Source organism: Pelobates fuscus, chromosome 3 (genome assembly GCF_036172605.1).
Source record: "Pelobates fuscus isolate aPelFus1 chromosome 3, aPelFus1.pri, whole genome shotgun sequence".
Lineage (NCBI taxonomy): Eukaryota > Metazoa > Chordata > Amphibia > Anura > Pelobatidae > Pelobates > Pelobates fuscus.
In genome coordinates this window covers 379,948,562-380,092,740 of record NC_086319.1, presented here as the reverse complement: position 1 = coordinate 380,092,740, position 144,179 = coordinate 379,948,562, and the positions used below count along the sequence as shown (strand labels likewise).

Sequence of the window (144,179 nt, the reverse complement as noted above, 5' to 3'; positions counted from 1 at the left end):
ATTCATCTGTTTACAAAAGTAGATTTAAAGACAGGAATTCATCTTCCTCTCTTATTCTCTCTCCCTCCCTCTCTCCGGCTCCCCGCCAGAATCCCTCACTCCAGCTCCTGCTCTCTGCAATGCTACCAGATTTATTTAAGTGTAAAAACCCAGAGATTCCCGGAGACGGACTTATAAGGAGTGCAGTGAAGGGATGAGACAAGAGAGAGCCAGGGAAGAAATACTACACACAGCCAAACTGCTACTGACTTATTCCATCACACTTACACCATCTCAGTAATATAAGGGTAATAAGGCGCTCAGGAGCCGGGTTACTGTAATAAGATGTTACAGGGGTAATAAGGCACTCAGGGGCCGGGTTACTGTAATAAGATGTTACAGGGTAATAAGGCACTCAGGAGCCAGGTTACTGTAATAAGATGTTACATGGCAACAAGGCACTCAGGAGCCGGGTTACTGTAATAAGATGTTACAGGGTAATAAGGCACTCAGGAGCCGGGTTACTGTAATAAGGTGTTACGGGGGTAATAAGGTACTCAGGAGCCGGGTTACTGTAATAAGATGTTACAGGGTAATAGGGCACTCAGGAGCCGGGTTACTGTAATAAGATGTTACAGGGTAATAAGGCACTCAGGAGCCGGGTTACTGTAATAAGATGTTACAGGGTAATAAGGCACTCAGGAGCCGGGTTACTGTAATAAGATGTTACAGGGTAATAAGGCGCTCAGGGGCCGGGTTACTGTAATAAGATGTTACAGGGTAATAAGGCACTCAGGAGCCAGGTTACTGTAATAAGATGTTACGGGGTAATAAGGAGCTCAGGAGCCGGGTTACTGTAATAAGATGTTACAGGGTAATAAGGCACTCAGGAGCCGGGTTACTGTAATAAGATGTTACAGGGTAATAAGGCGCTCAGGAGCCGGGTTACTGTAATAAGATGTTACGGGGTAATAAGGCACTCAGGAACTGGGTTACTGTAATAAGATGTTACAGGGTAATAAGGCACTCAGGAGCCGGGTTACTGTAATAAGATGTTACAGGGTAATAAGGCACTCAGGAGCCGGGTTACTGTAATAAGATGTTACAGGGTAATAAGGCACTCAGGAGCCGGGTTACCGTAATAAGATGTTACAGGGTAATAAGGCACTCAGGAACTGGGTTACTGTAATAAGATGTTACAGGGTAATAAGGCACTCAGGAGCCGGGTTACCGTAATAAGATGTTACGGGGTAATAAGGCACTCAGGAACTGGGTTACTGTAATAAGATGTTACAGGGTAATAAGGCACTCAGGAGCCGGGTTACTGTAATAAGATGTTACAGGGTAATAAGGCACTCAGGAGCCGGGTTACTGTAATAAGATGTTACAGGGTAATAAGGCGCTCAGGAGGTGGGTTACTGTAATAGGATGTTACAGGGTAATAAGGCACTCAGGAACTGGATTACTGTAATAAGATGTTAAAGGGTAATAAGGCACTCAGGAACTGGGTTACTGTAATAAGATGTTACAGGGTAATAAGGCACTCAGGAGCCGGGTTACTGTAATAAGATGTTACTGGGTAATAAGGCGCTCAGGGGCCGGGTTACTGTAATAAAATGTTACAGGGGCAATAAGGCACTCAGGAGCCGGGTTACTGTAATAAGATGTTACAGGGTAATAAGGCACTCGGGAGTCGGGTTACTGTAATAAGATGTTACAGGGTAATAAGGCGCTCAGGAGCCGGGTTACGGTAATAAGGCACTCAGGAGCTGGGTTACTGTAATAAGACGTTACAGGGTAATAAGGCATTCAGGAGCAGGGTTACTGTAATAAGATGTTACAGGGTAATAAAGGTAATAAGGCACTCAGGAACCGGGTTACTGTAATAAGATGTTGCGGGGTAATAAGGCACTCAGGAGCCGGGTTACTGTAATAAGGCACTCAGGAGCCGGGTTACTGTAATAAGATGTTACAGGGTAATAAGGCACTCAGGAACTGGGTTACTGTAATAAGATGTTACAGGGTAATAAGGCACTCAGGAGCCGGGTTACTGTAATAAGATGTTACAGGGTAATAAGGCACTCAGGAGCCGGGTTACTGTAATAAGATGTTACAGGGTAATAAGGCACTCAGGAGCCGGGTTACCGTAATAAGATGTTACAGGGTAATAAGGCACTCAGGAACTGGGTTACTGTAATAAGATGTTACAGGGTAATAAGGCACTCAGGAGCCGGGTTACCGTAATAAGATGTTACGGGGTAATAAGGCACTCAGGAACTGGGTTACTGTAATAAGATGTTACAGGGTAATAAGGCACTCAGGAGCCGGGTTACTGTAATAAGATGTTACAGGGTAATAAGGCACTCAGGAGTCGGGTTACTGTAATAAGATGTTACAGGGTAATAAGGCGCTCAGGAGGTGGGTTACTGTAATAGGATGTTACAGGGTAATAAGGCACTCAGGAACTGGATTACTGTAATAAGATGTTAAAGGGTAATAAGGCACTCAGGAACTGGGTTACTGTAATAAGATGTTACAGGGTAATAAGGCACTCAGGAGCCGGGTTACTGTAATAAGATGTTACTGGGTAATAAGGCGCTCAGGGGCCGGGTTACTGTAATAAGATGTTACAGGGGCAATAAGGCACTCGGGAGTCGGGTTACTGTAATAAGATGTTACAGGGTAATAAGGCGCTCAGGAGCCGGGTTACGGTAATAAGGCACTCAGGAGCTGGGTTACTGTAATAAGACGTTACAGGGTAATAAGGCATTCAGGAGCAGGGTTACTGTAATAAGATGTTACAGGGTAATAAAGGTAATAAGGCACTCAGGAACCGGGTTACTGTAATAAGATGTTGCGGGGTAATAAGGCACTCAGGAGCCGGGTTACTGTAATAAGGCACTCAGGAGCCGGGTTACTGTAATAAGATGTTACAGGGTAATAAGGCACTCAGGAACTGGGTTACTGTAATAAGATGTTACAGCGTAATAAGGCACTCAGGGCCCGGGTTACTGTAATAAGACGTTACCGGGTAATAAGGCACTCAGGAGCCAGGTTACTGTAATAAGACGTTACAGGGTATTAAGCCACTCAGGAGCCGGGTTACTGTAATAAGATGTTACAGGGTAATAAGGCACTCAGGAGCCAGGTTACTGTAATAAGATGTTACAGTGTAATAAGGCGCTCAGGGGCCGGGTTACTGTAATAAGATGTTACAGGGGTAATAAGGCACTCAGGAGCCGGGTTACTGTAATAAGATGTTATAGGGTAATAAGGCACTCGGGAGTCGGGTTACTGTAATAAGATGTTACAGGGCAATAAGGTGCTCAGGAGCCGGGTTACTGTAATAAGGCACTCAGGAGCCGGGTTACTGTAATACGATGTTGCGGGGTAATAAGGCACTCAGGAGCCGGGTTACCGTAATAAGGCACTCAGGAGCCGGGTTACTGTAATAAGATGTTGCGGGGTAATAAGGCACTCAGGAGCCGGGTTACTGTAATAAGATGTTACAGGGTAACAAGGTGCACAGGAACTGGGTTACTGTAATAAGACGTTTCAGGGTAATAAGGCACTCAGGAGCCGGGTTACTGTAATAAGATGTTACAGGGTAATAAGGCACTCGGGAGTCGGGTTACTGTAATAAGATGTTACGGGGTAATAAGGCACTCAGGAGCCGGGTTACTGTAATAAGATGTTACAGGGTAATAAGGCACTCAGGAGCCGGGTTACTGTAATAAGATGTTACAGTGTAATAAGGCGCTCAGGAGTCGGGTTACTGTAATAAGATGTTACGGGGTAATAAGGCACTCAGGAGCCGGGTTACTGTAATAAGATGTTACAGGGTAATAAGGCACTCAGGAGCCAGGTTACTGTAATAACATGTTACAGGGTAATAAGGCACTCAGGAGCCAGGTTACTGTAATAAGATGTTATAGTGTAATAAGGCACTCAGGAGCCGGGTTACTGTAATAAGATGTTACGGGTTAATAAGGCATTCAGGGGCCGGGTTACTGTAATAAGATGTTACGGGTTAATAAGGCATTCAGGAGCCGGGTTACTGTAATAAGATGTTACAGGGTAATAAGGCACTCAGGTGCCAGGTTACTGTAATACGATGTTACAGGGTAATAAGGCACTCAGGAGCCGGGTTACTGTAATAAGGCACTCATGGGCCGGGTTACTGTAATAAGATGTTACAGGGTAATAAGACACTCAGGAGCCGGGTTACTGTAATAAGATGTTAAAGGGTAATAAGGCACTCAGGAGCCGGGTTACTGTAATAAGATGTTACAGGGTAATAAGGCACTCAGGAGCCGGGTTACTGTAATAAGATATTACGGGGTAATAAGGCATTCAGGAGCCGGGTTACTGTAATAAGATGTTACAGGGTAATAAGGCACTCAGGAGCCGGGTTACTGTAATAAGATGTTACTGGGTAATAAGGCGCTCAGGGGCCGGGTTACTGTAATAAGATGTTACAGGGGCAATAAGGCACTCGGGAGTCGGGTTACTGTAATAAGATGTTACAGGGTAATAAGGCGCTCAGGAGCCGGGTTACGGTAATAAGGCACTCAGGAGCTGGGTTACTGTAATAAGACGTTACAGGGTAATAAGGCATTCAGGAGCAGGGTTACTGTAATAAGATGTTACAGGGTAATAAAGGTAATAAGGCACTCAGGAACCGGGTTACTGTAATAAGATGTTGCGGGGTAATAAGGCACTCAGGAGCCGGGTTACTGTAATAAGGCACTCAGGAGCCGGGTTACTGTAATAAGATGTTACAGGGTAATAAGGCACTCAGGAACTGGGTTACTGTAATAAGATGTTACAGGGTAATAAGGCACTCAGGGCCCGGGTTACTGTAATAAGACGTTACCGGGTAATAAGGCACTCAGGAGCCAGGTTACTGTAATAAGACGTTACAGGGTATTAAGCCACTCAGGAGCCGGGTTACTGTAATAAGATGTTACAGGGTAATAAGGCACTCAGGAGCCAGGTTACTGTAATAAGATGTTACAGTGTAATAAGGCGCTCAGGGGCCGGGTTACTGTAATAAGATGTTACAGGGGTAATAAGGCACTCAGGAGCCGGGTTACTGTAATAAGATGTTATAGGGTAATAAGGCACTCGGGAGTCGGGTTACTGTAATAAGATGTTACAGGGCAATAAGGTGCTCAGGAGCCGGGTTACTGTAATAAGGCACTCAGGAGCCGGGTTACTGTAATACGATGTTGCGGGGTAATAAGGCACTCAGGAGCCGGGTTACCGTAATAAGGCACTCAGGAGCCGGGTTACTGTAATAAGATGTTGCGGGGTAATAAGGCACTCAGGAGCCGGGTTACTGTAATAAGATGTTACAGGGTAACAAGGTGCACAGGAACTGGGTTACTGTAATAAGACGTTTCAGGGTAATAAGGCACTCAGGAGCCGGGTTACTGTAATAAGATGTTACAGGGTAATAAGGCACTCGGGAGTCGGGTTACTGTAATAAGATGTTACGGGGTAATAAGGCACTCAGGAGCCGGGTTACTGTAATAAGATGTTACAGGGTAATAAGGCACTCAGGAGCCGGGTTACTGTAATAAGATGTTACAGTGTAATAAGGCGCTCAGGAGTCGGGTTACTGTAATAAGATGTTACGGGGTAATAAGGCACTCAGGAGCCGGGTTACTGTAATAAGATGTTACAGGGTAATAAGGCACTCAGGAGCCAGGTTACTGTAATAACATGTTACAGGGTAATAAGGCACTCAGGAGCCAGGTTACTGTAATAAGATGTTATAGTGTAATAAGGCACTCAGGAGCCGGGTTACTGTAATAAGATGTTACGGGTTAATAAGGCATTCAGGGGCCGGGTTACTGTAATAAGATGTTACGGGTTAATAAGGCATTCAGGAGCCGGGTTACTGTAATAAGATGTTACAGGGTAATAAGGCACTCAGGTGCCAGGTTACTGTAATACGATGTTACAGGGTAATAAGGCACTCAGGAGCCGGGTTACTGTAATAAGATGTTACAGGGTAATAAGGCACTCATGGGCCGGGTTACTGTAATAAGATGTTACAGGGTAATAAGACACTCAGGAGCCGGGTTACTGTAATAAGATGTTAAAGGGTAATAAGGCACTCAGGAGCCGGGTTACTGTAATAAGATGTTACAGGGTAATAAGGCACTCAGGAGCCGGGTTACTGTAATAAGATATTACGGGGTAATAAGGCATTCAGGAGCCGGGTTACTGTAATAAGATGTTACAGGGTAATAAGGCACGCAGGAGCCGGGTTACTGTAATAAGATGTTATTATTAGTGTACTATAAAAAAGCCCACCTGGCCCAGAACTCAAAAGGTGGCAATGGGGGGCGTGGTTTAGGTGCCGACCAAGATGGACGCGTGAGAGAAGAGCTCCGCTCCACCATCCCTCGTAACAGCTCTTAACAGCGTTTGCCAAAGCTCAATGGGTCGCACAAAGCGACCAGATCAGCCCCAGACTCCGAGGAATCAGCATCAAAGACCCCTGGACGGTTATCTGCAACCGCATCCTACCACGAGCGGGGAACCGGGCAGCCCCAAGATGGCGCCGCCGTCCTCTACGGATTCCGGCAATGCTCCCTTCGAGAGGATAGAGGAGAAACTGCAGAACCTAACGGCTGCAATGGTCACCAAGGCCAACCTGCAGACCCTCACCACGTCCATTCAAGAGGCGGTAAGGACGGAACTGGCGGGGCTCCGCGCAGAAGTAGCCGCACACTCAGGCCGCATTACCGCCATGGAGGAGTCAGCCGCGGCCTTCACAGCGCGCCTCCAATCCGCAGACACAGCTGTGGCACGCCAGGGTGGGATACTCCTGTCCATGAGGAGACACCTTGAGGATGTCGATAACAGGGGCAGGAGGTGTAATATCCGGGTCCGTGGCGTGCCGGAATCGGAGGGCACAGAGAACGTGGAGGGGGTGCTGACGGAGTTATTCCACTCTATACTCCAGACACCCACCCCACGCTTGACTGAGTTCGAGAGGGCCCATAGAACACTGCGACCACGAACTGTGGAGGATGGTCCGAGGGATATCCTCTGTTGCCTACATTCCTTCCCAACGAAAGATGCCATCATGCAAAAGGCTCGGGTCCGACCGGCATGGCCCTACAGAGGAGCTCAGGTGTCATTATTCAATGACTTATCCCCGTTAACTCTGGAAGCACGCCGCGCACTCCGCCCGGTCACTAATGCCCTCAGGGACCGCCACATCACGTATAAATGGGGGTTCCCATTTGCCCTCATGGCACGACAAGGTAACCACTGGGTATCTCTCAGGGGGCCAGAAGACGTACCGGGTTTCCTGGAAGAACTCGGCCTTCCCCCACTGCCAGTACCAAATTGGATATTATGCCCTCCAAGCCTGCCTCCAAGACCGCAAAGAGGGAGCAGACGCAGGGAAGCAAGATCCCCACCGCCTCAGCTCGCCAGGCGGCGCGGAAACCCAACTTCTCCTGAAGAATAAACATGCAACCCGATGACGGCTACCAAGGATCATCCTGAGAGTCCTCACTTGTCCCGGTCTGCTCTTCGCTCAGTGTCACCTCAACGCCACTACTGTTCCGGCTTACCCTGAAGGAACCTCACCGTCCTGCTATGAGAAGGTTGTTTCTTGGGCTCCCTACGACTGAAGATGAGGACGGAAAGCTCATGACTGTCACCCCCAGGTACACTGGTTTTTGAGTGGGGATCCCCCCGGGACTGTGGACTCGTGGCACTATGTCTGGTGCGGTGCCCGCTCCCCCTGCATTGCCCCCCCCGCCCACCTGACTCCGCTGCTACCGGGGCCCTGGGGATACATGTTGGGTGGGGGGTGCCGGGTTGGGGAATATGGGTTTTGGGGTCAGTCTCCAAGTTGCCAACTTATACAAGTCTTCAGGAACCGGACCAGACTGCAGCACAGCGGAACACGTGAATATGCAATCTAAACGTTAATTATTTGACCTCTATATTAACTGATTCATGTTTGATCACTGTTTCCCAAGCGTATGGTAACTGACTCTAACCACGTTACATTGCCGTTGGGCCCGGACACGGGGTGTTCAGAACTTCACCCATGTCACCCATGCCACATGTTGCAACTAACTGTAGATAATTTATATGTGGGCTTTGATGGTACACGGCAAGACATATGCCCCCCCCAGACCTCTCTAGGCCCCCCCTGAGTTGGATGTCTCACCCTAACTACTGGAAGTTCCACACACACACTGCCCACTTCACGACCCTAATGTGTATGACAACTCATAGGCACACTTAACACTGGGTGGGTAGGGGAGACACTGATCCTGACCTCGAGGTTCACACGAACCCACACACATGTGGGGGGGGGGGGCAGGTCTCGCACCTAGGGAGCGATGACCGACTACACGCCACGAAGGTGACAGGGCTCGGAGGGGGGATGGGACATGGGGAGAAGTGACACAGGAGCTCATTGGATGACGCATAGCCTGAAGGGAATTGAACCTGGACACAGGGGTAGTCTTTAATCTTTAATATTTAATGATTAATACTTAGTATTTCATGTTTCATATTCTGTATTTCATATTTCATGTAAAGTATTGCTATGTCTGGTTAAGAAACGAAACTGTCATGTTGAAAGTTAATACAATCTTGCATTAATGTCTGTACACATTTGACACGTGTGACCATTTGCATATGACGCATTTGCAAGCCTAACACTCAAAACAGATAGGAGGGAGGGGACGGGTGACCTCAAATCCTCTACATTTGTTTACACCTTTCTTTATCTCCTCTACCGCTACATCTGGTGCGGACCCTGCATCACGTTACCCACATTTTTACTAGTGCTCAGGTTTTACAGCCAGGCTGTAGGCTCTCCCGACCTCAGGGCAGGACCCAGGTCTGGTGCTTATTGGCGCTGGTTTCAGCACTTGTACCTCCCCCCCCCCACCATCCCCCTCTCCCCCCTGTAGGAAGGGACTTAGCTTCAGCTAATTTAACCTAGACTCGGGACGCACCCGAACACTAAGGACGACCACTGCCAGTAGTTGAGACCCTCCCAACCCCACTCATCACACACACTGATCGACTCTCTTCCCAGTCGCCTCGAGCTCCTGAGGAACCCCCTCCTAGTACCTCACAGGCCACCCTCTCCCTTTCCTACCTTCCTCCCCTTCTCCCATCTCTCCTGGCACGGATCTGTATCGTGGGGCCTGGACCTGACTGACGCTTGAACCGCATAGACCGCGATTCCGCAATGGCATACCGCAGCGCACCCCTGAGGGTCCTCACACAAAACTGCAGAGGCTTACATGCCCCGGAACGCAGGTCGCATTTACTTAGAGTACTGAAGAAACAACAGATCTCGATAGCCATGCTCCAGGAAACCCACTTCAGGGAAGGTTCGGCACCCAGATTGCACAATAGGCACTATCCTGACGCCTATTTCTGCAACCACCCATCGGCCCACAGGGCAGGAGTAGCTATTGTCGTGGCAGCCGAGTTGTCGTTTCGGGAACTAGATCGAGAAACTGACCCACAAGGGCGGTACCTCTTCTTAAAGGGCATTTTAGCCGACAAAGTCTACACTTTGGCGACGATATACGTCCCCAATAAGAAACAGGCCCCCTTTTTACGTAACGTTCTACACAAACTGGAAGACTTCACGGACGGGATTCTTTTGGTAGGAGGCGATTTTAACGCTCCATTGGACCCGACGTTAGACTCCTCGTCAGGGCACAGCTGCCTGTCACAACGCAACATTAAAAGCATTCGAGAGTCACTGGATTCTATGAGGTTGGTCGACTGCTGGAGAATCCTAAATCCCTCGACTAAGGACTATACGTATTATTCGGCCTTACACGACCGATATTCCTGCATCGATTACCTTTTTATTACACAGGAAGGCTTGTCTAGGCTACATAAAGCAGATATCGAGCCGGCTGCATGGTCCGATCATGGCTCGGTGACGATGGAACTAGAGTCCCCTCTATTCCGGCCATCCAGGTGGACATGGCGACTTAATGAAACTCTCCTGTCGGACCCGGGAACCAGGACACAAATCATTCAAGAGCTGGAACAATTTTTCAGGGAAAATGAGACGCCCGGGATATCCCCAATCACCATATGGGAAGCCCATAAGAGTGTCATCCGAGGAGTACTCATACGCACTGCCACGATCAAGAAACGAGAAGCGATGCAGGAAATGGCCGACCTCTACCAATCCGTAGCGCAACTAGAACGCCAGCACAAAAGAACCCATCTTAACGCAGTATATGGTGAATTGATGGAAAAGAGAAGGAACCTTAGAGAGCTCATCCTGAAACGGCACCTCAGGACGTTACGACGCTCCAAAGGCTTCTACTACGCTCACGCGAATAAAGGGGGCAAATATCTGGCAAGAATTCTCAAGGGCCCTTCACCTCACAGACAGATACATAAGATACGGCTCGCGATGGGAGAATACTACCAAAACCTGTACAACCTGCATCCACCGGCGGACAGTGAATCTCCGGCACGACAGTCCACGCGAATCCAAGAATACCTACACGACACCATCACGAACACAATTACTCGAGACGCGGCCTCGATACTGGACTCCCCAGTTAGCACTGAAGAACTTGCGACTGCTTTCAAATCATCCAAAATCGGCAAGGCCCCAGGGCCGGATGGCTTTTCGGTCGGTATTATAAAAAGTTATCCGGTACCTTGCTTCCATGGCTGACCAAGGCAATAAATGATGTGGGGGAAGGGGGAATCAGTAGCAGCCACCATCACGGTCCTATTAAAACCAGGGAAAGACCCTCTGACCTGCGCTAGTTACCGCCCGATCTCGCTGCTCAATGTGGACACTAAACTATTTACCAAGGTACTGGCAACTAGACTGAAACAACTCCTTCCGGATTTGATACACGTGGACCAAACAGGTTTCATCCCGAGCAGGGAAGCCAGAGATAGCACTCTCCGACTCTTCTCCATCCAGCATCACGTAAGGCGAACAAAAACACCCCTAATGCTGCTGTCGACGGACGCTGAAAAAGCGTTCGATCGCGTTAATTGGACCTATATGATAACAACTCTTCGACAGATGGGTTGCGGACAAAGGCTACTCACCTGGATATCGGCATTGTATAGCAGACCCCGGGCTACGATCAGAGTCAACGGAGCCACGACAACCGATTTCGCAATCAATAACGGCACCCATCAGGGTTGCCCGTTATCGCCCCTGCTGTTCGCAATATCGCTAGAACCACTACTACAATCGATCCGCTTAAACCCAGATATCCAAGGATACGACTGGAAGGAGAAGTGTCATAAGGTAGCTGCGTACGCGGATGATCTGCTTTTCTTTATATGCAACCCCAGAACCACCCTCCCTTGCCTCCTCTCCGAAATCGAAAAATACGGGAAACTGTCTGGGTTTAAGCTTAATCTTAAAATGCGAAATGCGAAGCCCTGAATCTCACATTATCTACTTCGGAATATGACTCGCTGAAACCACACTTCACGTTCCGATGGTGTCAAGACAAAATGAAGTACCTCGGCATCTGGATACCCACTGACCCGACGGACGTATACAGGTTCAACTTTCAACCCATGTCACAGAAGATAATTGCTGACCTGACCAAATGGTCATACCCGCACATCTCATGGCATGGTCGAACAGCAGTTCTGAAAATGAACATACTCCCAAGACTTCTCTACCTAATGCAGACCGTTCCCATCGCTCTACAGACAACCTTCTTTTCTCCCCTGAAATCGGCGGTTATCCGATACGTGTGGCGAGGCGAAAGATCCAGGCTGCGGTATGACATACTTACCCGACCCAGACAGCAAGGAGGCCTAGCACTACCGGATTTCAGGAAGTACTACCAAGCCACAGTACTACAACGTATCCTGGACTGGCACACGAAAACAACATGGAAACAATGGGTAGAGTTGGACAGAGGCCTTATAGGCCCTACGATCGAGGCTAAGATCTGGGGAGGCGACGGGCATAATGTCTCACAACACCGAGAGGAAGGGACAGTCCTGCAAACGATCCAGGGATGGAGGACCATGAGAGACCAAACTCACATCTCTCCCACTCCTAGTCCAATGACCCCTTTAACACATAACAAATCGGTGGGAGGAGGGCTCCCACCCGGCGCATGGCCTATCGCTACCACTGGGACATACATACCGATCTACAGAGCACTAGGGGCTGGGAAACTGCGCACGCTAGACTCGCTGCTGGAAGGTGAACCTAGGACCCCCCTCGCCGTCATGAGATACATACAACTGGCACACTACTACAACACGATGCCCCACAAGGATCGCCTACACAGGAATCTATCCTGGTTTGAAAACCTCTGCTACGGGGGTGACCCCCTGAACCATGCAATCTCGGTGCTTTACCAGAACCTTATAACAGCCGACATACCTACCGCCAGTACATTCCAACGACAATGGGAAGAACAACTGGGAACGACCTTCACAGCCCCTCAATGGGATAAGGCACTCATCTGGCAACAGAAGAGCTCCATGAGCTCACATTATCAAGAGGTAAATTATAAGTTGATCTCATGTTGGTACAGAACACCGACGAGATTGCACCAGATCTTCCCATCCATCTCCCCTACCTGTTGGCGATGCCACACGGATAGGGGCACCATGGCCCACATTTGGTGGTCGTGCAGGGACATAACAGCATACTGGATAATGATCAGAGATGAGGTAGCATCCATCCTGGGGGAAATACCGGACTGGAATGCAGGACTAGCGTTACTTCATATCTCGACGCAACCAATCCCGGTATATAAGAAGTCGATACTCCGCCACCTCCTGAACGCAGCTAAAGCATCCATACCGGTACACTGTAAAACAACTAGGATACCCACTAAGGAGGAATGGATACAACGAGTCGAGGATATACAAGTGTCACGTTTAACATTTGTTATGAAGGAACACAACTGCAGATTTCTTAGAGCTTGAATATTTATTAGAACAATTAGAAGATATTGTGACTTTAAGTCCAGAATTACAGGCACTGTAGCTTTAAATAATAAACGGTTGCTTAAGTCCAGAATTACAGGCACTGTAGCTTTAAATAATAAACGGTTGCTTAAGTCCAGAATTACAGGCAATGTAGCTTTAAATAATAAACGGTTGCTTAAGTCCAGAATTACAGGCACTGTAGCTTTAAATAATAAACGGTTGCTTAAAGGACCACTCTAGGCACCCAGACCACTTCAGCTTAATTAAGTGGTATGGGTGCCAGGTCCAGCTAGGGTTAACTAATTTTTTTTATAAACATAGCAGTTTCAGAGAAACTGCTATGTTTATCAATTAGTTAAGCCTTCCCCTTTTTCCTCTAGTGGCTGTCTCACTGACAGCCGCTAGAGGCGCTTGCGTGATTCTCACTGTGAAAATCACAGTGAGAGCACGCAAGCGTCCATAGGAAAGCATTATGAATGCTTTCCTATGCGACCGGCTGAATGCGCGCGCAGCTCTTGCCGCGCGTGCGCATTCAGCCGACGGGGAGGAACGGAGGCGGAGAGGAGGAGGAGAGCTCCCCGCCCAGCGCTGGAAAAAGGTAAGTTTTAACCCTTTTCCCCTTTCCAGAGCCGGGCGGGAGGGGGTCCCTGAGGGTGGGGGCACCCTCAGGGCACTCTAGTGCCAGGAAAACGAGTATGCTTTCCTGGCACTAGAGTGGTCCTTTAAGTCCAGAATTACAGGCAATGTAGCTTTAAATAATAAACGGTTGCTGAAGTCCAAAATTACAGGCACTGTAGCTTTAAATAATAAACGGTTGCAATTAGCAGGTTCTGAATCATTTAGAGTCTGTTAGTTGAGTTAACAAGTTAGGTGATAAGCAATTACAATAGTTTGTTCCCTTAGCAATTATCTGAAGCAAGACAGGTGCAGCTAAACTCGAATAGTGGATAGGTTGAAGATAGCTGTAGTTGGGTTGTTTGATAATAAGACTTTGGTAACAGGCAATAAAGGCTTTAGATATGTAACTCTTATCACAGAGGTTTAATGTTACTTAGCTTCCGGTAAATAGAAAACAGGTTCCCAAGTTCTCCTCAGAGGCGGTTATATCCAATGATATGTGTGTAGAGAGTTCAGGCTTTAGTCGAGGATGAGGAGAGGTGAAGGGGACGTGAGTAGTCTTCCAGTCCGGTCTGGTAACAGATGGCTTTCACAGAGAAGTTTGTAGCCGGTTCGTGAGTGCGGTACGTAGTTCAATAATCCAGCGTCTATCAGCTGGTGCGGTCGCATTAAGTAAGGAGACCGTGTCATAAGGGGGTGTGGCTAAGCTCCGTGGAACCCGGAAGTAAGAGGATACCAGAATTAAGGCATGACAACAAGCAGCCGAGGTGGCTGATGGACCGTGGAACTAAACACGCAGAGATGTGGTTCCCATGGTTCCAATACATATCGCGATACCGGCAAGACAGTGGCGATGCCGGGGCAGCGGAGGGAACGTCTGCGGGGACGGGTCCCACGTAGCAGATCGTGACCAATCCATCCCCCCCCCTACCCTGCCTTCTTGCCTTGCCCCATCTTCTTCCCGTTACTTTGTATGACATGCCGCTGAGGTGCTAGTCTGGGGGAGAGCGGGAGCGGGGACGACGGTGGTAGAACACTAGCACAGCACCACACACTACCCATTTCTTACACATAGCACACGAGGCATAGTGCCACTACTACCTACCTCCGACGTTTAACCCCTAAGTCTCAAGATAAAAATTTAATGCTACACTACATACAGACACCTACAGAACTACCATGACCGATTACGGTCCCTACGCCCCCCCCCCGCCACCACCACCCCCCCCTCTCCCTATTACCCCAGGCACATGCAATACAGCTTATAACCTCGTACTACCTGCACCATAGCAAAAACGACAAAGCCTTCCACACCATGTCCTTAATATTACTCATAACGCAACCAAGCAGAAGTTGGGAAGGAGATGATCACCTACTTAACACGCAATGTTTCCCCATTAGTACGCACATGACCTTTGACTAGGGGGACTATGATACAGTGGGAACGATACATCAACGAGCCTCTACTACATAATGGGACTGATCACTTCCACAACCCACGGATCACTACACCCGAGCACTGCCAGCCCCATGACTGAAACACACCCAAAGCAGACACAACCATGAGGACCGATTTTGGTTACTGACTTTAGACAGAAGGGATATCCCTGCTTCCTACCGTCAGGCGAGGGGTAATGGTAACCACTGCTCCCCCGTAGGGTGACTTTACTGAGATCTGCGAGTCCGCAGACACAGCCAACCTCAGAACTCAAATGTTATGGCTCAGCACTAGTGGGTAATAGCTGGATAAATGTCATGGATACCTGATATACCCTGCTTATTTACTATGGGACACCAATTGGATCATCTTGCGCTATGTCCTACACTTGAATAATGGAATTATACTTAATTGCTCTAGCAGGTATAGTTAAATTATAATGTATTACTGACCATGTGCCACACCCATATTCCTAAAACTTCTGACTATGCAATTCATTGTGAATATAACTGCCCACAAACTCTTATTACACGTATAGGAAAAACAGAGAGAGAAAACAAAAAACACAAAAAACAAAAACAAAAGGAAAGTAAAGATGTAGCAGTTATTGTTCGCTAACCCAATGTTCCGATACACTGTTGATTTGTTCATGTAAAATCTAAGCCTATTACTGCTGTTGTAGCAGCATAGGTGATGTTATACTTACTTCTTTACTTCAATAAAGATTTACAAAAAAAAAAAGGTGGCAATGGGTAGCTATGGAAGATGATAACAGCCACTTACCTCCCATGGCTCACTAATCCACCAAGTACGTACCTAGCTGTACAACATACATACTCTTTATGGCTTCAGAAACGCTATTGACACTATCTTCACTACGATCTCCTTCACTTTTTCCAAATTGTCTTCAGTTTGCAGTTAGATTGTCCTGGAACAATGCTCACTTTCCATGATGAATACATCAAAGACCAGCCATGATGATCCAAAAACAAACATAGCACTTTCACCAAGTGATATAACAAGTGAACTTAATATACTTATATACCACAAAAAATCACTACAAAATAAACACACATGTGTTGCCCTCAGTGTTTGCATAAACAAGGTTATCAAATTACACAAGGTATTTGTAACGGATCACCTGGCACCCCGACTGGGTACCTCCGTTGATGGATGCTCCTAGCACTTCTTGAGGATTCCAAGCACTCTAGCCGACAACACAACCACCACAGGACGAACCTCTCTTCCTTCCAGAGCGAAGCAGGAACGAGCTCTTAAAAGAGCTTAGGAGTGATTATAGCAAGGGAATATGCAGAGCATAGCAATCCCTTGTAGCAGATTCCCCCAATAAGAGACAGGACTCCAAATTGAGGGTGAAGTAGAACTGACAAAATCTTTATTTTACTTGGGACTAGCCCATTTGGTCATTACATTAACATTGCTGTGAAAACTCAATAAAATTACAAACAGTCAAATCATAGCAGGCAACATTCAGTGACTTATTATAACATAATTACATATTTATAAATAGGTGGGGAAGACCATAATTAACACAAATGTCTCTCCTGCATGCAGAATTAGCGATATGCAAATCTACCCGAATATGCAAATTACCAGTCTTGCTATTCAGGTAGTGCATATTACTGTTGCTACCAACAGAGGGCACTACACAAGCTCCATAGCCAAATCCACCTAAGGGGTAGCAATCCTCAGCAGTACAGGAGAGCAGGCAATACATCTCAGGGGCCATAGTCACATGGCAGGAGGCTGGCAATCAGTCTTCTCCAATGCCCAGTGGCAAGGCTGGTACCGCCACATTTCTCCCCTTTTCCAAACAGACTAACAGGGTATCTGACCTCCTGCCGGTCAGTGCCCTGGTTAGTCCAGCAACCCACCCACGAAGCACAAACAGTAATACAGCCTACCCACAATGCATGGTTACTACACCTGGGTAAAAGATTAGCTCGTCCATGTCCAGGTGCCTCAACAAGGCTGTGTGGGGTACTGATAGGCTGCCTTGGTGGGTTGCTGAGTGCCAGCGCTACCACGGGAGTAGCCTGGTTGGAGCCATGCTGAAAAGAAGAGTTGATAGGCTCCTCTCTCGGGATCTGGGGCTGCTGCTGGAGGGGGAGACCGACTGTCTCCCCTTTGGTTACATAGTCCTGTTGCTGGAGGGGGAGACCGACTGTCTCCCCTTTGGCTAAACAGCCCTGCTGCTGGTGGACAGGACCGACTGTCCCTACCCCTAGTGGTGCATGTGCAGAGACCACGGTCCCATCTGCACTGTTGTGGAGCTTACTGTCTCCCCTTGGTGGGTTAAGCTGCTGCTGGGGAGAGGGGGTAACAAGCTCCTCTCCCATACATACTTTCAGCCGCTGGGGAGAGAGACTAACTGTCTCCTCTCCTAATGACACACACTGCTGCTGGGGAGGAAGGACGACACCTTCAGCTCCCTGTAACACACACTGCCGCTGGGGAGGAAGGACTGCACCTTCGGCTCCCTGAGACTCACTGGACTGCTGGGGAGAGGGACCAACTGTCTCCTCTCCTAAGGACACACACTGCCGCTTGGGAGGAAGGACTGCACCTTCGGCTCCCTGAGACTCACTGGACTGCTGGGAAGAGGGACCAACTGTCTCCTCTCCTAAGGACACACACTGCCGCTGGGGAGGAAGGACGGCACCTTCAGCTCCCTGGGATACATACTGCCGCTGGGGATCTGGGCCGACTGCCCAGCATCCCTGTAGGGCCGGTAGAGAGACTTCGGTCCCATCTCCACCTGCCAGCTGGGTGTCTTCCCAGGACAAGTCAATAAGATCTTCCATCTCTGGTGCTGGTTGGGACATATGTGGTACAGTACCAAGGTCCCCTGATAACAGGCTTGGTTGCTGGGGAGGAAGAACTAAACTCAATGCTTCCGGTGGCATACAGTCAATAAGCCCCATCATGTCAGAGACAGGCGGCATTATACATTGGAATAGGCAAACATAATCCTGTTCTAGTTCCCACTCCCGGTTGGCAAGAAAAGATAGATCTGGCTGAATGGCATCGATCTCCGTAAGGTCCCAGTTGTCTGCCCGCTCAGCTCGGATGGACCAGAAGCGAGCAATGTCGGTGTCTCCGAACCAGAGACTAGTTTCAATAGTATCCCACAACAAACCAGGGCCATCGTAGTCTTCCCCCTCAATACACTTGTACTCGATCAGCCATGGGTAGAGGTGGTAAGCATGCCACCGCAGGGCCCGATAGGAATCATCCAGCCACACCTCAGTCTCAACTAGCGTCTCCAGTTCGCTTACCCATTCCTCTGAGGGCTGGTTTCCCAATAATGGCATCCGCAGCTCTAGTTGTTCTGCTTGGCGCTGGTTAGTGGTCAGGATTTCCTCGAACCGGAAGGGTCGAATTTCGTCGATGTCCTCCTTCCAGAGATCGGTACGAAGCGCCACCCTCCACTCTGTCTCTTTTTCCTCTGGGATAGGATACTCCATACTGCGCATCACATCCTGTAGTCGCTGCTGGAGCCTGGCATCAAAGGGAGATACTGCACAGCCTTCCATCTCTGAAGTAGTGCTGGTTTTCCCAAGGCTAGGAAGCCATCCCACCGCTGCCACCAATGTAACGGATCACCTGGCACCCCGACTGGGTACCTCCGTTGATGGATGCTCCTAGCACTTCTTGAGGATTCCAAGCACTCTAGCCGACAACACAACCACCACAGGACGAACCTCTCTTCCTTCCAGAGCGAAGCAGGAACGAGCTCTTAAAAGAGCTTAGGAGTGATTATAGCAAGGGAATATGCAGAGCATAGCAATCCCTTGTAGCAGAGTCCCCCAATAAGAGACAGGACTCCAAATTGAGGGTGAAGTAGAACTGACAAAATCTTTATTTTACTTGGGACTAGCCCATTTGGTCATTACATTAACATTGCTGTGAAAACTCAATAAAATTACAAACAGTCAAATCATAGCAGGCAACATTCAGTGACTTATTATAACATAATTACATATTTATAAATAGGTGGGGAAGACCATAATTAACACAAATGTCTCTCCTGCATGCAGAATTAGCGATATGCAAATCTACCCGAATATGCAAATTACCAGTCTTGCTATTCAGGTAGTGCATATTACTGTTGCTACCAACAGAGGGCACTACACAAGCTCCATAGCCAAATCCACCTAAGGGGTAGCAATCCTCAGCAGTACAGGAGAGCAGGCAATACATCTCAGGGGCCATAGTCACATGGCAGGAGGCTGGCAATCAGTCTTCTCCAATGCCCAGTGGCAAGGCTGGTACCGCCACAGTATTTTTTGAAGAAATATTAATATATATATATATATACCAGTAAGAGCAAGTCGGTTGTGGTGTGCCGAAACCAACAAATGGGTAGGCCTGAAAAAGAGGACAAGAAATATTAATACCACCTAATCTCAACACAGAAATAATTAACAAAGCCCCACCCAGGGCCATAATTAGAAATTTTAGGGCCCTAGCACAGCTCAAGGTCAGGCCCTAAAGGGGCCCGCCTCCAAGCCCACCCCAGGACCCACCTAAAAAATTTTGCCCACAGGAATACACACACAGACACAAACACATGCACTGAACACATACAAAAAGGACATAGATACACACACACACTAACAGACACACATACATACTAACAGACACACATACTGAAACAGACATACACACATACTGAAACAGACACACAGACATACATAGTGAAACACATACTAACATACATACAGACACACACGTGCGCATGAGGACATACATACATACTGACACAGACACATGGATACATACACATACATACAGACACATTCATACATACATACATACACAAAAATACTGACAGACAAAGGCGGAGATGTGAGGCGCTAACTATGATTAGAGCTGAGCGCGGAATACCTCCGTAGTTGAGAATTGGAGTTGGCCTCGCAACGCAGCATCTAATGGCACAAGAACCTGAAATACTGCCTAGGGCCAACTAAGGTACTCTAACAGCCAGATCAAGCTAAACATAACATTCTGTAGAGCCAGTGGTTGTCGTAAGAAGGTAAATTCGGAAAAGGGAGTTGTGACGGTTGTCACCATCACTGGGAGCAGAAGGACACTTTACAATGGTTCCTAAGTTGCTCCTATGTCTAAGTCACCCTGTGCCCGTATAATGTGTCTGTATACTGTATTGTTAATTGTTTTGTGCGCTCTCCTGTCCTGCTGATGCTTGTTACGAACTAAGGGGATTTGGCTATAACCCTGTATATTCAATTCGCCTTTTCAAACCCTTCTCTGCTAACATTGCTGTTATTTACCGTCCCCCTGGTTCCCCTCTTCTCTTCCTTGACCACTTTGCTGCCTGGCTACCCTTTTTCCTCTCTTCTAACATTCCATCCCTAATTCTCGGGGACTTCAATATTCCTATAAACCCACCTTTGACCTCTGCAGCCACTAAACTACTTTCAATGACTTCCTCCCTCGGGCTATCGCAGTGGGCAAATTCTCCCACCCATGTAGCTGGCAATACCCTTGACCTAATCTTCACTTATGCATGTACAGTAACTAATATCTGCAACACTCCATATCCACTCTCTGATCACCACCTCTTATCATTTGCTCTTGCGTACCCCCTCACCCAACAACCTCAGCCTAACCCCCCTCAACTCAGGAGGGACCTTAATTCTCTTGATCTCCAACAGTTGTCAGCTGACATTGATTCACAACTGCTGTCCATCCCTTCCCTCTCCTGTCCTTCACTGGCCATCTCCATATATAACTCTACTCTTACATCTGCCTTGAACACTGCAGCGCCACTACAAACAAGCACCTCGATGAGGACCCGCCCCCAACCATGGCATACTAAATTAACGCGCTACCTGCAAAGATGCTCCCGTTGTGCTGAACGCTCCTGGAGGAAGTCTCGTACCCAATCAGACTTTCTCCATTATAGATTCATATTGTGTTCATACAGTGCAGCCCTTGCCCTTGCCAAACAGTCCTATTTTTCCTCTCTCATTAGTTCATGTTCCCGCAACCCCAGGCGTCTCTTTGACACCTTTAATTCTCTTCTTCGCCCTGCTGTGGCCACCCCCAAAACTAACCTTACTTCTGATAACTTTGCATGTTACTTCACTGACAAGATTGAACAGCTAAGGAAAGAATTCTCCCCTCCTTGCCTTTCTGTTTCTCAATCACACATAGATCATGCCTTTCCTACCCTTCAGACATTCTCCCCAGCTACTGACCAAGAGGTGGCTGCTCTTCTTTGCTCCTCTCGCCCCACCACTTGCCCACTCGATCCTGTCCCATCTCACCTTATCAGATCTCTCTCCACTTGTCTCGTGCCTTCTCTAACACACATCTTCAACTGCTCGCTCTCTTCTGGCATCGTCCCTGCTGACCTTAAACATGCCACTGTAGTGCCTATACTAAAAAAAACCATCCCTCGACCCATCCACCCTCTCTAACTACCGTCCCATATCCCTGCTCCCTTTTTCCTCAAAGCTTCTGGAAAGACTTGTCTTTACCCGTGTGTCTCATTTCCTCAATTCCAACTCTCTCCTTGACCCCCTTCAATCTGGCTTCCGCCCTCTCCACTCTACAGAGACTGCCCTTATCAAAGTCACTAACGACCTAATCACAGCTAAATCCAAAGGCCACTACTCCATACTAATTCTTCTTGACCTCTCAGCGGCCTTTGACACCGTTGATCATGCTCTCCTTCTTCAAACTCTTCAATCGCTTGGTCTCTGTGACTCTGTCCTCTCGTGGTTTTCCTCTTATCTCTCCCAACGCTCATTCAGTGTCTCCTTCTCTAATGATACCTCCTCCCCTCGCCCTGTCTCGGTTGGTGTCCCCCAAGGCTCCGTCCTTGGTCCCCTTCTATTTTCTCTTTATACTGCCTCTCTTGGCAAACTTATTACCTCTTTTGGATTCCACTACCACCTGTACGCTGATGACACCCAGCTATATCTCTCCTCCCCGGACCTCTCCCCTGCCGTCCTGCAACGTGTCACTGCTTGCCTTTCTTCCATCTCTGACTGGATGTCCTCCCGCTTTCTGAAACTCAATCTCTCAAAAACTGAGCTCCTTGTCTTTCCTCCTCCTAATATTGATCCTCCTCTTTCGCTCTCCCTTCAAGTTTGTGGTACCAACATCAGTCCATCCTTGCAAGCGCGCTGTCTTGGCGTCATACTTGACTCTGGTCTCACCTTTGAGCCTCACATCCAGCATGTTGCCAAATCCTGTAGATTTCATCTTAAAAACATAGCCCGCATCCGCCCCTTTCTTGCACCAGATACTACCAAGGAGCTTGTCCATGCTCTAGTAATTTCCCGCATGGATTACTGTAACCCTCTCCTGATTGGTCTTCCCAAAAGCCGTACTGCACCCCTACAGTCCGTAATGAACGCTGCTGCTAGACTGATTTTCCTCTCTAGTCGTTTCTCTCACACCTCACCCCTCTGCCAGTCCTTACATTGACTTCCTGTATGCTATAGGAGTCAATTCAAGGTACTTACTCACACCTATAAAGCACTGAACAACTCTAGCCCCTCTTATATCTCCTCACAGATCCATAGGTATGTCCCTTCTCGGTCTCTCCGCTCTGCCCGTGACCACCTCCTGTCCGTTGTCCGCACTCGTACGGCCAACTCGCGCTTGCAGGACTTCTCACGGGCGGCTCCCTTCCTATGGAATAGCCTGCCTACCGCCATCAGACTCTCCCCTAGTCTTGCATCTTTTAAGAAGTGCCTTAAAACCCATCTCTTTAGAAAAGCTTATGGCCTCCAAGACTAACCAATACCTCACATACCTGTCTCTTGCCCTCTCCTAAAGGGCAGTCCACCTTATTTGATTGCAAATTCCTGTCCTAATGTGTTTTACACCCCACCTCCTATAGAATTTAAGCTCGATCGAGCAGGGTCCTCTTCAACCTATTGTTCCTGTAAGTTTATTTGTAATTGTCCTATTTATAGTTAAATCCCCTTCTTAATATTGTAAAGCGCTACGGAATCTGTTGGCGCTATATAAATTGCAATAATAATAATAATAATAGCTCTCTCTGTTGGTAGCAACAGCTATATGCACTACTTTTGAATAGAAAAGCTTGTTAATTTGCATATTTAGGTAGATTTGCATATTGATAATTCTGCAGCCATCAGAGATATTTTGTGTTACCGGTAATTATTTTCTTCCCTGCCTCTTTATAAATATGTCATTGTGTTATAATAAGTTACTTTATGTTGTCGCATATGATTTAGTTATTTGGATTTTATTGAAGTTGTCACAGCAATCTTAGTGTAATGAGCATATGTGCTAGTCTCGAGTAAAATTAAATCTATGTATGTTAGTTCCTTTTGAAACTGTATGTTCTGAATATTTAGGGATCTCAGTAAAAAAATCTTTGGACCTGTTGATTGGCAGCACGATTCCTCTAGCCCAGAGACAATAGGAGAGCTAGGTCTGAGAGCCGCAAGGGTCTTTCTAAAAACAGGAGCTATCACATTGCAGGCCGAGGTGCATGTCTGCCTGGAAGGAAAACTACAGAGGAATAGGGAGAAGGGGCGATACCTGCCTGTAAGAAGGGTGACTGAGGTTGAAGAGCTCCAGAGTCCCGGCAAGCAACTAGGAAGTGAACTGGGTGGAGGTAGTCGTTCGGAGTACAAGACCTCAGTCACAGGAGTCACTTTCGTGGTCACGTAAAAAACATGAATGCAAAGACAATAAAACCTAATTATTATTTTTTTTTAAGTTTTTAATTCTTTATTTTTGTGTGGAAAATAATACAAACAGGCTTGCAAAGCAACAACAGCAATGGCAAGCATTTGGCAATACACACGGTAAATACATTGTTGTGGCAATGAATGCCCTGGCACAATTATATGAAAGAAAGAAGAAACAGTTATATGTCAAGCTGGTTCATCATGTCTAACTATGCAGTATATAAGGGCAATCAAGGACTGCTTGTGTACAATGAGCAGTGTTGCTGTCAGATAATACGTGCTAGACATGGTGGGTACTGGTGAGACATACACATGACATGTTAAAGATGAGACCAAGTAGCTTTGATGTCACTGGGGCTTATTGGCACGCTGCAGCACTCAAGAGGGTAAAGGAAAAGCAAATAATAAGCACAAGAAATGAAAACACAAAAACAAGGAGTAATCAAAGACTGTCCAACATAGGATGCTATGAGAATGCGTCCGCCGTGGTCGGGACAGAGTGGAGCTCTGTCGTCAGCTGATTCCGAAGAGAGGTAATACAGGAGCATATCTTAGGGAGTCCTTATGTGTGACTGCAAAGCAATATCGGAAAAGGTCAGTCCCCCAGGGCAATATGTGGTCCCGGAGTACTGTGCCGCCAACTTGTTTGCTTCTGAAAGGCCAGGACTCTCCCCCAGGGGGTACCTGAAGTAACATGCTGGTAATCACCGATTCATGCAGGAGATCTTCCATCCACGTGGACGATGCACCGAGGCTTTGCTACGAGTGGCCGTCAACTCAGATAAGCCTTTAGTAGGGTAAAGTGCCGCCCAAGAGGTTTTGGCACCCTGAGTTGGCCTCCCCATCTTACCACTTTCTCTTCTCCCTCCTGTAGCTCAGGCTGGGTGGTCTGGGCACGGTCACTCAACTTTGCCCAGAAGCTTCTGAAACACTCATCGAGCCATTGTAGGAAGCGTTCAAATGAGCTGCAGGAGGCTCTCTGGGCTGGATCTAGGCCATGTGAATCAGAGAGGGAGGCATCCGCCATCTTGGAAAGTCGGGGCTCAACCATATAGTGACTCATAAGGCTTGGTAGGTGCCGCTGAGATGGCGTGAGGGAGTCCAGTGGGGACCAGGATATCCCCCACCGATCCAGAGGTGGGTTAGGAGTGTAGCTGGTCTATTCTACGAACCGGAGAGCGGGGAGAGGCCGCCTCTCTCCCTCCCTGTCCCTAGTAGGCCGCTATGGAGTTATCAGGGTTCCCACCGCTGTAAAGTGTCGGGTGAGGTATCAGTAAGCTCGCCTTGGAACCCCTGACTTAGGCAGTGCACTTATTAAGGCTTTGTGGCTTGGTTGCCGGGGTTAGAAGCCCAAAAACATCTAGACAGCTCGGTTAGGCACTGCCCCCCAATTAAACCTAATTTGAATATATATTTTAATATATATTTAAATATATATACACCTAGAAGTCAGGTTTCTGTAATAAGGTGTTACGGGGTAATAAGGCACTCAGGAGCCGGGTTACTGTACTGAGATGTTACAGGGTAATAAGGCGCTCAGGAGCTGGGTTACTGTAATAAGATGTTACGGGTTAATAAGGCACTCAGGAGCCGGGTTACTGTAATAAGACGTTACGGGTTAATAAGGCACTCAGGAGCCGGGTTACTGTAATAAGACGTTACAGGGTAATAAGGCACTCAGGAGCCGGGTTACTGTAATAAGATGTTACAGAGGTAATAAGGCGCTCAGGAGCCGGGTTACTGTAATAAGATGTTACAGGGTAATAAGGCATTCAGGAGCCGGGTTACTGTAATAAGATGTTACAGAGGTAATAAGGCGCTCAGGAGCCGGGTTACTGTAATAAGATGTTACAGGCTAATAAGGCATTCAGGAGCTAGGTTACTGTAATAAGATGTTACAGGGTAATAAGGCGCTCAATAAGGCACTCAGGAGCCGGGTTACCGTAATAAATGTTACAGGCTAATAAGGCATTCAGGAGCCAGGTTACTGTAATAAAAAAAAAAAGATGTTACAGGGTAATAAGGCGCTTAATAAGGCACTCAGGAGCCGGGTTACTGTAATAAGACGTTACAGCGTAATAAGGCACTCAGGAGCCGGGTTACTGTAATAAGACGTTACGGGGCAATAAGGCAATCAGGAGCCGGGTTACTATAATAAGATGTTACAGTGTAATAAGGCACTCAGGAGCCGGGTTACTGTAATAAGATGTTACAGGGTAATAAGGCACTCAGGAGCCGGGTTACTGTAATAAGATGTTACAGGGTAATAAGGCACTCAGGAGCCGGGTTACTGTAATAAGATGTTACAGGGTAATAAGGCACTCAGGAGCCGGGTTACTGTAATAAGATGTTACAGGGTAATAAGGCACTCAGGAGCCGGGTTACTGTAATAAGATGTTACAGGGTTATAAGGCACTCAGGAGCCGGGTTACTGTAATAAAATGTTACAGGGTAATAAGGCGCTCAGGAGCCGGGTTACTGTAATAAGATGTTACAGGGTAATAAGGCACTCAGGAGCCGGGTTACTGTAATAAGATGTTACAGGGTAATAAGGCACTCAGGGGCCAGGTTACTGTAATAAAATCTTACAATGTAGATTAGAGCTAACATCCCAAGCACTCATTTAAGTAAAATAAATACTGATGTATACATGAAAGGCGTGGAGGGAATTCCAGACATAAGCTGTCCTTATAAGTACCGGTAGATATATACAGTAACTGTGCAATGAGCTGAGGTTTTGGAGATGCTGCCAGGGCTCAGTATGAGAGATTATAGACAGTTCTCTCATGTGATTCCCTCGGTGGGCATGTATCGATACATAAATTTTCATTCTCTCCATTTTTTTGCTGCCACCTCCTGTCCCCATGATGTCCATCCGTTGCCCTGTCTCGCAGTCAGATCCCTGTTCCTCGTACTCCCTCCCTCTATTAGAATGTGTGGACCCACCTCCCCCTCCATCTCTGCAGCTCCAGCATTCTCTGTCTCGTCTCCTCTCACTCCTCATTCATGTTTCCTTGTCTCATTATTTGTAGTAATCTCTCTCCTATAACCACCACCCATTAATTTTTCATTAATTCACATTTTTTCCTGTTTGTTGTAGTTTCTCATTTTACATTCCATCCTTCTTTTTTTTCTCTCTCTTACTTTTAAAACTCAGTTTTTTTTTTTTTATTCTATCGCATGCTCTGCACCCCATGCCGTTTACATCTTCACTCCTGCTCTCTCCATGCACTATGTCTCTTCTGTAAATCCTCCTCAGTCTGATACTTCTCTCACATCGGAGGGCTAATTCCTGGGGAAGTTTGTAATGAGCTCTGTCTCTCATGCGCTGTCTCGCTCATTCCCTCTCATGCGCTGTCTCGCTTACTTTCTGTCTCATACGCTGTCTCGCTTACTTTCTGTCTCATGCACATGACTTCGCTATCTCTTTCTACTGCGTTTTGACTTCCTCACTTCCTCTTTCACGCACACAGATTTCTTCACTTTTTTTCATGCACACCAACATGCACAATATTATGAACACAGACTCCCACATTTCCTCTCCAATACTTCCTCTCCTATGCACACCGACTCTCACTTCCTCTCTCCTGCAGACTCTCAAATTTCCTCCCCTATACTGCCTCTATCACACATTCTGACTCCCTCTTTAATGCTCACTGACTTCCAAACTTCTTGTCATAGACACTGACTTCCTAGCTTCCTCTGTCATAGACACTGACTTCCTAGCTTCCTCTGTCATAGACACTGACTTCCTAACGTCCTCTGTCATAGACACTGACTTCCTAACGTCCTCTGTCATAGACACTGACTTCCTAGCTTTCTCTGTTATAGACAGTGACTTCCTAACGTCCTCTGTCATAGACACTGACTTCCTAACGTCCTCTGTCATAGACACTGACTTCCTAGCTTCCTCTGTTATAGACACTGACTTCCTAGCTTTCTCTGTTATAGACAGTGACTTCCTAACGTCCTCTGTCATAGACACTGACTTCCTAGCTTCCTCTGTCATAGACATTGACTTCTTTACTTCCTCCCTCATGAACACAGTGACTCCCTTACTTCCTATCTAACACTCTCTGACTAACTTTATTTCCCTCATCTCTTCTGTACTATACTAATTTCCACTTTCTATGTTCTGAACTATAACAATCCAACTTCCTATCTTCTGCTTTTACCGGTCCCACGTCCTTTATTCTGAACTATACCAATCCCACTTTCTATATTCTGTACTATACCAATCCCACTTTCTATATTCTGAACTATACCAATCCCACTTTCTATATTCTGAACTATACCAATCCCACTTTCTATATTCTGTACTATACCAATCCCACTTTATATATTCTGAACTATACCAATCCCACTTTCTATATTCTGTACTATACCAATCCCACTTTATATATTCTGTACTATACCAATCCCACTTTCTATATTCTGTACTATACTAATCCCACTTTCTATATTCTGTACTATACCAATCCCACTTTCTATATTCTGAACTATACCAATCCCACTTTCTATATTCTGTACTATACCAATCCCACTTTCTATATTCTGTACTATACCAATCCCACTTTCTATATTCTGTACTATACCAATCCCACTTTATATATTCTGCACTATACCAATCCCACTTTCTATTTTCTGTACTATACCAATCCCACTTTCTATCTTCTTCATTATAACTACCCCACTTCCTATCTTCTGCACCATCACTTCCTATATCTTGCATTCTGGCTCCCTCATATCCTGCATTTTGATTCTCTCACTGCCTATATTCTTCACTCTTTTATTCCAAACGCCTTGCCGTCTCCCTTCCTCTCTCCTGTAATCTCATTTCCTATTTTCTAATTCCAGTACTGAATATTCCTCAGTATTTCCTGCACTCTGTTTTCCTGTTTCCCTTCTGGTCTCTTTTCTTTGATCCTTATTCTGCACTATTTCTCCCTATTTCATATTTCCTGCAGAGTGCCCTCTTATCTTCCTTCTGATCTCCTTCATTGACTCTTACATTTCCTATTTCCTGCACTCCTTCACTTCATTTCTTTCGCAGTAAACCTAAACCAGTAACATTTATTTCCTATATTCCCCCCTCTTTGGCACTAGCTCTCTTTCTAATTTCCTACGTTCTGAGCTCTCTCATCTTATTTCCTGCAATCTCACTTCCAATTTTTCCCTCATTTGATAGCTCTCTCACTCATTTACTCCTTACTACCACTTCTGTTACCCAGTTTCCAGGCTCTGCCTTTTCCTTTCTCTCTCCTCCTCCCTCAGTTCCCCTCTCCCCCTGTATCTTTCCGGTTGTCATTCACCCTGTGCCTCTCCTCTCTCCCTACCTGTCCGTTCACTTGCTCTGCATCCTTATCCTTTTTTATTTCCACATTTTTAACCATGCTACTCCCCTCCCTACAAACGTTCTTTCTCCTCCCCACAGCATCACTCCCAAAAATTCCAAAGTTGGAAAATCTGACACAATCCCGATATCTCTCACTATATAAATATATATATAGATATATTTCACTTTTTTTTTTTTTAATACCAACACGTTGACATCACAGATAATTCTGCCTCCTGATTGGACAACCACCATCCAATCACTGGATCCATTTTTGGACACACATCTCCCAAAGGATGAGACATTTAAAAAGTTGAAGTAAAGGTTTTAGCAGTATCTTCTAACGGAGCAAGGGAAGGAGACAGAGGAACGACAGAACTTTATCACCATGACAACTCACTTTATCAGGGGCCCGGCTTATGGACTCAGCGCCGAGGTCAAGAACAAGGTGAGGGATTTGACCAAAGAGCTTACACTCTAAGTTTGGCATGTAACAGTGCCCGTTTGGATTAACGAACACATATTTTGCTATATATAATATTGTATATCGTAGCTGACACTACACGTGTTTATTGCTAAAATGACACTTTATAATGCTTATATAGCCTGCTTTTTTTTTTTTAAAATTCTTTATTTTGTTCGTGCAGAGAGAAAAACATGCAAGTTGCACTGCCACAACAGCTGGTGCAGATCTATTGGCATTTACATATGTTACATGGCATTAGAGACATTGCACTTTTTTTTTTTTAAAGTGAAAAAAAAACAATCAGGTTAGCATCATATACTTCCTAACCACCTAGAATGAACAGTCGCTTTGTCTACCGCTTGATAGCGTGGTTTAGGACAAAATAAAGGTGAGGGTCATGCTAAAAACATCGTTTTATAGGCTTAAGTCGGGGATGAACGGCTACGTGCCCGGTCTACTCATGTTAGCGCCTAGTGCGTTGAAACAGGAAGGATATAACCCAACAAGTTTAAGAGGTAACTAGGAGTCGGAGCTCAGGTAATACGATGCCATTGCTCACTGTGCCCCAACAATAATTGTCAGTGTTCTGAGTGACATGTTAAAACAGTGTTAAGGCATGTATCATGCTTGAGATATAACATGGGTAAGACTGTCGTGGAGTAAATATGAGTGGACTGCTTGGGCATTGCTCAATTGCTTGATTACCTGCTAAAGAAGGATACATTCTAAATAAGGTACCATCCTAAATAAGGCACGATTGCGTTTGCTTGTGTAATTACTGCGCTACTGCCCGTTTGGTATGTCGCATCTTACAGTTAAGTTACTAGTTTTATAGTTGCTTGCTGAATAGTTCAGTCACAGTGAAGCTCCCTAGTGGCTCAGCTCAGTATATAGCCTGCTTTTTAATAGCAAAAGCTGACATTTCAGTTTATATATGTCTATTGCTTTGGGACCGTGGGAGTTTACACTCTAGGTATCTAAAGTTGCAGGTCTCCTTGAGCGTCAAAACATTTAGGTCTCTGCTTCTTTTTTTCCAGAAGTCATTAATAAATCCAGTGTAATCCCAAGAGCTTACAGTCTGTATCGTGAGATCTTGGGTTTACACTGCTTATGACTACAAGGGCATAAATTCTATCCAGACAGTTTCTGTTCACACCGCCTCTGGAAATAAATTTTTGGTATATGCTTTTGGTTGTGTGAACTTTATAAGGTACGAGAGTTTCGCGGCAGCCACCTCTGATATGATGCTAGCTTGTTTTTGTCTGATATTCTGTATCAGTGGTTGCTATTATTGGCAAACTAGATGTCTGCATACTGAAATCTTGCAGAGAATCAAGATAAAAGTAGTTTACAAACATTGTGAATACCAAGATTAGCCAGCATTGCTCTGTATCGTTTTCCGCTCCTGAAAAATAAAAGTAAATGCCGGTCAAAGGAACTAACAATCTATTTAGGTTATCCATCATTATTATGTTCCAGCACGGCAGTTGATGCACATTTAATTAATTGATCTCTATGCAAAGCTCTGGCCTGTTCCCTTCCCTAATTACGATTTTCCCACACTACGTTTATTACAAACTGGACACAAGAACTGGCACTCTAATCAAGCACAGCTGTGTTTCATTCTTTCTGCAGTTTAGCCAATGTAACCGGTGCAGCATTAAAACATAAAGGTTTTATAAAGCAGGAAACAATGATGTCATATTTGAATTCACTTTCTGTGAAATAATAAGAAGATTAGAGAATACACGTGGATAAAAGAAATAACTATTTTCCTATGTGTTTGTGTAACAGATGTTGTATGTATTAAAAGATTCCCAGTGTATAAACGGTCTTTCTATTTGGCAACACGGATCAAACAAACCGGAGAGCTCAGAGCTTCTACTCAATGGAGATGATTCTCATTGCTAAGTACATATTAGATTCTTAATAGAGTGACACTAAACTGTTTATTTAATATACATTGAAAGTCCTTTAAAGTCATGCATGGTCCCCAATATACATCAACATGCATTAGCACAGTTTGTCCAGTGTGTTCTTTTATTGAATATTATATAGTCTATCTGCACAACCCCTGGACTTACTCTTTATAACATCCCAATAGACTTTCAATAACACACCTGTCCCACTATACTAGATTTACCTTCCATATTAATAATTTAGAGTTCACTCTACTGAGCCTCTGATTCCAGTTGAGTTCCGAGAAATCTCCCTCTATTAAGTTCTACTCCTGTAAAAAAATATATTGATGGCCTATTTATTTAATGTGTCACGATAGGTGTGTCAGCCAAGTTTCCCCAAGTTCAATGTAGAGGCCATTGTGATCCATAAAACAAAGTGGAACGTGGAATCATCGTGCAGGAAATTTATTAGTTATCAGTCTTAGCAACCCTGGGGTTTTGGTACCTATTTAGCTTATTGATCTCAAAAGTTTGTGCATTTGTGCATAGATTGGTGGGGGTGTGGTGTATAAGTGAAATGCGTGAGCTTCAGGTGTATAGTAATGAGAGGAAACAAGGACCGGTCTAGAAAGAACTTGCATTCTAGATCGTGATTTCTATACAAAACTGGTCTTCAAGTACGTCTTTCAACATCAACGTGGGTCTCCTCCTTTAATGATTCACCACTGCTCATAAAAGGAGAAAGCGTTATCTACTGTCATCATAGGAGCAATGGTCAGAAAAAATATGGCATCGGTCAATGTTGTCCAATGGCTTAAAAGAGCACTTTAACAACCAGAACCACAACAGCTTATTATGGTGGTTATGACGCAAAGAGTCCTTGGGTGATGTCTCCCCAGATTGTGTCAGTTTTCTAACAGTTTGAAGAAAAAATAGACTCTTCCAACAACTACCTTGGCTAGTGCACAAATTAAGGACTCCATTAGCCATCCAACTTTAGATGGGAATTAGAGGCTGAGAGTACTAGGTGAAGTCAAGCTCAGCTATCCTAGACTATAACTGTTATCCAAAAATGGATAGGTAATGCCCAAGTTCATTAGTCAAGTGGCAGGAGACGGGCCCGGACTTCTGATGCTAAGAGACACAGCAAAGCACACACAGATTCGTATTAATATTTTGGACAACGATGTGCTGACCAAACAGCTGGCAGAGGTTTCAACGCTTCATGTTTACCTTCAGTATGTGGCCCACATTGACCTAGAGGGCTATGTGACATGGAAAATTGCAACGAGCGCTAGGAGGAGATAGTTTAATTACTAAGCAGACATTTATAGACGTATGTGGTGGGATGCGTAAATGGAGTGGAAGCTACCTCAGTCTTGAAGCAGGTTATGCATAAAGACCCATTATTTTGAAAATAATATTAATAGTAAATAAAACAGAGTGAAGATTAGAATTAATAAAGTCTACAAAAAGGTGATAGCTGTCACCTCCATATGAAAATCTTCTCTCAAAAAGTCTATCTTTCCATTGTCATAATGGATGTATGGATAGATATCACTACAGAGTGGCACAAACAGTGGGAGCTATCAGGATTTGTGAATTGGTCCCCTATCCACAAGGGGCATATACTATTACTATTGTGTTTTTGTTCAATTTTATATACATTTTTACGTATATTTCTTATTTTGCCATGTGGTATGCATATTTTTGTGGAGGGGGTGAGAAACGTACACCCTGATTATTTTATGCATCCTCGTAATCACTGACCAATCAAGAGAGAACTTAGGTTTATGGGGGAAATAGGCCCCTATGAATCCCTGGCACTGCAGCATTATATAGACAGGAGGGAACTATGGGACATGGAGTCTGTCCCTCCCAGCACAGGAGGGAGCTATGGGACATGGAGTCTGTCCCTCCCAGCACACGGTGACACAGACAGGAGGGAGCTATGGTACATGGAGTCTGTCCCTCCCAGCACAGGGTGACACAGACAGGAGGAGGCTATGGGACATGGAGCCTGTCCCTTCCAGCACAGGGTGACACAGACAGGAGGGAGCAATGGGACATGGAGTCTGTCCCTCCCAGCACAGGGTGACACAGACAGAAGGAAGCTATGGGACATGGAGTCTGTCCCTCCCAGCACAGGGTGACACAGACAGGAGGGAGCAATGGGACATGGAGTCTGTCCCTCCCAGCACAGGGTGACACAGACAGGAGGAAGCTATGGGACATGGAGTCTGTCCCTCCCAGCACAGGGTGACACAGACAGGAGTGAGCTATGGGACATGGAGTCTGTCCATCCCAGCACAGGGTGACACAGACAGGAGGGAGCTATGGGACATGGAGTCTGTCCCTCCCAGCACAGGATGACACAGACAGGAGAGAGCTATGGGACATGGAGTCTGTCCTTCCCAGCACAGGGTGACACAGACAGGAGGGAGCTATGGGACATGGAGTGTGTCCCTCCCAGCACAGGGTGACACAGACAGGAGGGAGCTATGGGACATGGAGTCTGTCCCTCCCAGCACAGGGTGACAGACAGGAGGGAACTATAGGACCACCCCACACACACACATGGTCACAAAAGAGGAAGCTATGGGACAAGGAGACTGTCCCTCCTATTGCAGAGCAGTGAGTGACAAGTTCCATTAAGTCAGTAAAGGTGCAGTTCAGATAATGGCAGCCAACGCACCATGAAATGTAGATTACCCAGCACAGGTATACTGATGGTTCCTTGCACTAGATTTTGGAATGAAATCTTGGAGCCCTTATGAAGATTGCTTAGCTCATTTAACCCTGCTCCTGCCAGCGCGTCCTGCGGAGCTGTGAGAGTGCATATTCTGTTCTAGCAGAAAGCACACACCATATAAGGTTGGCTGTGCTCGTCCCTGAAATGCCTCTACTATATAAGGCTATTGGTGAACTCCGGTCTATACAGGGGGACAGAGCCAGGTGTGAATAGATTCTCCGCGTCTACTTTCACAATCAGAACCCCTACACCCCCCAGCCCTTCTCTCAATCTTCCATTCATATTTGTGCCCAAGTTTTTAATTAGCAGCTGGCAATTAATACAAATAGTTTTGCAGAACATTCCTGCGTGAGAAACTCTCGGGAGTCTTCCCACTTATTGTGCATCCAAGTTATTCTTAGGACTGTGAATCACTGCTGGCAGACTCACCACGTTTAGGGATATTAAAAAGTGTTTCTGGGTACAGGAGTCAGAGTAAGGGGGCCGAGACTGACATGTACCATAAACAAAAGGATTAACTGTGAAAAGGCAGCTGGGATTATAAACGCACTGCTCTTTTTACATCTCTTTCCTGGGAGGATATAACAAAAGCTTTTACATAATGTCTAGATACTCGGTATCATTATACAGTGCACCATGTTCATTATCAGTGTATAGATACTCAGTATCATTATACAGCGCAGTGTGTTCATTATCAGTGTATAGATACTCAGTATCATTATACAGCGCAGCGTGTTCATTATCAGTGTATAGATACTCAGTATCATTATACAGCGCAGTGTGTTCATTATCAGTGTATAGATACTCAGTATTATTATACAGTGCAGTGTGTTCATTATCAGTGTATAGATACTCAGTATTATTATACAGCGCAGTGTGTTCATTATCAGTGTATAGATACTCAGTATTATTATACAGGGCAGCGTGTTCATTATCAGTGTATAGATACTCAGTATTATTATACAGCGCAGTGTGTTCATTATCAGTGTATAGATACTCAGTATTACTATACAGAGCAGTGTGTTCATTATCAGTGTATAGATACTCAGTATTACTATACAGCGCAGTGTGTTCATTATCAGTGTATAGATACTCAGTATTATTATACAGTGCAGTGTGTTCATTATCAGTGTATAGATACTCAGTATTATTATACAGCGCAGTGTGTTCATTATCAGTGTATAGATACTCAGTATTACTATACAGCGCAGTGTGTTCATTATCAGTGTATAGATACTCAGTATTATTATACAGTGCAGTGTGTTCATTATCAGTGTATAGATACTCAGTATTATTATACAGCGCAGTGTGTTCATTATCAGTGTATAGATACTCAGTATTATTATACAGTGTGTTCATTATCAGTGTATAGATACTCAGTATTATTATACAGTGAAGTGTGTTCATTATCAGTGTATAGATACTCAGTATCATTATACAGTGCAGCGTGTTCATTATCAGTGTATAGATACTCAGTATTATTATACAGCGCAGCGTGTTCATTATCAGTGTATAGATACTCAGTATTATTATACAGTGTGTTCATTATCAGTGTATAGATACTCAGTATTATTATACAGTGCAGTGTGTTCATTATCAGTGTATAGATACTCAGTATCATTATACAGTGCAGCGTGTTCATTATCAGTGTATAGATACTCAGTATTATTATACAGCGCAGCGTGTTCATTATCAGTGTATAGATACTCAGTATCATTATACAGCGCAGTGTATTCATTATCAGCGTATAGATACTCAGTATTATTATACCGCGCAGTGTGTTCATTATCAGTGGATAGATACTCAGTATTATTATACAGCGCAGTGTGTTCATTATCAGTGTATAGATACTCAGTATTATTATACAGCGCAGTGTGTTCATTATCAGTGGATAGATACTCAGTATTATTATACAGCGCAGTGTGTTCATTATCAGTGTATAGATACTCAGTATCATTATACAGCGCAGTGTGTTCATTATCAGTGTATAGATACTCAGTATTATTATACAGCGCAGTGTGTTCATTATCAGTGTATAGATACTCAGTATCATTATACAGCGCACTGTGTTCATTATCAGTGTAAAGATACTCAGTATTATTATACAGCACAGTGTGTTCATTATCAGTGTATAGATACTCAGTAATATTATACAGTGCAGTGTGTTCATTATCAGTGTATAGATACTCAGTATCATTATACAGCGCAGTGTGTTCATTATCAGTGTATAGATACTCAGTATCATTATACAGTGCAGTGTGTTCATTATCAGTGTATAGATACTCAGGATCATTATACAGTGCAGTGTGTTCATTATCAGTGTATAGATACTCAGTATTATTATACAGCGCAGTGTGTTCATTATCAGTGTATAGATACTCAGTATTATTATACAGCGCAGTGTGTTCATTATCAGTGTATAGATACTCAGTATTATTATACAGTGCAGTGTGTTCATTATCAGTGTATCGATACTCAGTATTATTATACAGCGCAGTGTGTTCATTATCAGTGTATAGATACTCAGTATTATTATACAGCGCAGTGTGTTCATTATCAGTGTATCGATACTCAGTATTATTATACAGCGCAGTGTGTTCATTATCAGTGTATAGATACTCAGTATTATTATACAGTGCAGTGTGTTCATTGTCAGTGTATAGATATTCAGTATTATTATACAGTGCAGTGTGTTCATTGTCAGTGTATAGATATTCAGTATTATTATACAGCGCAGTGTGTTCATTATCAGTGTATAGATACTCAGTATCATTATACAGCGCAGTGTGTTCATTATCAGTGTATAGATACTCAGTATCATTATACAGCGCAGTGTGTTTATTATCAGTGTATAGATACTCAGTATTATTATACAGCGCGGTGTGTTCATTATCAGTGTATAGATACTCAGAATCATTATACAGTGCAGTGTGTTCATTATCAGTGTGTAGATACTCAGTATTATTATACAGCGCGGTGTGTTCATTATCAGTGTATAGATACTCAGTATCATTCTGTAACAGTGTAGTGTGTTAATTATCAATGTATAGATACTCAGTATTACTATACAGCGCAGTGTGTTCATTATCAGTGTATAGATACTCAGTATTATTATACAGCGTGTTCATTATCAGTGTATAGATACTCAGTATTATTATACAGTGCAGTGTGTACATTGTCAGTGTATAGATACTCAGAATTATTATACAGTGCAGTGTGTGCATTATCAGTGTATAGATACTCTATATTATTATACAGGGCAGTGTGTTCATTATCAGTGTATAGATACTCCGTATCATTATACAGTGCAGTGTGTTTATTATCAGTGTATAGATACTCAGTATTATTATACAGTGCAGTGTGTTCATTATCAGTGTATAGATACTCAGCATTATTATACAGCACAGTGTGTTCATTATCAGTGTATAGATACTCAGTATTATTATACAGTGCAGTGTGTTCATTATCAGTGTATACAGTGAGGGGAAAAAGTATTTGATCCCCTGCTGATTTTGAATGTTTGCCCACTGAAAAAGAAATGATCAGTTTATAATTTTAATGGTAGGTGTATTTTAACAGTGAAAGACAGAATAACAAAAAAAAATCCAGAAAAACATATGTCAAAAAAGTTATAAATTGATTTGCATTTCAATGAGTGAAATATGTATTTCCCCATCGACGTAGTACTGGGTGGCAAAACCCTTGTTGGCAATTACAGAGGTCAGACGTTTCTTGTAGTTGACCATCAGGTTTGCATTCATCTCAGGAGGGATTTTGTCCCACTCCTCTTTGCAGATCCTCTCCAAGTCATTAAGGTTTCAAGGCTGACGTTTGGCAACTCGAACCTTCAGTGACCTTGATGTGGTGCAGTTGCCCTATCCCCTTAGCAGAAAAACACCCCCAAAGCATAATTGTGGCAAACCTAGCCACTTCTGGACTATAGTTATTAAAGGTTGTCCGTAGGCTGAATATATACTGTGTATTTTAATCTGTGTATGTACTGTATTATGGCCGTTCGCATGCTGGCAGCTGTACGCTGCCAGCATACAAAATCCTTTCGTTTGCTCTCAAGGCCGTTCGCCATACGAATGCGGGCTCCCCAGGTAGACCACCCACTCACAAGTCGTGTGGCACCAATTAACCGATTGCAACAATGTTGCAATCGGTAATTAAGGGCTCTCCTAGGTGGCCGTCGTTCGGCTAACGACCATGCGGCGGTCGGCCATCTTGGATCCTTTGTCTCTGCAGCGGTGTTCGGTCCTCGAGAGCCTGGAACTGAAAACGGCTACTCAATGATCCGAACACCGCTGGACTTCCAGAGCGTTCGGGAGTTCCGCGTTCGGCACATTCTGTTCCCCATAGGGGTTCGGTACTTTTAAACCGAACTCAATGTTTTAATGTATTTTGTGCGGCGTTCGGTTAGTTTAGCTGGGATCGGAGCGGTATTCTCACTAAATGTGCCCGCCGACCCCAGCTATCTACCGAACGGTCATTCGTCTAAAAGCGAGTAAAATTGTATAAAATATGGATTTCTGTGTAAATTGTCGGTTTTGCTGCACGAGGAGATAATCCACTTAATCGTCCATTTTAGTGGGAGTATCCCTCTCGTGCAGCAATGCCTGTTGGGATAATCAGGCTGCCTGATGGGAGAAATCCCCTGTAACATCTGTACGGAAACCCCTTGCAAGGGGAACTGCATAAATATGGAAGTCTGTGAATAAAGCAAGTTAGTTGACTCCCAGACTGTGTTTCGTCCGGTTATTGGGAGGATTGGGGAACTTGTCTTACTTTTCAGCGCTGACTGTGGATGTACCTGTGTAACCAGCGGATATCGGGGATTTTACTATTGCCCTCCGCTACAATAATGTATCCACCGCGATGTTTGACAGTGGGGATGGTGTTCTTGGGGTCATAGGCAGCATTCCTCCTCCTCCAAACACGGCGAGTTGAGTTGATGCCAAAGAGCTCGATTTTGGTCTCATCTGACCACAACACTTTCACCCAGTTCTCCTCTGAATCATTCAAATGTTCATTGGCAAGCATCAGACGGCCTATTCATGTGCTTTCTTGAGCAAGGGGACCTTGTAGGCGCTGCAGGATTACAGATCTTCCAGTGAAGTTCTGGGCTGATTCCTCACCGTTTTCATGATCATTGACAATCCACAAGGTGAGATTTTGCATGGAGCACCAGACCGAGGGAGACTGACAGTTATTTTGTGTTTCTTCCATTTGTGAATAATAGCAACAAGCTGCTTGGCGATGGTCTTGTAGCCCATTCCAGCCTTGTGTAGGTCTACAATCTTGTCCCTGACATCCTTGGACAGCTCTTTGGTCTTGGCCATGGTGGAGAGTTTGGAATCTGATTGCTTCTGTGGACAGGTGTCTTTCATACAGGTAACGAGCTGAGATTAGTCGTACTCACTTTAAGAGAGTGCTCCTAATCTAGGCTCGTTACCTGTATAAACGACACCTAGGAGTCAGAAATCTTGCTGATGGATAGGGGGTCAAATACTTATTTTACTCACTGACATGGAAATCAATTTATAACTTTTTTGACATGCGTTTTTCTGTTTTTTAATTTTTATTTTTGTTATTCTGTCTCTCACTGTTAAAATACACCTACCATTAAAATTATAGACTGGTCATTTCTTTGTCAGTGGGCGAATGTTCAAAATCAGCAGGGGATCAAATACTTTTTCCCTCACGGTAGATAGTCTATATCATTATATAGTGCAGTATGTATATTATCAGTGTATACACTTGTGCTCAAAAATTTGCATACTCTGGCAGAAATTGTAACATTTTGGCATTGATTTTGAAAATATGACTGATCAGGAAAAATAAAATATTTTAGTGAAGGATAGTGATCATATGAAGCCATTTATTATCACAAAGTTGTTTGGCTCATTTTTAAATCATAATGATAACAGAAATCACCCAAATGGCCCTGATTAAAGGTTTACATACCGTTGAATGCCTTGCCTTGTTACAGACACACAAGGTGACAAACACAGGTCACACAGGTGACACAAAATGTCAATTCCATGTTAGTTTTCCACACCTGTGGCTTTTTAAATTGCAATTAGTGTCTGTGTATAAATTGTCAATGCGTTGTTAGCTCTCACGTGGATGCACTGAGCAGGCTAGATACTAAGCCATGGGGAGCAGAAAAGAACTGTCAAAAGACCTGCATAACAAGGTAATGGAACTTTATAAAGATGAAAAAGGATATAAAACGATATCCAAAGCCTTGAAAATGTCAGTCAGTACTGTTCAATTACTTATTAAGAAGTGGGAAATTTGGGGATCTCTTGATACCAAGCCAAGGTCAGGTAGACCAAGAAAGATTTCAGCCACAACTGCCAGAAGAATTGTTTGGGATACAAAGAAAAACCCACAGGTAACTTAGGAGAAATACAGACTGCTCTGGAAAAAGACGGTGTGGTTGTTCCAAGGAGTACAATACGGCGATACCGAACAAAAACGAGTCGCATGGTTGAGTTGCCAGAAAGAAGCCTTTACTGGTTGAATGCCACCAAAAAGCCCGGTTACAATATGCCCGACAACACCTTGACCCATCTCACAGCTTCTGGCACACTGTAATTTGTTGTGACAAGACCAACATAGAACTTTATGGTCGCAACCATAAGCACTATGTTTGGAAAGGGGACAACAAGGCCTATAGGCCTATATGAAAAGAATACAATCCCCACTGTAAAGCATGGTGGTGGCTCACTGATGTTTTTGGGGGGAGGGGGGGTGTGAGCTCTAAAGGCACAGGGTTCTTGTGAAAATTGATGGCAAGATGAATGCAGCATGTTATCAGAAAATACTGGCAGACAACTTGCATTCTTCTGCACGAAGACTGCACATGGGACGCTGTTGGACTTTCAAGCATGACAATGGCCCTAAGCACAAGGCCAAGCTGAGCCTCCAGTGGTTACAGCAGAAGTAGCTATGCATTATCACTGTATTATTATACAGCGCAGTGTGTTCATTATCAGTGTGTAGATACTCAGTATTATTATACAGCGCAGTGTGTTCACGGCCGACCCGAGCTAGGCAGAAGGGACCACACCCTGTGTACCTTACTCACCCTTTCTCCTTTGCCTCCCCATTCCTTTATTCTTCCTGTCGGTGACCGGGGTCCCGGACTCGGGCCGGAGGGGTCTCTTAGGAGCTCATTGTGAGATAACAGTTAAACACATTTCACTTGAAATATGATATGGGGAACTGAGACATACGTACGATAATATAACGTGACAGTGAACACTCTAGGTGAGATCTGAGATACCTGAATATCAGGTTTGGTGGATACCTACCTGGTGGCAGTACGATGCCCGCCGAGATGTAGTTTCCAGACATGACAGACTCACGACACAGTCCACCCACAACACACTACACCCGTACACCTTTCCCATGGCACACAAGAGGGGGAACTTCCAAACGCCCCCCTCAGATGCAACGCCACGAGACTGCCGTGCAGGCCCGACCCAGAGGTGGGGTAGATGGGAACGTCGATGTGTCATATGCGATGCCATAGTTGGATATGGGTCCCGACTCCAAAGTTAGTTAAGTGCTTGGGGTTTTCCTCTCGTGCCATGATGCTACTCCTACTGTACTTAGAGCTTTGTTCTGGTGTCAATACTGCTAACCCGCTACTTACCAGATACATCACCCACGGGATGGAAAGTATAGTTGAGCACACCATATAACAAATTTATATATCGAGATCTGTCGACAACTGCAGGTTCCACTCCAGGCTTAACCCGCTCATGCACATTGCATAACAATTACGAATATAGTTAATGATGTAGTTTGCTATATGAGGTTAACATGCTGAAGTTAATGAATGAATAGATGGGTCCAGTTATTCTTTTGCATAATGCTACATATACTGCGTTTGACTTACTGGCAACTGCTTATTAATAACATCTGCCTGCTCTTTTACGATGTCTTATTTGCAAAGCTGGACCTGTGTGTCTTTTCAAGTTGTTCGTGATGTTTATGCATACTTCTCAACAAAAAAAAAATATATAGATACTCAGTATCATTATACAGCGCAGTGTGTTCATTATCAGTGTATAGATACTCAGTATTATTATACAGCGCAGTGTGTTCATTATCAGTGTATAGATACTCAGTATTATTATACAGTGCAGTGTGTTCATTATCAGTGTATAGATACTCAGTATCATTATACAGCGCAGTGTGTTCATTATCAGTGTATAGATACTCAGTATCATTATACAGCGCAGTGTGTTCATTATCAGTGTATAGATACTCAGTATCATTATACAGCGCAGTGTGTTCATTATCAGTGTATAGATACTCAGTATTATTATACAGCGCAGTGTGTTCATTATCAGTGTATAGATACTCTGTATCATTATACAGCGCAGTGTGTTCATTATCAGTGTATAGATACTCAGTATCATTATACAGCGCAGTGTGTTCATTATCAGTGTATAGATACTCAGTATTATTATACAGTGCAGTGTGTTCATTATCAGTGTATAGATACTCAGTATTATTATACAGCGCAGTGTGTTCATTATCAGTGTATAGATACTCAGTATCATTATACAGCGCAGTGTGTTCATTATCAGTGTATAGATACTCAGTATTATTATACAGCGCAGCGTGTTCATTATCAGTGTATAGATACTCAGTATCATTATACAGCGCAGCGTGTTCATTATCAGTGTATAGATACTCAGTATCATTATACAGCGCAGTGTGTTCATTATCAGTGTATAGATACTCAGTATTATTATACAGTGCAGTGTGTTCATTATCAGTGTATAGATACTCAGTATTATTATACAGCGCAGTGTGTTCATTATCAGTGTATAGATACTCAGTATTATTATACAGCGCAGTGTTTATTATCAGTGTATAGATACTCAGTATTATATTATACAGCGCAGTGTGTTCATTATCAGTGTATAGATACTCAGTATCATTATACAGCGCAGTGTGTTCATTATCAGTGTATAGATACTCAGTATTATATTATACAGCGCAGTGTGTTCATTATCAGTATATAGATACTCAGTATTATTATACAGCGCAGTGTGTTCATTATCAGTGTATCGATACTCAGTATTATTATACAGTGCAGTGTGTTCATTATCAGTGTATAGATACTCAGTATCATTATACAGCGCAGTGTGTTCATTATCAGTGTATAGATACTCAGTATTATTATACAGCGCAGCGTGTTCATTATCAGTGTATAGATACTCAGTATTATTATACAGTGCAGTGTGTTCATTATCAGTGTATAGCTACTCAGTATTATTATACAGCGCAGTGTGTTCATTATCAGTGTATAGATACTCAGTATCATTATACAGCGCAGCGTGTTCATTATCAGTGTATAGATACTCAGTATCATTATACAGTGCAGTGGGTTGATTATCAGTGTATAGATACTCAGTATTATTATACAGCGCAGTGTGTTCATTATCAGTGTATAGATACTCAGTATTATATTATACAGCGCAGTGTGTTCATTATCAGTATATAGATACTCAGTATTATTATACAGCGCAGTGTGTTCATTATCAGTGTATCGATACTCAGTATCATTATACAGCGCAGTGGGTTCATTAACAGTGTATAGATACTCAGTATAATTATACAGCGCAGTGTGTTCATTATCAGTGTATAGATACTCAGTATTATTATACAGCGCAGTGTGTTCATTATCAGTGTATAGATACTCAGTATTATTATACAGCGCAGTGTGTTCATTATCAGTGTATAGATACTCAGTATTATTATACAGTGCAGTGAGTTCATTATCAGTGTATACAGTGAGGGAAAAAAGTATTTGATCCCCTGCTGATTTTGAATGTTTGCCCACTGAAAAAGAAATGATCAGTTTATAATTTTAATGGTAGGTGTATTTTAACAGTGAAAGACAGAATAACAAAAAAAATCCAGAAAAACATATGTCAAAAAAGTTATAAATTGATTTGCATTTTAATGAGTGAAATATGTATTTCCCCATCGACGTAGTACTGGGTGGGAAAACCCTTGTTGGCAATTACAGAGGTCAGACGTTTCTTGTAGTTGACCATCAGGTTTGCATTCATCTCAGGAGGGATTTTGTCCCACTCCTCTTTGCAGATCCTCTCCAAGTCATTAAGGTTTCAAGGCTGACGTTTGGCAACTCGAACCTTCAGTGACTTTGATGTGGTGCAGTTGCCCTATCCCCTTAGCAGAAAAACACCCCCAAAGCATAATGTATCCACCGCGATGTTTGACAGTGGGGATGGTGTTCTTGGGGTCATAGGCAGCATTCCTCCTCCTCCAAACACGGCGAGTTGAGTTGATGCCAAAGAGCTCGATTTTGGTCTCATCTGACCACAACACTTTCACCCAGTTCTCCTCTGAATCATTCAAATGTTCATTGGCAAGCATCAGACGGCCTATTCATGTGCTTTCTTGAGCAAGGGGACCTTGCAGGCGCTGCAGGATTACAGATCTTCCAGTGTAGTTCTGGGCTGATTCCTCACCGTTTTCATGATCATTGACAATCCACAAGGTGAGATTTTGCATGGAGCACCAGACCGAGGGAGACTGACAGTTATTTTGTGTTTCTTCTATTTGTGAATAATAGCAACAAGCTGCTTGGCGATGGTCTTGTAGCCCATTCCAGCCTTGTGTAGGTCTACAATCTTGTCCCTGACATCCTTGGACAGCTCTTTGGTCTTGGCCATGGTGGAGAGTTTGGAATCTGATTGTTTCTGTGGACAGGTGTCTTTCATACAGGTAACGAGCGGAGATTAGGCGTACTCACTTTAAGAGAGTGCTCCTAATCTAGGCTCGTTACCTGTATAAACGACACCTAGGAGTCAGAAATCTTGCTGATGGATAGGGGGTCAAATACTTATTTTACTCACTGACATGGAAATCAATTTATAACTTTTTTGACATGCGTTTTTCTGTTTTTTAATTTTTATTTTTGTTATTCTGTCTCTCACTGTTAAAATACACCTACCATTAAAATTATAGACTGGTCATTTCTTTGTCAGTGGGCGAATGTTCAAAATCAGCAGGGGATCAAATACTTTTTCCCTCACGGTAGATAGTCTATATCATTATATAGTGCAGTATGTATATTATCAGTGTATACACTTGTGCTCAAAAATTTGCATACTCTGGCAGAAATTGTAACATTTTGGCATTGATTTTGAAAATATGACTGATCAGGAAAAATAAAATATTTTAGTGAAGGATAGTGATCATATGAAGCCATTTATTATCACAAAGTTGTTTGGCTCATTTTTAAATCATAATGATAAGAGAAATCACCCAAATGGCCCTGATTAAAAGTTTACATACCGTTGAATGCCTTGCCTTGTTACAGACACACAAGGTGACAAACACAGGTCACACAGGTGACACAAAATGTCAATTCCATGTTAGTTTTCCACACCTGTGGCTTTTTAAATTGCAATTAGTGTCTGTGTATAAATTGTCAATGCGTTGTTAGCTCTCACGTGGATGCACTGAGCAGGCTAGATACTAAGCCATGGGGAGCAGAAAAGAACTGTCAAAAGACCTGCATAACAAGGTAATGGAACTTTATAAAGATGAAAAAGGATATAAAACGATACCCAAAGCCTTGAAAATGTCAGTCAGTACTGTTCAATTACTTATTAAGAAGTGGAAAATTTGGGGATCTCTTGATACCAAGCCAAGGTCAGGTAGACCAAGAAAGATTTCAGCCACAACTGCCAGAAGAATTGTTTGGGATACAAAGAAAAACCCACAGGTAACTTAGGAGAAATACAGACTGCTCTGGAAAAAGACGTTGTGGTTGTTCCAAGGAGTACAATACGGCGATACCGAACAAAAACGAGTCGCATGGTTGAGTTGCCAGAAAGAAGCCTTTACTGGTTGAATGCCACCAAAAAGCCCGGTTACAATATGCCCGACAACACCTTGACCCATCTCACAGCTTCTGGCACACTGTAATTTGTTGTGACAAGACCAACATAGAACTTTATGGTCGCAACCATAAGCACTATGTTTGGAAAGGGGACAACAAGGCCTATAGGCCTATATGAAAAGAATACAATCCCCACTGTAAAGCATGGTGGTGGCTCACTGATGTTTTTGGGGGGAGGGGGGGTGTGAGCTCTAAAGGCACAGGGTTCTTGTGAAAATTGATGGCAAGATGAATGCAGCATGATATCAGAAAATACTGGCAGACAACTTGCATTCTTCTGCACGAAGACTGCACATGGGACGCTGTTGGACTTTCAAGCATGACAATGGCCCTAAGCACAAGGCCAAGCTGAGCCTCCAGTGGTTACAGCAGAAGTAGCTATGCATTATCACTGTATTATTATACAGCGCAGTGTGTTCATTATCAGTGTGTAGATACTCAGTATTATTATACAGCGCACTGTGTTCACGGCCGACCCGAGCTAGGCAGAAGGGACCACACCCTGTGTACCTTACTCACCCTTTCTCCTTTGCCTCCCCATTCCTTTATTCTTCCTGTCGGTGACCGGGGTCCCGGACTCGGGCCTGAGGGGTCTCTTAGGAGCTCATTGTGAGATAACAGTTAAACACATTTCACTTGAAATATGATATGGGGAACTGAGACATACGTACGATAATATAACGTGACAGTGAACACTCTAGGTGAGATCTGAGATACCTGAATATCAGGTTTGGTGGATACCTACCTGGTGGCAGTACGATGCCCGCCGAGATGTAGTTTCCAGACATGATAGACTCACGACACAGTCCACCCACAACACACTACACCCGTACACCTTTCCCATGGCACACAAGAGGGGGAACTTCCAAACGCCCCCCTCAGATGCAACGCCACGAGACTGCCGTGCAGGCCCGACCCAGAGGTGGGGTAGATGGGAACGTCGATGTGTCATATGCGATGCCATAGTTGGATATTGTTCCCGACTCCAAAGTTAGTTAAGTGCTTGGGGTTTTCCTCTCGTGCCATGATGCTACTCCTACTGTACTTAGAGCTTTGTTCTGGTGTCAATACTGCTAACCCGCTACTTACCAGATACATCACCCACGGGATGGAAAGTATAGTTGAGCACACCATATAACAAATTTATATATTGAGATCTGTCTACAACTGCAGGTTCCACTCCAGGCTTAACCCGCTCATGCACATTGCATAACAATTACGAATATAGTTAATTATGTAGTTTGCTATATGAGGTTAACATGCTGAAGTTAATGAATGAATAGATGGGTCCAGTTATTCTATTGCATAATGCTACATATACTGCGTTTGACTTACTGGCAACTGCTTATTAATAACATCTGCCTGCTCTTTTACGATGTCTTATTTGCAAAGCTGGACCTGCGTGTCTTTTCAAGTTGTTCGTGATGTTTATGCATACTTCTCAACAAACAGATTTAAAAAAAATATATATATAGATACTCAGTATCATTATACAGCGCAGTGTGTTCATTATCAGTGTATAGATACTCAGTATTATATTATACAGCGCAGTGTGTTCATTATCAGTATATAGATACTCAGTATTATTATACAGCGCAGTGTGTTCATTATCAGTGTATCGATTCTCAGTATTATTATACAGTGCAGTGTGTTCATTATCAGTGTATAGATACTCAGTATCATTATACAGCGCAGTGTGTTCATTATCAGTGTATAGATACTCAGTATTATTATACAGCGCAGCGTGTTCATTATCAGTGTATAGATACTCAGTATTATTATACAGTGCAGTGTGTTCATTATCAGTGTATAGATACTCAGTATTATTATACAGCGCAGTGTGTTCATTATCAGTGTATAGATACTCAGTATCATTATACAGCGCAGCGTGTTCATTATCAGTGTATAGATACTCAGTATCATTATACAGTGCAGTGGGTTGATTATCAGTGTATAGATACTCAGTATTATTATACAGCGCAGTGTGTTCATTATCAGTGTATAGATACTCAGTATCATTATACAGCGCAGCGTGTTCATTATCAGTGTATAGATACTCAGTATCATTATACAGTGCAGTGGGTTGATTATCAGTGTATAGATACTCAGTATTATTATACAGCGCAGCGTGTTCATTATCAGTGTATAGATACTCAGTATTATTATACAGCGCAGTGTGTTCATTATCAGTGTATAGATACTCAGTATCATTATACAGCGCAGCGTGTTCATTATCAGTGTATAGATGCGCTATATATGGTAGCCTATACAATGAGGCAACCTGTAACAATGTGCAGAAAAAAATCGTCAACCAAAGTTCTGTGAGTTCAATAGTAAATAGATAGAAACATTTAAAATCCCACAGTAGTCTAGATTTATGCACTTGAAATATATAAAAACTTGTTTAAGAGTCCATATAGTCTTATAAGGGAGTCTTGAAGGGGTTAATCCTGTGTTGAGATGGGAGATACACTGTAGCTTTTACCTTTAAAAGATACAAAAGAAAACTTTCATAGTGTAAAACCGTTTTATTAAATCACAAGATACCCTTCCCCCCAAATAGGAACCCTTACTTGAACAAGTTGTGATAATTGTTTCCAATATATCACGAAAAACACTTTTGTAAAATCAGAGGCTGTGTAGCCGTTTACCGTCCGCTGCTACTCAGTGGTTTCAAACTTCCCGCCCGATCTCAGCGCTGATACGGTGGGTATTCTCCTGCAGCTTGGGAGCGTCAGTGTGTGGACGATGGTAAACCGGCTATGAGCATCAGACCTCTGCACCCGATATCACATCAACGCGTTTCGCCCCTTACACCGGGCTTTGTCAAGATAGTGAATCGGATGAGAACGGCATCTTTAAATACATTTTCTCTTGATCAGCTAGTCCAAAACTGCTGATCAGATTAATAGTCTAAGACATATTCAAAGTGGAGGATGAACAGTATCCTGTCATTGTTTAGCAATTTAGAAATTTAAATCACATTTACGTATTTCATATCGATAAAAATATTAAATCATATCTAAAATCATAACGGAGGAGACATTATAGTGCAAAAGATTATGATAACATCAGGAACAATGAAATACATTATAAACTGAAACATGAAGTAAAGAATTTGATTCTTCAAGACATTGTTAATAAAATATCAATTTCGAAAATCATGCTGATAAAAAAGTGTTAAATATAAAACTAGAGTAGTGACATCTAATGTCTCTATCGATCTTTCAGAGGTGTACATATGATAAAACAGGAATTTCTGTACCCTTAATAACAATACTTAACAGGAAAAAATCCATTGTAATAAAATTACCTATATGCAAATGAAGGGGAATACAAAACTCCGTGTAATGATAAATCGTTATTAATTCTATCCAAAGAAATGGTCTTTGAAATGAGGAAATGGAAACCATAGATAATTTAAAATAATTTCTCAGAATGGAATAGAATTTCCTTTATGGACAATTATTCACCAATGACTCGCCTTAAGTTAAAAGGTTCCAAGTCTATGTGCCTTATATACAGGTTAGTTATAAAATATTTACAAGTTCTAGATCCACATTTAAACCCCGGGGGGCCAAAGATTTCAAATTAAAAATCCACAGCATTTCCTGATATATCAATCTCTGGGCTAATTCTCCCCCTCTCCATGGAACATTGACCCTTTGTATTCCACAGAAGGTAAGACCACCCGGGTCACCCCCATGGTGTTCCATGAAGTGCCTAGATACAGAATGTTTCTCAAATTTCCTCTTTATATTGTATATATGCTCATTAATTCTCGTCTTTAACATTCTCTTAGTTTGTCCCACGTATTGTAGTCCACACGGGCAACTTAAAAGGTATATCACTTGTTTGGAATGACACGTAATACACTCCTTAATGCTATATGTTTTCTTGGTAACTGAGGACTCAAAGGTAGAAATTCCTCTATATGGGGGACCTGTGGTTTTACATACATTGCAGCTCCCACACTTGAAAAAACCTTTATCTGTATTCAAAAAATGAGTTATAGGTTTGGTCTGTCTATAACTATGCACCAGCTGATTTCTAATCGTGGGTGCCCCCCTAAAAATAATTGTTGGTTTCTGGGGTAAAAGTGGGGCTAGAATAGGGTCTTTATGCAAAAAATGCCAGTGCTTGTGGATTGTTTTCCTTAAAAGGTGTGCGTGACTACTATAGTTAAAAATAATGGGACACTTAAGGTTCTGTGGATTCTCCTTGTCTTTCTTAGATGGGTTTATAAGTGTGGTTCTCTCCAGAGCCTTCACTCTATTAAGTGATAGTTCTAGAAGTTCAGGTTCATAGGCTTTTTCTATAAATTGTTGTTTAACTTGTTCTAGCTGTTGTTCACATGTTGCAGGATCCGTGCAATTCTTCTTTATTCTTTGAAACTGACCATATGGGACATTGGTCAACCATGGTGGATGGTGGCAGCTTGTTCTTAGGATAAAGCTGTTAACGTCAACCATCTTGAAGAAGGTTTTAGATTTTAAGATTCCTTCCTCCACATAAAGGACTAGATCTAAGAAGTCCACGCTAGTGGCACTATATTTAGAAGTAAAAATTAAATTGGATCCGTTTTGGTTCATGTGATCCAAAAATGTGGAGAGTTCCAGTTCCTCTCCTTCCCAAATGAAAAAGCAGTCGTCGATATACCTTCTATAGAGGACCAGGTTCGTCACCCATGGATGGCCGCCCCACACGTAGGTGTCCTCCCAATCTGCCATGAACATGTTGGCATAACTGGGTGCGAACCTGGTCCCCATAGCGGTTCCCGTGACTTGTAAGTAGATCTCATCATCATGCCAGAAAAAATTATGGGTCAAAATAAAATTAATACACTCAATTAAAAACTCGACTTGTTCCATTTGTAGTTCTGAATCCCTGTACAAAATGTTTCTAATTGCTTTTAATCCCATCTCGTGTTGAATGACTGTGTACAACGATGTTACGTCACAAGTCACCAGCCAGTAGTTCTTTTTCCAGGTTATATTTTCTAATAAGCGGAGTAATTCGCTACTATCCTTTAGGTATGATCTAGTGGTTTTAACTACGGGTTGTAACAATGAATCTATATATTGGGATAGATTCGAGGTCAAAGACCCAATCCCTGAAATAATAGGTCTACCTAGACGATTAGAAATCAGCTGGTGCATAGTTATAGACAGACCAAACCTATAACTCATTTTTTGAATACAGATAAAGGTTTTTTCAAGTGTGGGAGCTGCAATGTATGTAAAACCACAGGTCCCCCATATAGAGGAATTTCTACCTTTGAGTCCTCAGTTACCAAGAAAACATATAGCATTAAGGAGTGTATTACGTGTCATTCCAAACAAGTGATATACCTTTTAAGTTGCCCGTGTGGACTACAATACGTGGGACAAACTAAGAGAATGTTAAAGACGAGAATTAATGAGCATATATACAATATAAAGAGGAAATTTGAGAAACATTCTGTATCTAGGCACTTCATGGAACACCATGGGGGTGACCCGGGTGGTCTTACCTTCTGTGGAATACAAAGGGTCAATGTTCCATGGAGAGGGGGAGAATTAGCCCAGAGATTGATATATCAGGAAATGCTGTGGATTTTTAATTTGAAATCTTTGGCCCCCCGGGGTTTAAATGTGGATCTAGAACTTGTAAATATTTTATAACTAACCTGTATATAAGGCACATAGACTTGGAACCTTTTAACTTAAGGCGAGTCATTGGTGAATAATTGTCCATAAAGGAAATTCTATTCCATTCTGAGAAATTATTTTAAATTATCTATGGTTTCCATTTCCTCATTTCAAAGACCATTTCTTTGGATAGAATTAATAACGATTTATCATTACACGGAGTTTTGTATTCCCCTTCATTTGCATATAGGTAATTTTATTACAATGGATTTTTTCCTGTTAAGTATTGTTATTAAGGGTACAGAAATTCCTGTTTTATCATATGTACACCTCTGAAAGATCGATAGAGACATTAGATGTCACTACTCTAGTTTTATATTTAACACTTTTTTATCAGCATGATTTTCGAAATTGATATTTTATTAACAATGTCTTGAAGAATCAAATTCTTTACTTCATGTTTCAGTTTATAATGTATTTCATTGTTCCTGATGTTATCATAATCTTTTGCACTATAATGTCTCCTCCGTTATGATTTTAGATATGATTTAATATTTTTATCGATATGAAATACGTAAATGTGATTTAAATTTCTAAATTGCTAAACAATGACAGGATACTGTTCATCCTCCACTTTGAATATGTCTTAGACTATTAATCTGATCAGCAGTTTTGGACTAGCTGATCAAGAGAAAATGTATTTAAAGATGCCGTTCTCATCCGATTCACTATCTTGACAAAGCCCGGTGTAAGGGGCGAAACGCGTTGATGTGATATCGGGTGCAGAGGTCTGATGCTCATAGCCGGTTTACCATCGTCCACACACTGACGCTCCCAAGCTGCAGGAGAATACCCACCGTATCAGCGCTGAGATCGGGCGGGAAGTTTGAAACCACTGAGTAGCAGCGGACGGTAAACGGCTACACAGCCTCTGATTTTACAAAAGTGTTTTTCGTGATATATTGGAAACAATTATCACAACTTGTTCAAGTAAGGGTTCCTATTTGGGGGGAAGGGTATCTTGTGATTTAATAAAACGGTTTTACACTATGAAAGTTTTCTTTTGTATCTTTTAAAGGTAAAAGCTACAGTGTATCTCCCATCTCAACACAGGATTAACCCCTTCAAGACTCCCTTATAAGACTATATGGACTCTTAAACAAGTTTTTATATATTTCAAGTGCATAAATCTAGACTACTGTGGGATTTTAAATGTTTCTATCTATTTACTATTGAACTCACAGAACTTTGGTTGACGATTTTTTTCTGCACATTGTTACAGGTTGCCTCATTGTATAGGCTACCATATATAGCGCTGACATTTTTTTGAATTCTATATACTAGGGCATGATCATTAAGGAGTTTTGCTTTATGTCTAGCCGCTAACGTTTATACCACTATTTTTATTATTTATTACTTTTATTACTTGTATCTTGTTTGTATTCACTTTTTTAAAAAGGTGCGCTCTCCTGTATTTTTCAAATCAGTGTATAGATACTCAGTATCATTATACAGTGCAGTGGGTTGATTATCAGTGTATAGATACTCAGTATTATTATACAGCGCAGTGTGTTCATTATCAGTGTATAGATACTCAGTATTATATTATACAGCGCAGTGTGTTCATTATCAGTATATAGATACTCAGTATTATTATACAGCGCAGTGTGTTCATTATCAGTGTATCGATACTCAGTATCATTATACAGTGCAGTGGGTTCATTATCAGTGTATAGATACTCAGTATAATTATACAGCGCAGTGTGTTCATTATCAGTGTATAGATACTCAGTATTATTATACAGCGCAGTGTGTTCATTATCAGTGTATAGATACTCAGTATTATTATACAGCGCAGCGTGTTAATTATCAGTGTATAGATACTCAGTATTATTATACAGCGCAGTGTGTTCATTATCAGTGTATAGATACTCAGTATTATTATACAGTGCAGTGTGTTCATTATCAGTGTATAGATACTCAGTATTATTATACAGCGCAGTGTGTTCATTATCAGTGTATAGATACTCAGTATTATTATACAGCGCAGTGTGTTCATTATCAGAGTATAGATACTCAGTATTATTATACAGCGCAGTGTGTTCATTATCAGTGTATAGATACTCAGTATCATTATACAGCGCAGTGTGTTCATTATCAGTGTATAGATACTCAGGATCATTATACAGAGCAGTGTGTTCATTATCAGTGTATAGATACTCAGTATTATTATACAGCGCAGCGTGTTCATTATCAGTGTATAGATACTCAGTATTATTATACAGCGCAGTGTGTTCATTATCAGAGTATAGATACTCAGTATTATTATACAGAGCAGTGTGTTCATTATCAGTGTATAGATACTCAGTATTATTATACAGCGCAGTGTTTTCATTATCAGTGTATAGATACTCAGTATTATTATACAGTGCAGTGAGTTCATTATCAGTGTATAGATACTCAGTATTATTATACAGCGCAGTGTGTTCATTATCAGTGTATAGATACTCAGCATCATTATACAGTGCAGTGTGTTCATTATCAGTGTATAGATACTCAGTATCATTATACAGCGCAGTGTGTTCCTTATCAGTGTATAGATACTCACGATTATTATACAGCGCAGTGTGTTCGTTATCAGTGTATAGATACTCAGTATTATTATACAGCGCAGTGTGTTCATTATCAGTGTATAGATACTCAGTATCATTATACAGCGCAGTGTGTTCGTTATCAGTGTATAGATACTCAGTATTATTATAAAGCGCAGTGTGTTCGTTATCAGTGTATAGATACTCAGTATTATTATACAGCGCAGTGTGTTCATTATCAGTGTATAGATACTCAGTATTATTATACAGCGCAGTGTGTTCATTATCAGTGTATAGATACTCAGTATCATTATACAGTGCAGTGTGTTCGTTATCAGTGTATAGATACTCAGTATTATTATAAAGCGCAGTGTGTTCGTTATCAGTGTATAGATACTCAGTATTATTATACAGCGCAGTGTGTTCATTATCAGTGTATAGATACTCAGTATTATTATACAGCGCAGTGTGTTCATTATCAGTGTATAGATACTCAGTATTATTATACAGCGCAGTGTGTTCATTATCAGTGTATAGATACTCAGTATCATTATACAGCGCAGTGTGTTCATTATCAGTGTATAGATACTCAGTATCATTATACAGTGCAGTGTGTTCGTTATCAGTGTATAGATACTCAGTATTATTATAAAGCGCAGTGTGTTCGTTATCAGTGTATAGATACTCAGTATTATTATACAGCGCAGTGTGTTCATTATCAGTGTATAGATACTCAGTATTATTATACAGCGCAGTGTGTTCAATATCAGTGTATAGATACTCAGTATTATTATACTGCGCAGTGTGTTTATTATCAGTGTATAGATACTCAGTATTATTATACAGCGCAGTGTGTTCATTATCAGTGTATAGATACTCAGTATTATTATACAGCGCAGTGTGTTCATTATCAGTGTATAGATACTCAGTATCATTATACAGTGCAGTGTGTTCGTTATCAGTGTATAGATACTCAGTATTATTATAAAACGCAGTGTGTTCGTTATCAGTGTATAGATACTCAGTATTATTATACAGCGCAGTGTGTTCATTATCAGTGTATAGATACTCAGTATTATTATACAGCGCAGTGTGTTCATTATCAGTGTATAGATACTCAGTATTATTATACAGCGCAGTGTGTTCATTATCAGTGTATAGATACTCAGTATTATTATACAGCGCAGTGTGTTCAATATCAGTGTATAGATACTCAGTATTATTATACTGCGCAGTGTGTTTATTATCAGTGTATAGATACTCAGTATTATTATACAGCGCAGTGTGTTCATTATCAGTGTATAGATACTCAGTATTATTATACAGCGCAGTGTGTTCATTATCAGTGTATAGATACTCAGTATTATTATACAGCGCAGTGTGTTCATTATCAGTGTATAGATACTCAGTATTATTATACTGCGCAGTGTGTTTATTATCAGTGTATAGATACTCAGTATTATTATACTGCGCAGTGTGTTCATTATCAGTGTATAGATACTCAGTATTATTATACAGCGCAGTGTGTTCATTATCAGTGTATAGATACTCAGTATTATTATACAGCGCAGTGTGTTCATTATCAGTGTATAGATACTCAGTATTATTATACAGCGCAGTGTGTTCATTATCAGTGTATAGATACTCAGTATTATTATACAGCGCAGTGTGTTCATTATCAGTGTATAGATACTCAGTATTATTATACAGCGCAGTGTGTTCATTATCAGTGTATAGATACTCAGTATTATTATACTGCGCAGTGTGTTCATTATCAGTGTATAGATACTCAGTATTATTATACAGCGCAGTGTGTTCATTATCAGTGTATAGATACTCAGTATTATTATACTGCGCAGTGTGTTCATTATCAGTGTATAGATACTCAGTATCATTATACAGTGCAGTGTGTTCATTATCAGTGTATAGATACTCAGTATTATTATACAGCGCAGCGTGTTCATTATCAGTGTATAGATACTCAGTATTATTATACTGCGCAGTGTGTTTATTATCAGTGTATAGATACTCAGTATCATTATACAGTGCAGTGTGTTCGTTATCAGTGTATAGATACTCAGTATTATTATACAGCGCAGTGTGTTCATTATCAGTGTATAGATACTCAGTATTATTATACAGCGCAGTGTGTTCATTATCAGTGTATAGATACTCAGTATTATTATACAGTGCAGTGTGTTCATTATCAGTGTATAGATACTCAGTATTATTATACAGCGCAGTGTGTTCATTATCAGTGTATAGATACTCAGTATTATTATACAGCGCAGTGTGTTCATTATCAGTGTATAGATACTCAGTATTATTATACAGCGCAGTGTGTTCATTATCAGTGTATAGATACTCAGTATTATTATACAGCGCAGCGTGTTCATTATCAGTGTATAGATACTCAGTATTATTATACTGCGCAGTGTGTTTATTATCAGTGTATAGATACTCAGTATCATTATACAGTGCAGTGTGTTCGTTATCAGTGTATAGATACTCAGTATCATTATACAGTGCAGTGTGTTCATTATCAGTGTATAGATACTCAGTATTATTATACAGCGCAGCGTGTTCATTATCAGTGTATAGATACTCAGTATTATTATACTGCGCAGTGTGTTTATTATCAGTGTATAGATACTCAGTATCATTATACAGTGCAGTGTGTTCGTTATCAGTGTATAGATACTCAGTATTATTATACAGCGCAGTGTGTTCATTATCAGTGTATAGATACTCAGTATTATTATAAAGCGCAGTGTGTTCGTTATCAGTGTATAGATACTCAGTATTATTATACAGCGCAGTGTGTTCATTATCAGTGTATAGATACTCAGTATTATTATACAGCGCAGTGTGTTCATTATCAGTGTATAGATACTCAGTATCATTATACAGTGCAGTGTGTTCGTTATCAGTGTATAGATACTCAGTATTATTATAAAGCGCAGTGTGTTCGTTATCAGTGTATAGATACTCAGTATTATTATACAGCGCAGTGTGTTCATTATCAGTGTATAGATACTCAGTATTATTATACAGCGCAGTGTGTTCATTATCAGTGTATAGATACTCAGTATTATTATACAGCGCAGTGTGTTCATTATCAGTGTATAGATACTCAGTATCATTATACAGCGCAGTGTGTTCATTATCAGTGTATAGATACTCAGTATCATTATACAGTGCAGTGTGTTCGTTATCAGTGTATAGATACTCAGTATTATTATAAAGCGCAGTGTGTTCGTTATCAGTGTATAGATACTCAGTATTATTATACAGCGCAGTGTGTTCATTATCAGTGTATAGATACTCAGTATTATTATACAGCGCAGTGTGTTCAATATCAGTGTATAGATACTCAGTATTATTATACTGCGCAGTGTGTTTATTATCAGTGTATAGATACTCAGTATTATTATACAGCGCAGTGTGTTCATTATCAGTGTATAGATACTCAGTATTATTATACAGCGCAGTGTGTTCATTATCAGTGTATAGATACTCAGTATCATTATACAGTGCAGTGTGTTCGTTATCAGTGTATAGATACTCAGTATTATTATAAAACGCAGTGTGTTCGTTATCAGTGTATAGATACTCAGTATTATTATACAGCGCAGTGTGTTCATTATCAGTGTATAGATACTCAGTATTATTATACAGCGCAGTGTGTTCATTATCAGTGTATAGATACTCAGTATTATTATACAGCGCAGTGTGTTCATTATCAGTGTATAGATACTCAGTATTATTATACAGCGCAGTGTGTTCAATATCAGTGTATAGATACTCAGTATTATTATACTGCGCAGTGTGTTTATTATCAGTGTATAGATACTCAGTATTATTATACAGCGCAGTGTGTTCATTATCAGTGTATAGATACTCAGTATTATTATACAGCGCAGTGTGTTCATTATCAGTGTATAGATACTCAGTATTATTATACAGCGCAGTGTGTTCATTATCAGTGTATAGATACTCAGTATTATTATACTGCGCAGTGTGTTTATTATCAGTGTATAGATACTCAGTATTATTATACTGCGCAGTGTGTTCATTATCAGTGTATAGATACTCAGTATTATTATACAGCGCAGTGTGTTCATTATCAGTGTATAGATACTCAGTATTATTATACAGCGCAGTGTGTTCATTATCAGTGTATAGATACTCAGTATTATTATACAGCGCAGTGTGTTCATTATCAGTGTATAGATACTCAGTATTATTATACAGCGCAGTGTGTTCATTATCAGTGTATAGATACTCAGTATTATTATACAGCGCAGTGTGTTCATTATCAGTGTATAGATACTCAGTATTATTATACTGCGCAGTGTGTTCATTATCAGTGTATAGATACTCAGTATTATTATACAGCGCAGTGTGTTCATTATCAGTGTATAGATACTCAGTATTATTATACTGCGCAGTGTGTTCATTATCAGTGTATAGATACTCAGTATCATTATACAGTGCAGTGTGTTCATTATCAGTGTATAGATACTCAGTATTATTATACAGCGCAGCGTGTTCATTATCAGTGTATAGATACTCAGTATTATTATACTGCGCAGTGTGTTTATTATCAGTGTATAGATACTCAGTATCATTATACAGTGCAGTGTGTTCGTTATCAGTGTATAGATACTCAGTATTATTATACAGCGCAGTGTGTTCATTATCAGTGTATAGATACTCAGTATTATTATACAGCGCAGTGTGTTCATTATCAGTGTATAGATACTCAGTATTATTATACAGTGCAGTGTGTTCATTATCAGTGTATAGATACTCAGTATTATTATACAGCGCAGTGTGTTCATTATCAGTGTATAGATACTCAGTATTTTTATACAGCGCAGTGTGTTCATTATCAGTGTATAGATACTCAGTATTATTATACAGCGCAGTGTGTTCATTATCAGTGTATAGATACTCAGTATTATTATACAGCGCAGCGTGTTCATTATCAGTGTATAGATACTCAGTATTATTATACTGCGCAGTGTGTTTATTATCAGTGTATAGATACTCAGTATCATTATACAGTGCAGTGTGTTCGTTATCAGTGTATAGATACTCAGTATCATTATACAGTGCAGTGTGTTCATTATCAGTGTATAGATACTCAGTATTATTATACAGCGCAGCGTGTTCATTATCAGTGTATAGATACTCAGTATTATTATACTGCGCAGTGTGTTTATTATCAGTGTATAGATACTCAGTATCATTATACAGTGCAGTGTGTTCGTTATCAGTGTATAGATACTCAGTATTATTATACAGCGCAGTGTGTTCATTATCAGTGTATAGATACTCAGTATTATTATACAGCGCAGTGTGTTCATTATCAGTGTATAGATACTCAGTATTATTATACAGTGCAGTGTGTTCATTATCAGTGTATAGATACTCAGTATTATTATACAGTGCAGTGTGTTCATTATCAGTGTATAGATACTCAGTATCATTATACAGTGCAGTGTGTTCATTATCAGTGTATAGATACTCAGTATTATTATACAGCGCAGTGTGTTCATTATCAGTGTATAGATACTCAGTATCATTATACAGTGCAGTGTGTTTATTATCAGTGTATAGATACTCAGTATTATTATACAGCGCAGTGTGTTCATTATCAGTGTATAGATACTCAGTATCATTATACAGCGCAGTGTGTTCATTTTATAACAATATATATAAATATAATGATAGTGTTGGATGTTGCAGTGTAAGATGCAAAATGTTCGGTCCGTGGTACAGGGCAGAATATGGGCTGTACGGTCTGTCTGCCCTCGACACACTCTTCTGCCTAGTTTGGTAAATTCCTTATATGAGCGAATCTGTCAGTGTTTGCGTTGGCAGAAGTAGAGAAGACAGATAGGGAGGAATTATATGAGAGAATATTTTTCTCTTCTAACTGTGCTCCAGCCCCCTGCAATTCCTTCACGCACACAATATACCTCCACCCAGTCAGTATAACTGCTCCCCCTGCAATTCCTGCACTTACACTGCACACAGGCCGGTAAATGCCCCGTCCCTACCAGCCTTTCACCTCCCTCCCTCTGCTATCACTGTCCTTGTGTTACACAAACAACAAGAAATGTCAGATCTAGCTCATTTTCCTAAACACTAATCACTGCTTCATACATGAAAAGTGCTGCCTTGTAGTATGCAAGGATTTTTATAAAATTATGACATATTGACACAGGAAAAGTAAATTTATTAAAATGGGCCAAAATGAAAGCTCTGACTTTTTTTGTTTTTTTCCAATTCTCAGTAATTCCTGGTTAAGGGAATAAAACAGTGGCACTCGGTGCAGGTCTCTGCTGCCTGACTACTTGCAGACAAACATTGATACACACCGTTATACTAAAGTGAATTTCAAACTTAGGGCCAAAATAGCTGAACAGGAGGCATTTCTAAGATTTTTCTAAGAGAGATTTTTCCAGTTTGGTTATTGTAGTCATAAAGAGACACTATAGTCACCAGAACACCCACAGCTTAATTTAGTGGTTCTGGTGTCTATAGGCTGTCCCTGCAGCTCAGCCCTGTAAACGCTGCCTTTTCAGAGAAAAGGCAGTGTTTAGATTACTGCCTCGTAACATCTCTAGGTGCAATCACTACATGCACTAGAGGTGCTTCCTGGTCCAGTAATGCACATACGTTCAGCATCTCCACGCTCTGCATGGGTGCGCTGAACATTCTCCATAGAGATATGATTCAATGCCTCTTAATGAGAAGATGCTGATTGGCACCACACAATGGCAAGCATTGGATTGGCTGAGATTGTCAAGCTTGATGATCTCAGCCATGGAGACGGGGCCAACCACGGCAAGAACGGCGCAGCATAGAAGTAACGGTGAGTATAAACACCGATTCAGTGTGATCTAAACAGCAACACCAGCACTAGAGTGTCAGGAATATACACGTTTGTATTCCTTTACGGTCAAATTTCAGTACTGTAGTCACTGCAGCCGCCCAGTGATGGGAGTGAGCGCAGGACTTTTCTTTCTGCATTTGTAACCATTTTTTGTATTACTCAGCCTTGTTACAATGCAGCCGCCCATCCCATGTGTTCCCTATTAAGGGTTAATAATGTATAGGGGTGTATATAAAAAATACCCCTTTCTGTCTCAGTAGAGATTTTTGCCAGAGGCTCAAGGAAGCAAGGTGAATGGTTAGAGTTAGGACCCACCTAGGGGGGGTCTGCCTTGACGTTGGCAGGTGGGCTCATCCTCTCATGGCCATTGGAGGTAACTAAAAAAACTCCATTTGTTTAAAAATACATAGGGATAAAGGAGAGAGCGCAGGTAACTTGTTTTTCTTTGGTTTTTAAGATATACCTGAGTGTATTATGACTGTGCAGAGCCTTGCAAAAATCACTACAGCTATAAGAGCACTTGGCAGTGACAGAGGTCAAAGATGGACGCTATACCTTTTACGATGTGCGCACATTAAAAGCTGCTCCCTCCCCTAGATGGAAATGGGGGTCTATATACTGCCTTTGATAATTACATTGCAAGGGAAATTATTTAAGATTAATTTAATGCAAAATAACCTTGATCCACTGGGGTTTAAGTCGGTTATACGACTTCTTTTTATTTGTACAGAAAGCCATTGTTACAACATATACACGTTCTTAATCTGAAACCGTGCCATGCTCTACGTTTCAGTTTATTGTAAAGAACACGGAGATGTCATGTGCACATTGCTATGTATTTCAACATCATCAATAAGAAGTGAATTATAACAAAGATGCCACCTCTCTGACCGGCTGTTTCACACCTGGCTAGGCTGCACGCATGCGCATTGAAACTAAAGAGTGGCGCAGTAGCTAGAAGCTAAGGTCGCAGTTGCATTTCCCCTTATCTGAAGAATAGAACAGCTGAACTACATATCCCATAAAACCTTTCTGGGCAAGAGTTTATTTGTTGTGCATATACATTTTTTTTCTTTAATTATTCTTCTATTCACTTAATCACAATACATACATTCAACCTTAAAAATAAGCCTCTAGTTCGGTGACTCTGGATAAGCAGATAATATCTTCTGATCCTGCCTGACGGAGGCTGCTATAGTAAGATTGTGTGCCATACATATTTCCTGTATTGATAATCACCCTAGCAGTGCCGTAGCTGTGTGGTCCTAATAGCCTGGCATGCAATGAATGTTGGCGTGCTCAGCTGGTGATCTCCTGCATAACTGTACGCTAAGATTCACTGGGTCATTGTTCTTTATATAAACTGCAGGCGCCAGGATTATACCCTTGAGGGCTGGAATTGCCCCTCCCAACATCACTTCTCTCAGTCACCTTTTAAAAACAACACCCCTATTTGATCACTACACCAACCTCTCCTTAGCCCACTTGGCACGGTGTCTATACCTGTTCTTCAGTCTTTGTATGCAATACAAAGCTTCTACATTATACATTCACAGCTCACGTGCCTTACTCAGGGTACCTAAATCATTCCTGCCATGATTCTGAGACAGTCTTCTAGCCATTCTAGAGTGTCAACCATTCTAACAGACTGCCCAACATTCATAACCTGGACACAACGTGGCAATACATGAAAAGTGCTGCCTTGTATTATACCAAATGTGTAAGCTACACAAAGGGAATCAATCAACAAAAGGCTCCCAAAGGGGATCTGTCTTCATTTTTTTTTAAAATGGATATTTCTTTTGCAGCATTTGAATAATGCATACTTGGGGTCAGCACTTTCCCTATGTTTCTGATCAGCATGAAGGAAATGGATATGTCCTGGAAAACATGTCAGATCTAGCAGTTCTAGATGTTACAAGCTCAGCTCCTTGAATGACAGCAGGGTTGGCCACCCTGTGAATCTACTGATGGTGATGGAACTATTTAATTCTTGTCTAAAATTAATGTGAGGACGATTGATTTAAATTGAGTGTCAGCTTCAAAATTATCTAAACGATTCTCCGTGCTTGCATTTACTACTGCAACTGAAAAGCCGTTCCATGTATCTACTACCCTTTCTGTATAAAAAACACGTTCGCAACTCTGTCCTTTAAAGGACCACTATAGTGCCAGGAAAACATACTCGTTTTCCTGGCACTATAAGGTCTCTAGGTCCCCCCCACCCTCAGGGCCCCCCTCCTGCCAGGCTCTAGGGAGTGGAAGGGGTTAAATCTTACCTGTTTTCCCCTGCCGGGCTCCCTCGGCACGGGGATCTCCTTCTCCTCCTTTTTCGGCTGCGCATTCGCCATCATTGCGCGCGCATTCAGCCAGTCCATAGGAAAGCATTCTCCTTCTCATTCTGAAAATCACAGTGAGAAGAGCGGAAGCGCCTCTAGCGGCTGTCAATGAGACAGCCACTAGAGGCTGGATTAACCCTAAAGTAAACATAGCAGTTTCTCTGAAACTGCTATGTTCACAGCAGAAAGGGTTAATCCTAGAGGGATCTGGCACCCAGACCACTTCATTAAGCTGAAGTGGTCTGGGTGCCTATAGTGGTCCTTTAATTTCCCCCTCTACTTACATGATAATGCAGCATTGTAATATATTTATCCTAACCTTTAAATCACATTGCTTATTATCTGGTGATAAGGTGAAACAAATGTGAACTGTGTTGCATAATCCTCAAATTATTCCACAGATAACTTGGGGAAATAGTTAAAAAAAAAAAAAACCCCGCAAAAAAGCGGAAACTACGCAGGGCGTCACCCATGTGTGGTTAGGTTAAAAAATACCTTGTCGACACCCATTTCTTTGGGAGATCATTTAATTAAAATACGGGTTCACCTCAACCCTTGATAACATTGAGCCTCGCCTTCACTTAGGCAATATGCAAGGGGTTAAAGCAACTCTGTCACCGTCTAATTTGCAAAGACCCCCAACAGTAACATTGCCACTTGGTGTTGGTGTCTGAGGGGTGCAGGGGAAGGTAAGTTGTACCTAACCTGAACCTGTCCATTAAGGCCGCCACCATCCTCTTCCATACGGTCCTCTTCAGCTGCCAAGAGCCGACGTCAATGCTGTTCTCTGGAACATTTTATTTATAAAATGTATTTATAAAATATTTTACCAGGAAAGATACATTGAGATTTCTCTCGTTTTCAAGTATGTCCTGGGTCCACAAATCATTGCATTGTTACAATAGGGTACAATAAAATTTAACATAGAACAGGTAGGAAATATATAATCAACCATAACAGGTGCATTCTGTTTTGAGGTATGTAGAGAGGGATCATGCGAATGTTTCACCATTGTATTGACAACTGTTATACTGCACAATAAAATTAATGTAAAATAAAAAATCTTAACTCAATATGATAACAGTTGTTCAATATTTCTATATAGTTAATAAAAGCACAAATTTGGGATACCACTGAACATATGTAAAAGAACATTTAGCCACACATAGTATTGATTGAAAAGTAGCACAGTATTTTAGAGTTTAACTGTGAAATGACGCTTTGCATGAGGACGTCTAGCGCCTTGCAAACCTCCCCCTCCTCCCCCCCATCCGAAATCAATGATTCAATGCTTTCCTATTGGTATGGACAAGTGAATGAGCGGAGCTCAACGCTCATGTGCATTAGGCTCCCCGTCACGCTGTTGGAGAAGCTGGAGACGAAGCCAGCGCTGAGGTTAAAATTTAAGGCAAATGTAGCTGAACTTGAAGAATAGCTAACATACAATCAGTGGCGTACATACCAGGGTCGCGGCTGCGACCGGGCCCGGCCCACCAGGGGGCCCGGCCGCCCCTGCGACCCGGTATGTAGCCACTGGGCCAGCCTCTTCTCCTGGGGGGCCCTAGAGCCGGCCACCTCCGGGCCCCCCCGAGGCTGGCCCTGCTGCCAGCCGGCTGGCCGGTCATGCGGACGCGCGAGGGAGCACTCTCCCCTGAGTGCTTCCTCTTCAGCTCCCTCGCGCGCCGCGTAGGGATGCCGGCGCCGAAAGATGACGTCATCTTCCGGCGCCGGTATCAGTACGCGGCGCGCGAGGGAGCTGAAGAGGAAGCACTCAGGAGAGAGTGCTCCCTCGCGCGTCCGCCAGCCTGACTGCCCGCCGGGTGACCGGACCCCCAGGGAATCCCCTCAGCACTCCAAAAGGTTAGGAGGCTGGGGAGATTAAATACAAAAAAACGTGAGTGTTAGTGTGTGTTAGTGTAAGTGTGTGTTAGTGTAAGTGTTAGTGTGTGTTAGTGTTAGTGTGTGAGTGTTAGTGTGTGTTAGTGTTAGTGTGTGTGTGTGTGTGTGTGTGTGTTAGTGTGTGTGAGTGTTAGTGTGTGTTAGTGTAAGTGTTAGTGTGAGTGTTAGTGTGTGTTAGTGTGTGTTAGTGTTAGTGTGTGTGTGAGTGTTAGTGTGATTGTGTGTGTTAGTGTTTGTGTCTGCTAGTGAGTGTCTGTGAGTGTGTTACTGTGTGTGACTGTTACTGTGTGTGTTTGTGTGTGTGTGTTAGAGTGTGTGTGTCTGCTAGTGTCAGTGAGTGAGTGTGTCTGCTAGTGAGTGTCAGTGATTGTGTTACTGTGTGTGTCTGTTACTGAGTGTGTTTGTGTGTGTGTTAGTGAGTCTGTTTGATGTCTGTTAGTGAGTGTGTGTTTGTCAGTGAGAGTGTATGTTTTGTAAGTGAGTGTGTATGTATGTCTGTCGCTGAGTGTGTCTCTGTCAGTAAATGTGTGTGTCTGTTAGCTAGTGTGTATGCGTCTGTTCGTGAGAGTGTGTGTGTGTCTTCAGCACTTACCTTTCTCCAGCGCAGGGGAACCCTCCGCCTCTCAGCTCCGAATGCGCATGCGCGGCAAGAGCCGCGCACGCATTCAAACGGCCCATAGGAAAGCATTACTCAATGCTTTTCTATGGACGTTCAGTGTCTTAGAATCGCGGAAGCGCCTCTAGCGGCTGTCAGTGAGACAGCCACTAGAGGCTGGATTAACCCTCAGTGAAACATAGCAGTTTCTCTGAAACTGCTATGTTTTCAGCTGCAGGGTTAAAACCAGAGGGACCTGACACCCAGACCACTTCATTGAGCTGATGTGATCTGGGTGTCTGTAGTGGTCCTTTAAGTGTGTGCATCTGTATGCACTGGCGTACATACCGCGGTCGCAGGGTTCGCAGCCCTGCAACCCCTGCGACCAGGTGCCCGCCGGCCCCGGTCCGCCAGAGTAAGCGCACTGAACAATAAATAAATAAGAAAATACTAAATTATACCCATACAGTTACTTTATCTTTCTATATATCAGTAGTATTGTTTTAATACTTTGTTCTGAGACGCTCTTGGAGTTCTAAGATGTTGCTGCTGTTTAGGGGTGTTGTTGGAAATAAGGGCTTAGGCTTAGTGATGGTTTCGTAACAATTAAATATTGTGTAAATTTGCCCAATCCGCACCTTTTTTACACTGAACACAAATCATGTAATGTATTTTTTCTCAGTTGTTTAAGATGTTATTGTGCAGAAAAACAAGGACACATAAAACAATCAATGATTGCATTCAGCAACATATATTTGTTTATTTACTCTACGACGTAGGTGGCCAAAAGGTTTTTTCTTCCTATCTCTTTGTGCTGACTGACATGTACAAAAAGTTAGAGCTTTTAACAAGGACTAACAGGGAGACAAAATTAAGGCATTCTATTCCAGGGTAAACTGAATACAGTGGTGTGAACTTCTACATCTAATTTTATTTTTCAGATGTCATAAGCACATATGCTACATATAGGGTATACGTGAACACAACTTCAAAAAATCCTGGGAAGTGGTTTAGCCTGTAAAGTAACAGGAGCCTGAAATCGGGATGGTCCTACTGGTTTCGGGACAGTTTTGGGTCATGCAGTAAATGTATCGTGTACCATGAAAAGCTGTTCTAGTTATACTTACCTTCTGACCCTTTCTCCAGGACAGCATTACTATAAGAACAATTCTCATGTCCTACCATACTGCCGCACCTTCTGGGAAAAGATTGGCCCTGCTTGAGGTCACTTCCCCAAGTAGAGCAATTGTGATGTAATTCCAGTAAAATACAAGTTTAGCAGGCTAAGATTGCCACAAGGCATATGTATGTATATGTGTTTGTAGTATCAGTTAGTTAATAACACGTAGCTAAGATACTGTCATCACTGTACTGACCAGGTGCAGGAATGTAAGAACTGGAATTACGCGTCCCTCTCCTTTGTATCAGATGAGCCACGTGGTTAGACCGGATGGATGAGTTTAGACTCTATTCATTAAATAGGTTAAGGGTATGTGTGGGTGTAGTTAATTGTGGGAGGAGCTACAGTGCTATATAAGGAATGTACTCTATGTATTCAGTACTCAGACTTTGCTGTATTTTGGTGACGCTAGTCCCTCTGAGTCCCGATCGGTGATCCAATAAAGAATCTCTTCCTTCCTGAAGAAACCTGTTTCCATCTCTCTGTGCTTGGCTTCCGTCAGTTTCTCCGGTATCATTTGGTGCATTGGCCGGGAAGCTCATCGTTCAACGGTAGCTGAGAGGCAGAGGCGTGAGACGGTCTATCTTTGCCCACGTTCTCTACGGCTGCACCCCTGAACTTCTGCGTGGACCTCCCTTCGTCTCGGCGCCACTGGTCTGTTGTCCAGGAGATCATCGGCCTCTACGTGAGAAGTGCTGGGGTGTCCCCGTCGATGAGTGTGAACTCAGGTTCAGGAACGAGGAGGTAAGATAACTGCTGTTTTAGACGGCAGGACCCGCTAGGGGTATACCGATTGTGCGGTAGGCCCAAAGGGGTTTTTGAATCTGTATCTGCCCCCTCTGTCGGAGGGAAGGAGCGAAGGCGCACCGCTCGATCGAACGCTCTTTAGTCAGACCGTTTGATTTGGTTAGTCAGGCGGGGTCCTGGTGTAAGATAGCCCTAGCCGGACACCGGTGTCTTGTCTAGACTAGCGTTCTAGGGTGTATATTACGTTCGCTAGGTCGGAGGGACCGGGAGACTAAGCGGCGCCTGTGTAAATTCGGTTCGCTAGTTCTCATCCTATCTGGGCTAAGTGGGAAGGCGTGTAAATTTGGAACCCACTAGACTTTTGATAGTACGACTAAGAGGCGCCTGTGTAAATTCGGATCTCTAGCTCGTTGTATAGTGCGACTAAGAGGCGCCTGTGTAAATTCGGTTCTCTAGCTCGCTATGTATATGTGGTGATTGGGCAGTGTGGCTAACCAAAACGGGTGTATATAGTTTTAGGTAGTCCATTCAAGGTACTGGCCAATAGTTTAGTTGGGAATTGTAAATGTGTTAACGATTGTTTTAGTAAAGTGTATATCTTGTTAGATAGCGCGAGCTCAGCCGTCTAGCGAGAGTGTTAATAGTGTGTTGCTGTATTATAGTGCACGGTACCATAACCCTGTATATTTACTGACATTATATAATAAGTACTAATCATTGTCGTCCATTGCATGTTTAACACCATAACCACTAATAATTGTATTGTGACCTTAACTTGTGCTTTGACCTATGCTAACCGTACTGTAACCGCTATTTGTAAAAGACGATGTTACTGGGGTGTGTTATAGACGGGTAATTCGTATATAGAGAATTATAGCGTGGGTGACTGTGTAGTTACGCCAAAGGGCATAATATTGATTATATAGTGACTGGTGTAGCAGCTGTGTGTGTACGGGAATTCCCTGAGTGTTTATTGTTATTGTGTACGTTTCACTTGGTAACCGTACCACGTGGTGCTGTTGCCAGAGGAAACGGGTGTGACTGTTGAATAGTACGCGTGTATAGTAATCGTTGTCGACGACGTTCCACTGTTAAATATGGGTGCGTCGCAGTCAACGATTCCGGATCCCTTAGGATGTATGGTTAAGAATTTTAAAAAGGGATTCAAAGTTTGTGATTTTGGGGTTAAGATGTCCCCTGTACGTTTGGTCACTTTGTGCACTAGGGAGTGGCCTACTTTGGTTGCGGCATGGCCGCCACGTGGCAGTTTGGATCCAACTCTGGTACAGCGCTTACACGTGGCTGTATCAGGTAGGCCTGAACTTTACGGCCAGTTTCCTTATATTGATTGTTGGAGACAGGCCGTAAATGACTCGCCAAAATGGCTCCGGACATGCCACGAGGAACAGTGTCGCCTCATGGTAGCTAGGACTTGTTCGTCCACTAGGGCTGGTGTTAGGCCCATTTTGGACACGCCCCCTGAGTCCGAGATCCCTTTGCCGCCCCCTTACTTTCCGGTAAGAGGAAGTGACGCAAATACAGGAAGTCCTGTAACCCTTCCCTCATTACCCTCATCCACTTCCGCTTCCTCCTCCAGTACAGGATCCACCCCCCCTCGTACTAAATCTCCCCTTCCGGAACCAGAACCCACCCCCATTAGAAACGAATATCCTGATTTGGCGCCACTTCAGACTTCCGGTCAAGCTTCATCTAGCTCGGCCCGAAGTGTTCTATTCACTACCTTTTCCCAAAACCAACCTCCCACATCCCCATACCCTATATCTCCCCGACCGGAACCCATGACTGACGCTTCCCTACGTAGCCCCATCCAAACCCGACAGTTGACTGGTGCCCAACAATTAAAGCACTATCAGATGCCTCTTCGCTTAAATCCCGGGTCAGCTTATATCGATGCCGCAGGTCAAATGGCACACGCTGACCCTGTCTTCGTATATGTCCCTTTCACCACTACCGACCTTTTAAACTGGAAGACCCATAATTCCTCGTATACTGAGAAACCACAAGCCATGACTGATCTGTTCACCTCAATAGTACAGACACATAATCCGACATGGGCTGATTGCCAGCAGTTATTAATGACTTTATTTAACAATGAGGAAAGGACAAGAATAAATCAAGCAGCCATTAAAGCATTAGAGGATAGAGCCCGTGCTTTGAACCAAGCTAATCCAGCAGCATGGGCCGCAACACATTATCCCAACACTGATCCCGATTGGAACGTAAATGGTGCTGATATGGTTCAACTCAGAGCCTATAGAGACGCTATAATTGCTGGCATGAAAGCCGGAGGAAAGAAAGCCATTAACATGTCGAAGACAGTTGAGGTGATCCAGAAAAGCGATGAAGCGCCCAGTGTCTTTTATGACCGATTATTGGAGGCGTACCGCTTGTACACCCCCTTTAATCCGGAAGACGCAGACAATTCCCGAATGGTTAACTCCGCCTTTGTCAGCCAAGCTTACGGAGATATTAAGCGCAAGCTACAAAAGTTAGAAGGGTTTGCAGGTATGTCAATCTCCCAACTAATGGAGGTAGCTAATAAGGTCTATATGAATAGGGAAACAGAAAGCAAGAAAGAGGAGGAGCGCAAGATGCGTAAAAAGGCTGATATGCTAGCGGTAGCGATCGCAGGCGTAGATAAACGGGGTCCAGATAGAGGCAATAATAGATGGAGTAGGGAGCCTTTGAGTAGGGATCAGTGTGCGTATTGCAAGGAAGAAGGGCATTGGAGGAACGAATGTCCGCAAAGAGAGCAGTACGAGAGAGACCAACCCAGGGCAGGCTACGGAAACTTTAGAGGCAGAGCGAGAGGTAGAGGAGGTCCCGGAGGGAGTAATGGTTATAGAGGGAGTAATGGGAACAGAGGAAGTGTTAGGGAAGACAGGTATATTCCAGCAGCGCAAAGGTCTCGCGATAGAGAAGGTAGGGACTTTGTAGGATTGGCTGACACGGTCATGGAGGACTATTGATACCGACCGGGCTCCATCCCCCTTGGTCGAGCGGAGCCTATGGTCGATGTATCAATAGGGGGGAAAAGGAGTGCGTTCATGATCGACACTGGTGCTGAACATTCAGTGGTGACTAATCTAGTTGCTCCTCCATCTGGAAGGACTATTACTGTGATAGGAGCAACTGGAAGAAGTGCTGAAAGACCGGTTCTTAAAAGTCGACTCTGTACATTGGGAGGCCACGTAGTAAAACACCAATTCCTTTATATGCCTGAATGTCCAGTCCAATTGCTGGGACGTGATATGCTATCCAAATTACAAGCGCAGATTACGTTCCTACCAGATGGAACAACATCTTTAAAGTTTAATGGACCTTCAGGTATTATGACTTTATCCGTACCAAAGGAAGAAGAGTGGCGACTTTATACAGTGTTGACTAGCCAAAACCCTAGGAGTGATGAGACATTGTTTAACATACCAGGAGTTTGGGCAGAGAACAACCCACCAGGACTGGCCCGCAATATTCCACCAATAAAAATTGAACTGAAACATGGGGTTTATCCAGTGAGCCTAAGACAATATCACATTCCGCAGAAGGCTAAGAAGAACATCCAATCCTATCTGGATAAGTTCATACGGTATGGTATCCTAAAATTCTGTACTTCCCCCTGGAACACCCCATTGCTGCCTGTTCAAAAGCCCGGCACAGATGAGTATCGACCTGTGCAGGACTTAAGAGCAGTCAATGATGCGGTTGTTAGTATACATCCAGTTGTACCCAATCCATATAACCTGCTTGCTTTAATTCCGGGCGGGGCTACTTACTTCACAGTCTTAGATCTCAAAGATGCCTTCTTTTGCCTCCGAATTGCCGCAGAAAGTCAATGTATTTTCGCTTTCCAATGGGAGAACGCTGTAACGGGCTCAAAACGCCAAATGACTTGGACAAGACTGCCCCAAGGGTTTAAAAATTCACCTACCCTATTTGGTTCAGCCCTAAGTCAAGATCTATTGGATTTCGAGTCCATCCCAGGAGAGTGTGTATTGTTACAATATGTAGATGACTTGTTGATAGCAGCAGTTACAAAAGAAATCTGTCAGCAAGCAACGCACGATCTACTACACATTCTCTGGAAGGCAGGATACAAGGTGTCTAGAAAGAAGGCTCAGTTGTGTTTGCCAACTGTCAAGTATCTAGGATTCCATATCTCTGAAGGTCAAAGAATTATGGGGCCAGAGAGAAAAGAAGCTGTCTGCCAAATACCAATACCCAAGAATAGAAGACAAGTGCGAGAATTCTTGGGGGCAGCAGGCTTCTGTAGGATATGGATTCCCAGTTATGCGATACTAGCAAAACCTCTGTACGCAGCTATCAAAGGTACAGAGCACGACCCCTTCTTATGGACCCAAGAACAGCAAACGGCATTTGAAGATGTGAAGAAGGCTTTGATGAGTGCCCCAGCATTAGGTCTACCTGATCACACACGACCATTCTACTTATATGTACACGAGCAAAGAAGAATGGCTGTGGGAGTATTGACACAGTACTTGGGATCATGGCAAAGACCTGTTGCCTACATGTCTAAGCAACTGGATGCAGTGGCCAGCGGACTTCCACCTTGTCTAAGAGCCGTAGCTGCAGCCGCCCTGCTAGTAGCTGAAGCCGATAAACTCACTCTGGGTCAAGAACTTTATGTACGAGTCCCACATGCAGTACAGACGTTGTTGGATTACAAAGGAAATCATTGGTTTAGTAATAGCCGTATGACCAAGTATCAAGCAATGTTGTGTGAAAACCCAAGAGTGCATTTAGAGACTGTAAACACCTTAAATCCAGCTACCCTTTTGCCACAACCTACTGAAAGTCAACATGATTGTTTGGAAGTAATGGATGAAGTATTCTCAAGTAGACCAGATCTTCGTGATTTTCCCATCCAGAACCCCGATGTTCAATATTACACCGACGGCAGTAGTTATGTGAAAGAAGGGATCCGCTATGCAGGATATGCAGTGACAACAATAGACAAGGTGATAGAAGCTCGGCCACTGGCGAAAGGAACATCAGCACAAAAGGCAGAATTAATAGCACTAACACGAGCGTTACAATTGGCTGAAGGTTTAAGAGTAAATATCTATACGGACTCTAAGTATGCGTTTTTAACCACTCATGCCCACGGAGCTTTGTATAAAGAAAGAGGACTACTGAATTCAGAAGGCAAAGAAATCAAGTACGCAGCTGAAATCCTACAACTATTGGAAGCAGTGTGGGAGCCGAAAGAAGTCGGTATCATACATTGTCGAGCGCATCTGAGAGGAGATGGTGATGTAACCAAGGGAAATCGGATGGCAGATAGTGCAGCTAAGCGTGCTGCTGAATCAGGAAGACAGGAGTATGTAGGGCATATAGCTGCTCTTATACCAACTCCACTGTCCCAATGGACTCCAGTTTATACAGCTCAAGAAGAGGAGTGGTTAAAGACTGAACCGGGAAAGTATCTGGAGAACAAGTGGTATCAGCTAGAAGATGGAAGAATAGTTATACCAGCATCGCTAGCGTTAGAAATTGTCCAAAATTATCACAACGGGACACATTCTGGGAGAGACAGTACTGAAGAATCTCTTAGAAAACATTTCTACATACCAAGATTGTCCAACTTGACTCAGGCCATTGTACGCAGATGTGTAACGTGTGCTAAGAATAATGCAAGACAAGGACCAGTAAAGCCACCAGGAGTTCAGTTTATGGGGGGACTCCCCATGTTCGATCTACAAATAGACTTTACAGTGATGCCTAAATCGGGTGGACATCGTTACCTGCTGGTAATTGTGTGCACCTATTCAGGCTGGGTAGAAGCATGTCCTACTCGTACAGAGAAAGCAGGAGAAGTTGTGAGATTCCTGCTACGAGAAATAATACCCCGATATGGACTACCCTGTTCTATAGGATCGGACAATGGTCCAGCTTTTGTTCATCAGTGCCTACAACAACTGACTCATATGCTTGGTATAAAGTGGAGGCTTCATACTGCATATAGACCCCAGAGTTCTGGTAAGGTAGAGAGAATGAATAGAACTATAAAGAACCAGTTGGCTAAAATGTGTCAGGAAACCCAACTTAAGTGGAACGTTCTCTTACCCATAGCTTTATTGCGAATCCGCAGTACCCCTACCAGAAGGATGGGCCTCTCTCCTTTTGAAATCATGTATGGGCGACCACCTCCCGTACTTGGTAACTTAAGGGGGGACTTGAGTCAGTTGGGAGAAGGAATTACCCGGCAGCAGGTTGTAGAGTTGGGTAAGACTATGGAGGAGGTACAGAAATGGGTACAAGATAGATTACCTGTGAATATTTATCCCCCTGTTCATAGTTATCATCCAGGAGATCAAGTGTGGATTAAAGAGTGGAATAATGTACCGTTAGGGCCCAAGTGGAGAGGTCCTTATGTTGTTCTTTTGTCTACCCCTACAGCGATAAAAGTAGCAGAAGTGACTCCGTGGATACATCACTCCAGGGTTAAACCAGCAGCAGTCGATTCTTGGCAAGTTACAGCAGATCCAGAGAATCCCTGCAAGATCCGGTTAAAACGCACTACTCAGTCGGAGTAACGAGGAATTATTGTGGATTACAAATTTTATTGTTACAGGTGTGAGTGAGAAGGCCATAATAAAGCCTGTCCGCTTACCATCACATAGTGTATAAGCCAGGAAAGTCTCGAAGGGACACCTGTGAAGATGAGCAGAACTCCATTCCCTGCAGCCCCTCACATCCTGGAAGCTGAGGCGCCATCGCACGGACGAAGACTGAGGATGACGGCGAAAGATGTGCTTTTGATAGTGTTTATTTATATGTGTTTTTATATTCAGGAAGGTAGAGGTACCGACACTCCTAGCTGTGAGGTATGCATTAAGACTACGAGAACAGGTAACCATATTTCCCAAACCCTAATTTGGCATTCACAATACGAATGTAAAGGAGATGTATCGAGATGTAGATACTTAAATATAGATTATAGTGTGTGCCATTTAGGAGTAGGAGAACCTAAGTGCTTCAGTCCGGAGTATCAGCCTCGTACAATTTGGTTGACTCTCAGGAATGGAGATCCTCAGGGGACCCTAATTAATAAAACGGTGTTAGAATCCGTACATTCTTCGGGTGTTCTGCTATTTGATGCGTGTAAAGCGATATCGAGTGGTAGAAAGCCGTGGAATGTATGTGGGGATCTTAGATGGGAGAGGACGTATGGGTCTAACGATAAATATATTTGTCCCAGTAGCAAAAATAAATATGTAAGTCCTAGATGCCCAAATAGAGATTATAACTTTTGCCCATATTGGTCTTGTGTGGGGTGGGCAACTTGGGGACAGACAGTAGACAAAGACATGATAGTGACTAAGTTGCCGACTAGCCCTTATTGTAAGTCTATGGAATGCAACCCAGTCCATATACTCATTAATAACCCCGACAAGTTCTTAGATAAGTTTCAAATATACGGGACGGGTTTAGATCCTGGGACATTATTGTTTATAGGAATAGAGACTGATACGGTATCCTCCCAGACTCATCAAGTATACCATTCCTTTTACGAAGAGATGAGTATAGATAATAAGATCCCCCATAATGCTAAAAACCTGTTCATCGATTTAGCTGAAAGTATTGCCGGTAGTCTTAATGTTACCAACTGCTATGTGTGTGGAGGTACTAACATGGGAGACCAATGGCCTTGGGAAGCAAAGGAGGTAATGTCCGGTTCTGAGGCAGTTGACCAATTAATATCTACACAAGCCGATTATCATATGAGTGTTAGAGGTAAATCTGAGTGGAGATTAAAGACCTCCATCATAGGTTATGTTTGCATAGCAAGGAAAGGAATAATGTATAATACTTCTGTAGGAGAATTAACTTGTCTAGGGCAAAAAGCTTATGATGATGATACAAAGAATACAACTTGGTGGTCGGCTTCAAATGTCTCAGAACCATCTAACCCGTTTGCTAGATATGCCAATTTAAAGGATGTGTGGTTTGATCTATCCATCACATCTACTTGGAGAGCCCCAGCAAATTTGTACTGGATCTGTGGTAAGAAAGCCTATTCGGAGCTGCCACAGGACTGGGAAGGGGCATGTGTGTTGGGTATGCTCAAACCATCCTTCTTCTTGTTACCGATTGAAACAGGTGAGACTTTAGGTGTTAAAGTGTATGATGTGAATCATAGGAAGAAAAGGGGACCCATAGAGATAGGCGCCTGGGAAGATGATGAATGGCCTCCCCAGCGTATTATAGATTACTATGGGCCAGCCACGTGGGCTGAGGATGGTACCTTTGGTTATAGAACCCCTATTTATATGCTCAACCGTATTATAAGATTACAGGCGGTGGTTGAGATTATCACAAATGAGACATCACAAGCGCTCAATCTTCTAGCGAAGCATAACACCAGGATGAGGACAGCAGTCTACCAAAATAGATTAGCCTTGGATTACCTTTTGGCAGTAGAGGGAGGTGTATGTGGGAAGTTTAACCTAAGTAATTGCTGTCTTCAAATAGATGACGAAGGGCAAGCAATAGCTGAGCTTACTAGCCATATGGTTAAACTAGCGCATGTGCCTACTCAGGTATGGAAAGGGTACAATCCAAGTAGTTGGTTTGGTAGCTGGTATGAGTGGTTTGGAGGGCTTAAGGCAGTGGTAGGTGGAGTCCTACTGATTTTACTGTTGTGTCTACTCCTACCGTGTCTTATACCCTTAGTAGTTAGGTCTGTGCAAAGCCTGATAGGAAGTATAGCAGAGAGGAAGGCTGCTGCACAGATAATGGCGATATATAAGTATAAGGCTCTAGATCAGGGAGAACCAATGCAAGAAGATGAATGTTGAAGATTCACATCATAAGATAAGTCTGGTCTGGTTCATGGTAACCTGAGGTATATGCAAACCAAGGTTAAGTGATGCCTCAAGTAATTGTGAAATATCAGAGGCATCAAAGGGGGGAATGTGATGTAATTCCAGTAAAATACAAGTTTAGCAGGCTAAGATTGCCACAAGGCATATGTATGTATATGTGTTTGTAGTATCAGTTAGTTAATAACACGTAGCTAAGATACTGTCATCACTGTACTGACCAGGTGCAGGAATGTAAGAACTGGAATTACGCGTCCCTCTCCTTTGTATCAGATGAGCCACGTGGTTAGACCGGATGGATGAGTTTAGACTCTATTCATTAAATAGGTTAAGGGTATGTGTGGGTGTAGTTAATTGTGGGAGGAGCTACAGTGCTATATAAGGAATGTACTCTATGTATTCAGTACTCAGACTTTGCTGTATTTTGGTGACGCTAGTCCCTCTGAGTCCCGATCGGTGATCCAATAAAGAATCTCTTCCTTCCTGAAGAAACCTGTGTCCATCTCTCTGTGCTTGGCTTCCGTCAGTTTCTCCGGTATCACAATCTTCTCCAAATGGAAGCTTCACTATCAGCACATGTCAGAACTTCATATTCTACTTCTACAAGTGTAAGAAACACTTCCTGGAGGAATTTCACTGTGATGGAACGCAGAAGAACCGCATGGATTAGTGTTCTCCTGCTCTCCCCGTCACTCCATCTTTTTCTTAGAGAGGTCAATGCCAAGTATTAATTGACTGTTGATGGAAAAGACACAATTTTAAATTGCATTTAATTAAAACCGGTATATATTTGCTAGCATTTCTGCCTGCACAATGTGTAGATGAAATTTAATGCTCTTTTAAATTAAACCTGTTCTGTGTATTATGACAGGTGCACTTTAGCTGTTCTTTTTGTTCAATAGATGTCAACATACCAAGTGAGGCAGAAAAAAACTCTGCTAATGAGAAACTTGAAAAAATAAACAAAACTAAATAACCGAGTTTGGTATAACATAAACTAATTACAACGGGAACAAATGAGAAATAAACAAGCTAAAAGTCTGACAAAACTTCACCAAGATTAAAATTCATATAGAGTAGACCAACACACCAAAAGGAACTGGACTGACTTGGCGTGATCTCACTTGTGTGAACGCCAGGCAGAGGTGGATTGTGAAAAATTATTGGACTTTATTGGGATGTTTCCATTAACTTTTTTTTCTCATGAACTTGTTCCGTCCAAGTGCTGGCTGCCGTCTGAGATCCATTGCCTTCCTATGAGTCAAACAATCCGTTGAAGTGATATCACCCCTCCTTTTATGCAGAAGCAGGGGGAGAGCTTAATGAAAGTTCAGCCAGTGAGTTATCCTTTTTGTAACACATAAAAAGGCCAAAATGTGAGATTTTTTAGGCAGATTGAAAATTAATATATTGTAATGAAGAAACGTCATGTACGTTAGATGACATTCGAGAGTTATATATGTCCTCAGAAGAATGGACAGATATTAGAGAATTACCGGTATGTTTTCTTTTGGTAGTTATGAAAATGTATTCTACAATGCAGCCTTAAAATAACATATGATGGGGTCAGGGCCTGACCGCAGAGCTGTGAGGACTCTCATCTCAGCAGCTCCTGCTGAACGCGGCATTTAAAGCTGACTTTCACTAAAACGGCCATCACTATCTATAAAAGGCCTCCAAACAAGAGAGGGAAACGAGGTGAACAGAATGACACCTTTCAAGCGACACATCGAGCAATACTTACCCACAACAATCGTGAGTCCTACAAACATGGTAGGCGCAGCAGCACCGAGCCAGGTATTTGGAAACCTTTGTTTTCCCCCTCTGGACCGGTGGGGGTCATGCCGGTCTACCCCCAGACAATCTCCCCGCAAACACAGTGAAAGCTCCACGGAGCCCCGAGCCAACCGTCACTGTGGTTCCCAAAATGGCAGGTGCTCACCACACCGCCAACCCACACAACGCATGGTGCAAAACGGAGCTCTGGCTGAACAGAATCTTTACTGCCTTCTGGGTGAAACTGGAAGCCTGCATGAGACCCTAAATGCCTGAGAAACTGCCCAAAACCTTGCAACGGAGCACACCACAAGCGGCCAGGCGGGGAGACACAGTAGCCCCCTCCACACTCACTACCATGAGCGGCCAACACCAGCAGAGGTCCCTCTCGGGGCAAGGCCCAGGCAGGTATCGTTCCATCTGACTATACCTCTGAAGCCCTTCTTCCAGGCAGGTATCGTCCCATCTGACTATACCTCTGAAGCCCTTCTTCCAGGCAGGTATCGTCCCATCTGACTATACCTCTGAAGCCCTTCTTCCAGGCAGGTATCGTCCCATCTGACTATACCTCTGAAGCCCTTCTTCTAGGCAGGTATTGTCCCATCTGACTATATCTCTGAAGCCCTTCTTCCAGGCAGATGTGCACCTCTGCCTGCAATGCGATTGCTCTTGTTTTTATAAAGACACTTGTGGCTCTATGGCCTAGCTCTCTTTGACTTGTCCCGGGGCTAGAGAAATTGTGCAGCCAGCCAACAGGTATGACAACTCTGTGGCTGGAATCCCTAAAAACCTACGCAAAACACATAGTTCCAAAAGAAGAATTATTGTTACTCAGGACTAGCCCATATGCTCATTACAATTCGATTGCTGTCACAACTTCAATACAATAATAATAATAACAAAGTATTTAACCAGGAAAGGTACATTTAGATTACTCTGGTTTTCAAGTACGTCCTGGAGATGTAACCTAGCCCAACATCCAGTGGTTGTTACTATTACCCAATTTAATACAAATAACCAAATCATATAAAAAAAAAAACATACAGCAACTTATGATAACACAATGGCATATTTATAAAGTGGTGGGGAAGACAATAATTAACACAAAATATCTATCCAGAATTAGAAATGTGCAAATCTACCAGAATATGCAATTTAACAAGCCTTGCTATTCAGGTAGTACGTATAGCTGTTGCTACCAACAGAGGGCACTATACAGGCACCATAGCCAAATCCACAAGTATCAGCAGGACAGGAGAGAACACAAAACCAGTAACAATACACAAACACATCATAAACACCCTGCACCTATAATGGGCACAGGGTGACTTAGATAAAGGAGCAATTTAAGAACCTTTGTAAAGTGATGGTGACTACCGTCACAGATGAATGGATGGTTGGTGTAGTGGACTCCGGGTAACCAACCCAACCGGTTACCTCCACTATTGCCTTCCTTCCTTCAGCAGATCTGGAACCACTTAAAATGCAAAGAGACCCATCCCCCTCCCTCCCCCCCCCCCCCCCCCCAGTAACTGGACAAGCGGCCACCCAGGGGATCAATCATTAATGACTTCCCTTGCGGTTTCACACTTATGTTGCGAGTGCGAACGTTCTAATTGATCGGTGTGAACGTTCAAATGGGGCACCAGGGAGGTCCTCGTTTGGAAAACAAACAGTTTGGGAAGCGATCCATGAAGGCTCCCCCTGGTTGGAGTTCGTCTATACGAACTGGCGGCCACCCAGGGGGTAGCACGCGCCGATGGCTCCCCTGGCGGTTTTGGCACTGGGTCAAGGTGAGAACGTTCTAATTAACATTCTAACTAGGGTTCTAAATGGGCTATTAGGGTGGTCCCCGTTCGGGAGACAGATGAGCTCCTTTCGCATGAACGTTCCCGAACGGTGAGCAGGGCACAATAGGCTAAATACAGGGAGGACATTACATATTACAAGTAGGGAATACACGAACAGACCGTGGGTCTGCCACAGTTGGATAGACGGAATAATGGATGGATGGGTGGATAGACGGACAGATGCATGGATGGGTGGATAGATGGACAGATGAATGGATGGAAGGATGCATGAGGGGTGGGTGGATAGACAGACAGATGGATGGGTGACTAACGGTTGGTGTAACTATTTATTGTCCTTCCTGGGTCACTTCTATTTTACCAACAGAGGTAGTCAAGATATGGGCCACTATTTGTAACACAGCAAGTGACATAATAAAGCAGAAGGAAAGTCATTGCCACCCAATGTCATCTTACTTCTAGGGCTAGTAATAATCTGTGTATTTATTAGTGGTATTTTGGTTTTATAGGTAATAAGTAATAATGGTACACCATGCCATGCCTCCGAAGCAAGTCTAATTTACGATGCCTTGTGGGACCTACTCTGCTCCTAGTATGTAGCTTTGAATTTTGAGAACACAAACAAAAAAAGTAGTAAATAATAATTTTTGTTTAATCATTTCTTAGCAGTGGTGGAAGTCACGTCTAGAAATACAATTGACAATAAACAGGCTTGCGGCTGCCATTTCACTGATATTGAACTTGATTTAGAAGCATTGAGAACAAACATTGACTGAATTGGGTATAAACCAACCAATCACATTACATTGATTACACAGCGCAGTTTTCCTTTTTTGTTAATATGACTGTCTATGTCCAATCCCTGGCCCACAAATACACGGTGCTTTTGAACATGTTCAGGTTTTTAATTTTCCTTTTTTTCAAATAGTTTTTTTAAACATGTTTTATACATTTCAATCGTTTGCTTCCGTGGGCTAGATAATCATTTTCAAGGGGTTTAATTGACATAAATAATGGATATTATGTAAGTAGAATATTTTTTTTTTTTTTACGTTTTATTGTTTTCTGCTTCCTAAAAGTGGGTGATTGTTTGAAAGGGACAGTCAATCTGGTACATTAACGTTGCTTGCACACATTGGTACAAGTATGCTGCAGGGACAGAGGCTGTTTGAGGACATGCCGATGACCCAATTTTCACATATCAGCAGACTGACAGCATACCCCAGTATGGGCGCTGTGAAGATTTTTCGCACATGGCTCCCAAAGGCCTATGGCCGGCCCTGTCTGGGAGTTTACTGAACTCTAGGTGCCCTAAATGGCCCTGGATGTCCTGACGCTCAGGCCTAAAAACTACTACTGATTAATGAGTATTATACCTGTTGATTCTGGTGACTTAGTTATTATTGGTGGCACCGATAAAAGAGGATTATAGCTATTTTTAAATAATGAGCCCTTTGTGGGTGATCATCCCAGTCTTTCTCCAATTTTACAATTCAGTGATATATTTATGGTACGTTTCCATGTCTGCGGTTGTCATTTAGCAGACTGGGTGACTGGGAAACAATTGAGATTATATGGCGAGGTTGAACACTACTGGAAAATTGGAACATTCCATTTCTGTGGTTTCTATGGTGACGACTCCCATCAAAATAGTCTGAACCCCCAGAATTACTCTTAATGCCTAACCCCCATTGTATAAATTCTAATGTTCAAATTAAACATATCTAGCACCCAGTACCATAGCTATATTAGGTAAGAGAATTTTTTCGAATGGTTTATATGCGCACAGACGGCTCCCTATAAAACGGCGTTTGTTACTTTCATTGGAGTCTGATGAAATGCAGCAAAGATGCCTAGACCTAATTATATATCCATATATGCACTAAAATCACTATTCATCTTTTGCAATTTGCATAAACTAAAGTCTACACATGTGTAAATGTCATTTCACTGGCTATTGTGGATGTCAGGGTCCTAATGCTCACCTTTTTAGGGGAGACTCTACCTTTAGAGAATTTTGGTGGAATGATGGATACACAGAAATCAGGGGGATTAGAATTGGGGAGACATATAGTATGGTAATTAGAATTGGGGAGACATATAATATGGTGATTAGAATTGGGGAGAGATATAGTATGGTGATTAGAATTGGGCAGACATATAGTATGGTGATTAGAATTGGGCAGACATATAGTATGGTGATTAGAATTGGGCAGACATATAGTATGGTGATTAGAATTGGGCAGACATATAGTATGGTGATTAGAATTGGGCAGACATATAGTATGGTGATTATAACTGGCCAGACATATAGTATGGTGATTAGAATTGGGCAGACATATAGTATGGTGATTAGAATTAGGCAGACATATAGTATGGTGATTAGAATTGGCCAGACATATAGTATGGTGATTAGAATTGGGGAGACATATAGTATGGTGATTAGAATTGGGCAGACATATAGTATGGTGATTAGAATTGGGCAGACATATAGTATGGTGATTAGAATTGGGGAGACATATAGTATGGTGATTAGAATTAGGCAGACATATAGTATGGTGATTAGAATTGGGCACACATATAGTATGGTGATTAGAATTAGGCAGACATATAGTATGGTGATTAGAATTGGGGAGACATATAGTATGGTGATTAGAATTAGGGAGACATATAGTATGGTGATTAGAATTAGGCAGACATATAGTATGGTGATTAGAATTGAGCAGACATATAGTATGGTGATTAGAATTAGGCAAACATATAGTATGGTGATTAGAATTGGGCAGACATATAGTATGGTGATTAGAATTAGGCAGACATATAGTATGGTGATAAGAATTGGGCAGACATATAGTATGGTGATTATAATTGGGCAGACATATAGTATGGTGATTATAATTGGGGAGACATATAGTATGGTGATTAGAATTGGGCAGACATATAGTATGGTGATTAGAATTGGGCAGACATATAGTATGGTGATTATAATTGGGCAGACATATAGTATGGTGATTAGAATTAGGGAGACATATAGTATGGTGATTAGAATTGGGCAGACATATAGTATGGTGATTAGAATTAGGCAGACATATAGTATGGTGATTAGAATTGGGGAGACATATAGTATGGTGATTATAATTGGGCAGACATATAGTATGGTGATTAGAATTGGGCAGACATATAGTATGGTGATTATAATTGGGCAGACATATAGTATGGTGATTATAATTGGGGAGACATATAGTATGGTGATTAGAATTAGGCAGACATATAGTATGGTGATTAGAATTGGGCAGACATATAGTATGGTGATTATAATTGGGCAGACATATAGTATGGTGATTATAATTGGGGAGACATATAGTATGGTGATTATAATTAGGCAGACATATAGTATGGTGATTAGAATTGGGCAGACATATAGTATGGTGATTATAATTGGGGAGACATATAGTATGGTGATTATAATTAGGCAGACATATAGTATGGTGATTAGAATTGGGCAGACATATAGTATGGTGATTATAATTGGGCAGACATATAGTATGGTGATTATAATTGGGGAGACATATAGTATGGTGATTAGAATTAGGAGGACATATAGTATGGTGATTAGAATTAGGCAGACATATAGTATGGTGATTAGAATTGGGCAGACATATAGTATGGTGATTATAATTGGGCAGACATATAGTATGGTGATTAGAATTAGGCAAACATATAGTATGGTGATTAGAATTGGGGAGACATATAGTATGGTGATTATAATTGGGCAGACATATAGTATGGTGATTATAATTGGGCAGACATATAGTATGGTGATTATAATTGGGCAGACATATAGTATGGTGATTATAATTGGGGAGACATATAGTATGGTGATTAGAATTAGGCAGACATATAGTATGGTGATTAGAATTAGGCAGACATATAGTATGGTGATTAGAATTAGGCAGACATATAGTATGGTGATTAGAATTAGGCAGACATATAGTATGGTGATTAGAATTGGGCAGACATATAGTATGGTGATTAGAATTAGGCAGACATATAGTATGGTGATTAGAATTAGGGAGACATATAGTATGGTGATTAGAATTAGGGAGACATATAGTATGGTGATTAGAATTAGGGAGACATATAGTATGGTGATTAGAATTAGGGAGACATATAGTATGGTGATTAGAATTAGGGAGACATATAGTATGGTGATTAGAATTAGGCAGACATATAGTATGGTGATTAGAATTAGGCAGACATATAGTATGGTGATTAGAATTAGGGAGACATATAGTATGGTGATTAGAATTAGGGAGACATATAGTATGGTGATTAGAATTAGGCAGACATATAGTATGGTGATTAGAATTAGGGAGACATATAGTATGGTGATTAGAATTGGGCAGACATATAGTATGGTGATTAGAATTGAGCAGACATATAGTATGGTGATTAGAATTAGGGAGACATATAGTATGGTGATTAGAATTAGGGAGACATATAGTATGGTGATTAGAATTAGGGAGACATATAGTATGGTGATTAGAATTAGGCAGACATATAGTATGGTGATAAGAATTGGGCAGACATATAGTATGGTGATTAGAATTAGGGAGACATATAGTATGGTGATTAGAATTAGGGAGACATATAGTATGGTGATTAGAATTAGGCAGACATATAGTATGGTGATTAGAATTAGGGAGACATATAGTATGGTGATTAGAATTGGGCAGACATATAGTATGGTGATTAGAATTGGGCAGACATATAGTATGGTGATTAGAATTAGGCAGACATATAGTATGGTGATAAGAATTGGGTAGACATATAGTATGGTGATTAGAATTGGGCAGACATATAGTATGGTGATAAGAATTGGGGAGACATATAGTATGGTGATTAGAATTAGGCAGACATATAGTATGGTGATAAGAATTGGGCAGACATATAGTATGGTGATTATAATTAGGGAGACATATAGTATGGTGATTATAATTAGGGAGACATATAGTATGGTGATTATAATTAGGGAGACATATAGTATGGTGATTAGAATTAGGGAGACATATAGTATGGTGATTAGAATTAGGCAGACATATAGTATGGTGATTAGAATTAGGGAGACATATAGTATGGTGATTAGAATTAGGGAGACATATAGTATGGTGATTAGAATTAGGGAGACATATAGTATGGTGATTAGAATTAGGCAGACATATAGTATGGTGATTAGAATTAGGGAGACATATAGTATGGTGATTAGAATTAGGCAGACATATAGTATGGTGATAAGAATTGGGCAGACATATAGTATGGTGATTAGAATTGGGGAGACATATAGTATGGTGATTAGAATTAGGGAGACATATAGTATGGTGATTAGAATTAGGGAGACATATAGTATGGTGATTAGAATTAGGGAGACATATAGTATGGTGATTAGAATTAGGCAGACATATAGTATGGTGATAAGAATTGGGCAGACATATAGTATGGTGATTAGAATTAGGCAGACATATAGTATGGTGATAAGAATTGGGCAGACATATAGTATGGTGATTAGAATTGGGCAGACATATAGTATGGTGATTAGAATTAGGCAGACATATAGTATGGTGATTAGAATTAGGGAGACATATAGTATGGTGATTAGAATTTGGCAGACATATAGTATGGTGATTAGAATTAGGGAGACATATAGTATGGTGATTAGAATTAGGCAGACATATAGTATGGTGATTAGAATTAGGGAGACATATAGTATGGTGATTAGAATTGGGCAGACATATAGTATGGTGATTAGAATTGGGGAGACATATAGTATGGTGATTAGAATTAGGCAGACATATAGTATGGTGATAAGAATTGGGGAGACATATAGTATGGTGATTAGAATTAGGGAGACATATAGTATGGTGATTAGAATTAGGGAGACATATAGTATGGTGATTAGAATTGGGCAGACATATAGTATGGTGATTAGAATTAGGCAGACATATAGTATGGTGATTAGAATTAGGGAGACATATAGTATGGTGATTAGAATTAGGGAGACATATAGTATGGTGATTAGAATTAGGCAGACATATAGTATGGTGATTAGAATTGGGCAGACATATAGTATGGTGATTATAATTGGGCAGACATATAGTATGGTGATTATAATTGGGGAGACATATAGTATGGTGATTATAATTAGGCAGACATATAGTATGGTGATTAGAATTGGGCAGACATATAGTATGGTGATTATAATTGGGGAGACATATAGTATGGTGATTAGAATTAGGCAGACATATAGTATGGTGATTAGAATTAGGGAGACATATAGTATGGTGATTAGAATTGGGCAGACATATAGTATGGTGATTAGAATTGAGCAGACATATAGTATGGTGATTAGAATTAGGGAGACATATAGTATGGTGATTAGAATTAGGGAGACATATAGTATGGTGATTAGAATTAGGCAGACATATAGTATGGTGATTAGAATTGAGCAGACATATAGTATGGTGATTAGAATTAGGCAAACATATAGTATGGTGATTAGAATTGGGGAGACATATAGTATGGTGATTATAATTGGGCAGACATATAGTATGGTGATTAGAATTGGGCAGACATATAGTATGGTGATTATAATTGGGCAGACATATAGTATGGTGATTATAATTGGGGAGACATATAGTATGGTGATTAGAATTAGGCAGACATATAGTATGGTGATTAGAATTAGGCAGACATATAGTATGGTGATTAGAATTAGGCAGACATATAGTATGGTGATTAGAATTAGGCAGACATATAGTATGGTGATTAGAATTGGGCAGACATATAGTATGGTGATTAGAATTAGGCAGACATATAGTATGGTGATTAGAATTAGGGAGACATATAGTATGGTGATTAGAATTAGGGAGACATATAGTATGGTGATTAGAATTAGGGAGACATATAGTATGGTGATTAGAATTAGGGAGACATATAGTATGGTGATTAGAATTAGGGAGACATATAGTATGGTGATTAGAATTAGGCAGACATATAGTATGGTGATTAGAATTAGGCAGACATATAGTATGGTGATTAGAATTAGGGAGACATATAGTATGGTGATTAGAATTAGGGAGACATATAGTATGGTGATTAGAATTAGGCAGACATATAGTATGGTGATTAGAATTAGGGAGACATATAGTATGGTGATTAGAATTGGGCAGACATATAGTATGGTGATTAGAATTGAGCAGACATATAGTATGGTGATTAGAATTAGGGAGACATATAGTATGGTGATTAGAATTAGGGAGACATATAGTATGGTGATTAGAATTAGGGAGACATATAGTATGGTGATTAGAATTAGGCAGACATATAGTATGGTGATAAGAATTGGGCAGACATATAGTATGGTGATTAGAATTAGGGAGACATATAGTATGGTGATTAGAATTAGGGAGACATATAGTATGGTGATTAGAATTAGGCAGACATATAGTATGGTGATTAGAATTAGGGAGACATATAGTATGGTGATTAGAATTGGGCAGACATATAGTATGGTGATTAGAATTGGGCAGACATATAGTATGGTGATTAGAATTAGGCAGACATATAGTATGGTGATAAGAATTGGGTAGACATATAGTATGGTGATTAGAATTGGGCAGACATATAGTATGGTGATAAGAATTGGGGAGACATATAGTATGGTGATTAGAATTAGGCAGACATATAGTATGGTGATAAGAATTGGGCAGACATATAGTATGGTGATTATAATTAGGGAGACATATAGTATGGTGATTATAATTAGGGAGACATATAGTATGGTGATTATAATTAGGGAGACATATAGTATGGTGATTAGAATTAGGGAGACATATAGTATGGTGATTAGAATTAGGCAGACATATAGTATGGTGATTAGAATTAGGGAGACATATAGTATGGTGATTAGAATTAGGGAGACATATAGTATGGTGATTAGAATTAGGGAGACATATAGTATGGTGATTAGAATTAGGCAGACATATAGTATGGTGATTAGAATTAGGGAGACATATAGTATGGTGATTAGAATTAGGCAGACATATAGTATGGTGATAAGAATTGGGCAGACATATAGTATGGTGATTAGAATTGGGGAGACATATAGTATGGTGATTAGAATTAGGGAGACATATAGTATGGTGATTAGAATTAGGGACACATATAGTATGGTGATTAGAATTAGGGAGACATATAGTATGGTGATTAGAATTAGGCAGACATATAGTATGGTGATAAGAATTGGGCAGACATATAGTATGGTGATTAGAATTAGGCAGACATATAGTATGGTGATAAGAATTGGGCAGACATATAGTATGGTGATTAGAATTGGGCAGACATATAGTATGGTGATTAGAATTAGGCAGACATATAGTATGGTGATTAGAATTAGGGAGACATATAGTATGGTGATTAGAATTTGGCAGACATATAGTATGGTGATTAGAATTAGGGAGACATATAGTATGGTGATTAGAATTAGGCAGACATATAGTATGGTGATTAGAATTAGGGAGACATATAGTATGGTGATTAGAATTGGGCAGACATATAGTATGGTGATTAGAATTGGGGAGACATATAGTATGGTGATTAGAATTAGGCAGACATATAGTATGGTGATAAGAATTGGGGAGACATATAGTATGGTGATTAGAATTAGGGAGACATATAGTATGGTGATTAGAATTAGGGAGACATATAGTATGGTGATTAGAATTGGGCAGACATATAGTATGGTGATTAGAATTAGGCAGACATATAGTATGGTGATTAGAATTAGGGAGACATATAGTATGGTGATTAGAATTAGGGAGACATATAGTATGGTGATTAGAATTAGGCAGACATATAGTATGGTGATTAGAATTGGGCAGACATATAGTATGGTGATTATAATTGGGCAGACATATAGTATGGTGATTATAATTGGGGAGACATATAGTATGGTGATTATAATTAGGCAGACATATAGTATGGTGATTAGAATTGGGCAGACATATAGTATGGTGATTATAATTGGGGAGACATATAGTATGGTGATTAGAATTAGGCAGACATATAGTATGGTGATTAGAATTAGGGAGACATATAGTATGGTGATTAGAATTGGGCAGACATATAGTATGGTGATTAGAATTGAGCAGACATATAGTATGGTGATTAGAATTAGGGAGACATATAGTATGGTGATTAGAATTAGGGAGACATATAGTATGGTGATTAGAATTAGGCAGACATATAGTATGGTGATTAGAATTGAGCAGACATATAGTATGGTGATTAGAATTAGGCAAACATATAGTATGGTGATTAGAATTGGGGAGACATATAGTATGGTGATTATAATTGGGCAGACATATAGTATGGTGATTAGAATTGGGCAGACATATAGTATGGTGATTATAATTGGGCAGACATATAGTATGGTGATTATAATTGGGGAGACATATAGTATGGTGATTAGAATTAGGCAGACATATAGTATGGTGATTAGAATTAGGCAGACATATAGTATGGTGATTAGAATTAGGCAGACATATAGTATGGTGATTAGAATTAGGCAGACATATAGTATGGTGATTAGAATTGGGCAGACATATAGTATGGTGATTAGAATTAGGCAGACATATAGTATGGTGATTAGAATTAGGGAGACATATAGTATGGTGATTAGAATTAGGGAGACATATAGTATGGTGATTAGAATTAGGGAGACATATAGTATGGTGATTAGAATTAGGGAGACATATAGTATGGTGATTAGAATTAGGGAGACATATAGTATGGTGATTAGAATTAGGCAGACATATAGTATGGTGATTAGAATTAGGCAGACATATAGTATGGTGATTAGAATTAGGGAGACATATAGTATGGTGATTAGAATTAGGGAGACATATAGTATGGTGATTAGAATTAGGCAGACATATAGTATGGTGATTAGAATTAGGGAGACATATAGTATGGTGATTAGAATTGGGCAGACATATAGTATGGTGATTAGAATTGAGCAGACATATAGTATGGTGATTAGAATTAGGGAGACATATAGTATGGTGATTAGAATTAGGGAGACATATAGTATGGTGATTAGAATTAGGGAGACATATAGTATGGTGATTAGAATTAGGCAGACATATAGTATGGTGATAAGAATTGGGCAGACATATAGTATGGTGATTAGAATTAGGGAGACATATAGTATGGTGATTAGAATTAGGGAGACATATAGTATGGTGATTAGAATTAGGCAGACATATAGTATGGTGATTAGAATTAGGGAGACATATAGTATGGTGATTAGAATTGGGCAGACATATAGTATGGTGATTAGAATTGGGCAGACATATAGTATGGTGATTAGAATTAGGCAGACATATAGTATGGTGATAAGAATTGGGTAGACATATAGTATGGTGATTAGAATTGGGCAGACATATAGTATGGTGATAAGAATTGGGGAGACATATAGTATGGTGATTAGAATTAGGCAGACATATAGTATGGTGATAAGAATTGGGCAGACATATAGTATGGTGATTATAATTAGGGAGACATATAGTATGGTGATTATAATTAGGGAGACATATAGTATGGTGATTATAATTAGGGAGACATATAGTATGGTGATTAGAATTAGGGAGACATATAGTATGGTGATTAGAATTAGGCAGACATATAGTATGGTGATTAGAATTAGGGAGACATATAGTATGGTGATTAGAATTAGGGAGACATATAGTATGGTGATTAGAATTAGGGAGACATATAGTATGGTGATTAGAATTAGGCAGACATATAGTATGGTGATTAGAATTAGGGAGACATATAGTATGGTGATTAGAATTAGGCAGACATATAGTATGGTGATAAGAATTGGGCAGACATATAGTATGGTGATTAGAATTGGGGAGACATATAGTATGGTGATTAGAATTAGGGAGACATATAGTATGGTGATTAGAATTAGGGAGACATATAGTATGGTGATTAGAATTAGGGAGACATATAGTATGGTGATTAGAATTAGGCAGACATATAGTATGGTGATAAGAATTGGGCAGACATATAGTATGGTGATTAGAATTAGGCAGACATATAGTATGGTGATAAGAATTGGGCAGACATATAGTATGGTGATTAGAATTGGGCAGACATATAGTATGGTGATTAGAATTAGGCAGACATATAGTATGGTGATTAGAATTAGGGAGACATATAGTATGGTGATTAGAATTGGGCAGACATATAGTATGGTGATTAGAATTAGGGAGACATATAGTATGGTGATTAGAATTAGGCAGACATATAGTATGGTGATTAGAATTAGGGAGACATATAGTATGGTGATTAGAATTGGGCAGACATATAGTATGGTGATTAGAATTGGGGAGACATATAGTATGGTGATTAGAATTAGGCAGACATATAGTATGGTGATAAGAATTGGGGAGACATATAGTATGGTGATTAGAATTAGGGAGACATATAGTATGGTGATTAGAATTAGGGAGACATATAGTATGGTGATTAGAATTGGGCAGACATATAGTATGGTGATTAGAATTAGGCAGACATATAGTATGGTGATTAGAATTAGGGAGACATATAGTATGGTGATTAGAATTAGGGAGACATATAGTATGGTGATTAGAATTAGGCAGACATATAGTATGGTGATTAGAATTGGGCAGACATATAGTATGGTGATTATAATTGGGCAGACATATAGTATGGTGATTATAATTGGGGAGACATATAGTATGGTGATTATAATTAGGCAGACATATAGTATGGTGATTAGAATTGGGCAGACATATAGTATGGTGATTATAATTGGGGAGACATATAGTATGGTGATTAGAATTAGGCAGACATATAGTATGGTGATTAGAATTAGGGAGACATATAGTATGGTGATTAGAATTGGGCAGACATATAGTATGGTGATTAGAATTGAGCAGACATATAGTATGGTGATTAGAATTAGGGAGACATATAGTATGGTGATTAGAATTAGGGAGACATATAGTATGGTGATTAGAATTAGGCAGACATATAGTATGGTGATTAGAATTGAGCAGACATATAGTATGGTGATTAGAATTAGGCAAACATATAGTATGGTGATTAGAATTGGGGAGACATATAGTATGGTGATTATAATTGGGCAGACATATAGTATGGTGATTAGAATTGGGCAGACATATAGTATGGTGATTATAATTGGGCAGACATATAGTATGGTGATTATAATTGGGGAGACATATAGTATGGTGATTAGAATTGGGCAGACATATAGTATGGTGATTAGAATTGGGCAGACATATAGTATGGTGATTATAATTGGGCAGACATATAGTATGGTGATTATGATTGGGGAGACATATAGTATGGTGATTAGAATTAGGCAGACATATAGTATGGTGATTAGAATTAGGCAGACATATAGTATGGTGATTAGAATTGGGGAGACATATAGTATGGTGATTATAATTGGGCAGACATATAGTATGGTGATTAGAATTGGGCAGACATATAGTATGGTGATTATAATTGGGCAGACATATAGTATGGTGATTATAATTGGGGAGACATATAGTATGGTGATTAGAATTAGGCAGACATATAGTATGGTGATTAGAATTGGGCAGACATATAGTATGGTGATTATAATTGGGCAGACATATAGTATGGTGATTATAATTTGGGAGACATATAGTATGGTGATTATAATTAGGCAGACATATAGTATGGTGATTATAATTGGGCAGACATATAGTATGGTGATTATAATTGGGGAGACATATAGTATGGTGATTATAATTAGGCAGACATATAGTATGGTGATTAGAATTGGGCAGACATATAGTATGGTGATTATAATTGGGCAGACATATAGTATGGTGATTATAATTGGGGAGACATATAGTATGGTGATTAGAATTAGGCAGACATATAGTATGGTGATTAGAATTAGGCAGACATATAGTATGGTGATTAGAATTGGGCAGACATATAGTATGGTGATTATAATTGGGCAGACATATAGTATGGTGATTAGAATTAGGCAAACATATAGTATGGTGATTAGAATTGGGGAGACATATAGTATGGTGATTATAATTGGGCAGACATATAGTATGGTGATTAGAATTGGGCAGACATATAGTATGGTGATTATAATTGGGCAGACATATAGTATGGTGATTATAATTGGGGAGACATATAGTATGGTGATTAGAATTAGGCAGACATATAGTATGGTGATTAGAATTAGGCAGACATATAGTATGGTGATTAGAATTAGGCAGACATATAGTATGGTGATTAGAATTAGGCAGACATATAGTATGGTGATTAGAATTGGGCAGACATATAGTATGGTGATTAGAATTAGGCAGACATATAGTATGGTGATTAGAATTAGGGAGACATATAGTATGGTGATTAGAATTAGGGAGACATATAGTATGGTGATTAGAATTAGGGAGACATATAGTATGGTGATTAGAATTAGGGAGACATATAGTATGGTGATTAGAATTAGGGAGACATATAGTATGGTGATTAGAATTAGGCAGACATATAGTATGGTGATTAGAATTAGGCAGACATATAGTATGGTGATTAGAATTAGGGAGACATATAGTATGGTGATTAGAATTAGGGAGACATATAGTATGGTGATTAGAATTAGGCAGACATATAGTATGGTGATTAGAATTAGGGAGACATATAGTATGGTGATTAGAATTGGGCAGACATATAGTATGGTGATTAGAATTGAGCAGACATATAGTATGGTGATTAGAATTAGGGAGACATATAGTATGGTGATTAGAATTAGGGAGACATATAGTATGGTGATTAGAATTAGGCAGACATATAGTATGGTGATTAGAATTAGGCAGACATATAGTATGGTGATTAGAATTAGGGAGACATATAGTATGGTGATTAGAATTAGGGAGACATATAGTATGGTGATTAGAATTAGGCAGACATATAGTATGGTGATTAGAATTAGGGAGACATATAGTATGGTGATTAGAATTGGGCAGACATATAGTATGGTGATTAGAATTGGGCAGACATATAGTATGGTGATTAGAATTAGGCAGACATATAGTATGGTGATAAGAATTGGGCAGACATATAGTATGGTGATTAGAATTGGGCAGACATATAGTATGGTGATAAGAATTGGGCAGACATATAGTATGGTGATTAGAATTAGGGAGACATATAGTATGGTGATTATAATTAGGGAGACATATAGTATGGTGATTAGAATTAGGGAGACATATAGTATGGTGATTAGAATTAGGCAGACATATAGTATGGTGATTAGAATTAGGGAGACATATAGTATGGTGATTAGAATTAGGGAGACATATAGTATGGTGATTAGAATTAGGGAGACATATAGTATGGTGATTAGAATTAGGCAGACATATAGTATGGTGATTAGAATTAGGGAGACATATAGTATGGTGATTAGAATTAGGCAGACATATAGTATGGTGATAAGAATTGGGCAGACATATAGTATGGTGATTAGAATTGGGGAGACATATAGTATGGTGATTAGAATTAGGGAGACATATAGTATGGTGATTAGAATTAGGGAGACATATAGTATGGTGATTAGAATTAGGGAGACATATAGTATGGTGATTAGAATTAGGCAGACATATAGTATGGTGATAAGAATTGGGCAGACATATAGTATGGTGATTAGAATTAGGCAGACATATAGTATGGTGATAAGAATTGGGCAGACATATAGTATGGTGATTAGAATTGGGCAGACATATAGTATGGTGATTAGAATTAGGCAGACATATAGTATGGTGATTAGAATTAGGGAGACATATAGTATGGTGATTAGAATTGGGCAGACATATAGTATGGTGATTAGAATTAGGGAGACATATAGTATGGTGATTAGAATTAGGCAGACATATAGTATGGTGATTAGAATTAGGGAGACATATAGTATGGTGATTAGAATTGGGCAGACATATAGTATGGTGATTAGAATTGGGGAGACATATAGTATGGTGATTAGAATTAGGCAGACATATAGTATGGTGATAAGAATTGGGGAGACATATAGTATGGTGATTAGAATTAGGGAGACATATAGTATGGTGATTAGAATTAGGGAGACATATAGTATGGTGATTAGAATTGGGCAAACATATAGTATGGTGATTAGAATTGGGGAGACATATAGTATGGTGATTATAATTGGGCAGACATATAGTATGGTGATTATAATTGGGCAGACATATAGTATGGTGATTATAATTGGGCAGACATATAGTATGGTGATTATAATTGGGGAGACATATAGTATGGTGATTAGAATTAGGCAGACATATAGTATGGTGATTAGAATTAGGCAGACATATAGTATGGTGATTAGAATTAGGCAGACATATAGTATGGTGATTAGAATTAGGCAGACATATAGTATGGTGATTAGAATTGGGCAGACATATAGTATGGTGATTAGAATTAGGCAGACATATAGTATGGTGATTAGAATTAGGGAGACATATAGTATGGTGATTAGAATTAGGGAGACATATAGTATGGTGATTAGAATTAGGGAGACATATAGTATGGTGATTAGAATTAGGGAGACATATAGTATGGTGATTAGAATTAGGGAGACATATAGTATGGTGATTAGAATTAGGCAGACATATAGTATGGTGATTAGAATTAGGCAGACATATAGTATGGTGATTAGAATTAGGGAGACATATAGTATGGTGATTAGAATTAGGGAGACATATAGTATGGTGATTAGAATTAGGCAGACATATAGTATGGTGATTAGAATTAGGGAGACATATAGTATGGTGATTAGAATTGGGCAGACATATAGTATGGTGATTAGAATTGAGCAGACATATAGTATGGTGATTAGAATTAGGGAGACATATAGTATGGTGATTAGAATTAGGGAGACATATAGTATGGTGATTAGAATTAGGGAGACATATAGTATGGTGATTAGAATTAGGCAGACATATAGTATGGTGATAAGAATTGGGCAGACATATAGTATGGTGATTAGAATTAGGGAGACATATAGTATGGTGATTAGAATTAGGGAGACATATAGTATGGTGATTAGAATTAGGCAGACATATAGTATGGTGATTAGAATTAGGGAGACATATAGTATGGTGATTAGAATTGGGCAGACATATAGTATGGTGATTAGAATTGGGCAGACATATAGTATGGTGATTAGAATTAGGCAGACATATAGTATGGTGATAAGAATTGGGTAGACATATAGTATGGTGATTAGAATTGGGCAGACATATAGTATGGTGATAAGAATTGGGGAGACATATAGTATGGTGATTAGAATTAGGCAGACATATAGTATGGTGATAAGAATTGGGCAGACATATAGTATGGTGATTATAATTAGGGAGACATATAGTATGGTGATTATAATTAGGGAGACATATAGTATGGTGATTATAATTAGGGAGACATATAGTATGGTGATTAGAATTAGGGAGACATATAGTATGGTGATTAGAATTAGGCAGACATATAGTATGGTGATTAGAATTAGGGAGACATATAGTATGGTGATTAGAATTAGGGAGACATATAGTATGGTGATTAGAATTAGGGAGACATATAGTATGGTGATTAGAATTAGGCAGACATATAGTATGGTGATTAGAATTAGGGAGACATATAGTATGGTGATTAGAATTAGGCAGACATATAGTATGGTGATAAGAATTGGGCAGACATATAGTATGGTGATTAGAATTGGGGAGACATATAGTATGGTGATTAGAATTAGGGAGACATATAGTATGGTGATTAGAATTAGGGAGACATATAGTATGGTGATTAGAATTAGGGAGACATATAGTATGGTGATTAGAATTAGGCAGACATATAGTATGGTGATAAGAATTGGGCAGACATATAGTATGGTGATTAGAATTAGGCAGACATATAGTATGGTGATAAGAATTGGGCAGACATATAGTATGGTGATTAGAATTGGGCAGACATATAGTATGGTGATTAGAATTAGGCAGACATATAGTATGGTGATTAGAATTAGGGAGACATATAGTATGGTGATTAGAATTGGGCAGACATATAGTATGGTGATTAGAATTAGGGAGACATATAGTATGGTGATTAGAATTAGGGAGACATATAGTATGGTGATTAGAATTAGGCAGACATATAGTATGGTGATTAGAATTAGGGAGACATATAGTATGGTGATTAGAATTGGGCAGACATATAGTATGGTGATTAGAATTGAGCAGACATATAGTATGGTGATTAGAATTAGGGAGACATATAGTATGGTGATTAGAATTAGGGAGACATATAGTATGGTGATTAGAATTAGGCAGACATATAGTATGGTGATTAGAATTAGGCAGACATATAGTATGGTGATTAGAATTAGGGAGACATATAGTATGGTGATTAGAATTAGGGAGACATATAGTATGGTGATTAGAATTAGGCAGACATATAGTATGGTGATTAGAATTAGGGAGACATATAGTATGGTGATTAGAATTGGGCAGACATATAGTATGGTGATTAGAATTGGGCAGACATATAGTATGGTGATTAGAATTAGGCAGACATATAGTATGGTGATAAGAATTGGGCAGACATATAGTATGGTGATTAGAATTGGGCAGACATATAGTATGGTGATAAGAATTGGGCAGACATATAGTATGGTGATTAGAATTAGGGAGACATATAGTATGGTGATTATAATTAGGGAGACATATAGTATGGTGATTAGAATTAGGGAGACATATAGTATGGTGATTAGAATTAGGCAGACATATAGTATGGTGATTAGAATTAGGGAGACATATAGTATGGTGATTAGAATTAGGGAGACATATAGTATGGTGATTAGAATTAGGGAGACATATAGTATGGTGATTAGAATTAGGCAGACATATAGTATGGTGATTAGAATTAGGGAGACATATAGTATGGTGATTAGAATTAGGCAGACATATAGTATGGTGATAAGAATTGGGCAGACATATAGTATGGTGATTAGAATTGGGGAGACATATAGTATGGTGATTAGAATTAGGGAGACATATAGTATGGTGATTAGAATTGGGGAGACATATAGTATGGTGATTAGAATTAGGGAGACATATAGTATGGTGATTAGAATTAGGCAGACATATAGTATGGTGATAAGAATTGGGCAGACATATAGTATGGTGATTAGAATTAGGCAGACATATAGTATGGTGATAAGAATTGGGCAGACATATAGTATGGTGATTAGAATTGGGCAGACATATAGTATGGTGATTAGAATTAGGCAGACATATAGTATGGTGATTAGAATTAGGGAGACATATAGTATGGTGATTAGAATTGGGCAGACATATAGTATGGTGATTAGAATTAGGGAGACATATAGTATGGTGATTAGAATTAGGCAGACATATAGTATGGTGATTAGAATTAGGGAGACATATAGTATGGTGATTAGAATTGGGCAGACATATAGTATGGTGATTAGAATTGGGGAGACATATAGTATGGTGATTAGAATTAGGCAGACATATAGTATGGTGATAAGAATTGGGGAGACATATAGTATGGTGATTAGAATTAGGGAGACATATAGTATGGTGATTAGAATTAGGGAGACATATAGTATGGTGATTAGAATTGGGCAAACATATAGTATGGTGATTAGAATTGGGGAGACATATAGTATGGTGATTATAATTGGGCAGACATATAGTATGGTGATTATAATTGGGCAGACATATAGTATGGTGATTATAATTGGGCAGACATATAGTATGGTGATTATAATTGGGGAGACATATAGTATGGTGATTAGAATTAGGCAGACATATAGTATGGTGATTAGAATTAGGCAGACATATAGTATGGTGATTAGAATTAGGCAGACATATAGTATGGTGATTAGAATTAGGCAGACATATAGTATGGTGATTAGAATTGGGCAGACATATAGTATGGTGATTAGAATTAGGCAGACATATAGTATGGTGATTAGAATTAGGGAGACATATAGTATGGTGATTAGAATTAGGGAGACATATAGTATGGTGATTAGAATTAGGGAGACATATAGTATGGTGATTAGAATTAGGGAGACATATAGTATGGTGATTAGAATTAGGGAGACATATAGTATGGTGATTAGAATTAGGCAGACATATAGTATGGTGATTAGAATTAGGCAGACATATAGTATGGTGATTAGAATTAGGGAGACATATAGTATGGTGATTAGAATTAGGGAGACATATAGTATGGTGATTAGAATTAGGCAGACATATAGTATGGTGATTAGAATTAGGGAGACATATAGTATGGTGATTAGAATTGGGCAGACATATAGTATGGTGATTAGAAATGAGCAGACATATAGTATGGTGATTAGAATTAGGGAGACATATAGTATGGTGATTAGAATTAGGGAGACATATAGTATGGTGATTAGAATTAGGGAGACATATAGTATGGTGATTAGAATTAGGCAGACATATAGTATGGTGATAAGAATTGGGCAGACATATAGTATGGTGATTAGAATTAGGGAGACATATAGTATGGTGATTAGAATTAGGGAGACATATAGTATGGTGATTAGAATTAGGCAGACATATAGTATGGTGATTAGAATTAGGGAGACATATAGTATGGTGATTAGAATTGGGCAGACATATAGTATGGTGATTAGAATTGGGCAGACATATAGTATGGTGATTAGAATTAGGCAGACATATAGTATGGTGATAAGAATTGGGTAGACATATAGTATGGTGATTAGAATTGGGCAGACATATAGTATGGTGATAAGAATTGGGGAGACATATAGTATGGTGATTAGAATTAGGCAGACATATAGTATGGTGATAAGAATTGGGCAGACATATAGTATGGTGATTATAATTAGGGAGACATATAGTATGGTGATTATAATTAGGGAGACATATAGTATGGTGATTATAATTAGGGAGACATATAGTATGGTGATTAGAATTAGGGAGACATATAGTATGGTGATTAGAATTAGGCAGACATATAGTATGGTGATTAGAATTAGGGAGACATATAGTATGGTGATTAGAATTAGGGAGACATATAGTATGGTGATTAGAATTAGGGAGACATATAGTATGGTGATTAGAATTAGGCAGACATATAGTATGGTGATTAGAATTAGGGAGACATATAGTATGGTGATTAGAATTAGGCAGACATATAGTATGGTGATAAGAATTGGGCAGACATATAGTATGGTGATTAGAATTGGGGAGACATATAGTATGGTGATTAGAATTAGGGAGACATATAGTATGGTGATTAGAATTAGGGAGACATATAGTATGGTGATTAGAATTAGGGAGACATATAGTATGGTGATTAGAATTAGGCAGACATATAGTATGGTGATAAGAATTGGGCAGACATATAGTATGGTGATTAGAATTAGGCAGACATATAGTATGGTGATAAGAATTGGGCAGACATATAGTATGGTGATTAGAATTGGGCAGACATATAGTATGGTGATTAGAATTAGGCAGACATATAGTATGGTGATTAGAATTAGGGAGACATATAGTATGGTGATTAGAATTGGGCAGACATATAGTATGTGATTAGAATTAGGGAGACATATAGTATGGTGATTAGAATTAGGCAGACATATAGTATGGTGATTAGAATTAGGGAGACATATAGTATGGTGATTAGAATTGGGCAGACATATAGTATGGTGATTAGAATTGGGGAGACATATAGTATGGTGATTAGAATTAGGCAGACATATAGTATGGTGATAAGAATTGGGGAGACATATAGTATGGTGATTAGAATTAGGGAGACATATAGTATGGTGATTAGAATTAGGGAGACATATAGTATGGTGATTAGAATTGGGCAGACATATAGTATGGTGATTAGAATTAGGCAGACATATAGTATGGTGATTAGAATTAGGGAGACATATAGTATGGTGATTAGAATTAGGGAGACATATAGTATGGTGATTAGAATTAGGCAGACATATAGTATGGTGATTAGAATTGGGCAGACATATAGTATGGTGATTATAATTGGGCAGACATATAGTATGGTGATTATAATTGGGGAGACATATAGTATGGTGATTATAATTAGGCAGACATATAGTATGGTGATTAGAATTGGGCAGACATATAGTATGGTGATTATAATTGGGGAGACATATAGTATGGTGATTAGAATTAGGCAGACATATAGTATGGTGATTAGAATTAGGGAGACATATAGTATGGTGATTAGAATTGGGCAGACATATAGTATGGTGATTAGAATTGAGCAGACATATAGTATGGTGATTAGAATTAGGGAGACATATAGTATGGTGATTAGAATTAGGGAGACATATAGTATGGTGATTAGAATTGAGCAGACATATAGTATGGTGATTAGAATTAGGCAAACATATAGTATGGTGATTAGAATTGGGGAGACATATAGTATGGTGATTATAATTGGGCAGACATATAGTATGGTGATTAGAATTGGGCAGACATATAGTATGGTGATTATAATTGGGCAGACATATAGTATGGTGATTATAATTGGGGAGACATATAGTATGGTGATTAGAATTGGGCAGACATATAGTATGGTGATTAGAATTGGGCAGACATATAGTATGGTGATTATAATTGGGCAGACATATAGTATGGTGATTATGATTGGGGAGACATATAGTATGGTGATTAGAATTAGGCAGACATATAGTATGGTGATTAGAATTAGGCAGACATATAGTATGGTGATTAGAATTGGGGAGACATATAGTATGGTGATTATAATTGGGCAGACATATAGTATGGTGATTAGAATTGGGCAGACATATAGTATGGTGATTATAATTGGGCAGACATATAGTATGGTGATTATAATTGGGGAGACATATAGTATGGTGATTAGAATTAGGCAGACATATAGTATGGTGATTAGAATTGGGCAGACATATAGTATGGTGATTATAATTGGGCAGACATATAGTATGGTGATTATAATTTGGGAGACATATAGTATGGTGATTATAATTAGGCAGACATATAGTATGGTGATTATAATTGGGCAGACATATAGTATGGTGATTATAATTGGGGAGACATATAGTATGGTGATTATAATTAGGCAGACATATAGTATGGTGATTAGAATTGGGCAGACATATAGTATGGTGATTATAATTGGGCAGACATATAGTATGGTGATTATAATTGGGGAGACATATAGTATGGTGATTAGAATTAGGCAGACATATAGTATGGTGATTAGAATTAGGCAGACATATAGTATGGTGATTAGAATTGGGCAGACATATAGTATGGTGATTATAATTGGGCAGACATATAGTATGGTGATTAGAATTAGGCAAACATATAGTATGGTGATTAGAATTGGGGAGACATATAGTATGGTGATTATAATTGGGCAGACATATAGTATGGTGATTAGAATTGGGCAGACATATAGTATGGTGATTATAATTGGGCAGACATATAGTATGGTGATTATAATTGGGGAGACATATAGTATGGTGATTAGAATTAGGCAGACATATAGTATGGTGATTAGAATTAGGCAGACATATAGTATGGTGATTAGAATTAGGCAGACATATAGTATGGTGATTAGAATTAGGCAGACATATAGTATGGTGATTAGAATTGGGCAGACATATAGTATGGTGATTAGAATTAGGCAGACATATAGTATGGTGATTAGAATTAGGGAGACATATAGTATGGTGATTAGAATTAGGGAGACATATAGTATGGTGATTAGAATTAGGGAGACATATAGTATGGTGATTAGAATTAGGGAGACATATAGTATGGTGATTAGAATTAGGGAGACATATAGTATGGTGATTAGAATTAGGCAGACATATAGTATGGTGATTAGAATTAGGCAGACATATAGTATGGTGATTAGAATTAGGGAGACATATAGTATGGTGATTAGAATTAGGGAGACATATAGTATGGTGATTAGAATTAGGCAGACATATAGTATGGTGATTAGAATTAGGGAGACATATAGTATGGTGATTAGAATTGGGCAGACATATAGTATGGTGATTAGAATTGAGCAGACATATAGTATGGTGATTAGAATTAGGGAGACATATAGTATGGTGATTAGAATTAGGGAGACATATAGTATGGTGATTAGAATTAGGCAGACATATAGTATGGTGATTAGAATTAGGCAGACATATAGTATGGTGATTAGAATTAGGGAGACATATAGTATGGTGATTAGAATTAGGGAGACATATAGTATGGTGATTAGAATTAGGGAGACATATAGTATGGTGATTAGAATTAGGGAGACATATAGTATGGTGATTAGAATTGGGCAGACATATAGTATGGTGATTAGAATTGGGCAGACATATAGTATGGTGATTAGAATTAGGCAGACATATAGTATGGTGATAAGAATTGGGCAGACATATAGTATGGTGATTAGAATTGGGCAGACATATAGTATGGTGATAAGAATTGGGGAGACATATAGTATGGTGATTAGAATTAGGCAGACATATAGTATGGTGATAAGAATTGGGCAGACATATAGTATGGTGATTAGAATTAGGGAGACATATAGTATGGTGATTATAATTAGGGAGACATATAGTATGGTGATTAGAATTAGGGAGACATATAGTATGGTGATTAGAATTAGGCAGACATATAGTATGGTGATTAGAATTAGGGAGACAGATAGTATGGTGATTAGAATTAGGGAGACATATAGTATGGTGATTAGAATTAGGGAGACATATAGTATGGTGATTAGAATTAGGCAGACATATAGTATGGTGATTAGAATTAGGGAGACATATAGTATGGTGATTAGAATTAGGCAGACATATAGTATGGTGATAAGAATTGGGCAGACATATAGTATGGTGATTAGAATTGGGGAGACATATAGTATGGTGATTAGAATTAGGGAGACATATAGTATGGTGATTAGAATTAGGGAGACATATAGTATGGTGATTAGAATTAGGGAGACATATAGTATGGTGATTAGAATTAGGCAGACATATAGTATGGTGATAAGAATTGGGCAGACATATAGTATGGTGATTAGAATTAGGCAGACATATAGTATGGTGATAAGAATTGGGCAGACATATAGTATGGTGATTAGAATTGGGCAGACATATAGTATGGTGATTAGAATTAGGCAGACATATAGTATGGTGATTAGAATTAGGGAGACATATAGTATGGTGATTAGAATTGGGCAGACATATAGTATGGTGATTAGAATTAGGGAGACATATAGTATGGTGATTAGAATTAGGCAGACATATAGTATGGTGATTAGAATTAGGGAGACATATAGTATGGTGATTAGAATTGGGCAGACATATAGTATGGTGATTAGAATTGGGGAGACATATAGTATGGTGATTAGAATTAGGCAGACATATAGTATGGTGATAAGAATTGGGGAGACATATAGTATGGTGATTAGAATTAGGGAGACATATAGTATGGTGATTAGAATTAGGGAGACATATAGTATGGTGATTAGAATTGGGCAGACATATAGTATGGTGATTAGAATTAGGCAGACATATAGTATGGTGATTAGAATTAGGGAGACATATAGTATGGTGATTAGAATTAGGGAGACATATAGTATGGTGATTAGAATTAGGCAGACATATAGTATGGTGATTAGAATTGGGCAGACATATAGTATGGTGATTATAATTGGGCAGACATATAGTATGGTGATTATAATTGGGGAGACATATAGTATGGTGATTATAATTAGGCAGACATATAGTATGGTGATTAGAATTGGGCAGACATATAGTATGGTGATTATAATTGGGGAGACATATAGTATGGTGATTAGAATTAGGCAGACATATAGTATGGTGATTAGAATTAGGGAGACATATAGTATGGTGATTAGAATTGGGCAGACATATAGTATGGTGATTAGAATTGAGCAGACATATAGTATGGTGATTAGAATTAGGGAGACATATAGTATGGTGATTAGAATTAGGGAGACATATAGTATGGTGATTAGAATTAGGGAGACATATAGTATGGTGATTAGAATTAGGCAGACATATAGTATGGTGATAAGAATTGGGCAGACATATAGTATGGTGATTAGAATTAGGGAGACATATAGTATGGTGATTAGAATTAGGGAGACATATAGTATGGTGATTAGAATTAGGCAGACATATAGTATGGTGATTAGAATTAGGGAGACATATAGTATGGTGATTAGAATTGGGCAGACATATAGTATGGTGATTAGAATTGGGCAGACATATAGTATGGTGATTAGAATTAGGCAGACATATAGTATGGTGATAAGAATTGGGCAGACATATAGTATGGTGATTAGAATTGGGCAGACATATAGTATGGTGATAAGAATTGGGGAGACATATAGTATGGTGATTAGAATTAGGCAGACATATAGTATGGTGATAAGAATTGGGCAGACATATAGTATGGTGATTAGAATTAGGGAGACATATAGTATGGTGATTATAATTAGGGAGACATATAGTATGGTGATTATAATTAGGGAGACATATAGTATGGTGATTAGAATTAGGGAGACATATAGTATGGTGATTAGAATTAGGCAGACATATAGTATGGTGATTAGAATTAGGGAGACATATAGTATGGTGATTAGAATTAGGGAGACATATAGTATGGTGATTAGAATTAGGGAGACATATAGTATGGTGATTAGAATTAGGCAGACATATAGTATGGTGATTAGAATTAGGGAGACATATAGTATGGTGATTAGAATTAGGCAGACATATAGTATGGTGATAAGAATTGGGCAGACATATAGTATGGTGATTAGAATTGGGGAGACATATAGTATGGTGATTAGAATTAGGGAGACATATAGTATGGTGATTAGAATTAGGGAGACATATAGTATGGTGATTAGAATTAGGGAGACATATAGTATGGTGATTAGAATTAGGCAGACATATAGTATGGTGATAAGAATTGGGCAGACATATAGTATGGTGATTAGAATTAGGCAGACATATAGTATGGTGATAAGAATTGGGCAGACATATAGTATGGTGATTAGAATTGGGCAGACATATAGTATGGTGATTAGAATTAGGCAGACATATAGTATGGTGATTAGAATTAGGGAGACATATAGTATGGTGATTAGAATTGGGCAGACATATAGTATGGTGATTAGAATTAGGGAGACATATAGTATGGTGATTAGAATTAGGCAGACATATAGTATGGTGATTAGAATTAGGGAGACATATAGTATGGTGATTAGAATTGGGCAGACATATAGTATGGTGATTAGAATTGGGGAGACATATAGTATGGTGATTAGAATTAGGCAGACATATAGTATGGTGATAAGAATTGGGGAGACATATAGTATGGTGATTAGAATTAGGGAGACATATAGTATGGTGATTAGAATTAGGGAGACATATAGTATGGTGATTAGAATTGGGCAGACATATAGTATGGTGATTAGAATTAGGCAGACATATAGTATGGTGATTAGAATTAGGGAGACATATAGTATGGTGATTAGAATTAGGGAGACATATAGTATGGTGATTAGAATTAGGCAGACATATAGTATGGTGATTAGAATTGGGCAGACATATAGTATGGTGATTATAATTGGGCAGACATATAGTATGGTGATTATAATTGGGGAGACATATAGTATGGTGATTATAATTAGGCAGACATATAGTATGGTGATTAGAATTGGGCAGACATATAGTATGGTGATTATAATTGGGGAGACATATAGTATGGTGATTAGAATTAGGCAGACATATAGTATGGTGATTAGAATTAGGGAGACATATAGTATGGTGATTAGAATTGGGCAGACATATAGTATGGTGATTAGAATTGAGCAGACATATAGTATGGTGATTAGAATTAGGGAGACATATAGTATGGTGATTAGAATTAGGGAGACATATAGTATGGTGATTAGAATTAGGGAGACATATAGTATGGTGATTAGAATTGGCCAGACATATAGTATGGTGATTAGAATTGGGGAGACATATAGTATGGTGATTAGAATTGGGCAGACATATAGTATGGTGATTAGAATTGGGCAGACATATAGTATGGTGATTAGAATTGGGGAGACATATAGTATGGTGATTAGAATTAGGCAGACATATAGTATGGTGATTAGAATTGGGCAGACATATAGTATGGTGATTAGAATTGGGCAGACATATAGTATTGTGATTAGAATTAGGCAGACATATAGTATGGTGATTAGAATTAGGGAGACATATAGTATGGTGATTAGAATTGGGCAGACATATAGTATGGTGATTAGAATTAGGGAGACATATAGTATGGTGATTAGAATTAGGCAGACATATAGTATGGTGATTAGAATTAGGCAGACATATAGTATGGTGATTAGAATTAGGGAGACATATAGTATGGTGATCTGCCATGTCTGCCTAATTCTAATCACCATACTATATGTCTGCCTAATTATAATCACCATACTATATGTCTGCCCAATTATAATCACCATACTATATGTCTGCCCAATTCTAATCACCATACTATATGTCTGCCCAATTCTAATCACCATACTATATGTCTCCCTAATTCTAATCACCATACTATATGTCTGCCTAATTCTAATCACCATACTATATGTCTGCCCAATTCTAATCACCATACTATATGTCTGCCCAATTCTTATCACCATACTATATGTCTGCCTAATTCTAATCACCATACTATATGTCTGCCCAATTCTTATCACCATACTATATGTCTGCCTAATTCTAATCACCATACTATATGTCTCCCTAATTCTAATCACCATACTATATGTCTCCCTAATTCTAATCACCATACTATATGTCTCCCTAATTCTAATCACCATACTATATGTCTCCCCAATTCTAATCACCATACTATATGTCTGCCCAATTCTTATCACCATACTATATGTCTGCCTAATTCTAATCACCATACTATATGTCTCCCTAATTCTAATCACCATACTATATGTCTGCCTAATTCTAATCACCATACTATATGTCTCCCTAATTCTAATCACCATACTATATGTCTCCCTAATTCTAATCACCATACTATATGTCTCCCTAATTCTAATCACCATACTATATGTCTGCCTAATTCTAATCACCATACTATATGTCTCCCTAATTCTAATCACCATACTATATGTCTCCCTAATTATAATCACCATACTATATGTCTCCCTAATTATAATCACCATACTATATGTCTCCCTAATTCTAATCACCATACTATATGTCTGCCCAATTCTTATCACCATACTATATGTCTGCCTAATTCTAATCACCATACTATATGTCTCCCCAATTCTTATCACCATACTATATGTCTGCCCAATTCTAATCACCATACTATATGTCTGCCCAATTCTTATCACCATACTATATGTCTGCCTAATTCTAATCACCATACTATATGTCTGCCCAATTCTAATCACCATACTATATGTCTGCCCAATTCTAATCACCATACTATATGTCTCCCTAATTCTAATCACCATACTATATGTCTGCCTAATTCTAATCACCATACTATATGTCTCCCTAATTCTAATCACCATACTATATGTCTCCCTAATTCTAATCACCATACTATATGTCTGCCCAATTCTTATCACCATACTATATGTCTGCCTAATTCTAATCACCATACTATATGTCTCCCTAATTCTAATCACCATACTATATGTCTCCCTAATTCTAATCACCATACTATATGTCTCCCTAATTCTAATCACCATACTATATGTCTGCTCAATTCTAATCACCATACTATATGTCTGCCCAATTCTAATCACCATACTATATGTCTCCCTAATTCTAATCACCATACTATATGTCTGCCTAATTCTAATCACCATACTATATGTCTCCCCAATTATAATCACCATACTATATGTCTGCCCAATTCTAATCACCATACTATATGTCTGCCTAATTATAATCACCATACTATATGTCTCCCCAATTATAATCACCATACTATATGTCTGCCCAATTCTAATCACCATACTATATGTCTGCCCAATTCTAATCACCATACTATATGTCTGCCTAATTCTAATCACCATACTATATGTCTCCCTAATTCTAATCACCATACTATATGTCTCCCTAATTCTAATCACCATACTATATGTCTCCCTAATTCTAATCACCATACTATATGTCTGCCTAATTCTAATCACCATACTATATGTCTGCCCAATTCTAATCACCATACTATATGTCTCCCTAATTCTAATCACCATACTATATGTCTCCCTAATTCTAATCACCATACTATATGTCTCCCCAATTCTTATCACCATACTATATGTCTGCCTAATTCTAATCACCATACTATATGTCTCCCCAATTCTAATCACCATACTATATGTCTGCCCAATTCTAATCACCATACTATATGTCTCCCTAATTCTAATCACCATACTATATGTCTGCCTAATTCTAATCACCATACTATATGTCTCCCTAATTCTAATCACCATACTATATGTCTGCCCAATTCTAATCACCATACTATATGTCTCCCTAATTCTAATCACCATACTATATGTCTGCCTAATTCTAATCACCATACTATATGTCTGCCCAATTCTAATCACCATACTATATGTCTGCCCAATTCTTATCACCATACTATATGTCTGCCTAATTCTAATCACCATACTATATGTCTGCCCAATTCTTATCACCATACTATATGTCTGCCTAATTCTAATCACCATACTATATGTCTCCCTAATTCTAATCACCATACTATATGTCTCCCTAATTCTAATCACCATACTATATGTCTCCCTAATTCTAATCACCATACTATATGTCTCCCCAATTCTAATCACCATACTATATGTCTGCCCAATTCTTATCACCATACTATATGTCTGCCTAATTCTAATCACCATACTATATGTCTCCCTAATTCTAATCACCATACTATATGTCTGCCTAATTCTAATCACCATACTATATGTCTCCCTAATTCTAATCACCATACTATATGTCTCCCTAATTCTAATCACCATACTATATGTCTCCCTAATTCTAATCACCATACTATATGTCTGCCTAATTCTAATCACCATACTATATGTCTCCCTAATTCTAATCACCATACTATATGTCTCCCTAATTATAATCACCATACTATATGTCTCCCTAATTATAATCACCATACTATATGTCTCCCTAATTCTAATCACCATACTATATGTCTGCCCAATTCTTATCACCATACTATATGTCTGCCTAATTCTAATCACCATACTATATGTCTCCCCAATTCTTATCACCATACTATATGTCTGCCCAATTCTAATCACCATACTATATGTCTGCCCAATTCTTATCACCATACTATATGTCTGCCTAATTCTAATCACCATACTATATGTCTGCCCAATTCTAATCACCATACTATATGTCTGCCCAATTCTAATCACCATACTATATGTCTCCCTAATTCTAATCACCATACTATATGTCTGCCCAATTCTTATCACCATACTATATGTCTCCCTAATTCTAATCACCATACTATATGTCTCCCTAATTCTAATCACCATACTATATGTCTCCCTAATTCTAATCACCATACTATATGTCTGCCTAATTCTAATCACCATACTATATGTCTCCCTAATTCTAATCACCATACTATATGTCTCCCTAATTATAATCACCATACTATATGTCTCCCTAATTATAATCACCATACTATATGTCTCCCTAATTCTAATCACCATACTATATGTCTGCCCAATTCTTATCACCATACTATATGTCTGCCTAATTCTAATCACCATACTATATGTCTCCCCAATTCTTATCACCATACTATATGTCTGCCCAATTCTAATCACCATACTATATGTCTGCCCAATTCTTATCACCATACTATATGTCTGCCTAATTCTAATCACCATACTATATGTCTGCCCAATTCTAATCACCATACTATATGTCTGCCCAATTCTAATCACCATACTATATGTCTCCCTAATTCTAATCACCATACTATATGTCTGCCTAATTCTAATCACCATACTATATGTCTCCCTAATTCTAATCACCATACTATATGTCTCCCTAATTCTAATCACCATACTATATGTCTGCCCAATTCTTATCACCATACTATATGTCTGCCTAATTCTAATCACCATACTATATGTCTCCCTAATTCTAATCACCATACTATATGTCTCCCTAATTCTAATCACCATACTATATGTCTCCCTAATTCTAATCACCATACTATATGTCTGCTCAATTCTAATCACCATACTATATGTCTGCCCAATTCTAATCACCATACTATATGTCTCCCTAATTCTAATCACCATACTATATGTCTGCCTAATTCTAATCACCATACTATATGTCTCCCCAATTATAATCACCATACTATATGTCTGCCCAATTCTAATCACCATACTATATGTCTGCCTAATTATAATCACCATACTATATGTCTCCCCAATTATAATCACCATACTATATGTCTGCCCAATTCTAATCACCATACTATATGTCTGCCCAATTCTAATCACCATACTATATGTCTGCCTAATTCTAATCACCATACTATATGTCTCCCTAATTCTAATCACCATACTATATGTCTCCCTAATTCTAATCACCATACTATATGTCTCCCTAATTCTAATCACCATACTATATGTCTGCCTAATTCTAATCACCATACTATATGTCTGCCCAATTCTAATCACCATACTATATGTCTCCCTAATTCTAATCACCATACTATATGTCTCCCTAATTCTAATCACCATACTATATGTCTCCCCAATTCTTATCACCATACTATATGTCTGCCTAATTCTAATCACCATACTATATGTCTCCCCAATTCTAATCACCATACTATATGTCTGCCCAATTCTAATCACCATACTATATGTCTCCCTAATTCTAATCACCATACTATATGTCTGCCTAATTCTAATCACCATACTATATGTCTCCCTAATTCTAATCACCATACTATATGTCTGCCCAATTCTAATCACCATACTATATGTCTCCCTAATTCTAATCACCATACTATATGTCTGCCTAATTCTAATCACCATACTATATGTCTCCCTAATTCTAATCACCATACTATATGTCTCCCTAATTCTAATCACCATACTATATGTCTCCCTAATTCTAATCACCATACTATATGTCTGCCTAATTCTAATCACCATACTATATGTCTCCCTAATTCTAATCACCATACTATATGTCTCCCTAATTATAATCACCATACTATATGTCTCCCTAATTATAATCACCATACTATATGTCTCCCTAATTCTAATCACCATACTATATGTCTGCCCAATTCTTATCACCATACTATATGTCTGCCTAATTCTAATCACCATACTATATGTCTCCCCAATTCTTATCACCATACTATATGTCTGCCCAATTCTAATCACCATACTATATGTCTGCCCAATTCTTATCACCATACTATATGTCTGCCTAATTCTAATCACCATACTATATGTCTGCCCAATTCTAATCACCATACTATATGTCTGCCCAATTCTAATCACCATACTATATGTCTCCCTAATTCTAATCACCATACTATATGTCTGCCTAATTCTAATCACCATACTATATGTCTCCCTAATTCTAATCACCATACTATATGTCTCCCTAATTCTAATCACCATACTATATGTCTGCCCAATTCTTATCACCATACTATATGTCTGCCTAATTCTAATCACCATACTATATGTCTCCCTAATTCTAATCACCATACTATATGTCTCCCTAATTCTAATCACCATACTATATGTCTCCCTAATTCTAATCACCATACTATATGTCTGCTCAATTCTAATCACCATACTATATGTCTGCCCAATTCTAATCACCATACTATATGTCTCCCTAATTCTAATCACCATACTATATGTCTGCCTAATTCTAATCACCATACTATATGTCTCCCCAATTATAATCACCATACTATATGTCTGCCCAATTCTAATCACCATACTATATGTCTGCCTAATTATAATCACCATACTATATGTCTCCCCAATTATAATCACCATACTATATGTCTGCCCAATTATAATCACCATACTATATGTCTGCCCAATTCTAATCACCATACTATATGTCTGCCTAATTCTAATCACCATACTATATGTCTCCCTAATTCTAATCACCATACTATATGTCTGCCTAATTCTAATCACCATACTATATGTCTGCCTAATTCTAATCACCATACTATATGTCTGCCCAATTCTAATCACCATACTATATGTCTCCCTAATTCTAATCACCATACTATATGTCTCCCTAATTCTAATCACCATACTATATGTCTCCCCAATTCTTATCACCATACTATATGTCTGCCTAATTCTAATCACCATACTATATGTCTCCCCAATTCTAATCACCATACTATATGTCTGCCCAATTCTAATCACCATACTATATGTCTCCCTAATTCTAATCACCATACTATATGTCTCCCTAATTCTAATCACCATACTATATGTCTGCCTAATTCTAATCACCATACTATATGTCTCCCTAATTCTAATCACCATACTATATGTCTGCCCAATTCTAATCACCATACTATATGTCTCCCTAATTCTGATTAGAATTGGGGAGACATATAGTATGGTGATTAGAACGGGACAGACACATAGTTTGGTGATTAGAATTAGGGGAGACAGCATTGGTATTAGAGTTGGACAGACAACATGGTGATTTGAGTTGGACAGACAGACAGCATGGGGGATTAGTCTTGCTAGAACATATAGAGGTTAGATTGCAATGAAATGCCAGAGAGTTGAACACACAATCGTGATTATAGATGATATTACAAACTTTATAGGGACAGACCACCTGGCAATCAGAGTTGGGAATTCAGACAGACAGACAATATGGGGATTTGAGATGGACAAAAAGATAGTCAGAATGGGAATTAGAGCTGGACAGACAGACAACATGAGGATTAGAGTTGGAAAGACATCATGGGTTTTGAGGTTGGACAGACAGTGTGGGGTTTACATTTCTACAGACAGACCAGCCATTACGGTTGTTCAGACAGATAGTATGAATATTAAAGTTTGACAGACAGACATAAAGGGTATTACAGTTGTTTAGACAGAAAACAAGGGTATTACGCTTGAATAGACTACATGGGTATTAAGGTGGTTTAGATAGATATGGGTTTTAATTTTGGACAAATAGACATCTAAGGGATTACGGCTGAACAGACCGCTAACATGAGGATTACAGATGGAAAGACAGACTCAATGGGTGTTACAGTTAGTAAGTCAAACAGTATCAGTATTAGAGCTGGACGAACAACAGACCTCATGGGTATACAGTTGAACAGACAGACAGCATGGGGATTAAAGTTGGACAGACACACTACCTTGGTATTAAGGTTGGACAGATAGATGGCTGGAGAAAGCATGAAGTTTACATTTGGACAGAATGGAGATTGGATGGACAGAATGGAGATTAGAGTTGGACAGACAGACACCCTGGACATTAGAGTTATACAGACAGACCACATGGGTATTTAAGATGGACAGAAAACATCAAAGAATTGAATTCCTTATTGAAAAGTGTGACCAAAAATACCCACTCTTTAAATCTAATAGAATCTTATTTTAAAGTTCTTAATAGGGGGCACTTAGTTCCAGAGAGTATGAACAAAATGTTCCCAAGTGAGGATCCTCTTTGTTGGAGATGTCAAACAACAACAGGCACACATCTACATGCATGGTGGGAGTGTGCTAAGATCAAAGACTTATGGGATAAAACGTATCAGTTGAAGTTTACAACTTTAAACTATAAAATAAAGAAAGCGCCGTACTTTACTTTAATTGGCCCCCTATGACCCTTGTGAACAAACTGATTATAATACACCCATTTCTGGCCACTAAATCAGTGATTTCGAGACACTGGAAAAATCAAAATAATTTTTCTTGGTTATTAGTTAAAAAACAATTTGAATTTCAGGTCGAGATGGAACAACTGTTTAGCAAACAAAGTATAAAAAAAATAAAAATAGAAAAACATCTCCCTGGGATATCTGCTCGGAAAAGATAAATAATGTTTTAACTACATTTAGTCCCTAGAATAATAGTAAAATCTTAAAAGTACGGGGAAGGTGATATAAAATATGGTCTGTATAACATTTCAGATATTATATATTAAGTCTAAAACCTGGACACTAGTAGTAAAAAATAAAATAAAAAAATCAAGGTCATGTTCATTCTTAAAAGCCAGAAATTCCTGGCTGTTAGAATAAAGGTAACTCCCCTCCCTCTCTTGGCACTGTATAGGAAGTTGGTATGTTGTGTCTGTTGTTTTGTTATATACTGTGATTTGTTTTTGTTTATTTTCTCTTTCTCATCTGAATTTGCAAATTGTAAATGGCTGCACAATTGGACATGCATCTACGTCTGCATAGATAATAGAAGCACATCCATTTGATTGAGATATGCGCATTCAGAATATATGTGTTAATATGTTTAACGTATTGTCTTATGTTTTATATATCATTTTAAAAAAACTATTTAAAAAATTTCAATAAAGATTATAAAAAAAAAAAAAAAAAAGATGGACAGAAAAGCTGTATGATAATGGTACTCTGTTTTCTCGTCTCAGTTGGCTCAGAAGTATGACCCCCATAGGGAGGCCGAGCTCAGAGAATGGATTGAAAGCACCACGGGGAGAAGCCTTGGGAACAAGTTCATGGACGCGTTGAAAGATGGAGTCATTCTGTGCGAGTAAGTTAATGGTTAACTGGCAGCAATAGCCTTCTCTGGGAAAAAAAATTGTACTTCTGTCTACGGCTTGAATGAGGACTTTGTGCCAAGCATGATGGGTGGCTCAATCTATGTCGGGGCCAAGCACCATACCTCTGGTATGTGGGGCTGAGATGTGTAAATCATGGCAGATAGCTGTGTGTGTTACAGTTGTGAGACGTTGCTATCAGACCGTGACACACCAATGTGAATGTTTGCAGGTCAGCAAGCACTTTAGCTTGGTTTGTCCATTACAGAGAAAGATGGCATTGCTTGCCTAGTAGGTGATAGGGATAGTGGCACCAATACCTAACTTATCATCGCTCTTATTCCTCCAGGTTGATTAACAAGCTTCAACCCGGTTCCGTTCGGAAGATCAATGAGTCCACACAAAACTGGCATCAGGTAAATGGTGCAGATATCATGCCACCTTTCTGTAGGAGAAAATCACATTGAAAACGTGATGGTATCTGCAGGACACGAATGAGGAGAATACATTTCAAGATGTGATATGGTTACTGATTTAGTAGTTGGGGAACCAGAGATATAGGTTTTCAAAGATAAGGGGGCTACCCCAAAAAATTATAGCAGACCTTCATAGGGTGACTGATTCATATAGTGAGGTCAACGAGTTTGACCTTTAATTATGATTAAGATATGTGAACAATTGGGTCTTCAATAATGACTGAGATATGAGAGCAGGTGGGCCTTTAATAATGATTAAAATATAAGAATAGGTGGAACGTTAATAATGATTAACATATGAGAACAGGTAGGTCTTTAATAATAATTATTATTATTATTGTATTATTTATTTGGCACCATCACATTCCGTAGCGCTGTACAATGGGTGGACTAACAGACATGTAATTTTAACCAGACAATTGGACGTACAGGAACAGAGAGGTGGAGGGCCCTGCTCAATGAGCTTACATTCTAGAGGGAGTAATGATTGTGATATGAAAACAGGTGGGCCTTTAATAATGATTGAGGTATGAGAACAGGTGGGCCTTTAATAATGATTGAGGTATGAAAACAGGTGGGCCTTTAATAATGATTGAGGTATGAGAACAGGTGGGCCTTTAATAATGATTGAGGTATGAGAACAGGTGGGCCTTTAATAATTATTGCTATATGTGAACAGGTGGGCCTTTCATAATGATTGAGGTATGAGAACAGGTGGGCCTTTAATAATGATTGAGATATGTGAACAGGTGGGCCTTTAATAATGATTGAGATATGAGAACAGGTGGACCTTTAATAATGATTGAGATATGAGAACAGGTGGGCCTTTAATAATGATTGAGATATGTGAACAGGTGGGCCTTTAATAATAATTGAGGTATGAGAACAGGTGGGCCTTTAATAATGATTTAGGTGTGAGAATAGGTGGGCCTTTAATAATGATTGAGATATGTGAACAGGTGGGCCTTTAATAATAATTGAGGTATGAGAACAGGTGGGCCTTTAATAATGATTTAGGTGTGAGAATAGGTGGGCCTTTAATAATGATTGAGGTATGAGAACAGGTGGGCCTTTAATAATGATTGAGATATGTGAACAGGCGGGTCTTTAATGATGATTGAGGTATGAGAACAGGTGGAACTTTAATAATTATTGCTATATGTGAACAGGTGGGTCTTTAATAATGATTGGGAAATGAGAACAGGTGGGCCTTTAATAATGATTGAGATATGGGAACAGGCGGGTCTTTAATAATGATTGAGGTGTGAGAATAGGTGGGCCTTTAATAATGATTGAGGTATGAGAACAGGTGGGCCTTTAATAATGATTGAGATATGAGAACTTTCAAAGTGACTGCACTTGCCACCAGCTTTTTAATAAACAATGAGCATTATGGTGGGAGGTATGCAGTAACGGAGTGCGGGTTCAGCCAGGGATTCTTATTTCTCCAGGTAAGCTGTGATGCCACAAATGGTCCTTCCACATTAAAAATAAAGTTACTTTAGGTGGCCTCTTTGCTAGTCCCACGTGGGCCATCCCTACCACATCCCACAAGGCTGCGCATAACTATACATTGTGATTGAAAATCTGATTTACTTTCTTCCAGCTGGAAAACATTGGGAACTTTACCAAAGCGATCACAGACTATGGAGTCAAACAACATGATATATTTGAGGCCAATGAGCTATTTGAGAACTGCAACCTAACCCAAGTCCAATCTACGCTCCTGGCCTTAGCCAGCGTGGTAAGTTTGTATGCACTATATAGAGAGAGACTGTACTGGAAAGCAGTGAGTGCTCAGGATAAAGTGCCAGTCTTTTTATGGCATCCGGCAAATTGAGGCTAATGGATTACCTATTCACTAAAATGATATTTTTATTTTAGAACTGGCAATGATGGAGAAAGCCCCAAAGACTGCTCTAATTGGCAGAATTTGTGTTGTTGAGATTCTATTAACCTACACTACCACAAATTGCCACTAGAGGGTGTGTGAGATAGAGTAAATTCCACCCAACAAAGCTGCAAAATGGTAATAATAAATAAAATCTCCTATTCTGAGATTATTAGCTGTCCTCCTTAAGGTAACTTATATCTGAGTGTTGCAGAAAGGTTGGGCTGGGGCTATTAATCATCGAGGAATACCTACAGGAGCGGTCCTTCATTTTTATTTTATTTTTATCAGGGCCCAAATTATACACAAGATACAAACTTGGGACCCATTCTGCACTTTTTAAATTAGCTCAGCGACTCGTTTTTTTCAGCTGCAGTAGTATATGTATCAAAATCAGTTCCACAAAATACATTTAATAGACTGATTCCGGCATGAAAGGGGCATTTAGGAAAGCAGTGCAGCTCCCGTAAATCATTTTTTGTAGACAGTTGCCCGGGGCTTGATCCAATTATCGTGGGACTCACTGTAATAACATGAGTACTCAAACTGGGACTTGACCCAAATGACAAAAACATCTCCTGTGAGTATCAGACGTAAAGTAGCCATTCCAGTAGCCAGGAATTCAAAGTGAATTTCACTATCCAAATTTAAAACCAGAATAGTCTTGGAGAATTCCCTATTCTCACCTCGATGAAAAACCATCCCGGGGATGACGTACACCAAAGACCTAAACACCGAAGGGTCGGTGGTAAAAATAAAGTCCTTTAATGGAGTTGGTGTAATAGGAACTCAATCCTGCCCAAGGTTCTGTATAAAAAAGGAATTCTGGGACAAAGTTCTAAACGTGGCCTAATCAGCACAGACATTCCAATGGTGTCCTCCGTGATGGAGACTTTGTTCCACAATTGCTCATTATAAATAACCTCCACTGTACAAAATCAGAAATCAGTAGAAATTGGTTTGTCTGGTCTCACTCCAAGTCCTTCTCAAATATGCTTTATAATCCGAGATCATAAATCTGGCACTACGCGTGTTACTTTATATGGACAGAATGCGTGCACCAGGTCCAATTACGCTGTAATCACAATGAACTAATAGTCAATTCGTAGCGCATGGAAGGACAGTCATATCATTACATTTATAAAGTGAATGCCTAATTAATTTCCCCTGCATTAAAATTAATAAAATATGTGTGTGAGTGTATCATATATATATATATAAAGAACATAATCCGGTGCACCCAGAGACTGACAGGATTATTCACTAAATTGTGCATTTCAAACTGAATTTAAATTGAATTTCAAATTTTAGACCGATAACCAAACTCGAAAAATTAATCTGCTGTATGCGTTAGAAGTTAGACTTTTTTGGGCCTAAAATTTGAAATTCACCTTGAATTAAATCCACACTGTAATGAATAATGCTGAGGATGATTCTTACCCATTATTTGTAAGTTTATTCCCATTGCTCGGCATATGGCCACCTACTACTGCATCCGTTACGCGTACAGAAATGTATATTTATTTTATTATAAATAGTTTGTCTGGTCTTTGCAACCACAAGAGGTGAAATAGCTGTTTAAGCAATAAAACAGGACGCATTAAATGAAATGTTCTTATTTTTGTCCCGCAGAATGTTACACCGTAGGTACGTTAGTGGTTTGAACGATAGAACTCATGTCACTGTATAAGTCACATACATATTATATTCAAACCAATAGACGGGGGGAAAAAAATAAGAAAGGGAGAAAAAGGAGAGACAACGAGAGGGGAAAAAGAAACAAAACACCAAAGACATCGGGGAGAGCTCCACTAAGGGGACCTTGCCGCACACTTTAGAGAATGCTGTATCCAGGACGACCAGATATTAGAGCAGCATTGCGGAGAGTCATGTTACATATTTTAACATTTCAAGCATATAAAACATATAAACTGATATAATGTAATAGAATATAGAATGTGGTGTGCTATTGGGTGTTTTATATAATACTCACAGGTTCTATGGGAAGATAAAAATAAAGAAAATATGCAAAGCGGTTCACAATCTAAATGTATCGAAGACTTATAAAGACCCTGTAAATTATCCTTCAACCTCATTATGTTGTATTTTCTTTGCATATTTTCACCCAAAGACATTCATGCAATACAATGACTGGCAGAGTGTGACCTATACTTCGAATGGCCTGGCACTATTGAATAATGTGTACAAGGGGGTTTTTCAATCACTGATCATGCACACATTAATAATATAATATGAACAGTAATCTAATGATAAATTTAAAATAATTATTTAATAATAAATGGCATTTTTTTTGTAGCATAAAAAATAGACAGTACTCCTCCCCTATGTCTCTGGTTTTATTGTGTTTATTGACTAAGCTCAGAATTGTAGGTAATTGTGAAGGAATAATAGCAATAATTCAGGTATATTGGCTACAAACACAACTGTTTCAACAAATGGCTTTGGTCCTTAAATTTGCATTTCCCTGGTCAACTTATCACAACTCGCAATTTAGTGAAGATGCATACTATCTTGGAAATCATTGAAAAGTTCTCGAACAGACCTATTTTGGCTAGATCGATATCGACAGTATCCAAATGATGAGGACAGTGAGAGGCAGAACAAAAAGACCATCGGGGGGTTGTCCTGTCTCTCGTTGGGAGGAAACTTGTATTTTTGATCTGGTCTGCCCTTATAAGTGGGATCAGTCTGCTATATCTGTCCAATATATACTTTAATGGGCATTTTGGGTGTTGAAAGAGGAGGGACAGAACGTGGCGGAGAGTGGGGAGAAAATACTAAGAACTTCTGATTCATTGAAAGAGGGATTTATCAATAGACACCCCAGGATCTTTAGGGAACACATCCTATAGTCGGTGGTTTAGTGGGACCTGTTTTGTTTCCATGCGATTTTATCCGATATGTCTTGCTGCTATCAGACGAGAATAATTAACTCAATCATGCCCATTCACTGGAGAACCCAATGGTGAAGCTGCCCCATTCATGGATACAACACAATTTGACACAATCTGATTTTCTTGTGACACAACACAGCAGAATGTCCAATAATCTGTAGTTTGAGTATTAAGAAACTCCTGTATAGCAGATAGAAATATGATGAGGTCGTTTCTCGTGTTAACCCTGTAACGTTGGGAATCACTGAGATTGTTATCAGAATGTGTCTTCCCTTACAACAAGTCTTATTGACACTCTAACAGACCCATCTAACTAAACTCACAATGGAAACAATGGCAACATACATTCCTCAATACCTTAAAGAGTTACCAATATTGTTATTGGAATGGAATTTGATAAACAACGTGTTTGTTGTCTGTTTAAACTTTTTCCCCAAGTTACCCAGTAACACCATATAGCAACATACCTTCATTCAGACATACATAGTAAACATTTTTAAACAGTCTACAACTTTAAAAGATGAAAGTAGAACATGGGGATATAACCCTTAGGGGAAATAAGGATGCCAGCCTACAGGAGTCTCTCAACCCCCGGGGAGTCAATAGCTAAGGTGTATCTGCAATTCTTCACATGCATATATTATAAAAAAAAAAAGGCTACAATTTCAAATATATGAATAAATATGTGCATGCTCGATGGTCCTTATACAATATAAATGTATGTTTAAAAAAAAAAAAAAAAAAATATTCATTATTTTTGCTGTGCAGGAGTTTACAATCAAGCTTGCCATGCCACGGTAACCATAGCAAGCACTTCGGGAACAGACATCATGGCATTTAATACAATTGCACATTTTTAAAGTTATAGGTAGACAAGTGTATCAAGCTGGTCAAACATTTCTAACTGCTAGGCTAAAATCAAGACTCAAAGGACTAACTAGACATGTGGAGTGTAGGTAAACATGCACATTCAGAAAGCAGGTTATAGGCCAGATTTAGAGTGAATCATGACCTGCATGACCTACATACTATATAACGTGCTCGTTAGTGACTCGAATGAGTAGACCACTGGTAACGAAACTAAACCTTACTTCACTGATTACGGTACTTTAAAGAAAATCAACTATTACTAAGAGAAATAATATTAATAATGGCTTTTTGCAAGACGTAAGATGGAAAATGCCTTGCTTGAATACATTGCACAGGACTGTTAGGTTATACTATGATTAGCATGGCAAGTGACGTGTACTCTGTATAATATAATGTCTTTTTACCATTATTTTAGGCCAAATCTAAAGGTGCGAAGGTCCCTTTTGGAGTGAAATATGCAGACAGGCAGGAAAGGAAGTTTCAACCCGAAAAACTCAGAGAAGGAAGAAACATTATTGGATTGCAGGTGAGTGGCAGCAAAAGGACATTTATTGCCACTGTTACACATAATACTTACAGCAATTTACTCTAATACATGGATGTCACACCATGAGCTGGGCACGCGCAAGTGGCACCGTTGGTAAAATAAAATATCAATAAATTGGTTCATTTCATATATGGAACAGCTGCTACAGGTGTTTGAAAATTATTTGCAGAGGAAAAAAATCATTATTAACCCCTTAAGGACACATGACATGTGTGGCATGTCATGATTCCCTTTTATTCCAGAAGTTTGGTCCTTAAGGGGTTAAGATAGAAATTACCTGGGTATCTGTTGTGACATGTATAGAAATACAAATATTTTTACTTAGGGTAAATGCATGAAGATTGGTATTGGTGGGATTCAAGAATTGTATCACAGCTATTATAACAGCTACACTAGGGCAATAAAGGTTCCATTCTTGGACATATCTTTATATTCTCTGTTAATAGATGGGCACCAACAAGTTTGCCAGCCAGAAGGGGATGACTTCTTATGGCACTCGCAGGCACCTGTATGACCCCAAATTGGGCACTGACCAGCCATTGGATCAAGCCACTATCAGCCTTCAGATGGGCACCAACAAAGGAGCATCCCAGGTGAGTTTGTTAAGAACGGTCTTAGTAATCAAGGGTAGGTGGGAATTTACTTTACTATTAATATGTTAATCTCTACTCAAGTGTCTGTTCCACTTCATTTATCCAACTTGGACTTCTCTGGGAGCAGGTACTAGGGCAGGGGTTTTCTTAAATTATTAAACAATACAGGCACAATTAACATCATGCATTCTAGCCTTCATAACCATGGAGAGCTGCATCCAGCATAGTTATGTGCACCACATCTGGAGTGGATAGTCTGGCCGCCATATCTTCTAATTAGCAAAGAGCGCCACCTGTGGTGGCTGAGAATAAGGAACCCAAGAAGGCCGCACTCATCTAAAGATGCATACCTTATAAAGGTGCCGCTTGGGCCAATTAATACAAGTGCCCAATTCCAAGACCCTATTTAATTTTGCACTGCTGAGAGCCCTAGGAGGAAGCATCTCCCAAGTAAGTTGGTTAATCTCAGAGCAGGCATTAGGTTACTATAATATGACCTTCCAAAAATGGAGTACATTCGTGTTGTGGCAGGCTTATGCAATATATGCTGTAGCTAAACCCCCATTATTTTTGCCAAAGTCAGGTGTTTTGAAAAAAAAATATTACATTTTGTAAGCTTTGGAGCTGGTGGTTAGTGAGTGAGTGAGTGAATTCTGTATGGTGAGAATATTGAGATTTCATCCCCGTAAAATGCGACTCATATTATTATGCCCCCCACCATCTCAGTTTTTTCCTCTCAAAGTACCATTTTCTATTTTAACTCCTTAGGCTGGCATGACGGCTCCTGGTACCAAGCGTCAGATCTTTGAGCAGAAGCTTGGCATGGAACATTGCGATACCCAAACCATCTCCCTGCAAATGGGAACCAACAAAGGGGCATCTCAACAAGGCATGACCGTGTATGGGCTGCCCCGCCAAGTCTACGACTCCAAGTACTGCCTCCATCCCAACTCCGAAGAAGGGGAAGATGGAAACTATGACCACAGCCACCAATATTACAATTCTGAGTAAAACTGCACCCTCTCCCCAAATAAACCCTACACCCTCCCTCTGTGCCAGTGTGTGCCTGCTACTGTTGCAGAGGGGTCAATACCAACCATTCTCTGCCAGCGTGTGCTTGGTTCTCTGACTAAGGGTGGGTTAATGCTGTCCACTGGTGTTTGTCTGATGCTGTTACAAAGGTATAATGTGTCCTGTCTGTGCCAGTGTGCCCACATCCCTAGCAGATAATGGGCTTTATCTACCTGTTCTGTGCTAGGGTGTGCATTATAATGCCAACAGTGCATCCCAAGCTACAGCTGCTGCTCCGGCACAAAATAGGTTAGTTCTGCCTGTTTTGTGCCAGCGCATGCCAGCAACTTTGGCAGAGAAAGGTAGTAATGCAGCCTGTTCTGCCTATTCCTCGTGCAGAAACAGGCTTTTTACTGCCCATTCTATGCCAGACCATACCCCCTGCTTTGGCATTCAAGGGGCTTTGATAATCCTGTCTTCCCAACACTACTTTCTGGAGACTGACTGGGGATTTGCTATCTGCACAGCATCACTCCTTAAAAGCTGGCAGAGGGTCGCTCTTCATAGCACAAGAGAGATGCTCTGCAGATAGTATGAGGCTGAACCAACATTTGAATGGATACCTGCAGAGCATTGCTTTCTCCTGCTCACTGTTAGGACTCACTCATGTGTACTCACTCATGTTAGTACACTCATGTGTACTCATCATAGCCACGCAGCCACAAAGTTCTGCAGGGCTTCTTGCCAATAAGCAGGGTGGCACCACTGAGGGGGCACTGCAGTTCATCGCCCCTTTTTACACAAGTGCCAACAATCGCAACCACTGCCAGCAGAATTTTAAGACCTTCCGTGTTAAGATCCAACAACAGATCAGAACATAAAGTTAGTGGTACAATATAGGTGCACACACCTGTTTTTAGCTTAGTGTTTCGGACATATTTTAACAGTGAATTAGCTTCTAGCCCCTTGACAGCTAGGAGGTGAACAACACATATCAGATTGGGTATGTAAAGGGAAAAAAGCATTGAGGTCTGAACGTGGCTGTCTACATAGTAAATTGTTAAAGGAACACTATAGTCACCTAAATTACTTTAGCTAAATAAAGCAGTTTTAGTGTATAGATCATTCCCCTGCAATTTCACTGCTCAATTCACTGTCATTTAGGAGTTAAATCACTTTGTTTCTGTTTATGCAGCCCTAGCCACACCTCCCCTGGCTATGATTGACAGAGCCTGCATGAAAAAACTGGTTTCACTTTCAAACAGATGTAATTTACCTTAAATAATTGTATCTCAATCTCTAAATTGAACTTTAATCACATACAGGAGGCTCTTGCAGGGTCTAGCAAGCTATTAACATAGCAGGGGATAAGAAAATCTTAATTAAACAGAACTTGCAATAAAGAAAGCCTAAATAGGGCTCTCTTTACAGGAAGTGTTTATGGAAGGCTGTGCAAGTCACATGCAGGGAGGTGTGACTAGGGTTCATAAACAAAGGGATTTAACTCCTAAATGGCAGAGGATTGAGCAGTGATGCTGCAGGGGCATGTTCTATACACCAAAACTGCTTCATTAAGCTAAAGTTGTTCAGGTGACTATAGTGTCCCTTTAACTTAATTATATTTCCACTTAGAGGAAGGAAACTGATTGGCTTAAACTTCCACCAATGAGACAATAATACGTGAAGAGGTGAATATTCACCATATATGCTGGCACATCTACATATTTATTACACGTGTCCATTACATGCAAAGTCTTTGAGGCAACATATGCAACGGTGCTATAAGTTGTTTTTTTTTTTATTTATCACAAGGGGTTAGTCAATAACAAGGTTATTTACTACAGTGACAATTGAAAATGGAAATGGGAAACAAAGGTGATTTTTCTTTTTTTTATAGTTAGGCTATTTTGACCTTTAAATTCTCACTTTATTAAATAACCATGTAAAAAGTGGATTGTGGTAAACTGTGCCAAACTAGCCATGTTGAAAAAAATGAATGAATTTGTTTATTTTTTCAATGCAGTTATATTTTAACCAAACATTGGCAATTTGAAAAATTCACCAAAAGTGAAAAGGACCTTAACTAGGGAAGAATTATTTTAGGAGGTGAATCAGCCTCTTCCAGAATCCAGGTTGATGCATGTTCCCATCTGGCAGAACAATGCCTCCCCCGGGCACTGGTAACGCTTATCACCAGTTTCTCAATATGCACATCTAAAAACCTGCAGACCATTACACCATGGAACCCAACTAGAGAGAAGTGCTGATGCAAAGTGTTGATTTAGAATCCTGAGGAAAAATTAGCCAGAGAGGGGATTTCTGCAGAACCAAGGCAGATATGGGACGCTCTTGGATTGAGGGGGATCACGTATTGTGTTACAGAGGAAGCTCGTGTAGAAATCAAATTAAGGAAGGACATTCTGTAGATATCTGGTTGGGGAGTGCTTGGGAGAGCAATGCTCTGCACAGGTATTGGTTGACATGCTCTGTGCGATGTTCTGCAGCCTGAGGTTTAGCATTGTGCACAGTCCTTTCTCGCTCCTGTCACTGCAGTATAAAGGAAACCATTTCACGTCCGCTCTGTCAAGGAAACAAACGCAAATATATTTCTATATATATATATATTTCTAACATGTGTCTGAGGTGATATTTCTGTAATAAACACGGGAGTTCTGGGATTGTGTGTAACTTGGGAATAAGGTATTACCATGCGCCAACAGGCGTAGCGCGTCTTTAGAAGACCACGAGAAGAAAAGTCCACCGGACACCTTAATCCAATCTAAAATCATTAGATCGTACTCCAGAAGAATTAACTGGGATTCGTAGAGAACTGACAGTTTTAAGCCAATATTGCATAGCTAGAAAAACAGTTTAGATATTTTGGAATTTGCAATAGCTTTATAATTCTTCACAATTACGAATTTATCGAAAAACCCTATTGTTTTACTTTGATATGGCTTATCGCAGCAATGGCTACCTGCATGAATGAGTGATGGAATGTTTGTGTGAACTTTACCATTTCTTAACAAAATTCCTGAAGCTTGCTCTGAGGGGTCAAGAAAGACAGAAGTTTAGGGTCTCCAATGAGTGGTAAGATAATGTACCCCCCTCGACTCCTGATACTTATAAACACAACTTTTATCAAAAGGCAGTTATGTTCAGACCATGGACAACCCTAAGGAAACCAGGAGGATAACACCCAAAGAAATACATGGAAAGCTGCCAAAGGGATCATTGCTCAGTCCATCTTCCACTGCCTGCCTGACACCATCCATTCTCCTATTCCTCCCCTCAAGCACACACACTAATTTTGTGTTATATGTTACATAATGATAATTATTGAGATAGTCTATGAGCAATACAAAGGATAAAAAGAAAACACTGTATTGGGCCCCTTACCCTCCGATAGCCACCATACTATAGCTCCACATCAGGGACTAATGTTTTCTCAACCTCCAGTGGTCAGCCTTGTGACTGCCGCAAATCTTGGGCCTTCCATCTTCAAACAGCCCACCATGTCAAGCTCCACATCAGGGCCTTGAACTCTTGCATGGCCCACCCTAGCCCAGAAACACAAAGTGCCACCATGGGCTCATCACCCATCAAAGGCCTACCCTGCCACAGGGTCCACATCAGAGCCTCCCCCTAGTGTCACTCACTTTCCAGTAGCCTGACATGCATCTGCATCTCGACCAAACAAAGTGGGGGTGGGGTGGGGAGGGGGAAATTAGAAAAAAAAAATAAAACTGGTAACAGCAACAGCTTTAATCATCCCGAAGACTCACGGTGTCATTTCTATTTAATAGCACACATTGTCCCTAATATACGAGTGTCACTAATCCACACGCTAGATACTGCTGCTCTCTGACAATCATACTGCTGACTTTGCATTCCAAAAGGTCTTTCTGTCAAGCGCAAGGCTTCATCAGCTTAGGACAGAAGTGATAAACACACTGCGGGAATATATCAAAATTATATAATTGTGCACACTGTTTTTTTAATTGTATTTTTTTTAATTAATCTGCTACTTCACCCACCAAATGAGTAATACTACTTGTAAAAAAAGATACATTTGCGGTTTGAAGGATTTTTTATAAAATAAAACAGAAGAATGTGAAGAAGTTGTTTACCGGTCAAAAAAAAAAATTTGGAGTTTTGCACCTCTGTCTGATGAATTGAAAGTGACAAATTTGAAAAAACTAAACAAAATGGTACACGTTAATAAAGTGACCGACGAGGCACAAAAAGAAGAAGTTCGGTGATAATGAGCTATTAAATAGGCACAAACAGGGAAAGTGATGGAAAAGAGCCTAAAAATGAAGGGAAAGAGACATTTCTTATACATAATCCCGGATGCCTCCTACTGCAAGAACATTAGTGTTGCAGAAAGGTAAGTAAAAGGTGAATTGCTACAGCTAAAAAGGTAAAGTTTAGTTCTACAATCAGAAACACCCAAGGCACACAATCTCTGATTTAATACAAACAATAGATTAATCAGTAACAGAACAGATTGTGTTCTACTTTAGTGCAAATATTCCCACAATAAAACACCTTGATGTAAAGCAAAACACCCCCTGCCACACACACAATTTCTAATACTCAGCAAAAAACAAACAAGTGCATTCTGAAAACCCACTTAAAGTCAGCAAAAAAAAAAAAACTGAATTAATTTCATTACAATTAACCTCAAAGAAGCACAAATCACTTGTGATGTGTCTGGGATAGTCAACACGGTGGCATGTCTGCTTGTCTGTAAAAGGCTGAGGATGAGCAGATAGGGTGATCTACATTAAGCCATCTCCTATAGGTCCTTGCGAGTTTATGAGGCTGTTGTCACAACTATATTCTAGAGCAGGGGTACTCAAACTGTGGCCCTCCAGATGTTGCTGAACTACAACTCCTATGATTCTTTGAATTACACAGATAGCCAGAGAATCATGGGAGTTATAGTTCAGCAACATCTGGATGGCCACAGTTTGAGGACCCCTGTTCTCGAGTATACCAGAGAGGATCCCACAAGACTTTCCATATTAAAAACTTGCACATGTGCAATAAGGTGCCATAAGCATGTTGTTCAGTCTCAAAAGCTGGCGGGATATGAGAAACTTTATAAAACAAAAAAACTCAAAAGTAACGGATCCACTTGAATTCTCTAATTCTGACAAAGAGAACGTAGCGCATTAAATAAATACTCTCAGGCTGAAGAATTCCAGGCATATATTTGGTGTCCGAATCCTGGATCAGTGATGGTTAACATTGGCCCCTAAATGCAGTTTCAAAAATATTTTGGTACCCCAGTTAGCCAGTACTAGATACTGGCTAGTATTATGGATTGAAAGGTCGTATACATGGAGAATGCCCAACTGGAAAATATGTAGGAGTAAAGCCATGTATCCTCTTAAATGTGGACATTAAATAGTTACGATTCATTTGATAACCCATCAGATCCCCCTAGACATTATGCACTCACTCACCAATTCTGGTAACAAAACATTACTAGCAGGGGGGGCGTGTGAAAAAACAAAACAAAAAAAACTCAACCAAGTCACAGAGAATTCAAGGAGGGATTCGGCAAGTTATGCTAGTGAGTTAGCAACGACTAAGCTCAAGAATCATCAATGGCAGGGATATTCACTAGAGTGCGAATTGTCAGGAATCTATTATTATATGTCAAATTGTAGACCAAAATAGGCAAAACTGAAAATAAACTGACTTGTTAAACGATTCAATTTAACTACTGTGGTCAAAATTTTGAAACTGCTGGTATTGAATATCCTCAGAGCAGGAAATTGCACCATTGAAAACCATCTATAACTTGTGTTAATCATTTCTCTATGCGATCAGACATCACAAAAGTGAACAGAATATCAGTAATCCTTGGGAGGTTATGGACCGTTTCTATTTAAATTTACCTAACCTAGTGGTGGGAGCACATACCCCACTGCCTATGATGTGAAAAAATAATGGAGTTGGGCAAATCGCCTGAAAGGCTCACCTCTTTTTACAAACCCCAAGTCAGCCATCATTTAAGGCTTTAGTTTTTTGTAATCTAGTTGTTACCTAGGACTTCATTTGAAGCGGTGGCGTTGAGGCTAGCTTGGAGGTGCTTCCTCAGAGCCAATTTAAAGGGACAATCCAGACCCCTAAAGCAATTTAGCTTGCAGAAAAGCTTTATGTGTGAAGAATGTGTCCAATCTTTTAAATTTGCAACAAGTTCAGATTTCAATAGAAATTTACACTTTTATAAATTAACCTAGGTTACATCCATTTGGCTAGCTCAGTTGAGCTAAACTCTAAAGTCAGCAACTGTCCAGAGCACCTGCCTTGCAAAGACTTCTTATGGAGCTGCATTGGGAGTTTGTGATTGGAGTTACAGAAAGCATGGGATGGGGTTAGAACAGGGATTGCAGCCAAGATATCTGCAGATTTTGCCATCTGTTTTTAGATACACCCAGAATGGAGAGGAAAAAAATAATCAGAATGAATGCATGCAATTTATAACTTGAGGTATATCTACTAAACAGTTAATTTTATTTATTTTGAATATGGGCAGCGGAGTGTGTCAGAGTGTTGCTCTGTTCTGTGGATAACAATAGATAAACACATGTGTAAAACAGCCCCAGAAGCATTAGCACTTAATTTCCCGATAAAAAAACAAAAAAAACATTAACCCTTAATTCACCTGTCTGATCAAATACTTTACTCAGGACTTAAATGATGCCACGATCACAGAAAATTTGTGGGGGAATCCTATTGCTGAGGACTATGTTTAGACAGCCGGGCTGGCAGATCTTTGGGGGCATTTAGCCCTCCTGCAGGCAAGTGGCAAGGCCATACATTGGAGCCTGTGGACTGCACAGTAATTAAGAGAAAACCTAAATCCACATGGAAAAACTAATCTTGGAGAAAAAAAAAAAAAATCCTCCAACTCCTCTATAGTCACAACCTTTTGCTGGTTTAGTTCCCCCCCCCCCCACCCCCCCCACTTGGATTGGTGAATAACTGGAATTCCACAAATAACCCCGAGTGTCCCTTTGTCTGCCCCCACATACCATCACCTGTAGAATGTGTGTTCCCAGACTCCACTCTGACTCCTGATAGCCAGCATCACAAAGCAAGAAGTGGGCAAAAATAGTGCAAACAAAACTGGCAATGGTGTCTTGAGATCTGTATATTGTGTACAGCAAGCATGTCAAACCCGCGGCCCACAATGAATATTTTTGCGGCCCAGCGAGCCGCGAGTTTGACATGCTTATGTGGGGAGAGCAGGTGCCTACTCTGCTAAAATGTACCCGGTACCAGCTGGGGAGGAGAGGTCGCTGGCACCCTCTGTAGTGATGCCGGAAGTCATTCTGGCACCACAAAACTGGGCGCAAGGGAGCAGGAAGAATGAGCTCCCGATAGAAGATCCCCACTGGACCCCAGGCAACAAAAAATAAAATGATACGAGTGTATGCAAGAATGTGTAAATGTGTCTCTACGTCAGTGAGCGTGTGTCGGTCAGTGTTGCGATGGCTGCGGCTGGACAGTGGAGGACCACGGAGGCACATAACGTCACATTCTGACGGCTCCACGGAGTAGTGGGAGAATCCACTTCGGTACAGGATGCGGATGGCACCATTGGGGTTATACCAGAGGCCGGACTCGTATACTGACACAGCAATGTTAGTGGAGTCTGCTTTTTGGCTAATGTGGGAATTTTTAAAATTTTATTTATTTTACAACAAGGGCCTGTGTCTAAGGGTTTAGTAGAGGGGGATGCAGTTTTTTTTTATACTGTACTTTTCAAAACAAACCTACGTTTCTATGAAAATTTAACTTTTTTTGCACCCCACAAACTTAAACCTTGCTTGTTTATTTGGCCCCGTGTTAGCTTTTGAGTTGACATGCTTGGTGTACAGGCATTCCAGATATACACCTCCCCAGCTTGCTACTTATATAATATGGTCTCTACACCCTTGCTTTACACCCTACTAAACCCTTGCTTTTTTTTTTTTTTTTTACATTTAATTTATCCTACTGACTGAAAACGTAGTAATTAGACTTATTGTAGAAATAGACACTTCTTTAAATTTATGTGCAAATGACCCTCTATATTATGGGATGGAGCTCTAGTTTGGACTGCACAATTTCTACCACTACCGTTACTCTCTTATCAAAATGAGAGAGGGGGTGGGTGACATAATGCAGGAAAACGCAAAATGTCCAATTAAATTGTTCTAAACTAACCAGTTGCATTGTTAGCTTTCTCTTGTACTGGCCATCTAGACATCTTGTCATTCACAATTTACATTTGATTTTCAAATGTAAGACAAAGGTAGCTGAAATGGAAAATTCTCTAAGTCAACTATGCTTTCAGTTTGACTACTCTGGCCTTACATTTGCAATTACTTTCAACTCTCACTTCAGTAGATTGCCTTGTTTGAGATTATTCATCTACATGCATATAGGACATTATACAAACATTTACTTTCATTACAAAGTAACACTATAGTTTTAAGAATATAAACCTTTATTCCTGACACTAGAATTAGAACTATTTCTCTTCCCTCCCTCCCCCCCCCCCCTTTTTGTTTACATTGAAAAGCCTGCAGCAACAGACTACAGACACCAGAACCATTACATTAACCTGTAGTGGTGCTGGTGACAATTTCCCTTTACGGTCTAGAAATCCCCTAAATCCCCATAGCTCAGACACATCTAGGAAATTAATTTAAATTTTTTTTTTTTTTTTTTTTAAACACAAACAAACCATTTTTGAACATTCTGAATTCCCCTTAGAGATACACAAACACAATATTGGTTTTCAAAAGAGGTCATGTTAGAATACGTATTTACAAAAATATGCAAACTGCTTAATTCTATGCAGTCACTGTGTACACAAGATCAAATGATATTTCTGGAGATACAAACTTGGGCATCCAGTGCTCTCAAACTGGCTCACATCTCCAAGAATGAAAGCTAGAGGGAGCAGATTTCTATCATTAACATAATTTTACAGACGAGAAGTTAAGCATCTGATTTGCACTCACGTGCCACCTCTGAGTAACATCCCCCTTAAATTAATTCTCTGCTAAACTACAGGTTCCTTAGAATTATTGTGATCATAGAGCAAGGACCACTGGAGCGCTATAGGCTTTAGACTGTTAAGGGGTCTACATGACATAAAGCAGAATAAAAACAGTTGTAATGATAAAGAGCAACAACAAATCTACATTTTTAACCAGGTTCTTGATAAATATTCTCCTAATTAATGGCTTTACTTATTCAATTTTCTACTATGTGCTTGAACACAGGGCGAAATGGGTTTCATAAAATCGGAAGAAAAGTGGATAAATATTTGAAATTGTGTTTCCCTGATTGCTGGCAAACGTTTGGAAAAATGATAGATTTAAAAAAACAAAACAAAACACACCAAATCCTTGACTTGTGGTTTTGTACAAAAAAAAAAAAAAAGTTAAAAAATGGGAGAAAATAAAAATAAAACCACTACTAGACAAATACTTCTGCCCCGATGTACTGGACATTTTAGCAGCTGTGGTCCCATAACGATAGTTGATGATGAAACAGAGCCTCTGTTGCAAGTTGTATTCATTTCAGAGCATCCTTCGATATGCACCAATCCCTTCAAGGTGTGATTAGGGAGACTCGACAGCGAAGGACGTGAAGGAATGGCAACAGAAGCCACGAGATTGTGGGATTACGCAGCAAAAATAAGACTGTTGCTACTGGTTAGCTGCTTCACATGCATCAATCCAATCACTGTAAACATCAACCGCTTCTGACAGATCTGAAGTTTGTTAAGTAAAGGAAATTAAAAGGAAAGGCTCTCATTGTGAAATGACCACTATAAAAGGGGCCCTGTAACTGCAACATCAGATTGAAGTGGTTACATTGCATGGAGTCCCCGGTGCCATCTTTCCATTCATCATTAAGCCATTCTTAATAATAAATGAGCCCCCAGCAGTCCACTACCTCTATGCCAATAAATACCAGATAATAAGGGGGAATACAGGTCCACTGGCAAAAGGCTCTGTCAACAGCAGAAGAAGGAGGAGTCCAGCACAGTCAATCTAAAAAAAGGTGACTTTTTAATGGTGTCAAATAAATTGTGATGTTTCGGCCACACATTGCCTTTATTGGAGGACTGTGCTGGATTTCTTCTGCTGTTACTCTGTAGACAGGCATACGAAGGCAGCTTTAATAACATTTGCCATGGCCATTATTGGCTGCTACATACTGTCAATGTCAACTTAGAAGACAGGGTTATTCATTATGTTGAGAACGGTCAGAAAGTCTTGAATGAATGTCTAAGTTAAGGTCAAAATGGGTCTGTAAACTAGTTTACTTAGAAGGATACATGTTATTGGGGTCTGAAACTCTTCAAGGCAGACCGTACAGGCGATAACACCAGTGTTCCGCTCTCTGTTCCTAGAAGAGATACAACAAATATAACAAATCATTACCAACTGAATTATAGTAAAGCAGCCAGCATGATAGCTAGTAAAAAAAAAAAAAAAGCTACATGAATATTAAAAGCCAGCACATTTTCTGTTTAAATTACTGTTGGCCTGTGATTACACAGTGCTCTTGTACCACTGTAGTGGTTATTGTGCCAAGAGAGTTCTGCCACCAACCTAGAGTACATATTAAAACCATTTCATTACAAAGAATGGTTATGGTGCTTGGAATATTTAGACTTTTATTTAAACAATATAACCTAAACACTGTATATTTTCCATAATTGTCAAAGACTTATATAATCCCTGAAATCCCTTTTAGAACAGCTAATGAGGCTACAAACACCATATGGAACAAATGCCCCACTATCTCCTCTTACATTTTGACATCACAGGACTTCTCGTGGTTACAGAAAGGGCAGGTGAACTGGGTGTCCAGATTTCCAGTCATCTTCTTCTTGGGTGGGGGCTTCCTCTTTGACTTTCTGCGTCCCATTTCAGTCTGCAAAATAACAGAATGACTCAAAAAGTAACAAAAATCTGTTTAAAAGATCGCCATAACGAGGGGGCGGAGCTAGCTGCAGACCAGCACGGACGCATCGTGCATCGCTCCGTGCAAAAAAAGAGCAATAACCTGACTTAACGGCAGAAAGCAGCCACTTACCTTTCCAAAACTAGACCCATAAGTCAAGGGAAAAACATGGGCAAGAAAAACAAAAAACCACGACCGGACAAAACGCCACTCAGCCACGATTTCGGCGAACTCCTGCGGAACTCGCAGAAGGCCGCATGGGAGAAGATGGCGCTGGGTGAGGACGGATACTCCGACTCATCGGGAGACTTTTACCCAGACCCAGAAGCCGGCGCATCGCTCAGCCAGCCCACAGGGCACAAAACCAAAACCTCCCAGGCAGGAGAACCGGTCACAGAAGCCCTGCTGACGAAAATGTTTATGGAGCTAAGACAAGACCTGGCGGCCAACCGAGCTCACTTCAAAGAGGCCATGGAGGGGGCCACTACGAGGCTCACCCACTTGGAAACCAGAACTACCACCCAAGACAAACGTATAACCACCCTGGAACACAGACTGTCCTACCTCCATAAGCAACAAATCGGCACAGCAGAGAGGGTGGAGGCCTTGGAGGACCACAGAAGGAAACTCAATTTGAAGGTTAGAGGGGTGCCTGACGATATAGGGCTAACAGACCTCCCACACTATGAGGCGCCTGATAGCAACACTACTGCAACCCAAACAGGCAAAACTGCTTAAGATAGATGGATTGTTCCGTCTGCCCAAAGTGATTAACACACCCCCTACCACCACGGCTGATATAATTGTACGATTTCAATCCCACCAGGACAAGGCCGCGGTCCTAGCAGCGACCCGAGGGAAAACCCCCTCTAGCATTCAAGGACTCGCAACTACTACTGTTTCCAGACCTAACGAGAAGCACCCTAAGCTGGCGCAAATCGCTGCAACCAAGCCTACAACAGCTGAGATCCAACAACATTCAGTATTGCTGGGGAACACCAAGGCTCATCACCTTCACATTCCAAGGGACTATCTTCCGGGCGAGAAGCCCACAAGAGCTGGACACTCATCTGAGCCAACTAGGCCTGACAGACACACAACCAGAGCCCACGACCACCTTGTCCAGGCTGGACCCCACCGCGACAAAATAATTTATACCCAGAGCATCTCGACGCACCACGCAAGCAGGGGACACAACCTGAACGCCACCAAATGACCATCTCTCCATCCTTTAGGATGCCATAGACTCCGCCACTAAAACCCGTGAATATACTCCCCTATATTCACCAAGTTATATTGTTGTAATGTTGCTCGTTTTCATTTTTTCATGTTCATTTTATGCTAGATAGACACTTCTCTGGCGTACCTGTCACCAAGAGTGTAACCCTGGTTCACTTGCGCACCCAGGCATACCAGAGAGGGCTGATGCTCCATAATATTAACAGCTCAGAGATTATCACGCAGCCACAGTGAATGTGCCCACATATAGAGAGATCTGTTGAGGCACAAGCTCCGATACAACCCCCCCCCCCCCCTTATGTCAGAACATGGGATAACTCAATGTCATAAATCCCCGGAGGGGGTCCCCCTTCCCCTTGTGCACTTAAATACTCAAAATTTATAATGCCTATATTTTGCCTTTACCTTACTTTGGTGCTCAAGGGATTGTCATTATACTGTACTACAATGTTGTCCTACTTGTTTTAAAAAATTAAAACCCACTCAGCATGGGACAGTGATCCAACTACTAATTACATATGTATTGTTAAATGTGACCTTTTAGGGCGATAGCCCACATATTGTAACGTATTGCCTTATTAACATGCTGAGTGATCAAAAATAAAGAATTAAAAAAAAAAAAAAAAAAAGATCGCCATAACAATGTGTTTTGGGGAAACGGCACAAATCAATTTTTCCAATCTTCTAGTTTCATAATAGAACAAAAGATAGTGACCGAAAAAGGTCAACAGACAACACAGTAGTTCCCATATAATGAGCAACAAACCCTATACTTAGAAGAAAAAAAACTAAGAAAGCACAACTAGCAGGACAGGACCTTGTCCTTTGTTCCAAAGTAGTAAATGTTACTAATTAAAGGAACACTCAAAACACCTTTATCAGTGCATCTTGCTGTAGTGGTTATGGTGCTGTGAGTGCCTTGGCACCCCTATTATAAGGAAATAAATTGTTATAGAATAGTCTGTCTACCTACCTAGGGTCTGCAGTTTACTGCCTCCACTAACATTGCCAGAGAGCTGCAAGTTCCAAATCAGAAACGTCTATTTACATGCTGGGCTTGGATCATTGATCAGCTGATGCGTTCGGCCAATGAACAAACAAGCGTTCCGGTTTAGGAACTTTTATCTCTCGGGTGAGATAGCGGAGATGTGGAATGGCACCCAGCACACCTCATGCAAGATTTGAATGGTTAAAAAAAAAAAAAAAAAAAGGGTGATTTATTAATATAGGGGAGGTGCTAGAGCACTCTTGGCACCATAACCACTACAGCAAGATGAAGAGTACAGTCAAAGCAAAAACTAGAGAATTTTACAAAAAAAATAAAACCACAACACGTAGCAGTCTTTCACTCAGCTATTGTTGGGTAGACACCTCAATAAATTCTAAACTTTACAGGGATTCTATAATGCCAGAAAAACAAACAGTTTTCCTGGCAATATAGGCTCCTGCAGTACCCCCCCTCCCTCGCGGATGAAGGGGTTAAAACCCCTTCAGTCACTTACCTGAATCCAGTGCCAATGTCCCTCGGCGCTGGGTCAGACTGCGCCCACGCTCCTCCCCTGCCGTTAGCCAGCAGGGAGACCTAAAACGCATGTGCAACAATGGCTGTACTCGCATTAGCAATTCCCCATAGGAAAGCATTATTCAATGCTCTTCAATGGGAAAAGTCTGATGCTGGAGGTCCTCATGCATTGCGCAAGGACGTCCAGCGTCAGATAACAGACCAAAGGTCAGTTTCAATTCTGGAAGTCTCTCGTGGCGGTCTGGTAGACAGCCGCTAGAGGAGGAGTTAACCCTCAGAGTTAATTATTGCAGTTTCTCAGAAACCGCAATAACTACCACTGTATGTTTAAAGTACATTGCACCAAGGCCAGTTCAATGAGCTGAAGTGGTCTGGGTGCCTACAGTGTCCCTTTAAAACAAAACACTAGCAACAGGAATCACAACACTATAGTGTACTAGTGCCGAATTAGTGTTTTTTTTTTTTTTTTAACTTTCTTTTCCCCACAATGGTATTCAGCTCTCATCGATGGTCCGATACAATGCTCCTCAGAGTAGCATGGGGGACTGATGCGCATGTGTGGTGAATGCCCATGATAATGCTGGTCATAGGAAAACATTGAATTCATTGCTTTCCCCAAGAGCTGCGTTTGGTCAGATGACTACATTCCACTCTGCTGTTGTGATGAAAGTGACTCTAGTTGGTTGTTTTTAGGAAAACAGTCACAAGAGGTGTATTTAATCCTACCAAACTGCAATGTTCTTACGTTACAGGATTAAAACTACAAGGTTATTGCACCCAAAACACTTCATTGCGATATTTTAATATTTAAATGTAACTGGGTTCCAACCTGTTGACTATTTTCAAGAAACAATAAGGAACTGTACTCTATCCCATCACTCTGAGCCAGAGTGATGACAATTTATTGAAGCCCAATGTAACATTTCGACCTACACAGTCTTTGTTAAAAAGAAAAAAAAAAAAAAAAGAAAAAAACACGACAAAGACCTTGTAGGTCGAAACACTGTTACATTGGGCTTCAATAACTTGACATTTCTGAACCTAGGAGTGCCTAAACCTTCCTGTACTTTACACGACCTGTGAACCAACACTGCAAAAAAAAAAAAAAAATGGATATTACTAAAGCGGAATTGGAACGGTCACATTACCAATATCACACCAGACTGCGCCCGCCAGAGGTTACCATTTAAGCCTTTTTTTTTTCTTAAATAGTCCAAAGCCACAGTGCGCTGTAGTAGTTGTGGTACCAGGAATGCCCCTATGTACATAGAACCATTATAGAATAATTCAACTTCTCGCTTGCCTTCTGCTGGACACTGCTCCCCGTCTCCACTACGCTTTGCTCAGACAAAGAGCTTTAGAAAATATAATAAATATCTAATAATAAGGAGCTGTGATTAGATGGAGGAGGTATACCAGGGGCTCCTAGAATATAATAAATATCTAATAATAAGGAGCTGTGATTAGATGGAGGGGGTATACCAGGGGCTCCTAGAATATAATAAATATCTAATAATAAGGAGCTGTGATTAGATGGGGGGGGGTATACCAGGGACTCAGTCCCAGCATGGGTCTGTGATCTCCCAGGATGCACTGCGTGACTCCCATGGACATGGTATGTTATGGTATACAGTAACCGATTTCCCAGCAGCCCCCGGGAAGGAAGGCATGTCATAACATGGGCCCGCTAGCTGGTCTATGCTGCCGCTGTTATTTATAATGATTATTGATTCCTTCTATGAATTACCTGGTTTTCCCGCCCTCGGCTCGCTGTGTCTCCTCCCTCACTGCGCGGCGCCCTGCTCGCGATAACCGTAACCTCTCCGCTCGGCTTCCCTTACTATGCACGGTCACGTGAGCAGCAGCCAATAGCCGAGCAGCGAGCCGCACTGGGCCCGCCTCCTCCGCTTGCTGATTGGACCGTTCGTCTGGAACACGTAGGACAGGCAATCTGAGTTCTACGCACAAGAGACGCAATTCGCAAAATGAGTCCCACGCAAGGGGGCTCTGCGGCCATTTTGCCAAGGACCAATAGTTATTGAAGTCTATACAATTGGCTCAGATGGTAGATCCGTGGGCAGTATCTTGGGTGTTTAAGGCTTTAGTGGACTCAATGGACGCGCTAATTAGTCTAGAGATCAACAAGCCTGGGCACTTTGATGGGTGGAGACCTAGACAGAAGCGCTGATTGGTCCATATTCGCCTCGTCAGCAATACATAGTGGTTGCTAAGGGTGTTGTATTCCGTGGTGGTTACGTCATGCTGCATGTCGCTGAGCTGCAGGCGGCCATGTTTTTGGAGGACTTTCTGCAATTCAGTAAAGTTAGGCCATAATAGCTGATCTTGGATCACAGCTGGCTTGGAGGATTTTTCCAGTTTGGTTATTATGGCCTAAGACTATAATTAAAAAATTTTTAATCTTAAAAAAATCTACTCTTTAGTGAATTAATATCCATTTTCTGAATCGTTCATCACAATTAAACATTTTTGAGGGACGCGGTGTAGTGGCTGACGATCATTAACCTTTCGAATTTGAAAATACGATTTGTTCCTAATTTAGACAATAAAAAAAAACAAAAAACAGGGAAAGCTTATACTTATTATCTACAGTTCGGAATTTGATGGCGCTATATAAATAATAAAATAATAATCAGGGCCCTATGAAGTAAATAATACCGCTGTCACAGAATGGGTGGTAGTGTAATCGTTAAAGGGACACTCCAAGCACCATAATCACTGTGCACCTTGGCGCTGTCCCACGTTTAGATATCAAATCGATTTAGCACGGTCTGACAACTTTCACACGTAGTAATAGAAAAGGTAGATGTCACATTATATAGTAGCCTGGGATCAATCAGCTGATGGGGTGTTTACGGTCAGGGAGATTTAGGGTTACAATTAGGAGGCTAGGATTAGAGTTTATAGATGTTTGGGGGGGGGGGCAACAGGAATTAAGATTATTACTAGAGGGATACAATTCCTGGGTTTGTAGGCAGGTTTAGTGATAAGATTATGGGATACTGACGTGGGAATATGTAGAATTGATCCAGATATTTAAGGGGGGCAGACATAGGCACCAAATGTGATTTGCTTACTGCCAGGGTCATTATTGTAATCAGACCTATCGGGGGAGATTTGGGGCACTTCTGGTGCCCCCATGTGCTGTTTTTCGTCTCAGCTCTTGCGGATATATTTGCCTCCTGCTGGTACATGACGGGACGTGGTGCCTTTTTAAACTATTTCTCCTTCCTCTTAATCTTATCCAGCTAACTATAGTCTTCCTGGTCACTGCTTGTAGGGGCGGTTGTAAACTGACCTACATAACAGATGCAAAGGGAATAGTTACCAAACAGAGCTTAGTATTCCAATCAACTAGTGATCATTTTTGTATACTGTACTCTATTTTATGAATTTCTGTTTAACTGCCTCGGACTTGAGTCGACATACACTAAAATAGGAACGTTCATGCTTATATTGGAACTTTTGTGAATGGAAGTATTTTCCCATTTATGTACCCTTGATTTCTGTCACTCTGTAGCAGTTTCTTATTTGAGTTTAATTCAAATAAAATAAAGATTGCCAACAAATTTTTTTCCAGCAATTTAGTCCTGAGACTTCAACTTCACACTTGAGTAAATAACCTTAACTGGTGGAAGGACAAACCCCGTACACACCAGTTTAACAGTACCCATGCCACAACCCCAAGAAAATATATCTTTAGAATTCATGTGGATCTCATTTATCAGAGCCCGATAAATATGCTGTGGCTTCTCTGAATAGTCGTTGTAATCAACTTTATTTCTCTGTAGGAGTTTTCTTTTCTGGTCTATTAATTCCTTAGTAAATCTATGTATGTAGCAAAGATAGTGAAGGCAAAATAGTAAATATGAACCCATTTCTGTGTTCTTTATATCCTAAAAATAGTTATCCTGATAATGGGAAGAAGACAACGTTTTGGCCATCAATGGATAAGGAGGTGTGAATTATTTTATGTGGATTAGACTTGAAAATTATTGAATTTGTCTGATAAAATGTTTTTGGTTGTGGTAGTAAGCATTCTTGCGAATTTCAAACAAGCAATCGATTTTGTTAAAACAACTCGAACAGAAATGGTGCAAATATTCACCTTTTACTACCGGACAGTGAAACCCCCGAGAACATCTGAAGCCCCAAGTGGAAGGTCATTCTCTATATGTGCAAGGTACCGCTAGTTTCATATTGCCATTTACCGTTGCATCTCATGCCCTTACAGGATATTTTATTGGCTTTTAATTTATTTGAGTTCCCATTACCAGTTATACAAAACCCCATTCACCATGGTGCTTTTCTTCTACGGATGCCCAGTCCTAATTTGCCACACTCATGTACTTAGATCACATGTATAATTACATAAAGTTTTAAAAAAATCTTCTCCATTTCAGGCTTTGGAAAGAGCACGAATCAAACAAAATGGTTCATTCATTGCCCGTTTTGTGATACATCCATATGGGGTTTGAATTGCAGAATTCCGACAAACCGTTTATCAGACACAATTCGGATAAACTGGTTTGAGGCCCAATGCATACCTCTGTAATATGGTCACTACGGATATATGGAAACATTGTATCTTTGAAAGAACTGGAATATCTGAGAAGCATGACCAGCCAGTACTTACTCCCAAGCCAATCTAGGAATATGTTTTATAGCATCTACACAGAACTTGATACCGGAGAAACAGGGTTAGTCATTGCTTACTACCAAGCCAAATTTAAAGTGGCCCTGTTTGTTCCCTCCCCCCTCTTCCCCCCCGTATTCCCCTATATCTTAATGATTATACAGCCTCCCACTGCCACTTACCTCTATATATGTGTAATCCTTTTGCCATTTTGTGGGATTGATTTTACTAATGGACTGTGGGTAAATTAGAAACAGAACCTATCTTTAAAAGGGGACACTCCATTGCCCAAACAAATAATACATTCGTTTAGTAGATATAACCCAAGTGAAAAACTTGCATATCTAAAAATAGCTTGCAAAACCTGCAGTTTTCTTGTCTGCAGGTTATGCAAACCCTCCCCTTCTTCCCCCGCCCAGACTTTCTGTGGCTGTCCAATCCCAGACTTCCCAATGCAGCTCAAGGAGAAGTCTTTGCAAGGCAGCTGCTATAAGACGCACCTTTTTAGACAAACTTTTCAGCAAGCTTTAGGCAAAGAAATCAAAATACAAGTATCCAGTTATATAGAAGCAACTTTGATGTAGTTTATGTTTGGCGTTTAATTTATACACTCTTTACCTACTGTGAAAGACCTTTTCACTCAGATGATACTTTAGAATACTAGGTAGACTATTCCCCTCCATTCTTTAATAAGGAGCGTATTTTTCCCGATTGTATATTTCATGTACAACAACCATTGTTTTTCACTATACTATGAAGTGCTTGCAAATTGCCATTTGGTTCTTAATGTTTTTCCTCTGAAAGGTTAATTCACAAAGAAATTCTAAATTTCAAGTGAAACTAATTGAGCTAAAAAACACAGGAAAAATAAAAAAAAATAAACATTAAAAAAAAAAAGT

At 40.4% G+C, this 144,179-nt stretch overlaps 2 protein-coding genes across 2 annotated transcripts; one reads left to right on the top strand and one right to left on the bottom strand.

Annotated features, from left to right (window-relative positions):
• The first annotated feature begins 29,363 nt into the window (after positions 1-29,363).
• Positions 29,364-124,909, top strand: CNN1 (calponin 1). The gene is made up of 7 exons (XM_063449523.1): positions 29,364-29,504; positions 116,442-116,563; positions 116,920-116,986; positions 118,653-118,790; positions 123,138-123,248; positions 123,716-123,862; positions 124,631-124,909. Exons 1-7 carry the CDS (start codon positions 29,445-29,447, stop codon positions 124,871-124,873), a joined length of 888 nt encoding a protein of 295 aa, XP_063305593.1. The 5' UTR covers positions 29,364-29,444; the 3' UTR covers positions 124,874-124,909.
• Positions 124,910-133,672: 8,763 nt separating this feature from the next.
• On the bottom strand, positions 133,673-140,486 carry ELOF1 (elongation factor 1). Its single transcript, XM_063445949.1, has 4 exons — positions 140,374-140,486; positions 135,714-135,835; positions 135,234-135,304; positions 133,673-134,663 (listed from the first exon to the last, which is right to left on the bottom strand). The coding sequence occupies exons 2-4, from the start codon at positions 135,827-135,829 to the stop codon at positions 134,599-134,601; spliced, it is 252 nt and encodes an 83-aa protein (XP_063302019.1). The 5' UTR covers positions 135,830-135,835; positions 140,374-140,486; the 3' UTR covers positions 133,673-134,598.
• Between the last annotated feature and the right edge of the window lie 3,693 nt (positions 140,487-144,179).

What these genes read in the sequence shown, in the direction of transcription:
- CNN1 (XM_063449523.1), top strand. Translation starts at nt 29,445, where the DNA reads ATGACAACTCACTTTATCAGGGGCCCGGCTTATGGACTCAGCGCCGAG. An exon ending in GATGGAGTCATTCTGTGCGA is followed by an intron (nt 116,564 to 116,919) that starts GTAAGTTAATGG and finishes TTATTCCTCCAG; the next exon opens with GTTGATTAACAAGCTTCAAC. An exon ending in TCCTGGCCTTAGCCAGCGTG is followed by an intron (nt 118,791 to 123,137) that starts GTAAGTTTGTAT and finishes CCATTATTTTAG; the next exon opens with GCCAAATCTAAAGGTGCGAA.
- ELOF1 (XM_063445949.1), bottom strand. Translation starts at nt 135,829, where the DNA reads ATGGGACGCAGAAAGTCAAAGAGGAAGCCCCCACCCAAGAAGAAGATG. An exon ending in AAGTCCTGTGATGTCAAAAT is followed by an intron (nt 135,305 to 135,713) that starts GTAAGAGGAGAT and finishes TATCTCTTCTAG; the next exon opens with GAACAGAGAGCGGAACACTG. An exon ending in GTTTCAGACCCCAATAACAT is followed by an intron (nt 134,664 to 135,233) that starts GTATCCTTCTAA and finishes AACAAACTTCAG; the next exon opens with ATCTGTCAGAAGCGGTTGAT.